At 40.5% G+C, this 138470-nt stretch overlaps 12 protein-coding genes, 1 long non-coding RNA gene and 1 pseudogene across 22 annotated transcripts in view; 3 read left to right on the top strand and 11 right to left on the bottom strand.

Moving 5' to 3' along the window:
* Positions 1-702: 702 nt before the first annotated feature.
* LOC132972433 (high affinity choline transporter 1-like) lies at positions 703-11425 on the bottom strand. 3 transcript variants are annotated; one of them, XM_061035257.1, is made up of 9 exons: positions 11283-11425; positions 7879-8068; positions 7645-7758; positions 3878-4033; positions 3618-3766; positions 3120-3269; positions 2695-2848; positions 2162-2379; positions 703-2041 (listed from the first exon to the last, which is right to left on the bottom strand). In XM_061035257.1, the coding sequence occupies exons 2-9, from the start codon at positions 8060-8062 to the stop codon at positions 1526-1528; spliced, it is 1641 nt and encodes a 546-aa protein (XP_060891240.1). In that variant the 5' UTR covers positions 8063-8068; positions 11283-11425; the 3' UTR covers positions 703-1525. The 3 variants fall into 3 exon arrangements, with proteins under 3 accessions (XP_060891240.1, XP_060891239.1, XP_060891238.1); XM_061035256.1 differs by lacking the exon at positions 11283-11425 and adding an exon at positions 10885-11100; XM_061035255.1 differs by lacking the exon at positions 11283-11425 and adding an exon at positions 9684-9822.
* A 1817-nt stretch (positions 11426-13242) lies between these two features.
* Positions 13243-17304, bottom strand: cfap161 (cilia and flagella associated protein 161). Its single transcript, XM_061037127.1, has 8 exons — positions 17146-17304; positions 15759-15848; positions 15439-15656; positions 15280-15361; positions 15098-15133; positions 14754-14876; positions 14550-14623; positions 13243-13526 (listed from the first exon to the last, which is right to left on the bottom strand). Exons 1-8 carry the CDS (start codon positions 17215-17217, stop codon positions 13283-13285), a joined length of 939 nt encoding a protein of 312 aa, XP_060893110.1. The 5' UTR covers positions 17218-17304; the 3' UTR covers positions 13243-13282.
* A 403-nt stretch (positions 17305-17707) lies between these two features.
* cers3b (ceramide synthase 3b) lies at positions 17708-25437 on the bottom strand. Of its 3 annotated transcripts, none has more exons than XM_061035259.1 (12): positions 25322-25437; positions 25121-25238; positions 23400-23573; positions 23128-23245; positions 21896-22014; positions 21752-21809; positions 21388-21438; positions 21202-21294; positions 20892-21020; positions 18321-18427; positions 18083-18236; positions 17708-17927 (listed from the first exon to the last, which is right to left on the bottom strand). In XM_061035259.1, the coding sequence occupies exons 3-12, from the start codon at positions 23570-23572 to the stop codon at positions 17814-17816; spliced, it is 1116 nt and encodes a 371-aa protein (XP_060891242.1). In that variant the 5' UTR covers position 23573; positions 25121-25238; positions 25322-25437; the 3' UTR covers positions 17708-17813. The 3 variants fall into 3 exon arrangements, with proteins under 3 accessions (XP_060891242.1, XP_060891243.1, XP_060891241.1); XM_061035260.1 differs by having other exon boundaries at positions 24859-25238; XM_061035258.1 differs by lacking the exon at positions 25322-25437 and having other exon boundaries at positions 24859-25292.
* Positions 25438-25969: 532 nt separating this feature from the next.
* On the bottom strand, positions 25970-44848 carry ano2a (anoctamin 2a). Of its 2 annotated transcripts, XM_061035263.1 has the most exons (28): positions 44799-44848; positions 40875-41044; positions 40388-40693; positions 38735-38830; positions 38413-38567; positions 38274-38328; positions 38121-38172; positions 37922-37977; positions 37673-37720; positions 37307-37371; positions 36639-36773; positions 36387-36547; positions 36083-36165; positions 35732-35743; positions 34607-34681; positions 34425-34481; positions 33696-33770; positions 33070-33271; positions 32218-32329; positions 32069-32126; positions 31877-31977; positions 31608-31765; positions 31343-31495; positions 31001-31053; positions 29057-29223; positions 28708-28813; positions 27288-27903; positions 25970-27194 (listed from the first exon to the last, which is right to left on the bottom strand). In XM_061035263.1, exons 2-28 carry the CDS (start codon positions 41001-41003, stop codon positions 26554-26556), a joined length of 3927 nt encoding a protein of 1308 aa, XP_060891246.1. In that variant the 5' UTR covers positions 41004-41044; positions 44799-44848; the 3' UTR covers positions 25970-26553. The 2 variants fall into 2 exon arrangements, with proteins under 2 accessions (XP_060891246.1, XP_060891244.1); XM_061035261.1 differs by lacking the exon at positions 44799-44848 and having other exon boundaries at positions 40875-41056.
* A 485-nt stretch (positions 44849-45333) lies between these two features.
* On the bottom strand, positions 45334-67143 carry vwf (von Willebrand factor). The gene is made up of 53 exons (XM_061035264.1): positions 66991-67143; positions 66825-66876; positions 66540-66683; positions 66243-66345; positions 65935-66143; positions 65553-65674; positions 64351-64570; positions 64133-64255; positions 63920-64031; positions 63609-63655; positions 63356-63492; positions 62684-62822; positions 62406-62506; positions 62131-62326; positions 61822-62037; positions 61321-61567; positions 61123-61217; positions 60734-60885; positions 60520-60623; positions 60289-60427; positions 60030-60164; positions 59213-59359; positions 58978-59118; positions 58081-58179; positions 57829-57985; positions 56839-57006; positions 56594-56729; positions 56155-56464; positions 54819-55974; positions 54631-54735; positions 52707-52853; positions 52491-52634; positions 52222-52386; positions 52006-52052; positions 51712-51889; positions 51267-51508; positions 50983-51172; positions 50545-50886; positions 50172-50410; positions 49914-50016; positions 49754-49825; positions 49299-49403; positions 48987-49192; positions 48586-48735; positions 48359-48475; positions 48016-48196; positions 47686-47726; positions 47480-47596; positions 47051-47149; positions 46162-46290; positions 46020-46059; positions 45831-45928; positions 45334-45661 (listed from the first exon to the last, which is right to left on the bottom strand). The coding sequence occupies exons 1-53, from the start codon at positions 66994-66996 to the stop codon at positions 45476-45478; spliced, it is 8556 nt and encodes a 2851-aa protein (XP_060891247.1). The 5' UTR covers positions 66997-67143; the 3' UTR covers positions 45334-45475.
* Positions 67144-71163: 4020 nt separating this feature from the next.
* cd9a (CD9 molecule a) lies at positions 71164-77153 on the top strand. 2 transcript variants are annotated; one of them, XM_061035268.1, is made up of 8 exons: positions 71164-71344; positions 73892-73994; positions 74123-74220; positions 74675-74749; positions 75080-75181; positions 75497-75586; positions 75949-76032; positions 76145-77153. In XM_061035268.1, exons 1-8 carry the CDS (start codon positions 71276-71278, stop codon positions 76208-76210), a joined length of 687 nt encoding a protein of 228 aa, XP_060891251.1. In that variant the 5' UTR covers positions 71164-71275; the 3' UTR covers positions 76211-77153. The 2 variants fall into 2 exon arrangements, with proteins under 2 accessions (XP_060891251.1, XP_060891252.1); XM_061035269.1 differs by lacking the exon at positions 71164-71344 and adding an exon at positions 72875-73046.
* Positions 76144-81701, bottom strand: bbs10 (Bardet-Biedl syndrome 10). Of its 3 annotated transcripts, XM_061035267.1 has the most exons (6): positions 81614-81701; positions 81270-81335; positions 80086-80315; positions 79024-79998; positions 78612-78892; positions 76144-78180 (listed from the first exon to the last, which is right to left on the bottom strand). In XM_061035267.1, exons 3-6 carry the CDS (start codon positions 80277-80279, stop codon positions 78131-78133), a joined length of 1500 nt encoding a protein of 499 aa, XP_060891250.1. In that variant the 5' UTR covers positions 80280-80315; positions 81270-81335; positions 81614-81701; the 3' UTR covers positions 76144-78130. The 3 variants fall into 3 exon arrangements, with proteins under 3 accessions (XP_060891250.1, XP_060891248.1, XP_060891249.1); XM_061035265.1 differs by having other exon boundaries at positions 76144-78892; XM_061035266.1 differs by lacking the exon at positions 81270-81335 and having other exon boundaries at positions 76144-78892; positions 81614-81667.
* Positions 81702-86451: 4750 nt separating this feature from the next.
* syt1b (synaptotagmin Ib) lies at positions 86452-91737 on the top strand. The gene is made up of 9 exons (XM_061035270.1): positions 86452-86735; positions 88280-88454; positions 88745-88920; positions 89353-89466; positions 89591-89758; positions 89856-90023; positions 90351-90468; positions 90830-90963; positions 91049-91737. Exons 2-9 carry the CDS (start codon positions 88313-88315, stop codon positions 91253-91255), a joined length of 1227 nt encoding a protein of 408 aa, XP_060891253.1. The 5' UTR covers positions 86452-86735; positions 88280-88312; the 3' UTR covers positions 91256-91737.
* A 5471-nt stretch (positions 91738-97208) lies between these two features.
* Positions 97209-99004, bottom strand: LOC132973473 (tubulin beta chain-like; annotated as a pseudogene).
* A 349-nt stretch (positions 99005-99353) lies between these two features.
* Positions 99354-100860, bottom strand: LOC132972440 (uncharacterized). The gene is made up of 3 exons (XR_009672912.1): positions 100775-100860; positions 100378-100461; positions 99354-99476 (listed from the first exon to the last, which is right to left on the bottom strand). It is a non-coding gene; the product is annotated as an uncharacterized LOC132972440 (long non-coding RNA).
* A 2199-nt stretch (positions 100861-103059) lies between these two features.
* Positions 103060-105254, bottom strand: LOC132972441 (tubulin beta-4B chain-like). The gene is made up of 4 exons (XM_061035272.1): positions 105174-105254; positions 104473-104581; positions 104276-104386; positions 103060-104183 (listed from the first exon to the last, which is right to left on the bottom strand). The coding sequence occupies exons 1-4, from the start codon at positions 105228-105230 to the stop codon at positions 103123-103125; spliced, it is 1338 nt and encodes a 445-aa protein (XP_060891255.1). The 5' UTR covers positions 105231-105254; the 3' UTR covers positions 103060-103122.
* A 3644-nt stretch (positions 105255-108898) lies between these two features.
* On the bottom strand, positions 108899-111873 carry cimap1b (ciliary microtubule associated protein 1B). Its single transcript, XM_061035273.1, has 7 exons — positions 111745-111873; positions 111109-111224; positions 110791-110994; positions 110535-110636; positions 110322-110443; positions 110090-110230; positions 108899-109995 (listed from the first exon to the last, which is right to left on the bottom strand). Exons 2-7 carry the CDS (start codon positions 111218-111220, stop codon positions 109903-109905), a joined length of 774 nt encoding a protein of 257 aa, XP_060891256.1. The 5' UTR covers positions 111221-111224; positions 111745-111873; the 3' UTR covers positions 108899-109902.
* A 345-nt stretch (positions 111874-112218) lies between these two features.
* zgc:77752 (uncharacterized protein LOC393862 homolog) lies at positions 112219-118222 on the bottom strand. 2 transcript variants are annotated; one of them, XM_061035274.1, is made up of 13 exons: positions 117949-118222; positions 117324-117515; positions 117151-117231; positions 116844-116962; positions 115554-115691; positions 115183-115454; positions 113999-114301; positions 113673-113912; positions 113472-113588; positions 113274-113375; positions 113042-113122; positions 112812-112922; positions 112219-112725 (listed from the first exon to the last, which is right to left on the bottom strand). In XM_061035274.1, exons 2-13 carry the CDS (start codon positions 117512-117514, stop codon positions 112603-112605), a joined length of 1878 nt encoding a protein of 625 aa, XP_060891257.1. In that variant the 5' UTR covers position 117515; positions 117949-118222; the 3' UTR covers positions 112219-112602. The 2 variants fall into 2 exon arrangements, with proteins under 2 accessions (XP_060891257.1, XP_060891258.1); XM_061035275.1 differs by lacking the exon at positions 117151-117231.
* Positions 118223-119471: 1249 nt separating this feature from the next.
* Positions 119472-138470, top strand: part of otogl (otogelin-like) — a 22418-nt gene continuing 3419 nt past the window's right edge. The window contains exons 1-51 of the mRNA XM_061035276.1: positions 119472-119648; positions 119856-119898; positions 120190-120235; positions 120493-120571; positions 120885-120977; positions 122218-122372; positions 123510-123631; positions 123877-124082; positions 124571-124695; positions 124906-125012; positions 125098-125204; positions 125380-125505; positions 125690-125798; positions 125873-125919; positions 125994-126139; positions 126249-126375; positions 126511-126688; positions 126772-126896; positions 126998-127207; positions 127421-127589; positions 127737-127811; positions 127974-128016; positions 128303-128469; positions 128713-128820; positions 129036-129174; positions 129816-129950; positions 130077-130223; positions 130350-130469; positions 130672-130788; positions 131758-131914; positions 132124-132150; positions 132254-132433; positions 132525-132803; positions 132907-133024; positions 133119-133198; positions 133323-134173; positions 134479-134656; positions 134767-134909; positions 135001-135024; positions 135132-135224; positions 135303-135492; positions 135778-135995; positions 136348-136489; positions 136590-136775; positions 136912-137124; positions 137351-137455; positions 137534-137641; positions 137809-137910; positions 138006-138110; positions 138272-138312; positions 138423-138470. The exon at positions 138423-138470 is cut by the window's right edge and continues 16 nt beyond it. Of these exons, the coding sequence (XP_060891259.1) occupies positions 119576-119648; positions 119856-119898; positions 120190-120235; positions 120493-120571; positions 120885-120977; positions 122218-122372; positions 123510-123631; positions 123877-124082; positions 124571-124695; positions 124906-125012; positions 125098-125204; positions 125380-125505; positions 125690-125798; positions 125873-125919; positions 125994-126139; positions 126249-126375; positions 126511-126688; positions 126772-126896; positions 126998-127207; positions 127421-127589; positions 127737-127811; positions 127974-128016; positions 128303-128469; positions 128713-128820; positions 129036-129174; positions 129816-129950; positions 130077-130223; positions 130350-130469; positions 130672-130788; positions 131758-131914; positions 132124-132150; positions 132254-132433; positions 132525-132803; positions 132907-133024; positions 133119-133198; positions 133323-134173; positions 134479-134656; positions 134767-134909; positions 135001-135024; positions 135132-135224; positions 135303-135492; positions 135778-135995; positions 136348-136489; positions 136590-136775; positions 136912-137124; positions 137351-137455; positions 137534-137641; positions 137809-137910; positions 138006-138110; positions 138272-138312; positions 138423-138470 (7032 nt within the window). The 5' untranslated portion in view covers positions 119472-119575. The remainder of the gene's footprint in view (positions 119649-119855; positions 119899-120189; positions 120236-120492; positions 120572-120884; positions 120978-122217; positions 122373-123509; positions 123632-123876; positions 124083-124570; positions 124696-124905; positions 125013-125097; positions 125205-125379; positions 125506-125689; positions 125799-125872; positions 125920-125993; positions 126140-126248; positions 126376-126510; positions 126689-126771; positions 126897-126997; positions 127208-127420; positions 127590-127736; positions 127812-127973; positions 128017-128302; positions 128470-128712; positions 128821-129035; positions 129175-129815; positions 129951-130076; positions 130224-130349; positions 130470-130671; positions 130789-131757; positions 131915-132123; positions 132151-132253; positions 132434-132524; positions 132804-132906; positions 133025-133118; positions 133199-133322; positions 134174-134478; positions 134657-134766; positions 134910-135000; positions 135025-135131; positions 135225-135302; positions 135493-135777; positions 135996-136347; positions 136490-136589; positions 136776-136911; positions 137125-137350; positions 137456-137533; positions 137642-137808; positions 137911-138005; positions 138111-138271; positions 138313-138422) is intronic.

Raw genomic sequence — 138470 nt, forward strand, 5'->3', positions numbered from 1 at the left:
TTTCTTTGGACTACAAATTGACTACAAAATTACTTTAGGAAATGATTGCGTTATATTGTCCACAGCAGGCTATTATAGAAGAAACGACCTTTTTTTTCTAAAGTAATTCAATTCATATGATCATTGTGGTTTGTGAGCATGATTTAATAATCTATATCAGTAAACAAATTAAACCTAAACGAAATCCACAGAATACTCCCATCATTGACATTGACGATATTAGTTAATTTAATTTTTTTAATCTAATTTCAGACGATACCCGATCATGTGTCCATGTAAATTACTAAATTCTAATTGTATATGCGTAATAAGGAAACTCTAAAGTCTACAAACTTTGTGTAATGACATGTAATGACAATGACTGCGTTTAAGATGAGTGCGTGGTGAAAAACAAATCTCTTGATTTATGCAATCAACTTTGTAATATTTCCATGGGTGAGTATGGTGATGAATACTAGCTTGTTTTTTTTTTTTAGGAGCTCGAACTGCCTACACACTATCTCCTCATATTCAGTCTGGTTCAGGCTGTTTAGGTGTTTCAGTGCTCATGTGTCGCCCTCTGCTGCCAAAAAGAAGGCATTGCAGTTTAAGCGCGGATGTTAGGTGTTACAGTTACATCAAGTCCATCATTGCTCTAAAGGCACCAAAGGCCAAAAAACCGTGTTTTTATCATATATACGTTTTTAAAAGATATGGTACTCTATCATTATGCATTATTTGTTTAAATATGTAGTGTTTAGGGCGGCGTGCTTTCTATCTTTGGCAAACAAATGAACACTAACGGATTCTATCTGATCCAAAGATAACACAGAGTTTGTTTCATTTTTTTTTATGAACACTCGCAATCACAAAACAACAAAAAATAGGTATTCTAGTAAATCTATATCTTGATTGACCTTCAACAATGTTACCGTTAAAACATAATAAAATAATGGTAAACACTTTAACTGTCAGCTTTTCTTTAATAAAGGAAAATGCTTCCTCAGAGTCTCAAGACTCGCATTGCTCCGTCCCCTCGGTGCTTAATATATGCAGAGAGGCAAAGGTGCTTCTTAAGAAAGTACGACAATGGTTAATGATTACACAATTAAATAACATCAAGTGGGTTGAGCTTAAGGTACTGAAAAGGTCTGAGTGGATCAACTACATAAAGAAACACTGAAAATGTTTGTGTTAACCATGATTGGAGATTTAGGAGAAAAGGGTTAATAGGATAAGGACTTAGTGGAAAATTGAATTCTGACGTCAAGATCAGAATTTGAGGTTTTTTTTTTAAGGTGGTCTTAATCCTGTTCTGTTAGAAAGAGGTACAACCACTGTGCATCAACTTCCAACTTGAATACCTCTTAACATACTGCTGGTCAGTGATTGGTGCATATAAAGTGTATAATTCAGTATTAATGTGTGGAGAATACAGTACAAGTAGGAGTGCGTGTAAATAGTCTGTGCAGAGAAGGAGGATGGCAGGAATTTGCATAAAAAGGAGTTTGTGTATACTTTGGCTGAGGTTGTACTTAAGTTAACACTATAGTTTTGTATTAAGGATAATGTTCTTTTCCTCCAAAGGAACAGGGACCTTGCCCATCTCTGCCTCTTTATCCTCCTCAAACACCCTCAGTATATCCCAGGACCGAGGGATATACTGGCGACAGAAGGCTAGCCTTACCAGCCAGGACACTGTAATAATACATATCACAGAGGAAACCATGGCCAGAGTCCTGTAAGGGAAGTACTGTGTGATAACACCATCCTCCTCTCTCCAGTCGGGGTACAGGATGAGAGGAGGGATCCCGAGCACTGGCTCCCCGCTCAGCCCGCGCAGCAGCAGTCCCACTATATAACCAGTGATGGCCCCGTAGATGTTAGCGTAGCTGACGTGCAGTACGCAAATGAGCTGCGGGAGGACCATACAGTACAGGAGGTCTCCGCTCAGCAGCCACAAGGCGAACACGCTGTCGTCACCGAAGGCAAGGCCTGTTCCTGCCAGGCCCACCAGCAGCACACTAACACGGATCACCCGCTGCAGCTCCAACTCCGACGCCTGTAAGGAGAAACGATGAAGAGGGGAATAAAAACAGAGTTATTGTGAATAAAGCTGAACTGAACTAAACACACACACACACACTCAGGCACAAACACACACACACACACACACACACACCTGCTTCCTCAAAGTCGTCTTGTATATGTTTTGCGTAAACATAGATGCTGAGGACAGCAGCACAGAGTCCATGGAGGACATTACTGCTGCAGCCACAGAACCAATGCCTAACACTGACAGCCAGCCGGGTGTGAGGTTTTGCAGGGCCAGTGGCAAGATCTTCCCTGCCTCCCCTCGTTCAAAGGGAGGGGGTAGACCATACGCTGTCTGGTTCCAGTCTTAGAAGAAAGGAGAGAAAGAGAGGGTAGCAGGTATAGAGGTAGAGAAAGAGATGGACAGGGTCGAAAAGAAAATAAATAATGGGGGGGGGGGGGGGGGGGAGAAGAAGCTTTTAAGATCATGGTGATGGCATAAAGATCATTTCATAAATAAATTGAGCACTTGGACGCAGGAGGCTGGATGTTTGAAACTGGTAAATGTCCAGATAAAATCAGTATGATATGCTAACCATAACCACACACACATACATATGCAAACAAGACTAAATCTGTCAACTGTTTCTCACTGTGCTGACAGTTTGCAATCATGTGTACCTGCAGAAGCAGCCACCGCTCCAATGACAACAGAGGGGATTCCCATGATAAAAGATGTCCCTGCAGCAACAAAACAGGTGACCTGAGCCTGAGCTGAGGATGACGCAGAGAGGATCCTCTGGTAAAACGCCTGATACGCCAGTCCCCCTAAAGCCTGCAAGAGTCACACATTGGACGCGCAAGATTTATGAGTTAGCAACTTGAGCATGCAGTTTTCCTAAAAGACAATCTAAACCGTAGAGGGATGTGCAAGGTTCATGAAATCTGGAGTTGAATATTGTGGGCTTTGGTTAAATACACATAGCATGTGACGTTAGGCTAAATTTTAACCAGAAATGTTAATGACTACAAAGCTCCAGTGATGATCAACAGGTTTGGCACTTCAATCATCTAACACAGTGACAAAGTAAAATGTGAAACCTAACCAATAAAAGCAGCTCATCCGCCCATTTTCCTGCATCGGCCAGCTCCAGCTCTCCTAACCAGGATTGTCCATTTGACTGGTTGAAGTGGGCTTGGCTTTGTGAGATGTCTGTCACTGCAGGACTTAGCAGCAAAAACGGAATACAGAGCCACTGAAACAGAGACACAAAAAAACAGCTGTTAGAGAAAAACTGAGCAGAAGTAAGTTAGTTAATATTATATTGTGTTTAGATTTGCTAACACTGTGTTTTTTTACTCATATTGTGTGTTTGGACAACCTGCTGCTGTAATGCCACAATTTCCCAGTTTGGGATCAATAAAGTAATTCCAGTCTATAAGTAAAGTCTACTTGATTGCTTCAATACTTATATTTTATTGTTCATTTATTAATCTTGTCTGATTCAGGTCTTCTTATTTCTGTTGACTTCACGTTATAATCGTCTGTGTCACTTCTGTCACTCCCTCTGTATGTCTCTCCATGTGTGCTTCCTGTTTCTTACCAGGCTGACAAAAACAAAGCAAAGCTGGATGATGTCCGTGTATGCAACCGAGTAGAGCCCCCCTAAAAATGTGTAGATGATAGAGACTGCTGCCGAGAGGATGATGGAGAGGGCAGGCGACAGCCCGAGAATTATGCTCATAGTTCCACCTAGAATAGACGGAACAATAAAAAAAAGGTGAGAAATAAGATGGAACATTTGGTATTATAGTGCGTATCTTAAGCTGGTCCATGAAGACTCAGGTGCTACACATTACTCACCCAGAGCAGCAAGGATGCAGGCCACCCACAAAATATCACTGACCAAAGCAGGAAGCAGCAGCGTTGCAGTGAATATGTTGCCATAGCGATGTTGAAATGGGTCCAACATGGTGACATAGCTCTTCGACCTCATTGGTTTGGCGAAAAACAATCCACCTTAAGAAGAAAGAGAGACAAACTTTACATACATTTTAGTTCAACACGCAAAAGATATTATCTCATTTAAAGTTTGATTTGATTTGATTTGATTTGGCTTTGGCTCAGTTGGTAGAGTCATCGCCTCTCAACCGGAAGGTCGAGGGTTCAATCCCCAGCTGGGCAACATGGCTGCCCAGCCATGTTACCAAGGCAACATGTCCGATGTGTCCTTGGGCAAGACGCTTAACCCTGCATTGCTCCCGCTGCTTCGGTGGCGGTGTATGAATGGGATTAGTTACTTCTGATGGATGATATTACATAGCGATCACTACCATCAGGGTGTGAATGGTTGGGTGTGACACGCAGCGTAAAAGTACTTTGAGTAGTCGAAAAGCTCAAGTCCATTTACCGTTTAAAGGATTCACTACTTAGAGAAGAAACTATAAAGAAATATTTGACAACTTTGATAGCTGATGAATAATCTTTACAACAAAAACATTTAAGCCTTAGTTGCTAATTTGAGGAGCTTCTAGCTTGTGTGGATGTTTTTTGTGGCCCCCAGTGGACAAAGCAGTACGTCTTGTCTCTGCTGATCATGTCCTGTACATGTGTAGGAAGTGTTTTCAGCCAAAAATGACATCCTGCTATCTTTTAACAGTCGAGCCTATCACTGTGAATCTTTGCCAAGGAAACTGTAAACCAGTGTGTTACTCCAGTGACTTCGTCGGTCACCTACCCCCGGGCAATATATCACAAATATAACTCGGAACGCACGTTGAGCCTGTGGATGGACGGTTCAGATAGCTGTCATTGTTTGTCTCTGTTCACACAGACTCCAGACTGCAGTGGATTTAATAAACATCTATGATCAAACCTCAGAGTAAGAGAGCAACACAAGTTTTAATGATTAAGTTTCCTGCTTTCATTTTGCGTTTGCACCTCCGTCCATATGCATATCCATATGTCTTTCTCTGGTGCGCATGCGCAGCACCGTTTGAGTAATTGTTATTACAGTCTTAAATATGAGAACTGTACTGTGTTCAATTATGCAATTATTAATAGAGTTGTTTTTTTCTTAAGGGCAAACATATATATTGGGGACCCATTTGATTTCCATGGGACTCCTGTGGGATCAGCACCACTGTTACAGACTAAATCAAGCGGGAAATTCTGAAATGATCTGTAAGTGCGGATATGTACTGTAGGCAGTCAGAAAGGAGGAAAAATGATATTTAAAAACACCTGACTGCTGCCCATCTTCATCAGTTAGTAACTTGATCTATATTCTACGGCCTACATCTGTGTCTGTGAGTCATTATTAGTCATGGCTAGTGACTAATACATAGACTAGAAGTTTCTGCTGCTAATGCTGCGATGATTGTGCAAGTCACTGTGTCATTTCTCTCCTTCACATAGCAAACAAACACATTAGTACTAAACACACAAATTCAATAAAAGACAAAAAGACTTTATATTGTGTTGAAAGAAAAAGAATCAGCAGTACTGTAAATGTTTATCTGTTCATTCTGATGCATTACGTCTTGTCAATCGATTGATCACCTGCCTTTTTGTCCCTTTCAGCGCACCGTAGTAAAAACCACCACAGTGATGGAAAATGACGCCACTGCGGGTTTTCAGAGGCTCATTTTTTGTATAAAAAGAACTCCAGTTGACAAGACAGAAGTAATTTGCACCTCGTGTCAAACAGAATTAAAATGTCCCCTAAGTACTTCAAGCTTCAGCTACCGCCTGCAAGAAAAGCACAGACTGCAGGGGGAGCTAGTCAGACTGATGTCAGAGGGGGAACTGGATTACCAAAGCAGGTGTAGTGCTGAGAACTGCATGCACCTCGTGGGGACTTGCACCTCTTGTTGTAATAACATCTCCAGCAATTTAAAGTTGAAAAAAGTATAACCATTCTTTCCAGGGGGGGTAGATCAGTGACTAGAAATGATCTGAAGTTTAGTGTTAATAAACGTGTCCCGTCTCCCAAGTGGACATGGTCTCCTTATCTTTCACAAAACGAGTAGTAATCTTAAAAGAAAAAGATTTTCAGTACTATTACATTACAATCCTGTTTGTGTGGCTGCAAAGAGATGTTGAAGGCACTACTGGTTCAGTAAGAGTTTAGTCCTGATGTATCTGCCTGAAAAATGCCATTTTGAGTCAGAATCTCTGAAAAGCTGATGCTGAAGATGTTGCACATGTACTTCTTCTATGTGAGTGAATAATAATTTCTAAGAATAATAAAAAAAAGGCTCATTGCCAGTTGAAATTATAAACAATCCTTTGTGTCTTAACAGAGTTGGTGGTAACGACTGCACAGTTCATTTAATCAGGGGTTACATGGTTTCAGGGATGTCGACACCTGCATGTAGGGTCAAACTTTCTTCCACACATATGGATTAAGTCTGGACATCATGGGACTGGCTGATCTTGTCTGCTCACTCCAAGGAGTATGCAGAGTAAAGAACGACGGAAAAAAATGGTATCCAATTAGACACTTCGGAACTTAACAAAAAAAATTGGAAATATAGCTGCCTTGTCCCCTTCCAGCTCATCATCTCTCTGGGGAGAGCATTGAACTAGGTCAGTATGAAAGCGGGTATTGGAGGAGAGAGGAAGGTTTGACAGCTCCTCTCCACAATCAGACTAATAACAGCAAATTGCACTAAGCTGCAGAGCTTAATGTGCAGGTTTGAAGCTGTAATATCATTACCGTGATATCCTTAGTGAATCAGATCAAACAGAACCGATTTTCTTTATTCTGCATCTAGTCCAGTGCACAATTGGATTGATAAAGCCGGATAACACCCTGAAAGATAAGTTGCATGAAAGTGTAACATAATGTGTTTCTCTTTAAATGGGCTCTGATAAAGGATTTTGTTAGACTGTAGTTTGTAAAATCGCTGCTGTGTAGTTTATTTTTTTCAAGCCGACCAGTATTTCATTTTTACTTCATTTTTTTTTTTTCTTTTTAAGATTTATTTTTGGGCTTTTTGTGCCTTTAATGTAGAGATAGGTTAGTGGATAGAGCTGGAAATCAGAGAGAGAGAGAGTAGGGAATGACATGCGGGAAAGGAGCCACAGGATTCGAACCTGGGCCGCCCGCTTGGAGGACTACAGCCTCCATACATGGGGAGCGTGCAGTTATCAGCGCCCCAATTTTTTTACCCTTTAATTTATTTATCTTGTAATAAAATATAAAAGACATATTAACGTGTCCCCCATAACACCCACCATTGCCTTTACATACTTTTCAAATGACCTCAATCCTGGTGAAAGCCTTGAGCTGTTCGCACACACAGGACTTCTCCTGTCTGCCAGAAATCTGAACTTTTTAGATTTCATTTCCGCTTCTCTCTGATTATGTATCAGTGACCTCGACCAGGTCACTGCAAGCTCTTTGTGAAAATGACATGCGTTTTTTAGTGATCTACGCATTGTAAGTTGTTTCTGAATTACTTCCAGTGTCATCTTGGTCAAGCTGTTTTTGAAGATAAACAAAAGCACAAGTGAAGTATCACATCCTTCGTTGCTTCAGTATATGAAGCTTAAAAAAAAAAAACAACCCTCAGGTGCTGCTACCAACACAAAACAGAAAAGGACATTTTGTTGTAGCTACTTACCCAGGACAAAATTGATAAGATATGCTGGAGGCCCCAACGCCCAGATGAGACCTTGAGTAGGAGAATAAACAGCCTCAGCAGTTCCCATAATGTAACCTCCACCAACCCAAGTGGCTGTAAGACAAGCACAGCAAATAATCCAGTTCAAACTCAAGACAGGGAGGATTAGTCACTCACAATAATGTACACCAATGAAGTACTGAATGACACACAAAAGTAATAAAATAGTTCAACCTGTCATGGTGAAAACCCCGACCAGGACGTTGATGTTGCGGCCACCCACCATGGTTACTTCGCTCTTGCTGCCGGTACATGTTTTCTCCACTTGCCTTGACTTTCGAGATGCCCAAATCCCAATTACCAGGATGACAATGTAAAAAAACACCACCGCCACCAGTCCAGGGACATCCACTGCCATGATTGTCTAGTGACACAATGCAAAGTCCAAATATTACACCAAAATGTAACATAAAAAAAACACAATATGTACTCTTGAATATATAGCTGCCGTTTGTTAAGATGGAGTCAGACTGACATTTTTAAGTTGTGAAACAATCCCCAATGTCTCAATTTAACCTTGACAAGCCGTGGATGGGCACTGCAGTCCTGCCCCACTTATCTGGTACACAGGGATGCTCAACAAAGACAAACATTATGCACCCAAGACCACTGGATAATCTTTGGGAATTGTGATTATGGCAACCTTGGTGTTGTCTAGTTTCTTCAGTAAAAAAACACATTTCATCTTTGGCTGCAGTATTTTTCCACAAGGACAAAGTGTTTCTCAACCAAGATCTTTTTTTTCCCCCTCAGTAAGGTTACAGCATGCTTGTGCTGGGGGAAAAAAAATGTTTTATGTATGACACATTAAAGGCTTGTTAATGAATTGTCATTTTCCTGGGAGATGCTATGCAATCTAGTGCTGATTGTAGGGCATAAGTGTAAAGACTGGTATTTTATTCTAAAGGTTTACCAGCTGTATATTTTTAGAAGACTCCCAGGAAAGAACTGCATTTAAACAAAGGTCAGGAAATCATAGTGGAGCGGTTATCTTTGGGAAATGTTTACAAAATGTAAACAGTTTAAGAATAATGTTTGTATTCTGAGTTTTTGTAACTTTGTTTAGGTTGTTCAGATCGTCTGCTGAGGAAATGAAGTGGTATTGCAGTGATGTATTTGATGCTTGGTAGCCAGTTTATTGTTAGATTGTTTAGGACAAAGTACTTAAGATTTACTTTTATTGATCCCTTGTGGGGAAATTTCAGTTTTTGCACTCTGTAGTTGTGCAACACACACATAGGCTGAAGTATACACACACATGCACACAAACAGGATTCTATGGACGTGCATTAATGGAGTGATGTCAGAGTGATGGAGCGGCCCACAGTGGGCGCTCCTGAGCGGAGAGGGGGTTTGGTGCCTTGTTCAAGCAGTGCTCAGGAAGTGAACTGGCACCTCTCCGGCTACAAGACCAACTTGTTTGGTCCGCACCGGGACTTGAACCGGCGACCCTCCGGTTCCCAACCGAAGTCCCTACAGACTGAGCTACTGCTGCTGGTTGTTTAAAGTAGGTAAGCTTCAGAATCAGAAACAGAATCATTACAGTTGCTCTAACACACAATATAGAAGTAGGAATATAGTTATGCGCAATCGAGATAGAAATAAAATAAGGAATGTAAATACGATATAAAGCAATAAGTAGAAAAAATACTGAGGACAATAAGGAATATTTTCCTCACTGGACACTTAGCTTAACAGATATGTATTATTGGTAGGTATTTTTTAAATCCATGACAAAATCTTTTTATTTGAGGGTGGCTTTACACCACTGGAGTTTTTATTATTGAAGTCTGCTCAATATGCTTGTTAGAGTCATTTTAAATATGTTCTATTGTGAAAAAAAAAAAAAAAAGTTATTATAACTTTGGCATAAAGCAATATGTTACAGATCGAGAAAACTAAGAGCAGGACCCAGATGCAGAATTATCAAAAACTATTTATTCCTGAAACAAAAAAAGAAAAAGCAAACAAAAACTTACTTCAAAAAAATCCAACAAGAGAAGGAGCCACGGGTAAACTGACATACAACATACACACCGACAAACGACAATGAACTGACACAGAGGGGAAGAAACACAGAGACTAAATGGACATAGGTGAGACTAACAAGACACAGGTGAGTGACAATCAACATGGAGGGAAACACACAGAGGCAGGAATACAATACAAGAAACACTGAGGACAACTACAAAACTAAATCATGAAACACTGAAGACACACAGAACTCAAGAATGAAACAAAACACACGAGAACATAAAAGAAACACTAAACTCTGAAATACAAAACTAAATAAGACCAAATCATGACACAATATGTTTAACACTAAATGTATTCATGCCTAGTTTAAAGATTTATACCACCTCACTTATCAGATTAGATATCTAACTAACCCCTATACGTACAACCTGTGTTATCCAATAATGTGTAACCATATCCTCTCCAAAAAAACACATTATATTTGATACCAAAACCTTAGTCTATGGCCTAAACACGTATTTAGTAAGTAGCATATTATATTGCCTTTCCCCTCAGTGTACAGACACAATGCATGTTAACGGTACAGCTCATCTTGTCCTCTATTGGGAAAAAAAAAAAAAAGCGTGCCTCCTCTGAAATCACCAGACTAGCGTTTTTTTTAATCCTTCCAAGTCAAAATGAAAAAAACGTCCAAAACCCGAGGGAGTCTTTCCAGATGATTTGTCTATTAGCTGGATCTATGAGAATATGTGTCTATTTCTGGTTTAATGTCGCTTTTACTGATAGATCACGTTACGATCATTACATGACAATAGGGGATCTGATTTGAAGAAACACCAGACGCGTCTTAGATTAATAATGATAATAATTAAGAGGAAGCCTTCATTACATTGATGTGCTATCTATACAGTTATCGATACACGATATTGAATTATTGTTTTACATGTGTATCCAATTTATGATATAAACGCTCGTTCTCACAGGCTGAAATTACACCGCAGCCACATTAAGCTTTGTTACATAGATACAATACATGTAGGCCTATACATAGCTACATAGATACAATACAGCATATTTACACCACCACTGCAATTCACTTATATAAATCCATGTTTTGACAATAAAAATGGGTATGGCGTTTCATACTCATCGAAAACATCGAATTCAAATTGTCTTCGTATTTTTTTTTTTTAGCTTACTAACCTTTGTGTAGAATCGGGGTCTCGTCCGCGCATCTGCTGCCTCCACCAAGGCGTTTGTATTGTTAAAGCCTCGGCCGCTCAATTATTCTCTATTGTCACCTTCTGAAACGTGACACCTGGAGGGGTTGCGTTCAACGGCGTCACAAACCGTGACAACGTTTTAACAAGGGGTCACTGTGCTATCAAATAACCGATTTAAACTCGGTTGGTCGTCTCCCACTTGTTCTTATTTGGATCAAGAAATCGAAAGCGTAAAGGATGCGTTTCGCACAATTTGATTAAAACAGCTGGTTCAAAAATCGTTGCAAAACAGTTTTAGCAGCAACACTTTGTCTTGAACGCAACCTGGAAAATAGACTCTAATAAACCACAGCGTTATCTATGGTGCAGTGCTTTTACCTGTAAAAAGACACACGTGGTTTTCGCTTAAACTTGATGTACAAAATGTAGGCTAGTGTCCACTTTAAGACGTCTTCTGTAACATGTCTTCCACCCACTCTGTTGTAACCAATGTGCCCGAAACGTAAAACCACCAGCAGCACAGACCCGGGCAACCTTGAAGGCTGTGTGGAGTAGGTGTAAAGGGTTGAAAAATGTGTTTTGTCTTAAGCTAAAAAACAAAGGTTATTAAAAGGTTAAAAACGGATCACAAGATTCAAGGTTCAAAGCCATTGGGACATTGTAAAAGTTAATTATAGTGAAAATGCAGTTCATTGCTAAAATAACAAGTTAAATGAGTTATATATATTGGGGGTCTCTTTACATAGGCTATACTTTTCAGACCCTTTCCCACGACAATGTGATTCAGGCACGTGTTAAAAATGTTGATATAGAGTAATATAAAGGTTGGATCGCTCACGCAGAATTATACAGTAGGCTTACACACAGTGGCGGTTCTAGACCACTTTTACTGAGGGGGCCAAACAGGGGCCAGTCGTTTTGTCAGAGGGGAACATTAAAGGTCCCATATTATGCTTTTTCTGGTTTTATATGCCCTTTAGTGTGTTTTCCATGTTTAGGCACATCTATGTGCAAAAATTCAAAGTCCGCGGAAACGTTCTGCGGCGTCATTGTCAGTGTGAGATCACTGATCTAAGCCCATTGGCTCGTTGTGGCAAGCCCTGCAGCTCATGTTGAAATTTCCGAGAAGCGTGCTGAGCAACTGACCAATAACGACAGAGCGGATCGGCAGACCAATCAGAGCAGACTTGGTCCACGTGGGGTCTAACAGTGAGGGCTCAGCAGAGCGCAGCTGACGGACTGAGGGCACAGTCACACTGGGTCACGTGCTGTACCTGCTGTACCCAAGCACGACTAGAACCGCCCATGCTTACACACAAAGCATCTTCACAGCTGACACAAGTTGCACAGGAAACCGGACTCTTGATTTGTTATGTGATAATCATTTTTGTCTCAAAGTCATTGAACACACATTTTCATGACTACAACTAAGTTTGCCCACATTAAGTAAAATTATACATTATTAGTTACTGGGACTATCAGACAACTTCAGGCAGTAGCAAAACCACCAATTGTATGTTTTGTAAGGGTAGGCTTATTGTTACTTATGAATGCAGCCTCTATTTTAACAGTAACATATTGCTTGTGTGATATTACTTTCCTCGGGTAGCTTACATTGTCCAATGAATCCTAGTTCTTACATCACAGAAACATTTGCTATTGGCTACCTGCTATCACATGAGGGAGAGACGATGTACAATGAATTTTCACTTTATTTCAGCAATGGGAAGACTGGGTATCCGTGAAACCTTTAAATTCAAAAGCAAATGCAAACGTCCAAAACAAATGCAATGGCTGAAACACACTGCAAATGAAACAAAGATGTGGCAAAAAGCTGACAATGCATTTGCTTTTTGAATTTGTGTTTCTGAATTTGCTCTGCGTTTTTCAGTTGTTTCAGCCTTTGCCGACCGCTTGCACATGTTGGCCACCGTATTGAGTACACTTAAAAGATGAGAGGATAACATCAACTGCAGCAGATAAGGATGGTTTGAACACTTTTTTTTCTATTTTTACCAAGTCTGAATTTACTACAGAGCACATACTTAATTTCTTTACTTTTCAAGATCTTAATTCAAATATCTTAAAGGGGATTTCCAAATCCAGGGCGGATTGGCCAAACTGTTCTACTTTGTCATACATCATTTGGTTTCTTACGCTATTGCCTAACTAGAATAAAGAAAGAGTCCTCTCCTTTGTTTAAAGAAACATATCAAATGCTTCTTTCTACAGAACCTCCTGGTGGTTCGCTGGCTAATGTGTATCTTGTAACCTTAACGGCCTGGTTGGAGTCCAGTCTGCAATCTCTTAGCAATAAAGGAGAAAAAAACCCAGCCTCCAAAAAAAACCAACAGCTTTATTTAAAGACAAATAGATGTTTATAATGTGGTGTTGTCCTTTTCGTTAGAGCATGTGTGTTGGTTGTGTTGGATTTTAGATGTCAGGGTTTTGCGTGTCTGAGTCTCCTGGTTATTGGCCGCTGACAGCGGGTGGTTGAGAAGTAAAAGTCCACTCCCTGCAGGGTCAGAGGTGCACAGTATCCAGTGGTTGCTGTCCTTTTCCGCTTTGTGAGAGTCCAAGAATGTGTGAGCTGTAACCTCATACTCTTTACCGAATGCTGTCCTGCAGAGACACAACTGTTACCTACAGATCAACAGTGACGTGACTTCGAGCTGCCATATTGGAGCTCTTTATTTTTGACTATTGGATGCTTGTTTTGTTTTTTTCTTTTAAATTTTATTGAACCAGGAAAACCTCATTAAGATTCAGATCTCATTTACAAGAGTGTCCTGGCCCAGACAGGCAGCAGTATACATTTAACAGGTAACAGACATAAAAGGGCTGACTGCAACAACAAAAAAAGCTAAACTGGACTATGACAACACAAGTGAAACTGCATGGAGTGTTTTCTGCCATTTCTTCACAGGAAATAGAACTTTTTAAATTAAGATCCATCAGGTTTTTGTTTTGAGTGTGTGTTAGTACGAATTTTCATGAAATTCATTCATTTTGGTAACTTTGTGAAATGTACTATTTAACTCTGTCTTCCACCTGTTAGCACTCCTATTGTGGGTCTCTGAAGCTGTAACCTTATATGGGTGAAACACCTAAATTGTAGCAGATCTTTATTTGTGAAGGAACCAACCATATGTTGTCAACAACTGTTTGCTAGACAAAGAGTGTACATCTGTTATGAATACAAATCAGTGTCATCTCATCTTTATTGTTTTATAGTGATGTACCCAAATAGAAAGGGATTTGTGGGCTGCACCTTTTAACAGAATATAAGCAGCACCGTGAACACTGTTACTTTATCAGAGATTTGTAAGCATGTGTGTTCCGTAAAGTTGTCTGACCTCGGCCGATTAAATGGTCTGACATGTCAGTGTGAGCTGAACTGAAAAACCTCATAAAGCTTTTCCCTTCCCAGTCAGCTGACCTACACACATATTGTTGTTCTTCTCTCTCTTTCATTTTCATATCACATATTTCACTAAATGTATTCTGATCTTTTCAAATGGACCTCCAAGCTGAAATGTAGGCAGCAACACAAAGCAAATGTACCTTTCATGCACTTCATAAAAACACAGAATCCTAATCTTCTCAGGCGTGGGATATGTTTGATAGGAAAAAATAGAAAATTACCAGAGGACTTGATCACCCAGAGCTGCAAGTGCCTTGTTTGTCTTGCAGTGTTTTATAATCACCTTCTGATTAGCCTGTAAAAAACAACAACTTACTTAAAGATTATGTGGAGATTCTAGATGCAATTAAGATGAGGGACAACAGAAAAATCTGATGTTGCAAAAGGTAGAGCAGCAAACCATAAATGAAACAGTAAAAACTTACAGGGACACGTTGACCCTCGTATTCAAGCCTCTCCTGGGGGTCAAAGTGTGCTACCTTCCACCATGAAAGAAAGGAACAGCCTTCATCCAAGTTTACTTCTTGTAGACGGGAGTTCTTTGCACACTAGACCAAACATCACGATAATGTGAGATTGACAACAAAAGAAATCCTTGTAAAAAAAAAAAAAAGGTCAAGCATCTCAGCAGTATTCTTGTTTAACTTAAGATGTGCTTGAAAACTTTTCCACATTTCCGCAATGGAAGATGTCTCATCACAGTCGAAGGTCGTTAGCAGAATGTACTCTCCTTGATGGTCGTAATAATTCATATTAAAACTTGATCTACCTTTTGAAAACTTTGCAGGTCGCTCATCAGGTAAAGCTGGGAACAGAAAGGAAGAGAAAAACATACACGCACAAAGTGATACGCACAGTTCAAAGTGAATATTTGCTATCTAAAGTCGACACTATCTTAAGAAGCTTTGTAACAAAGGAGTCAAGCGGCGTCTAAGGTGACTATTCTCTTACCCCTCTGGCAAAGCCACATGTTGTTTTCAGGGCAAAACTTTGCTCGTAATCCAGAGCCGACCCATCAGGACTGCCATCCACACTGTGGTTACACGGGCAGAGTTACAAATGTGCTGAATGGAAGACGTTTGGGTGATTTTCAGTGTCTTTGTTTTTTACCTGGTAATGATGAAGGCAGTGCGCGTGCAGGCCTGAATGTCTCTTCCTGCACTGACTCCACAAGGGGCTTTAATGCCAGGGAAAGGAGTTTTGGTCATACTATTAATGTCTGCATTAATGCTTATTGCGCTACACTCCCTGTTTTCTCCTCCTGGATTCACCAACACCACGACATCCCCAAAGTGCAACGATCCGTCCGTTGTCACAGAGAGATCAATCTAGGACAAACACAATCAGCGTTATTGTTTCCATATCTTTCACTGTTATGATTGTTATTGCTGCTGTTAACGGTGTCCTCAGTTAGCTTGAAGTCATTTTACCGGACTCAGCATGTTCTGTTTGAGGAAGTCTTCCTTCTGGTAGAAAAGTTCACCCCTTTCTTTTTCCTCCAGATACTCTTTCTTCTCATCCTGAAAAAGAAGTTAGCATATAGGTCTACAATGTTGTCTTCTGTCCCCACCACATCACTGTACTCTAAGTCAGGGGTTCCCAAACTATTCAGCCCATGATCCCCAAATGAAGGGTGCCACAGAGACTGGGGACCACCCAAAGTCCCTTGAGCTGGTTAAGGCATACAATGTAGAGCACAGCCACGCACATGCATTAATAGGCCTATCAAAACACTGGTAACACAAAAGAACAACACAAAAGAATACAACAGCCTTAAAAACTCTACAATTATTTCATACAGTGATTTATTTATTGTCTTATCTTTTTGAATGAAGAGCAGCAGACACCTACATTGTTGCCGTCATGTGCAAACTTACATTTGAAGTATTTTTCCACAGTCATTTTAATTTCAGTTCTCTTAATGATCGGGTTATATTTGGAACTGAACTCCTTTTTGTGCCTATTTTTATCCTTTATACAATTTTATATGATTTCAAATTTGATTATTTTGTTGTGTGCTAGGAAGGCACCTTGCAACCCCTTCATGACCCTCCGTGGGTCCTGACCCCCACATTGGGAAGCACTTCTGTAACTAATGTAAAGTTTAAAAAAATTGTTCCTTGATATACAGTATTTAGAGAAAAATATAATAAATATTGTACAATCTGCCATTTTGATCTTTGTTACAGGATGGCTCCAGTGTCTTACAATTGCAATTCAATGCATAAAGCTTTGCACCTCCTGAGTGGGTCAGTGCCTCAGACATCAAACTGCAAAGTGGCTTTTGGTGTATTAGGCTATATTACTATAATTCTGAAGGAGATTCAGCTAAAAATTGAATATTTAACTTACAGTTAAACTATATCCTCAATTAAGAGTAGGCTATGGCAATGCCAGACAACATGAAAAGATATTTCAACTGATCCAACCTCAAGAAATGAACAATTGATTATGAGGTCATCATTCAGTCAGCTCTTTGCTTTAAACTCTTTGTGAGCTATAGCAGCAGTATGAGGTAGCCTATGTTTTGTACGCCCTTCTCTTCAGGCTGCCACATAGGGAAACACATGTTACTTTATTTTTATGTTAATAACCAGAAAAGATCAGACTGTAACACTCGGTCTGGAGTGCTTATGAGTTAGGCAACATCAAAATCGACCCCCTTGTTATAATCAAATAGATTTCAGTGAATGCTTTCATTTGACGTTTTGCATGTTAACATATTGACGCCTTAATGTGAAAACAGGTCGATTATGTTGAATAAAAATTGGATAAATTACTAAAAGATATGATGGATGTTTTTTTTTTGTAACAAACCTCTCTTAAGCGCAGCTCCTCATACCAGTTTCCAGTTTTCACGTTTCCGCGATAAGACATCACATGAGACATTATGAACTCATGCAGGCTACTGATTAATGAACGATGATAATGGATACTTTCTGTCTGCGACCTGTGGAGTGCAGCGTAAAAGCGTAGTTTGTATTATGGGTTTCCATGGTAACTGGAAAGAAGCCGTCTCAAGTAGCCGACTGTGAATTCTCGCCGGTTGTCGCGAGATGGCACACTTCTTCAGACGAGCAGTACGAACACAGTCTTCAATACTTTGTGTTTTCTTCGATTTTACATCAAACTAATCCACCAAAAAAAAACACATGGTAGCACATTTCAATACATAGGTACTTAAAAGTTATCCATGACAATATCATTATCATCCTCAAAAACATGCTTAAATGCAAAAAAAAAAAAAAGAAATAAAATATAATGTTTTCAATTGGAAGAAGAATAACAAAGTTAGTAGTTAAGTAGCCTATAGCACAGAGTTTAGTGACTTTCAGGAACCATGCGGCTTCATATAAGTTTATGTAAAAATCTTTAACACTTTCCTAAATCTTTGCTCAAGTGTGTGTTTTTGTATTAGCTCAGAGAAACATAAATTCAGTCCATGTGTCTTCCATCACTGTGTCTCTTTCTGGTTTTTTTGTGTGTCAGTGGCCATTGGCCCGGCCTCTGACTCCGGAGCCATTTTTGTGACTCATTTTTGTATTTCTTTCCTCAGGTGAGTCATCCTCATCTTCATCACTCCTGTCATCGCCTTCCAGCTGAAGGATGGAGCCGTGCCACAGAGAAGAGAGAAGAGAGATTTGGGTGAAAAAAACAACAACAACAACAACAACAACATCTTAGTTGTAGAATTTGCACAGTTTTCCGTGAATCTCTTTCCTTGTGCAGGAATCAACAACACATAAATACACACCTTGCTGAAGATACACTTGTAAAACATCCGTGAAATCAAAACAGCCCAGTAGAAGTGGAGTATTTGAAGAACACACAACATCACATTGAAGAAGTAGTAGCCAAAGAAGGGCGCAAACAGCTCGACAGGGTACACCCATGTACAGTGGATCAGCCTGTTGAGAATATCAAACACATCAAATCTCATCAGAGACCCTTATCTTGCATCATGCTGCATCTGTCAATTTTCACACACTTACCAGAATGGAAATATGACAAGTCTGGTCGTCATAAAGAGAAGTGTGAACACCACAAACATGGCATTAGCAGTCTGGTGCCACTTGGCGTAGTTTAATACTTTGGCACCCTGTGAGATAAAAAACAGGGGGACAAAAATCAGATTCAGATTTTTGTTTATAATAAATATTTCAGCTCGCATATAAAATCATGTGAGGCATACTTGGTGGTGATGTTGAGTTTGAATGATAAAATAATTCCCTGTAACAATTTCCTCTGCCACTACAAGAGGGTAATACTCAAACACTTAATAGACTGCAGGCTATAATCTGTTGATTCAATCCTGTGTTAAACGACCCTCTTAAAGAGCAGTTTGCAGATTGGAGATCTAACTGAATCAATATGTAAGACAATAGTTTAGAAAATATATTTCAACAAAATATCTGAATTACTTCTCTACAGTGACTTCTGGCATTCAGTTTGAGCATCAAATACAGACAACCGGATGTAATATAACTCCCAACATTATCAACGAGGATCTAAATGCCTGTCTTGTCAATGAAGAGGAATTTGTATTTGTTTATATGCAAGCTTTAAATCGTTAGCCTGCTCGGTACCAGAGGGTCCAGGAACAGGTCGGGATTGTGGAGAAATAATGGCCACAGCAGAGAAATTGAGTTGTGATGTGACAGAAATCAGGGGGAAACTGGGCAGGTTGTCGTAGTGATTGACCAGTTAGCTAGGGATCTCTAAAGCTGTGTTCTGTTCATGTGACAATTTTGTTCAGTTTTGTTATCACGTATCAATGAGTAGAACTAATCATGATGAGTGATGAGTTAATAATGAGCAAGTGTGAGCGTGTATCACTTCATATTACCATCTTTAACGGTAAATCTGTACTGCGTTTTACAGTGCAAAAAAATAGAACATAAATAGACATGTGCAATCTGTCGAGAACACTATTCAAACCTGCACATTTTCTTTATTTATATCTGTAAATATTGTTCATGTATTCAATTCCCTGTGCTTGTGCATAGCTTATTATTCTTCAGATACTCTCACTCGGTACTTATTGCTTATTCTATTATTTATATTTTCATTCATATTCTATATACTGTATATATTTCTATATTTCCTACTGCTATATTGTGTGTAAGAGCAACTGTAATTACCACATTTCCCCGTGGACTTAATAAAGTATGATTCAGACTCTGACCTGTGTTGTTATCACACAGATCAATGTTAAACGTCTGTGTGCTCATTGCGCTGCATTATTTTATCTCCTCCTAGCCTTCAGATAACAGTCACATCCCCTGATCAGCATGTGGTGACGCACTTCATGCATTTTTATGGGTTCTGTACATAGATATGGGACATATATAATTATGGACGTAGTATGCCAAACTGACAAGTCCACATTATACCTCCTCCTTTCCTCTATATACCATCTGTATCTTCACTACACTACGTTGTAACCTCTCAAAAACTGCTCGTTGATTAAAGTATTACCTGTGCACTCAGCCTCCCTCCCGAGTGCGGGATCTGATTCTTAAATTAAATGCAGTCTCTTACTGAATAAATACAGACTTTATATTTACTGTGTAGCTGTACACACACAGCTGTAAAGCATTAAGTACATCTTCACCTGGTGGAATTAAAATGAGAAGTTTAAAACTAAAGATTTTTACGACCCTAAATCAGTCAAATATGACTATTACCTCATGCAGAGAGATGGGGGAGGGGGGGGGGGGATGTGAGAGAGACAGAAAAGAGTAAGAGCAATGACAGTTTCCTGATAAACTTACTACTGTAAGTTGAGGTAAGGCACAGTCAGATGTGATTTAATATAATGTGATATTGATAAAAAACAAAACCTTTCCTCTAAATGTATCATGTAAAAAATACAAACTGAAGTTTTGGCCTTGTCAACAGCCATGTTTCCAACATGTTTAATATTAATATTGTAAGAAATGTAACCTGCAAGTTGCCCTCTAATTATTGCTTCTATGTTGCAGTCTCAATACAATGCAATATTGATATTGAATAGTTGTGATCTATAGACTATCTGCAAATATGAGTGTAAATGTAAATATGACGAGGTCTTCTTCAATGTATTTCAAGTGCAAGAATGAGAAAACAAATATCATTCATGTTTAGTTTGGCCAGTCAGCAATCCTTTACTAACGTTCACTTCAGTTTTCAAATGTAAATCGGTGCATACATCGACAGAAGGAAAGGGATGAGTACATGTATTTTTCCCTTTTTGTAATTTGAGCTGTTTAAATCTCTTCTGTTACAATTTAAGCGATCATTCAGACAACTTGGTTACTGACACAAATACTTTGACATATTTGAACCCTTAGTGTAATACTAAGTATTATATTTTCTTTGAAGATAAATTAAAGTGCTTTGCAGTCTTGAAATTACTTTTCAATGCAGTTTTAACTGTGTGTGTAGACGTCAGTGTATGACTGTATTGTCATTCTGATGCTGCAGGACTGTGACACGTCTAAATCGGTTTTCCTCTAATTGTACAAAGGCCTAAAGTACGACAATAGATATCAGAGTGCACCAGCTCTGATTTAATCTCTGACCTCGAGCAGTATGTCAGCTGAGTCATGAAGCGCCATCACGAGGGTTCCAACACGGATGTAGTTGGAGATCCAGGAGAAGCTCAGAAGAGTCAGTGTGGCTATATGATGAATCACCTGCTCTTTGAAGTCCTGCACACAGACACACAACAGATAAACATGTTTGCATATGACATAATAAGAATCCTAAATAAATGCATCTTTTAAAGTTAAAATGCATGCATAGATGTTGCTTTAATATTGATCTTTGGTACATTGTGGATATAATATAAATACCTGCAGTAAGTGCACATGCAAATATCTATATGCTCACCTTCCGTTTCACATCAAATGTGAGGCTGAGGAGCAGAGAGAGGTAGAAGCCCATTTCCAGGAGGTAATACCAGTACTGGGATTGCAGCATGGACTGTATGGGAATATAACGCACACCTATAGATGTCTATCACACTACAGACTGTACTACTGTACAGGCCATGCTAGTAGCAACAGAAACCCATACCTGTTTAGGAAAGCCAGCCCAAACCTCCCTCAGATTATAAAGCCAGGGTTTCTGCAGCCAACAAAAACAAAGAGGGGAGGATTTAGAGGGCAGCCTTTAAAAGATGAACTACAAGGGTAAATGTTGCCCACGAGCTCATGCATGTGTGTCTGCCAGAGTGTGAGGAAAAAACCCTGGAGCACACGCTTGACACAGTGAAACCAGAGCAGCGCATCCACATAGGGACACAGAGACAACACAAGGACAGAGAAATGTCCCACAGCAGCAAAAATGAACACTCAACAATGGGAAATTTGTCCTGCACAAAATTCATGTTCCTGTTATTAAACTGAAAAAAAACAACAAAAAAAACAAATGTACTTACATCATAGAGAGCCCAGACTCCGTAGACAAATGCAAAAAAATAAAAGACACATCTCCAACTGTTGACAGACGAGAACAATGACGTCACATATTTCAACATATCAGTATTTAATCAGACATATGAATGCACAAAGCACACACACACCTGGCCTCACAGAACCTCTTGCGAAGCCCTGGACGCTGCTGGTTCCTCCTCCTCCTGAACCAGATATGAACTCTCCCTTCTGGCAAACTGGTCTTCTTACAAAGAGCCCTCACATCAGCCTGAGGCACGAGGGAAACAATCCAATTATCATATTCTGTGCATTTAGTCTACACTCTGACGAGCAGTATGATGATTTACTGAGCATCTCATTTCAGCGACAAACTTCAAGAAGCCTTTTTGATTTGACCGATGTATCCGAAATACTAACTTTTACTCATTTCCAAGCTTATGTTCAAGGATAAAGGAGGACTTTCTTAAAGGCGTCTGCAACATTGGTTTGCATTTATTATGCTGTGGATAAAGCAGTAACCCTAATCTTTTTGCTGATCTTGTTCTGCGCATGTGTAAATCGGGCTTTCTGATAAAAATCCCATCCTACTTTCTTTAAATGGTCAATCATTAACGTTTGCTGTGAAAAGTGTGAACAAAGGCTGTTTTGACAGCTTGCTCTATCTCACCTACCAAGCAACAGCATTTACGAGCATTAAAAGTGACTATATATAAATGTTAAATCTTCTCGCTGATGGTCTCGCTTTAATTTGTGGGTCATATAGAGGCTGATTAAAGGATTTCTGTCTGTTTCATAACCAGCAAAAAAAAACTACCCACAGGAGCTTTAATTAAGTAGTGTGCCCTCTTTTTGGGAGCGGCAGTAGCTCAGTCTGTAGGGACTTGTGTTGGGAATCGGAAGGTCATCAGGTTCAAGTCCCGGCATGGACCAAATCCGGAAATTGGCCTGGTAGCTGGAGAGGTGCATGTACACCTCCTGAGCACTGCCGAGGTGCCCCTGAGCAAGGCACCCAACCACCCACACCAGCTCAGGAGCACCCACTGTGGGCAGCCCCCTCATTAGTGCATGTCCATAGGACCCTGTTTGTGCATGTGTGTGTATTTCGGCCTATGTTTGTGTAGCATGTTCACAAGACAGAGTGTAAAAACAAATTTCCCCTCGTGGGATCAATAAAGTATAAATTAAATTATTTTGTTAACCTGATATATTTAAAATGTCTATAAATAGCCCCAAAGGTGTTTGTTGATACTTTGACTTTTGCTTTAGATCAGCTTTTTCTTGGATAACCCAACACACTCAATGTTGTGGATGAATACTATATATTGTGATATTCGACTATCTTTTCTTTTTTTAGTAATTGAAATGGCCCCTTTGAATTTACCTGTGATGGAACCCGTGTTTGGCTGCAGAAGAAACTTTCCAGGATGTGGTTTGGTTCTGCTTTAAGTCGGACCTTGTCCTTGATTCCCCAAGCATTAGCCAGTGGTGTGGCCAGAAACCTTCAAGCGTTACATTAAAACGTGTGTCAGTGTTTCATATTGTGTAAATACACACAACAGGAGTGTCCTGGTTTATTGCTTCACTCAGCCTGTGTTCTGAAACCAGACTCGCTGACATACAGGCACATTTTCCTCACAGACTGCACACTCTCACCTCTCGAACAGGTATCTGACGAGGAGCAGGCAGAGGGCGCAGGGCACCGCGGCATAAAGCTGAGAGGCTTTAGCGTAGACACGACCTTCACTGTCCTCCAGATTAGCCCAGGAGACGTTCCCGGGCAGCCACAGACGCTCCCACCATAGCCAGTCACTGACTGTCTGCAACATTCTGATTGGAGGGTACACCCAGGGGCAATAAAACACTCAATCAGACAGTCATGAAGCAAGACATGAAGTTTCAGGGTCAGGCTTTAAAATGAAATCTTTTTTTTCAATTCTAACGTGTAATTTGTAAAAGAAGATAGTGACGTCTGTGTAGGCTTTCCTGAAAACCTGCTGCAGCTGAGAACTTTGACCTTTTATTTGTCTTTTACTTCATTTATTGATCTGTTAATATATTAAGTATTTTGGTTTGTTTTAATTCTTAGTTTACAGCATTCTTTTCTCCCTCTCTCTCTCGTGTTATTTATTTATTTTGTAAAGCACTTTCTGTGACATTTACTTGTATAACTAAGGCTTTATAAATAACGTCTGATTGATTGATTCAATTATTTATGGATAGGTGTAACTTCAGAAGCGAAGAAGTTACGCAAGATTTGTCATTTTTTTCCTACATGTTGGTTCATTTTTGCCTTGAATGTATAATATGCATTTAGGACTCCGGATATGGTTTAGATCAAATATATTTGTTAAAGTGGAAAGCACAAAGTAGAGCCAATGCAGAGCTCATAGAGTGTAACTCTAATAAATGAACACTGTAAAAACAGACTGGCAAGAATTTCAAGACAAAAATGCACCACTACTTATTTTGTCTTGAATCTTCACTTGTGATTTGCCACTACCTCCTACTGGTCACTTGCCAGTAGAACCACTGTATTTACCACACCGTGTGAACTGGCCTGCAGTAATGGAAGAAGTGAGTCATTTGGAGATGGAGAACAACAATAGATATCAAAGGGCAAGAAAGATAAAGAAGGGTGAGGACCAAGATTAGAGAGAAGTAAATCCCTTCCTCTCGTGGACTCTGCCCACAACAGAATAGATAAAAAGAGAACATTTTATCTGAGCAGTTGAAAAGCAACGTTTAAAATTTGCGCTCGAAACTGTCTCAACAAATCGACACATACAGATTAATTCAATGAGATATTAGGGTGTCCCTGATACTTAATGCGAGTTAAGCCAGCATGGGAAGGCGAGCATACATACCTGCAGGCAGACAGACCTGTGTCCTCTTGACAAGTTACAACATAAGAGAGGGGAGCTGAGCAGATGCAGACAGTGTGTGACAAATGTCCAAAGAAAGCAAAGTCTTTAAAAAGTGGAAAAAATCTGAATATCTAAAAATCTTAAATTTTCTTTAAGTGTCCCGGTATTTGAATTTATGGTCAATAGATGCACATCAGTAACAGAATACTGTCAATACTGTACACACTCACACAGAATCACATACTCACCTTCAGTTAGTCAAGCTGCCACGGACCTGTCTATGTGAAGCCAGTCTGTTAATCATACAGTTTATGTAAAACACCTATCCCTCATCAGATAGAATATGTTATCACTCTCAGCTAAGACCTCTGGGAAAGTTTGAATAAAGCAAATATTGACTCATGAGCTAATGCTTTCCCTAATGTGCTTCATATTTGTGTGAGGCGACAGGCTCCAGTGAGGAAGTCGTTTTTTTTTTTTTTTTTTGAGCATGTGTGTGTGGTCGCTCACCTGGTTTGAAAGATCAGGATCCTTTCCTCCCACTCGGTCTGCTCGTGTGATCACACCCTGTTGCTTCCAGCAGGTCCTTCAAGGAGAGGTGAGCTCAGCACTGGAAAGTACTCTCATGCTGTGGGAGCGTTCAGTATTCTCAGTTGTAACGGTAAACTACTGCAGTCATTAGCGTGTGCAATTGTTTGCATATACCCTCACCTGCAAGAATTCCCTAGGAATGCTGGGAAGCCCCCCACAAAGGCCCCATTCAGTGGTGGAGCAGGAGGGGAGGGAGGAGGAGCCAGGGCAGGTTATGGACGGAGGAGAAAAAGGGAACTTGTTCACGCAACAGAGAGAATAAAACATCACTCTGTGTTGACTCCTACTCTGATTAATAACAAACCTGTTAATATAAATTATACGACCTTGGTTACAATCGACTGTTTCCCCTGCACAGGTTGTATGACACATTTCACCAGGTGTCTTTTTAGACTTCAATGTAAAATAAAAGAAGTCTGAAACAAAACAGAAAAGGAGCTGGAGGTGATTAATTATGAGTCTAAGTATTGAGCTTCAATATTAAAATACAGAACAGTGAATTGTCATGGTGTTTCTCACTTTACACCAGTAGGGGGCGACAGAGACAACACAATACATGTAGGTTCCATGTCAATGAGGACATATTGGTAACACCTTATAAGTGATGCATAAGGGATGCATGATAAGTGATGTTATTTTTAAATGAGAATTTCTCAATACTGACTTGCAAAACATGTGATACTTCCAATCTTCCATTTTTACGTCAGAGATAAAAACACTGAAATAAAACACAACACCACATTAAGATGCAGAAGGAAAAACCCGATATAAAAAACATGTCCTTCTTTAATGATAATTTTAACATTTTTGTTATATATCAAAACCTCTACAAGCACTTTTGTTGACGCTAGCTTGCTGTACATGTTTTCATCTGTCGCTGGTTTCTACAAGGCAGCACTGCTACATGTGTGGAAGTTGAGATAACAGAGGAGCAGTGGCCTAAGTGCTGGTTCCGTGAGCAAACACAGAAAACAAGAAAAAAAAAACAGAAACCAAAAAAAAAAAGAAAGAAAAGTCAAGTTCCAGTAATGTTTTTTTTTTTGGGCACGGCAGGGGGAGTCTTTCTTTAGATTGTTCAGCGCTCCATTTGTCTTATTCAGCCCGAAGCCAACGAGTGGTATATGAACAACTCTGGAAAAGATTAGGAGGATAAAACACAATCTGTTGGTCTGGATGGTCTCTTCTCAGACCCCAGGTGTTATGTATGCAGATAGGCAGGACAGACGGAGGGGTGAGGCTCCAGGCACAGACAGGAGAGGCTAATCTGGATTGTCCTCCCCCTCCCTCTGCCACCCGCTGTCCCTTTCCCTCCTCGTTCTGCTCTCCCTACGCCGACCTGTTGCGCTTTAGTGTCACTGGGTGGCGTGGTCCCCCAGCTCTGTGAAGCTGGTGGAGTGGCTAGGCTTGGTGGAGTGCTCCTCTGGACCGGGGGCTCTTTGACGCGGAGGCAGTGTGGAACACCGAGCTTTGCCTCGGGATCGAGGCTGCTGAGGTGGGGGGCCTTTCAGTGCAAATAGTTCACTGGGGGCTTTGGGCTGTTGGGCTGGAGGGGGCGTGGTGGGGTTGGTGGATGAAGGTGATACCGGTGTGTGTGGAGGAGTAAACGGGTTGGATGAGGCTGATAATGAGGAGTCAAGAGGAAAGAGGGGAGTGAGTGTGGCCGTCTGATTGAACCTGGTGAGGCTGGTGGAGTGGCTGGGCCGTGGCAGGCTGAAACAAGTCTCGGCCCCTTTGTGGCGGGAAGGCAGGGTGGAGCAGCGGGCCTTTGCCCTTGAGCCTGGCTCTCTGGGGGGAGGAGGAGGGGCAAGAAGCGAGAAGAGCCTCGTGTCAACACTTGATTCTGTTAGTCCCGCCCTTGAGCCCTTCAGACTTTGGGTCGAGCCCGTGTGAGATGACGGATTCGATGGAGGCTCAGGGTCTTTCTGGACTTCCTGTTTGGAGCCTGAGCGAGGAAATTCTGCATTTAGAGTGACGCTCAATGACGGTTCCTCATCTGTAGGACAAGAAAAACACAGATTAGTGTTGAGACACGGATAGTACGATATCACATTGAAGACAACAGATGAATTCAATTTTCTCCTCTTACCTAACAGGCCCAGTTCCATCATTAAATCGTCCAGATTGAAATGCTCGTCCACAGCCGTCTCCTCTTCCACTTCCTTTTCTTCCTCCTTTCTTTTTATTTCTACCTCTTCTTCTTCTTCTTCTTCTTCTCCCCCCTCTTGCTCAATATCTGCCTTTCCTTCTTCTCCTTTTAGTTCTCCCTCTTCCACTTTTTGTTCGCTCTCCACCTCCTCAACTTTTTCTTCTTCTTCTCCGTCACCTCCTCGTTCTTCCTGTTCATCGTCTTCAACATCTTTGAACATCTTTTCAACCTCCGGATCACCATCACTTGTTCTTCTGAGTACATCCAGACTGTTCTCAACATCTCCCTCCTCCTCCTCCTCCTCCTGCTCTTTCCCCTGCTCTTTCTCCTGCTCCTCCTGTTCATCTGGTGGTTCCTCCACCACAATGTCTATGGTGCTGGTGGGGATGCAGGTTACAGATGGTCTTGGAGAGAGAAATCTGGCACTTGCTTCTTGGTCTTGATTCAGCAAAAACTCCATCAGTATCATGTTCTCTTTCTTCAACTGGTCCCGCAGCGATCGTGGTACGTCTGGGACCATCCAGGCAACCAACATGCTGAGGAACATGGCGAGGTTCTGTAAGGGAAAAGATGATGAAAACCTTTTATTCTGCAATGTATTATTTAAATTCATAAGAGTGTGCTTTCAGTTAATGCTTCCTATTTGTACAGCGGACACTGTTTTTCTTTTTGTATCAGAAGATATCTATTTTTAGGGGAGTAATTGGTTCTCACAATCCCCCTGGTCCATAGAAATTCACTGATCCGGAGTCAGGTCAATATCGACCTTGTTGTACTGATTGGGCGTCAGGGACCGGCATAACTGATTCAGATCTGTCGTATGGATTCACTTTGTCAATGGCAAAGCTTTCCATCAGCATTTACCGTATCCTCAAACAGACCCAGTCACTGCAGGTTCCAGACTTTTTAGTGCCACTATAATCCCTGAAGTTATTACATAAAAATAATCCCAATATGTTCCACAGAGGGAAGTATACAGAGTTCAAATTTGGGATAAAAAAATAAATAAAAAAAATCACTGTCATTATATCAAGAATCAGTATAAGCAGATAATCTAGGTTCAGATGTATGATATCTTTAAGAGGACCAGTGCGTCCCTACTATCTATTACACTAAATTAATGTCAACTTAATACCCGCAATAAGTGCAGACAAAGGGAAAGAATTTTTGAGACAACAATCTAAAAATGATAGGTCTCCACCGATTGCTTTTCTGAAAGACAACATAATAAGCAGCACATCTGCCATTAAAGAAACCCTCATATGGAATGGTGCTTCGTATGTTAGAAAAAGAAATAATTGGAAATCGGACAATTTTTTTTTAAAGACTGATATTAATATAAACACATTCTTTTTAATACCTGGAAGAAAATGACAAAGACTAGTTTTGCTGCCAGCGTGGACCAGTACTCTTTAGAGAAGCTGTAAGGGTCTGCCTCCCACGGTGCGTCTCTGTAGTCCTTATATCTGAAAAACACAGACAGTAAGAGTATTAGTCGGGAGGAACTCTGAACGCATGAATGAACATTGCTATGGCATGGTAATTCTTGGAAAGATTAGTCTCAGTAAAATCCCGGCTATAAATGACATTTTACACTTTCTGAAAACTCCTTGACAAGTTTTGTATTTAGATAAAGTAAGAGGTAATCTGCAGGGCTCAAGGATTTAAAGGAAATCCAGGTATGTCAAGGTCAAGAGAGTCACTCTGACCTGCACATGGAGATGGTGGTGGGTGGCGCAGTGCCCGGTGGGAAGTTGCTGACATTAAAGTAGGCCAGTGAGTGCTCGGTGTATCCATCCATAGTGCCATTCACACTGTACATGTACTGGTAAATCATCCGGGGGACAAACTCCGATGTGAAGGAGATGACAAACGCCTGAGAGGACGAATAAGAAGTGGAAATGACAAAACTGTTCAACATAAAAGTTACTGCAGGGACATGCTATAGATGCTTATTATCAATTACATACTATATCTAACACAACTACAAACATGTCAACAACATTTTACAAAATATCTTGAATTTAAGTCTTTATTTTTTGAATATGTAACAGTCATTTTCTATATCCCTGTGGCCACACATGTTTAGAAATTACCTTAGCTTCTTGAGCTCATCAGAGATATAATGCATGTAAGGGGATGGGACATTTTTAATGTTTCTTTTCTTGTTGTTCTTTAAGAAGACGTTTTGTGTTTTAAGGACTGCCTATTTTCATTAACATTGCATTTATTCATTGCTTACAATCAAACTATCCATCCAAGTCTCCCAAAACTCTAGTTAGCTAGTTTAAAAAATGTTACATGCGTACTGACAAGGCCGTGGGAGACAAATAATATTGAATTCATAATTAATTCCTTCAACTATCTCACTAATCTCCTTCTTTCAGCTTAAGTGTGGGAGGCAGTAATCCTCTATATTTAAAGGTAAGTCTAACACTGTGCTTTTTAATCAGACATTTAGTAAGGGTTGGCTCAGGCTCGCCTTACTCCAGCTCCAGGAACTGAGTGTAAATCATCACAGGATTTGTTGTCGTTTTGGGCTTTAGAAATAAAAATGGTTTGATTAGCTGTCAACTGATACTTTAATACTTTCATAATCACTACCATACACCACAGGAAACAGTTCACAGCTTAAGCGGGACAACATTTTACCCAGAGTCACTGAGGAAGACTGAGACATATACCTAAAGGTACCCTGGGAGATTTGTTGCCGCTAGATGCACGACAGAGGAACCGTCCTACTATTAGTCCCTGTTTTGTGACACCATATAAAAAAACTGCCACTTTTTTTCTGCTATATCACTGTGTGTCATCGGCTGTAACACACAAAAGCATGTGGCAAAGAAGAAACAGAGTCAAGATAAATGAAGACTTTCAGCTACTGAGCACAAATACATTGATGCTAATTAATAAAAACACTACGCAAAGTTTCAAGATGAGAGAAAATGCATTCAGTGTGTTTGTTCGACCTCAATTATACACGAGTATTGATTTTAAAATGTTCATGTAAACTAGAGCCCGACCGATTAATTTGCCAGCCGATAATACCGGCCGATACTTGACTATAGGTATCGGCAAATTTTATGTCTGATATGTGCTGAAATAAGCAGGCTTATTCAATTTTATTTGTATTATTTCATTTTATATAGTTTATATTTACAATTGTTAATTTAGGGGTTCAGTGCATTGTTGTTATTCTGGCCAATAAAGACTTTTGTTCAACTGTAAGAAAACAAATATTTTCCTCATTAAATGTATTTTTCAAAAGTGTTTGATAACTGTATTTGAGGGATCAATGCAATAAATGTGTCCATCTATCTATCTATCCATATTTGATCTCTAAAGATCTTTAAAGATCGAAGATAGATCTAAGAAAGATATCGGCCTGTATATCGGTATCGGAATTTTTTTTCCTCCCCAGACGGTATCGGCCTCAAAAATCCAATATCGGTCCGGTCCTGCTGTAAACATTTCTTTTAAGTTTATCTATTAAAAACATCCTGTTTGAAAAGTAAAATGGTTGTATTGAAAACGAAAAGATAAACAATCATTGATAATTTTTAAATACATACATACACAAACTTTAGAAAGACATTCTCTAGCAGAGTTCAAAGGATCAGAATAGACACACACACTCATTCACACACACTTACATTGGTTATGACAGAGAACTTGCTGATTCCACAGAGAATTTTGTGCCAAACCCCTGAAGAGAGCATGTTCATGCAGAGAGAAAAAGAGAGCAAGGGAAGTGTGGCCAATCATGTGATTGTGTGTGTGTGTGTGTGTGTGTGTGTGTGTGTGTGTGTGTGTGTGTGTAGTTGTGTAAAGGAAAGTGACAAACAGACAAACATGAAGACAAAAAAGATGGGAAAAAAAACAGAGGGGCAGAGTGGAGGAGAGGAAAAGAAAGCCATTGTTAAAAGTTGAAAGAAAGCTTGTATCACATCCACGCAGAGACTGATCGAGTCGACATGCTCATGCCCGATCTGTACCTATGTCTTTACACCTCACAGCATCAGGCCGCTGGATCTCTGTGACAAATTTTGCAGCATCGAGACGGATCTCGATGATGTTGTTGAGCAGAGCGAATGCCGGCGCCAGCGGGAAAGAGGCGACGAAAAGAGACACAAACCCGTACTGGATCACTGTGAATATTTAAACACAGGTGGAAACAGAAATAAGTGGTTAAAAACATGAAATGTATTATCTGAGCATTGAGAGACTTCATGACTCAAAAGGCTTGGGAGAGAGGCTCACCCATTTCCATGTACTCTGGGGTCACTCCTTCGTACGGTTCAAGGATGAAATCTTTGTCAAATTGTTGCTTTGGTCTCTTCTCTTCTTCATCATCCTCATCTGCTTCTCTTTTCTTTCCTTTATTCTCCTGTATTGTTCTGTAGATTTTTTTCAGCTTACTGCAAAGCAACAAAGGGAAGCGTTGCAGTAAAGATAGCAAGGGACTGGACATTTTGTACAACAGTTTTGTGAGAAATGTTTGCACTTAAGTTCATAAAAAATAAACTCACGGTATGAGAACTTCGAACACATTGTTCTGGATGAGCTGCTTTCCGAGCATGATCATGCTGAGCTGGATGCACAGCTCAATGAGGCAGCCCGGTGGAGCACACTGTGGGACAAAAAACACACACACACGCCTCATCAAACAGATGCACATTTTACTGTAAACAATCAAAGACATTAAGTGTAACAGAAGCTACCTCCTCCATGCGATAGTCCCCAAAGACGTAAACATAATCGCCAGGCCGCCCAGCAAACCTGCAGGGTGAGAGGATAGAGGCCACATGATCAGGAATAAGAAGAAAAGAAAGTGTATTCAGTGCTGTTGTACTTTATAAAAGACACACACCTGCCCTTAAAGAAGGCAACGTAGAAAATAGGTGCAAAGGCGTTCATGGATTTGAGAAAGAAAGACTTAAAGATCAGCCTCTCTTGAAACTCTTCCTTTGTCTTTGGCAGTTCTGTAGGAAAGGAGACATTTTAAACACACTGTGATACACACTTGGTCATGTTTCATTTATCCCCCACCCCCCATAGAAACTCATGCTACCTTAATCAGCAACTTTGCCTTTTAGGTTAAAAGCACTTGACTTGTATCGTTTTATTTTATCCTTTGGTGTTTTTAAAACTGAACAAGTGATTCTGTGGCTTTCTGTTTGTTTTGTTGAGATGTTTTCTGTCTAAAAAGAAAAACATCCCCCAAAGACTTTTCCTTAACATTCAAAGTATTGGATGAAGAGAAGAATATCTAAAACGAACCATATTGTTTTTTTTGGTTTTTTTTTAGATTTCTTTCTTGAAACATTAATTGGAGAACAGAAAAAGAAATGTGATTGATTATTACAGAAATCGTTTTTGTAATCCGTCTTATTGTCTACAGAATAATGCAATGCTATGTGATGATTTTTTGGTGCCCTTTTTATATTTGAGAAATTTTATTCTATTTCATTTGGATGAATGTAAAAAATCTTAAAGTTACAGTACCATCTACAAACCTTTAAAACATAATTAATCAATCCAATAGCGGGCATTTCTTTGATTCAACCTTAAACAAAATGTTGCCACTTCTAACCTCCAGTTAAGACATCCGGGTACTAATTTGTTCAGCCACAACACAGAAGCTGTTAGCTAACATTACAAGTCATAAGGCCTCCTTATTTGATGCTTTTACTTTGCTTTAACAGAATTGTATCAAAAATACCCAGCTCGGTCAGCCACACAGCGATTGCTCCATAGACCTCCTCCAGCACCAAAACAACAAGCATGTTCAGGATGATGCCTGTGGTGGTGACAGTCATCCTCACGCTGGCCTTGGCGGCATGATCGGGGTTCATGGACCACACGGTTAACATGCAGATACGGTAAACTGCCACCCCGACCACAGCTGAGAAGGTTACGAAGATCTAGAGCACACACAACAACATCATACAGTCAGAGGACCAAAAACTCTGGTGGATTTGTTTTTCTTCTTTCATTTCTGCTGGATGAAAGTATGTTCTTTTTTTATTATTTTCTAGTTATAGTGTTTACCATTTTACCAGTCTGTCATGTATTGTATTCTTGCTGTGATCTCTTGTACTTAAATATGTGGAATAATCTGAATTAACATACTAAATGAAACATGATCTATGCCCCTAATTATGATGAGGAAATAATGGATTTATTATAGGACACAGTGAGGATATTCTGTTGACAGGAAGAAAAATGATTTTGAAAAGACAGAAGGAAATGCCTGGTACCCTCGTAAAATATGATCATAATCTGAATGTTGTGTGATTAGCTGGAGGTTAGAAACGTGATAATATCATCGGAGTAGAAATGCAGTACCAGTAGCAGTAAGGTGGACACATTGATGAGGAAACCTGACAGGTGATCCTCAATATCCAGAGACTCCGGCTCTCGCTGTGTAGAAAAAATATTCATATTAATTTGGTACATTTAAAAAAAATAAAAAATACACACTACATTGTGAAATCATTGAATACATGCACAGTAATGTAATGTGTAATAATCCTTAGCACATGTTTTGCCCACACATTATGTTTACTGTCTGAGAGGTGTAAATGTGTCGTCTGAAAGGACAGATATCCCCTCCCCTCCTTCCTCTCTCCTCCTTGTTTCTCTCTCCATCCGTAATCTGGGCTAATCTCAGGCAGGTAAGCAGCTTTGGACTCAACCACTCCACTGTTGGTGGGGGGGGGGGTTCCTTTTCATGGGCTAACATAAATTGAAACAGACAGAGATTCTAATACGTCCTAATATCTGATCATTTTTCAAAATCGTTCTTGAAACCTTTATGTCCATAAAAACTTTAAATTGTATTTTAAAATAATTACATTTTAGTCTCTAATAACTTTTCTGCAATCAAAGAAAAGCTAGACAGGCGGTCATATTTCTTCATACAGTGACAGTTGTTCACCTTCGCTATGTGTTAGAAGGGCTGTGCATCTGCGCGTTTGCTAATGAACAAGTTTAAATCCCCCACCCAACCCCTCCCCCCACCAAACCCCCTGCAACTCTGTTCACATGACGTCCCATCACAGAAAGCGGTGATACCTGGGAGGACAGCATCTGATCCGTTTCTCCATCCACACCAGGCACCGCTTGACTCATCTGCGTCACAATAAAAACACAGATTTAGACAAATTGTCAGTAAAAATTCTGCAATTTATTTCTAAGTGCAGTTTTTTTGTAATTAGTCCTAAAAATGTGATCCAAACACACAAATAAAACGATACCTTCTCCTTAGACTTTGCTTTCATTTTAGCTTTTTTCTCCTTCAGAGCCTCTTCATATTCAGGCCTCAGCTCCTCCTGCAGCACACACACGCACTTGTTACTTTTGGTCATGAGCACAAACGCCAAAAACAAAAAACTTTGTAATACATTTTTAAATTAACAAACAAAACAACATTACAGCTAAAGGAATCAATGCCCATAATCGACCTTTGTTTAACCGGAAAACCTCAATGAGATTAAAAGTCTCTTTGCCAAAGTGTCCTGGCCAATGCAGGCAGCAGCACAATTAAAGTTTCTGACACGACGAGCAGCCATACATACAAACATAATATAAGATACATAATCGTAATACTTTCAAAAAGTAACAAACTAACAAATTAAAGCCACAAATATATTTCAAGATCACCCACAATCATTAAGATATCTGGCAGAACATCCACAGCTAGATGTGTGTGCCTCCAAGTCATTTAGCATTCACTTATGATCATCCAATGAGAGCTGCTCATTAAGTTTCAGGTCTCTGGTACTCCAGGATAAAGTCAGAGACGTCATACCTAAAGCCCTAAGAGGTGATAGCATATAAGGTGTCATGTTTCCAAAAGAAATCCAGATATTTAAAAAAGGGAGCAGACCTGTAATGTTTATATTTTCATGTTCTTTTTGTTCACAGGAAGAGAATATTCATCACAGAGTAAACCTGGTCTTCTAGCTTCCAGCTAATATATTTCTTGCACTTATTGCTTGATATCTTACTTACTTACATTTCTATTTTAGTAATATTTGATTGTATATAACTATTTCTACTGCAATATTGTGTTTAGAGCAACTGTAACGACCAGATTTCCCTCTGGGATTACTAAAGTATTTCTGATTCTGATTCTCATGGACTGCTCAGTTTCTGACTCTTATTTTAAAAGTGAAGAGTGAGTGTGCAGAAAATGTGACCAACTGAAGAAATAAGTTATATTTACATGCCTTTAAAAAAAAAAGTGTTCTCTTTAGGTGATCTTAAACAGCTTATAAATATACCAATAAATACAATTACTAAAAAAAAAAAAAAAATACAGCTTAAAAAAACAGATTACACAGTATTGATGTGGGTAAGGATTTAGACACAATGCCCACCTGCTTCCGGTCCTTCAGGCCGCAGAGACAGAGATAAACAGGACAGAAACACACAAAGAGAAACGAGTGTTAGGCTTGAAGTGTTTATGTTAACGACCATGCTGTGTCATGTCATCCAGTAAGCACAGTGCTTTACCAACACACCAATCCCATTACAGCTCCTTAGAGGGGCAAAGAGTCATGTTAATACATGTATGCATGGGTGACCAGCTATATATCTGTGTGTGTGTGTGTTGCGTGGCTCGTAAAGTGTTTAATGATAATCTGTGAGGTGAATTCTTGACCTCTGACTGTCGTCATTGCAGGGTGACACTGCCACCCTAACTAAATAACCTAAATAATTGCTTTTACCTCCTCGTCCTCCATGCTGGTCAGATCCCACATATGTTTCAGACACATCTCTCGCCTCTTCCAGTGCTCGAGGAAACAGGCGGCTTCAAGACAATACAGAAAAGGGAATATGTTAGAAATCATTGGCTGTTTAAAAATAATCAGACCTTTGATTGAGCTTTTTTTGTCAGACAAGAAAGGAAAACATATTTTTTTCTCAGAAACAGAGTGAGGATGAATTTCTCCTTGTTTAACAGCTGTCTCCTCTATGCACATGAGCCAGAAAAAAAATGTGTGTGAAAAATGCATTAGAACATATAGTTACCCCACAGGGACATAAAAATTGCAAAGAGGGTCGTGGCTCCGTTGTCAAACAGGTATGATGCTCGGGCCAGAGAGCAAACAGTGCTCAGCTGCCAGTAGTCACACACGCCATCACACAGCGGACACATGGTTATGTTCAGGTTGTCATCACATGTCTCCTGGCTGGAATAAACATTTTTTTTGTTGAAGTAAACACAGAGTTAACTAAACCCCAAGCATAATGATTAAGTCTGAGGAGTTGGTGTCAGCCTACCTTGGCACATTGGCATCCACAGTGAATAGGCCGTACAGGAAGACAATGATGCCAAGTACAGAGGGAGGGATGAGGAGCTGAGTATAAACACCCAGCCAGGCAAAGTAAAACCCAATCTGCTCTCCAAAGTACTTCCTGTTAAATGAAAGGCAATGGGTCAGCTAGCTGCCCTGGTTTAATAATGTGTCAACGCTATATTTTTGGTTCGACCTAAATTTGAAAGAATCTCCATTACTATCAAATTGGTCCATGTTAAGTAGCTGCCTAGAGGACAAATAAACCATCTCTTCTTCTTTATAACACAATCTATCTACTGTACATGTTCCATTTTGACATATTAAATATCAGAAAAAATGAATGCAGGAACAACAGAAAAACATCACTCTCTTGTTCTTCAGACTGGACAGACTTTCTTTTTTTTTTTTAACTCTATTAAGCACCCTCAGACTAAACTATCTACAAAAAAGGCAAGTCTTTACACATAAGTAATTATCATTTCAAAATAAAAATATCCAGAGCACATCATGACACATTTATGGAGTAGTAATCTTTGAACAGACATATTCAGTAGTAAATCTATGTCAATAGCAACAAAAAAAAACATCAGTCTATCAGTTCAGTCCAAGACTTTGTGTTTTAATTCGAGGTTAGTGGATGTAGGTCAGTACCTGATATGGTCCACAGGCTGATATTTATGCATAACTCCATAGTTAGCCCATTCTTCATGTAGGAGCTGAAGGACAAGCAACACAATAACACAGCTCATTAGCAACATAAGCTGTTAATCATATCATTAGGATACACAGTCAGACTGAACACACGTGGTGTCGATGCAATGTCGTCAAAAACAAACAAGCAGCTTTGTGAAACTAAAATACTACGGCAACAAGGCAAGTGTCAATAAACACCACCTAATATGTAATATAGACGAAGTACTATCTAAAAGGGCTACTATTTCATTAGTTTGACTTGTACTGTAACTTGTATAAGATTTTTCTATCCCATTAATCAACACATCATTAGAAGCCACTCACCTGTCTGTCATTACGCTGATCTTTCATTCCTCTTCTTGTGAAGGAACCCTTCAGAGAAAAAACAAGACAGGATCTTTATTTTGGATAGAAAGCCTTACATTATGGCATGTTGTGTTTTTTTTAAGTCAATACTGCAAATGTATTGACTAAACTGCCTTATATGGTTCAATCAAGTTTTAATAAATGCATTATGACATGAAACATAGACAGGAGGTACTTGTCTGGTAAAGTGTCTTCTGTTATACTCACATCATGAAGAGGGAAGGCAGATTCATAGACACCCTGAGACAATAATGAGTTCATGCCTTGTGACACAAAGAGGAGGGGGTAACACAGCATCACAGAAACGCTCAGCATGTGGACACGGGAAGAATAAGACTGTCAGACTGACAGCATGCATATGAACCACATATGAGTAAGTGAAACAACAGATAGAGTTAGAGCTTACCAGTGGTTTGGCAGGTTTGTCTGCAGGTGATGCGTGAAATAATCTCAGCCACCTAGACTCAAACAAAAAGCAAAGTCCAAAATATGACGCGTGCTCAGGTAAACTACAAATTCTCAAAACAGAAATTGAGAGGATGTTTATTTCATGACTCACTATTCTGCTGCGTGTTGAATTGTCAAACACCGTGTCTGTCGACTTGATGTCGTACCTGCGGGAAATGACGAGAGCGGTCACAAACCTGCTGTTCATTTCTGACACGTGTGCGTAAGTGTGTGAGAGTTTAGCGACTCACAGGTGGAGTTTGTCTCTGATGAAAGGGTATTTAAGGGTTTTTGAGTCTCCCTGGATGTCAACGTCAGGGACGTCTGGTTGAAACGGTGTGTTCAGTGTCGTCATAATGGAATCCCAGACTCCGGCAAAGCCTGTCGGTTTCCGCAATTCAAACTTCTGCTCAATGAAACAAAACAGTGCACTATGTCACATTTGTCACACAAAATATCCGTCCTATAAACTATTCATGGCGTGCAACTGATTTCTGACATACAAACTCCTTAGTCTTAAAATGCTCATATGACACCAGGGTGTGTGATTGACTGTGAAAGAACAACGCTGACCTTTTTCACAGCAACTTTGATTTTCTGAAGCTCTGCTTCTCGGCTGAGTATTGGCCATGGGATGTGCAGCCGAAGAAACCGGAGACTGTTTAACCTCTGCACAAGAAAAAAAACACAGAGATAAAAAAAAAAGAAACATTACATGTACTACTAGTAACTACAGTATACCTAGCATAGCTTCACCACATCAATCAGATGTATCGTCTATATATACGGATAACAAGAGGAGGAATATGTTTCATAATTACTCCTGGCCTAATTGTAGGAGATTAATTGTCAGCCTGTCTTCCCCATTCTCTTTGTCTTTGCATTTAACTGCTCCGGCTCCTTGTCCCGAGGCCACCAGATGAGCCTTCTCTAAACCTGTAAGTATGCTACTTTGTGTTATAATGAGGCTTTTTTGTGTGGAATCCCATTATTTCAAGCCCTGAACCATGCAATCCTCCAGAGTATAGGACATGAGGGCCGATCATTATGACCCCATGGGAGAGGTGCATGAAAGCCTCTGCAATAGTACCAATTATCAATTTGGATCATGAGAAAATTGACGAGCTATTATCCTGCTTCCGCTAATGCCATTACTGTCATCATTACTGTCATCATGACATTGGTGCAGGTCAGATACCAGAGTTCATGTCGTAACAGCACCTGCTGTTGTGTGATACCATCCTCTGCCAGCAGTTTTTCTACATCACTGTCAGGCTACTGGAGTCCTGATCAGAAATAGAAGTATTGAGGCAAACCTGGCAAATTTAGATAAAACCAAAATGACTTTACAATATTGAAAAAGAGATGTGTTTTGATTGAAAGTTGATATGTTCATAGTCTGTCTAAAGAATGAGATTGTAAAAAACTAATATAGACTCTCCTGTCTGTGCAAATACATTTCACATTTCAGGTTTTCTATGTATTTTCTAAGTGTGTTTTGATATGTTAGTGATTGTCTGGGATTTTGTTTTTGTCTGTGTATACCGCTGTGTGGGATTGTGTGTGTTGTGTATTTTGGCAGAGGATTAAGACTGTGACCGTAAGTGTGAAGCCAAAAGCCAGATTATAGGGCCTTATTAGAGAGAGTGATCCACTGCTCGGAAGTGTGCTAGCTGACACATGAAGTTGAATGACGGGGGCGGATGCGGGGGGGGTTGAACGCTGGGTTGGATGTTTCATTGAATGGGTCAAAGATGGCGCTCAGTCTTGTCTAATTGTTCTGTATCAGTTTGTGGGCTTGCTTGAGCTACAAAATTGAAAAGTCCATTACAAAACTTCTGCAGAAACTTCGACAAAACATATTTTTTTCCAAAAGACAGCCTTTTAGTCCAAGAAAAAATGTCCCTCGGGACTAATGTAGACATGCTGTATTGGGAGTCATTAAATGTTTTGTTTATTCTTGAAACTATTCATAGAAAATAAAACTATCATGACCCACTGACGTTAATAAGTTCTCTCTTTAATTAGAGGTCAGCCATGTTCCCCTGCTTCAGGAGACAGACTAAGTCTTATCCTTAACCTGTATGGCAGTCATCCAATCAGAGGCTTTGTAGTCACATGACATTAGGACGCCATCTGACCCAAAATTGTCAATTGAAGTGTACACGAGATTAAAAAAAAAAAAGAATCACCTTGAAAGCACTGTAAAAGCGGACACAAACAAACCTCTTTGTCACGCTCAATCTGCAGTCCGGCTTCCAGTAGATTCGTTTCAAACTCCTCCCTCATTACGGCCTTTTCCTCCTCTGTTAGCTTAGACTCCTCCAGGTCTATTGTAGCCGGACCTATCTCCCCAGACTCCACATCAAATCGGCTTATAATTGGTATCGGCATTGGTATACTCCCATTGGATGCAATGGAAAGGCGCGCCTTGGATGCTTGCCTTTTTCTGTATTTGTAGCAAAGGACGTAGTCCACTTTTCTTTTTCCATCAGCAAAATAAAGCCCAGGGCCTAGTTCGATGCCGGACTCCTAAAAAAGATCGCACACAGGTCATTGTTGTAGAAAGTGATGAGGCTTACATGCAAACATTTAGGAACAACTCAGTGCATCTGCACAGGTAGAGGTCATTTCAGTTGATATAGAGCTGTCATATTACTTCAGAATCATTACACTACTAGATGTGAATGTTTAAGTTAAGAAGAGACCATACTGGAGGCGGGGTGTCGTTGTTTGCAGGGAAGTTGACAGCACCTCCATTAGAGGCTTCAAGCCCGAGCCCGGATATTGATCGGGCCAATGAAACCAGCTTTGCTGAGTGAATGGACGATGTCTCACTCATCTCTGTGGTGACAGGCAGATGTTCTTTTCCGCCTCATCCCTCTGGTGGTTTAGAAAAAGAAAAAACAGGATTTTAGTATTTAGAAGTTGTTTGTCTCCCAGTTCTGAAGAGTGAATTTATCTCTTAAATAATACAAACATTGTGGGGGGTGAGGAGAAACCGGCCAGGTCTGAAAAAATGAACATGACTGTGTTGGAAAAATTCCTTTTTCTTTAATGGAAGCTCATGCCACTTGGTTGGAAATAACATACGTTAAGGTTTTTCTCATAATTATGATTTATAAACTTGGGTAAAGGGTTGTGAATCATTTTCAGAATATACCACAACATGTTTCAATATATTAACATACTGTACATATATTGCACTTTATTTAATTGACAGGTTTTTGGAATAACAATAAATATATATTAAGAGATGATTGCGATTATTATATGCTTATCTCTTATCAACTTTTATAACCAGGACAATGCAGGTCAATTTTAGGTTGATTTAAAAAAAATGTCCTGTTTTGAAAATCACTCAGTAGTGGCTGTTTTAGACTGACGGATCAACTGTGATCCAAAGTTAAGCTGCCTCATCTCTTTTTTTTTACCCAAATGAAGCTGTAGGCACAGATTAAGCTCCGGATGGAATCCAAGCTGCACAGTTTACAATCTGCTGAGGTAATTTTATCACTGGGCGCATTCTTTAGAGATAAAGACTGAAGCGTTGAGAGTCAACTGAGTTGTTAAATCTCACACCACTCAAAGACGATTACATTGCACAGAAATTAAATATGGACCAATTTCATTCCATTTTAATGCAAAACTGATTAATAGCAAATGTAGTTTTTTCTTTTTTTTTGCATCTTATTTATTCAGCTGTAACTGGATATTCATACAATACTTGAAACAGTATTCAGTTTCATTTCAAATTAAAAACAAGAAAGGTCTGTAGATGTTATATTTCATGGTTGCAGTAAACAAACTTCAAAATGTGTAGATACTCTTCTTTAAGTCCTCTCTATAAGAAGTTGATCAACAAAATAATTCATGTATGCACGGGTTGTCAGTCTAAGCAATGAATATGTTCAGGATCTAGGGCTGTTCCTGATCAGGTGGCAACACATTTGAGACATTTTGTGCATGGTAACTTTCACTGTAATTAGACACATGCAGTATTATGTTATTAACCTCTTTGTGTCACAAAAATCGCTACATCAGTATGCGTTAGAAAGAGCAGGAGTAGCTTGTCCTTCCATGACTGTTTCTACCTACAGTCATGCCGCTTGAGACAATAATGAAAATCCATGAGACATGTAAACACAGCAACAGCCAAACAAGCGGTGTGTACACAACACATACAGAGGACTTCAGGAGCCAATCCCCTTACATATACGCGCTCACACCAACTATAATCCCACTTTACCATGTGTTGACAAACTCAGAGCCAAGGTGGAAATGGAGAATATGTCTTTAAGAGTTCAGTAGGTCATACAGAGGTTATTTAAACCGTTCGGATACATCAGATCAGTGTTTTCACCTAAACGCGTTGGCATGTAAACATCTGTAAACCAAATGTGACTTGTGAGCCATTGTCACTTTTGAAGACTTACAATCGATATAAATCAGGAGCAATGCAACCACATAGATGGATAAAAGAAGCCAGATAGCTGATTAGATGAATTTAAAGTGTTTTAAAGCTATACAAAGCACTGCATAATATAATTGCTAATTTGGCTTTAGTTGGAGAAACAGAAAAGGCTCTGAGTTTTTTTTATGTCATATGCTGTAACTACTTGCTTCATGTGTGGTGCAGAAGTTACTTATCTTAATAAATCGAATGTTTTTTCCCCCTCATATTGAATTTTTATTCTACACATGCTAATCAATATGGATGCGATCTTTGCAGGTACGTTTACTGAGCATCTGTCATGTGATCAAAGTAAGACTCTCCTGTTTTTAAAAATGGTATTTTTCCTAATATGAACTATCTCTAACAGAGTATTAAATAATAAAACAACATAGAGACCAGTTTGGACACTGAAGACATCGTGTGTATATATATATTTTTTTTTTTTCTCCATAAAGGCAATTATCTAAAAAATGGCACAATAATAGGACAAGACATCAATGGTTAGGACTTAGGAGTGCTGCGTGGGTCCTCAATCAAGCTGAACAGCAAACAGGTGCTCTTTGGGGAGGGTGGAATGATACGATGTACCATAATTGGTTTTAGGTTTTCTTTTGTTAATGTGGTCTCTTTGTTTAAAACATTTTAAACCTGTATGGTCTAAATACCCTCTAGTTATTTTTTTTTTTAAAGAGGAAGGAACCTTAAAACCAAAAAACATCCAGGTCCAGGCACTCAGGATGGTTTAAAAAGTATAAAAGGCCTTTAATTAGAGCTATAACATTTAAAATACACCAACACATGTCGGTGTGCGCCTTCTTCTGGGTGCAGTGACACACTGAGACAAAAAGAGGAATCATCTTCCAGGTTTTGTATGTATACTGTTGTGTATTATTTGAGGTTGTGTGTTGATGTTTCTGATATTTGTATGATATCATGTTGCTCTCTTGCCCAGGCCTCTCATGAAAAATTATTTATTAACAACCAAACAACACATTTCCAGTATATTTCCCATAGCAAGGTTGAAATTGTTTAGTATAAATGTACAACAGCTTTGTCAATAACAAATTCTGCAAAGTGTAATATTAGGGACTTGATATAGTTGTAAGACAGTAAGATGGTAAAACTGCTTCTTTGCACTTAGTAGCTACATTATGATAACAGTGGCCCACTATTATAGTTACTTTTATTTCCTATAATAAAGTATGGACTTGTTTTTGTGTATAGATGCATAAACACACGTTTAAACTGCTATGGAATCGATTGCTGTCAGACAACATTTCATTGTATTAACATGCAATGAAAATATTTTATTTACTTCGATTAATTGCCAATTTATACTATTTGTATACATTTTCAATCCTTGTTTATGTTAGGATAGATTTATCCTTTCCTGTTCACTATGTAGGTAGGCACAAGATGAGTGCGCATATGCGTCCAGTGTGCATCTCAGCGCGGGGGCTTAAGGGCCTGTAAGCTTTGCTGACAGCTCAACAGCAGAGGCAGGAGGGTCAGCTGCACCCTCACACCAACATTAACGGGCCAGAGGGCAGCATGGGAGCGGTCTAATGCCGTCCCATCCTAGAACACAGCAGATTACACATCGCTAATTTTAACAGCTGCTCGCCACTTTCTAATGCCATAACAGGAAAAAACATAAATCTCAGTCAGAAATGTTAAAAGTCTGGGTTTGAATTCAACTGACTCGCAAAAGAAAAAAACTTCCACGCAAACCTGAACACCTTTCTGTGGCTAAGTTTCCATTCAGTAGGTCTAAAGCTTATTAAAAACGCACAGGCTCCATCAGACGAGTGATTGTCATTTTGACTAATTAATCCCCGGGCAGTTGTCAAGGGCTGCTTATTTCACAGTATGTGTTTAATCACACGCGCAACAGCACCCACAGGGTAGGGTGGAAAAACAAGCCCCATCATTTTTTTTTTTCCAAGCATCATGAAATTAATTTAGGGGTTTCAGTAATAAAGACAGTGTTTGGGACAGGCTTTGTTTGCAGCGTACCGTACACAACAAGCAGCTACAGTTTACAAATTAGTGAAAACGTGCACAGAGACGTCACCAGCGCTGACAGCAGGGGGGTTAAAATAAGTCAGTTAAAGTGATAAAGGTCAAGTGAATGTTATTGTTTAAGTTCAGGCGGAGGCAAAGTGAAAAAAGTGTACTCACCAGAGCTCTTAGAAAAATGCGTTCTTCGCTGTGGAGATGAATGACAAGACGCGCGAGGTGCAAAGGCTGGTGGACAATCCGCGCGCGCTCCCGGAAACCCCCTGGTTTAACACGCGCGTGCACTGAACGGCTAATTCCCCGACTGTTTCATACGGGACAGAGAGACGGTGTGTTGCATATTATCGATGCATTAGGTGTGCGTGTTTGTTGTGTGGCTGCTCAAGGTTGGGGCAAAGTTTTTACCCACTTTTAAGAGTGCATCACATTACATAAGTACTTATGTAAGATCTGTGAAGTATTTCAATCACAGTACAGTAAAAAATACAATATTTCCCTCTTTGGTAGTCGATTGGAATCATAAAGTAGCAGAAATAATTTAGGTAAAGTAACAGTTAAGCCTGAATAAATGAAAAAATATCACTTTTAAACTTTCCATATCGTTAACATTAGGTTTTTATTTTATAAAAACGTGTGCACTTGAGGAGGAATGTTCTTATCACAAACAGACAAACAAACAGACACAAAGAGTCATAACAAATGGATAGATTTGTTTTATTCTTATTTGTGCTATTGTTTTTTTTTATATGGGCACATGTTACTTGTATACACATACAAACGTTTATAGACTCTCTCTCTCTCTCTCTCTCTCTCTCTCTCTCTCTCTCTCCCCCCTCTCTTTAGGTGCAGTGTTTGGATAGACAGTCACATGCTGTGACAGACAGGACAGTGTGGTGGCTTTGGGTACCATTGGCACACAGTACAGGAACACTGAGAGGCTCCGTCTCCACGGCAGCACAACACACACACTCCTGCTCCACAGCAGATCTCTCCAGGGAGTACATGGACTTACTGCGACATTTGCCCTGACAGACGGACAGATGGAGGGCACCACAGGGAACACACAAAGGTGTAAAAGTGAGTGACAAGGTTATAATTTCATTTTAGTTTTTAGGCTTATCCTCGATGGAATAAAGTATTTATTATTCTTAAATATGTGCATGTGTGTCTGTGTGTGTACTTGTAGTCTCTTACCTCACAGAAGTGCATTTCTATTTGATGCTGTGATTGGCAATCATCCACTTGGATTGTTTTAAGCATTCCCACTGTCCTTCGACACTCTGGCTCTGTACCTTCACACACGCACACGCTCTAATTAAAATCCCAGCATCTAGATTTCTTAAAAATAGATTACCATCTGCAGATTGGCACTTCTGTACTTACACATCTCACAGCAGGTTGTTCCAATCTTGCTGACTTTCCCCTTGGAACAAAAAGGACAGAGTGATTAAAAAATGGACAGATACAGAGATGTGTACAGAGAAGGTGTGTGAACACTGTAAATTAGTTCAGGCAGCAGTCGTACCCCCTGATCCAGACACGCTTGGCGATTAAAAGGAGGGCAGACGATTATTTTGGTCATCAGAACCAGAGCTCCTTTACTGTTCACACTACAGGTATACTGGTTGCAACCATCTTCGGTAGTAGTGTTCACCTTAAGAAAGAAAGGCACACACTTATTAACAATAATCATGTCTACATCTGCTACTTAAAAAAAAACGGTTACCTCTCAATTTAAATTGAACTAGATAAATAAAAAGGCACAATTAAATCCTGTATTGATCCATATCAGGAAATTCAGGCCATGTCTTTTAGGCAGTGTCCTCCTTTGCTGACAATGTTAAATGTCCCAAAGGTATCGAATTGTAAGTAGTACAGTAAAGTACAGTGATGTAGTTTAGTGAGCATCTTATAGTACAGTATATTCTAGTGCTGCATAGCACAGATTATGAATGTATTGTATCATATCATACAGAAAAGTTGAGAATAGAATAGTGCACTATAGTGTACTGTAGTTTAGTACAGTGGGATATAGCAGAGTGCAAAAGAACAGTGAAGTGATGCATTCAATAATAATCAACAAACTTGTACAGTATATATAGTAATATATGCATGTATAGTTTTATGATACGGTAATACATGTTACATAGTACAGTATAGTACAGTATAGTACAGTACAGTATAGTACAGTATAGTACAGTAGTACATCATATTATTTGATAGTATGGTAATAATGATATTGTATAATAATACAACAAGACAAGAATACTGCATAAAAATACATTTGAATTTTACATCATCATTGTCAGGATTTATTCTTCTAACAGTAGGCTAGATTTGTTCTGATTTGTGTGTGTGTGTGTGTGGGGGGGGGGGTCTTTACCTTTGCTTTGTATTGAATGTATAGCCCCTACCTGCACACTGAACATTTCTCCGTCGGGCCTTTGAAGTACGCATGCTGTGGGAACACATTGTCCACAGCAGGAACCTTCCTCTTCGTGCAGAGTGTATCCCTGAAAACATTACATTTTATTATAAATGTGCGAGGTCATGCAGAAAGATATCAGAAAGATGTTATTGTAAAAGCGAAATGAAAGAAAATGAGAATTCTGTCTTTGGGGAAATGAATCATTTACTACTTACCTCTGTGATGGGAGTCGATCAAAGAAAACAATGTGGCCACAATTTGAAGATGAGCAAGAAGGAAATGTCTATAGTGACATTAGACAGTCATTGATGAAAATGATGAGAGTTTGAATGTTTTTGGTTAGTCATGCTGCTGCTGATGGGGATGACAAAGGCTAACAGGTGGTGACAGAAAATGATGTTGGGATGTTGGTTACCATTGGGCATGTGGGACACCTGGTTCTTCTGCAGGACAGTGTGTATTTCCTCACAGCACCGGCCTCCACCATACACTCACAGTATGTACACAAATCCACCATCAGCGTCTCCCCTGCCTGAAGAAACACAAACATCAATATGATGCACTGAAAGCTCAGTTCAACAGTCTAAAATGAAAGAGTACTTGCATCTCTGCCTGACTTACTCCTATCACCGTGTGGTTGAGGACACAGGCATCCATATTAGCTACAGAGGGGGTGGGGGAAACACAAATTATTTTCAGATTAAACAGTAATTAAACACAGAAGGTCTCTAAGGTTAGGTCAGGATAACTGACTGTACTTAATATGACAGAGCCATCTACTGGAGAGACACTGTAACTGCATCTTTTGCTCTTTAAAACAGTGTGTTTTACATATGAATGAAGGGAAAGTTAGAGGAGTTAGGATGGTGGATGATGATTCACTCATATTTAATCTAGGCTCTTAGAGTATATTACGTTTGTGTAACTGTGTGTGTGTGTGTGTGTATTAACCGCAGTGGCAGCGGGGGCAGCAATCCTGGAGGTCGCATTGCAACTGCGTTCCCAGAGGGCAAGATGGAGCGTCCATAAGAGGGCAGCTGACATTTCTTTCAGAGATGAACACCTCATCTTTCACTTTCAAGCATTGATTTAGCAAACATTTATCTCCTGGAGACTGCCAAACCTCTCCAACCTGTAAACAGACAAAGAGATGAGATTATAATAGGGTATGAGAGAAGGGAAACAAATGCATCCACATGATCAAATTTGTCATACAGCAGTGGCAGCTGAAAAGCTATAGCTAAAGCAGGATTAATATCAATAGTTCAGATGTATGATTTCTCTAAACACATACTCGTCTGAGTTTTTCCCCACTCAGTGTGTCTCCCCGCATCACTCCCTTTGACTCCACACAGCTTGTTGGTGTGCACTTTCCACAGCATTGATCCTTTGACACAGTGTAAGTGCTGCCCTGAAGATGAAAAAAAAAAACAAAGTCAACGTTTATAGAAGCGAAATGACAAATCTTCTATATTTGTTGTGAGTTGTATGTGTGTGTGTGTGTGTGTGTGTATGTCTCACTCGAGGGCAGGTTCGATCACACACAGGCGGAGTACACTGAGCAATGTGCAGTGAAGTGTCTTTGTCCTTGATCTGGGTGCAACTGCACTTCTCACACCCTGCGTCCCATTCACTCCCAACTGGATGAACCACACCACCAACTACACACACCTGGAGAGGCACACACGTCGTTATTGCATTAGTTTAGACAATTACAGCGTTGGATAGAACTTTTTTAACTGCCTTTTTTTAGTTAAATTCCCAAGATTGTGTCTGTTTTATATCTACAAATATATCCTTGTCAACACTTGCTCTTTTAACCATTTATTTTTTTTATTGCTTTTAATACAGTCCCAATCTTAACGCACATAAATATCTTTGTCCCAGTAAGTACAATGATGCCTCTTAAAAGTAACACTTGCCTCATCTGGCAGGCAGTCGGTTTCTGTGCATCCACAGTCGTTAGTGGAAGAGGAAGTGATGAACCCAGCTGGGCAGGTTTGAGTGGTGTTTTTGCAATTGCACGCACATTCAAACACATCACAGCACTTTGTTTTTTTCACTGACAAAAGGCGGTGGGCTGGGCAACCAACGTGCATTTGAGGAGCACACTCTTCTTTTTTGCAGACTAGAAGGAAAAAGAGATGAAAAAAAAAACATGTAGAAAGATTGTGTGTGTGTGTGTGTGTGTGTGTGTGTGTGTGTGTGCCACACAGAACGTGTAAATGTCTTACCACAGTCATATACAGGCTGACATTCCCCAGGGTTTTTAAGGACCAAAGTCTGTCCATCTTCACATCGGGGCGCTTCAGGCCGGTCACAACTCTCCGGATCACACACTTAAAAGTGAAAAAGTGATATGCAGGTAAGATAAGTTATTCACTCTGTGAAGCAAGATAAGGACAAAAAACAGAGCACTGAACATACATATATGGAGATAAGTCAACTTTATGTCTTTTTTTCGTGATAAAAGGAGTTTTGTTATTCTGTTCGGGACAACCGTTTCATTATCTTTTCCTAATTGGAAATAAGACCTAGTTGTACTTACACCATTCACACACACACACACACACACACACACACACAATCATTATATAGTTAACACAAAAAGATGTGATCTTCCCCCTGTGGTTTTAAGAGGCAGCTGTCATACTGGACCTAAAAAAAAAAAAAAAAAGGTTGCACCTACCACATTCATATTCTGGGCAGCACTTGGACAGCCTCCTCTCTTTCAAGGTCTCACAAGGTCCACATAAAGGAGCTAAACACATATGGACAGATCATTCGTTAAGAAATTGTGCACACACAATTTAACTCTGCAAATCAACGTAATGGCGTGAGGTGCTTGCCTTTGACATCATTGCACGGCCTGGCAGTGCAGTTAATGTGTTGCTGGTCTAAACACATGCAGATCAAACATGGGTTCTCATCTGGTACCCAGCTCTGCATAAACTGTGAAAACAAATAAAATGTGTTTATTTTTATTGAGGTAACCACTAGGTGGCAATCACATTACAATTTTATAGTGGTCCCATCTTATTCTGCAGGTTAATTTGGTTTGGATTTGTCATCACGTCCTAGCTTTCTTTTCCTTTAATACGTCTCACCTTATATGTGTGTCCATGATGGTCTACACACTGCCTGCATGCCTCTGGTGATACACACTGACCATGATGCGAAACCATCCCACCGGTACAGAAACAACCTTCAGTAGGTGTGTCCATACAAGATGACTCGTTGCCCCTAGCAACCGACCAGTCACCTGGCAACGTCTGTATGCTACCACAGTCATCCACACATCCTGTGCGACATGCTTCATACTCCATGGAGCTGGGGCAACGTAAAGCTGTAACGCACAGATCAGGATCAAAGTTTAAACATCCCTGAATGGGTGTTAGTAATGTATTTGAAACACACACACACACACACACACACACACACACACACACACACACACACACACATAAAAAACAGACTTACGGCAGAGGTGGGGGCTCCTCCAGTCCACACACACACCTCTCTGTCTACAAAGGTTTGCGTAGGCAGAAATGAGCTCACACACATCCGACTCCTCACATGCCTGCTCCTCACACTTGGCGAGGAACACCTGCACAGGAATGTGCGCGTGGCACGGCTCGAACACCTCCGATCGTAAGGCCTGACATCCCATGGACGCTCCGGACAGACACACTGCCCTCCGTTTCGGCAGGCACATGCCCTCATTCGCGGCCACGGTCCATTCTGAGATGAAGGCTTGTTGGTTGGTGGTGGTGTTGCCATTGCGTAAAGACAGGACATCAAATTTCTCTTCCTCACAGGCCCCTGGTAGAAAAAGACAGAGAATACAGCGGTCAAAAGAAGACAGTCGGTTTACTTACATTACAGGTTTAAGATAAAAAGTGTCTGAATTTGGTTTACCGCAGAGGCCAGAAAACTGGCTAGTGGTGGTGGAGCTGAGCAGTGTGATGGTGAACTCATTGCTCTGAGGCGTGAAAGTCAGAACGTAGCCGTGGTCTGATTTAAGCTGCAGCATCACCCCTCCATAACGCACCAGCTCCAGGCCAGCGTACCGCCATGGCAGTGCGAGTTCTTCTCTATTAATTACAGCCTTCTCAACAAACACACACAACATGAGTAAATAACTGCTCATAGCCAACACATTACGATCAATCTTAGTGTCAGTGTAGGGAACGGCAGCGCACCGTCATGTCATCCTTCAGCAGCAGTTTATGTGGTCCGTGGATAACCTCCATGGCCTTCATGCAGACCTGATTGTAATTCTCCGAGCCTTGACAGGGTCCGCTGTGGAGTTTGACCTCTGACCTTTCATCGATGCCTCTGCTGACAGTGAGAAGTGTGTAGGAGCACAAACCCTCTCCATCCAGCCTGAGAGCCGAGCCATCAAATCTCACCACATGATTGGTTGAGCTTCCCATACACATGCCTGTGAATACATGCGCGCACAATCACATCACACACGCACGCACAGGCATCCAGAGTCATTTGATCCATTAACACTCACTATAAATAGCCAGGAATGCAAGCTTCATTGTTCAAATTGAAACTGGTGTGCACTCAGTATAGCCATGTTTAAAATGTGGTGCCAGAAACTAGCAAGAGCTATTTGATCCTTTTTGATGTACATACAAGGGCATTCCCAGTGGCAGCCACAGGTCTCCTGGACTCTGACAGGAGGCATGTTGTTTCTGCAGGCCGGCGGCTCCAGTCTGTCACAGCTGACTTTGTGGTTCTGTAGAGTCACAGACCCACCCGGGTGGCACAAGAGAGAGTGGCAGCCGTCCTCCTGCAGCCATGACTCACCAGGCTGAATCACATAAACAAAGACATACACAAATCGGTTTTGAAGTCATGTTTCATTCTTTAAAAAAAGGTTGCTGTACCGGTGTGAGTGTGTCTTAAACCTCAGCTGGCGTTACTCACCTTTCTCTCATTTCCGTTATCATCAACACATAGTCCTGGTGGCCCAGCTGGGAAACCAAAGCAAATAACTCATTTTATTTCTATCATTTACACTCATAAAATGTCTTGTATAAAATATAGAAATTATAATGAGGCACATTTTTTAAATTATTTTTGCGTGGAAACAACCAAACCGTGTGTGTGTGTGTGTGTGTGTTCGCATGTGTCTGCAAGCACCTCTGCAGATTCTCTCCATGTAACCACGATCCAAATTAAGCAACATCCGTAACTGATCCACGCTGTTCAAATGCAGAGTGTTGTCTTGGTTGCCGTGGTGACCCAGTATGCCAAGTTCACCTCTGTCGTAGCCTGGCCCCACCCCGATGGGAAACACTGACACACCTGAGCAAAGAAATGAGAAACTGCATAAAACATGAAACAGAAACTACTGAATTTCAAATTAGTTTGTTTAAAATCTAAACGGTAACATCTGCGACCTGACTAACCTGCTGCCAGTGCTTCATTAGCTGCTTCTTGGACATCGTCAGCTGATTTATCAGTCGCCAGCATCACCACCACCTTAGCTACACCAACTCGTCCACCGCTGACTGGCGAGATAGCAGTCTTCACAGCGAATCGGAGGGCAGAGCCTGCAGACAGAGAGACAGAGCATTGAGCGTTTGCAAATGCATGTGAACAAATTTGTTTATCCATTAGCCTACCTAGTGTGGGGGCAGAAGCAGTTGTCCTCGTTTGGATGTTCTCCACAAGCTTCAGAAGACGGGATTGGCTCTGTGCATCCTTCCAGGTGAGCTCTGCTGTGTTTGTGTCTCCATACTGAACAACAGCCACCTGAGTGCCACTCGGCCCTGCACATATCAACAAGTGTTGAGTTAAAATAATTTATCTCAACATCATTGTATAGTTTTTCTATAAAAAATAATCTTAAACATGTTTTCAAGTGCACAACTTTTTATATTTTAGACTCAGAGAAAAGATGCTATTTTGGTATTTTGTTAATTAGTTTTTAGGAATTAACCGTTTTTATTTCAAGTTTTTAAGTTGATCAATTTGATATTTTTAAGTGTGGTATGTTATTCATATATTCTCCTTGCTTAAGCTGAATATGGAGGGGTTTGTGCTAATGAGTTCTTCTGACTTGTGTGGAGGAGGATACGAGTTTTAGTTGTTGCCAAATGCAGACAGGCTGTTGTGAAAGAGATTGGTTTCGTTATATGCTTCAGACAGAAGTAGAAATTAAGTTTCCTAATGAAAGAAAACAAAAACAAAGAAGGAAACACATGGCTCATGATACTTTGCCTTATCATTTTTATAATGTAATCACCTTTATAAAATGTTTTAATCAAGTAAACATTCTTGTGTTAAAGATGCTTCATATTCAGCCTCTGCTATCTGTGTGACTTCCTGAACAGCTGCAACCTTTCCGAGCCTCGTTGAAACTGACTGACAGCCTGAGGATCACTCGTCTGCCACCGTGATCACAAAATTAAAATGTTTTTTTTTTTTTTTAAATAAGTAAGTAAGCTGATTTGGAGGAATCATAAAATGAGTTTTGTCTGTAGCATCTCAGTCACATCTGGTGAAGTATTGAAGGTTGTGGGGGGGATTTCAACACCACAGCACCTCTGGTGTGGGTTTCCGGGGGAAATGTAGGTTTGTGTCAGATACAGACTGAGCAAACTGTGAGCCAAAATCCAAAAGCCAAAATCCAAAAGCCAAAAGATGTTCTAGGCTGAATTTTTATTTAAAAAAAAATTTGATTGAGGCAAGTTTGTGAATCTGTTTCTGTCAGGAAGGTAAGACTCAGTGTCTTCAGAGCACTTAAACATTTGTTCATTCATGTCAATTGTTTTTATTATTTGTAGTTATTGTAGATTTTCTATATGTTGTGTAATATGTGTGTAATGTGTTTATGTACAGTAAATAATATGAATGTGTAAATTGTACTGTCACATTGTAAACTTCAGACCCCAGGAAGATTAGCTTCTTGCTACGCTGAAGCTAATGGGGATCCAAATAAACAAACAAAATAATTAAACTTGCAGATGCACGGAGCATATGTCTTATCATTAATTGCCCAAATTGAGTTTATTTTCATATATTTTGTCAATGTAATATGTATTTTAATGTTTGCTCAATGTAATATGTATTTTAATGTCCTTACTATTGTAATTTTTATTTTTTTAAACTTTTGCAAGCACTGCCAATTGCTTTATGTATTCATGGTGCTTTATAAATCCACTTGCTTTGCCTTATTACTCTCATAATAAATGACAAGAAAACATTGGGTGACAAAACAGACATGAGGAATTTAACAAATTGCCTAAAAACCTGTATTTACCCTGTAAGGCATTTAGTTAAGTACCACTCCCTCTTTATGAACTCAAAAGTTATGTTTAATAAATGAGATTCTTTTTTGTAAAAAAAACATGGCCAGTTAATTATCAAATTTTAAATTGACCCTCCTTTCTCACTTGCCAGTCTGTCCCTTAAATTCAAAATAAAAACGATGTCAGGATTTTGAATTATCGTTGTGACAAATTGAATGGCGTTAGATTAAATAATAACACACATTAGTGAAATACAGTCAACAGTAGTAAAAAAAAGGGGATTGGTAACACCTACCGATGTCAGCGTTGTTGATGAAAGATTTGACAAAAGTCTTCATGTCCTCTAATTGTTTTCCAGCCTTCACCAGGAACAACACATCCACAGGCTTCTTACACGGAACTGTGCAGAGACACACTCAAGTATAAATACAGGACAAGGACTCTTTGTAGCCTATATGACTGAAATAAGTGTGACTGCTGTACCTGAGGGTGGCAGACTGGAGTGTGTTGGGAGGACCAGGGGAGGCAGTGTTGGGAATCTGACTGTGGTCAGTGTAATGTTTACTACACGGTGAACCAGAGTCTTCAGATGGCTGATGTCCTCGACCATGATCGGGTTTTGAGGGGAGCTGAACTGAAACAAGTCAGTATCGCTTACTTTTTTCCCAACACCAATGGGATACACGTGCGTGTGGAATTTCGTAGATGGTGGGCGTATCACTGTGTCAGTCGGAGGGTTTTCTGTCACCAGGAAGACCAGCTGAGGAGGAGTGGGGCTGCGCGGAGGCTGGCCAGAAGTTATTTCTTGAAACGTTGTCGTGAAAGCTGCGCCCGTGTTTGTTTTGCTTCCACCTCTCCAACGAATCTCCCTCAGTCTCTGCAGCAGCAGAGTCCTCTGTCGCCTCAGCTCCCACCGTCTGATCTCCACAGTCACTGTCGCCGAGTACTGGATCACAGTGATGCGTATTGACTCCTTCTCCTCCGTCAGCCGTGATATAACTTCCTCCAAGAAGGAGAGCGACTTGTTAAAGTTGCCCTCGCCAACTGAATCCGAGCCCTCCACAATAAATGTGACATCTGCTGCCGGAGAGGAGGGAGAGGATGTGGGGATGGGCGGTTGGCCCGAGGGTGATGTGGATGTTGGGGCATTGGGGAGGTGTTGTGTGGGGTTGGGCTCCAGACGAGGAGCTGAGGTCGTGGTGGTGGTTATCTTGTGAGCCCTTCCTGGAGTGGTTTTAGGTGTTGGAGGATTCACCACCTCAGGCTCCAGTCCCAGTGTGCACAGGTAATCTGTCAGCTCCAACAGACGGTCAGGCAGCTCACCTGTGCTGCTGAGCACATAGGCCCTGTTATCTGGGTTGATCTTTGTGATATCGTTGATCTGCCCCATGTTTACCCCTGGACCCAGTGCCACTGACAGGGTGGTGATGGACGCCTTACGGAGCCTACTGAGCATGGAACGGATATGGCGGGGGTTCGCGCTGGCCGTCAAGATGATGGCCACTCGGCCAGCGTGCTCACGCTTGTTCTTATCATAGATGTTCAAGACGAGATACTTGACAGCTTCGTCCATGAAAGCGACATCTCCTCCTGTGTAGTGCAGGTCACGCACAGCCTTCTTAAAGAGCCACTTCTGAACCTGCAGGCAAAAATGAGAGAGAAATGTAGAGGCAAGTATGACATGACTTTAGGGTTTCCGTGACTCAGCGAGTCATTGGAGCTACATTTGTTACATCCCAGATTGCTCAACGCAAAACTGAATATTCATGGTAGAATTCACACTCTGCTAATCAAATGTGTCTAAAATACAATTATCTACCTGCAGATCATATGTTTTGACCCCGGAGTGGTAGAGCAGCACTGTGGCTCGGGTATGAGCTGAGCCCATGCGGAATCGCTCAATGATTCCCAGTATGAACTCTTTGGTTGCCTGAAATTCATCTTCGCTCAGAGCTTCCGAACCATCCAGCAGGAACGCCAGATCCATGGCGCGGTCACATGCGCCCTCGGGCATCAACGTAGTGAAGGGCAGGGTTGTGAAAGTTTCATATGCGGTGGTTGGCTTGGGCGTGGTGAACACCGTGCGGGAGGTACAAACTTCACAGCTCAGGGTGTTGTTGTCACAGTGACTTCAAAACAGAAAAAAATGCATCTTGAACAGTGCAAAGAACCAGATGATTATTATTATTATTATTATTATTATTATTATGAAACGAGAAAACACAGCTATGTGTCTTGGTGCTCTCGTGTTGTATTACCATATCTTGCAGTGCTCAGGGTCCTCGTGGTTCAGGATGACCTTGTTCCCGTGGGAGATTCTCTGACCCTCATGGATACACACTTGACACTGAGAGGGCTCGACGCAACGCATCGCCACTTCATCCAAGAGTTGACCTATGACAATTAGGCACAAGTGGAACTCAGCTCCACTATTTTTTTTTTCTCATGTGAATGTATTTTTTAATTTGTAAACGCTGCATGTCCAATAATTATTTTCTGGCACCTGGGGGACAGTAGGCATGGCAACCTTCCACACATGTGAGCGAACAGTGGAGGGGCTCCGGATGCTGGCAAGTTTTCGGACAGGCTGGACCACAGGTATTATACCTCCACTGGCACAACTCTTCCCCTACACCTGGACTCCTGGGGTTCAGCTCCTCACAGCTTATGGCTAAGGAAGAAAATTACATTAAATAACAGAAGTTTTTTTTATTTGTTTTTTTATAAAAATGATTTTTGGAGCCGCCGGTGGTCAAGCAGTTAGTTTGCGGGCGCCCCATGTACAGTGGCTGTACATGCTCATGGTAAATAATGGTTTCTAGTCTTCTGACTACTCAAAGCTAGTGATCGAACCCCCGACCTTCCATTTGAGAAAGGACCAACTCCACCAACTGAGCCACAGCCGCCCCCTTATGAAATCAAACATTCACTTTCCACGTTTCCTTTTATTATTTTCATTTAGTGTTTGATCTGTAATCAGTTCCTTTTTTCTGTGATTAAGTTAACGTCGTTACCTTCAATCTACTGGAAGGTCCTTACTTCTTTTTTTTTCTTTTTTTCAAAAAGCAGATTTAAATTAAAACAACAAGTAAAGTACTCTCAGCTTAAGACGGTACAAAACTGCAAAATAAAAATCTAACAATTTATATTTTTAGATGCAAAATATGGGAATTTCAAACATGCCATTACATTCGCGATTAATTGTGATACACTATTGAAATTCAAGAATGAATTGTGAAAAAAAAAAAATGTTATACTTTGACGGCCCTATTAATTATATGAAAATAATTTCTTTAGTTGTATCAGTAAAGGTCAAAGGTAAGATAACAAAAGCGATGAAGAAGTGTAGTGTTGAAATATGCATGTTATTATTTTCATACTTTTTGCTCTGTTCCTCACTTCAAACGTTTAGAAGACACTGTTAACCGCTGAGGTAGTTAGTTCAGTCTTTAGTTTAGTCAGACTGATAAATGGGAGAATTCTTCATACTCACGGCAAAGGTCATTGGACCTCCAGCTGATAGCCACACCCCTTTCTGAACAGACCTTAGCATAAGCTGCGATGACATCACAAAAGCATGCACAGTCTCCCACTGATGGACAAGAACATGCAGCCTCCACACACATGTCTACATATGGCTCTGCATCCACCTGGAGGAACACAGGAGCAGGTTAACCAACACACAGGAGCATAACAATGGATGTGCGTTCATGGGATAATCTTGTGTGTCTATAATTATGCTCACCTGGCCGATGCATTCTTTAAAAAGTGGACCAGTGATCACACGGCATGACTCCTCCACTGTTACCAACTTGACAATGTTGTCACTGCATGGAGGGGGGATCTAAACACACAAGATTACACACACATATTAAGTGTTTATCTGTTATATATATATATATATATACTGTATAATATACTAGAAATATAACAGTGGTTTTTAAAACATAAACTACAACATGTAAAGGCTTTGAGATGCTTTTAAGATTAAAATCAACCTGAAAATCAAATTTATACTTGATGTGATGATAATTTGGAAATGGCACAGACTTCTCCTGAGGTAGATAATCCATCACAGTAAATAAGTAGGCTATGGACCAAGGTAAAACAGATTTGGATCACTGATCTGGAACATGTTTTAAACCTCACTGTTTAAAGCAAAGTCTAAGCAAGTCATATTAAAATGCTGGGCATTAATTGTCTCTTAAAGGGCCAGAGACAAGGCTGTAGCACTGGATTCAGATATCATCATCAAAGCTCATTACGTCACATGTTAAATACAGTTCCCATGTTGACAACGTTTTCCACAATTATCTGTTCATCGTGTATTTGAGAAGTTCTTTAGCTTATGTAAATCCACAGCTTAAACAGGCTAGCCCTAACCCTAAAACAAAGTTTTTAATAAGCATTTATTTAGATGAAAAAGGAAGATCCAACCTGGAGAAATAACTGAACTTTTTAATTCATTACATTTCTTAATGGAATAAGAGAGTGTTTATTATTTATTTGACTCCCTATGCCAAAATGTTTTTTATGTACCGCAAACAAATGCATTGGGTAGAAAGCAGTTCCAATGCAGAGTTTCCATAGTCAAGACATTTTCCTTGGAAAGAGATGTGACAGTAAAAAAACCCAAAATAACCTTTGTGACGTCAGCACAGCTGGGAATAACCTTCCAGGAGTTCCCAAAGTGTAAGGAGTCCACCTCCAGCTGGTTGTTACTGCTCATCAAGTCGTTGTTAACATTCCCATCAAAGTTACCGCACAGTCCACACACCCGTCCCTACACATAAAAAAAAAATCACGTACATTTGTTTTTTTTAATGTAAACAAAGAAGGTTCAACCAGTCAAAAGTGAGGTTATAATTAATCAGTACCCTGTAGCTAGACGAAATGCGAACCAGAAGGCGAGTCCCCTTGTCCCAGCTGAGAGAAATGTGTTTCCCCAGCAACAAGGTGTAAAACTGACCGGATCGTATAATCTCCACCTGGGAGTCATATCGCACCGGCTTCTTCATCTTGACCTGTAAGAGATGAAAAGTGGTAACCGTGGATACAAACAATAAGGAATACTCACGACAAGAACCGTCTGAAAAGTTTGGTTACAAAACTGAGTCGATTTTCTAAAAGGAAAAAATCTGAAAATTCAGTTTTTACTGATTAAGTCTGCTGCTTTAAGGATTACAGTGCTTATTATGGTTTCTATCCAGACATTATAGGCAATGTGCTGTTAATTGATGAACCATATTTAAAATAAAAGTCAACACTTCACTATTTAAAAAAAATATAATATAATATGATATTCAAATTTTTGATAAACCAAGATAGAAACACATGACTTAGGATCATATTCATTAGAACAATTACCAAATAGTGCCGAGCCTAATGTGAAGGAGAATTAAAGTAAAAGATAACCAACAATAACTTTCAATACATCTCAATGAGCTAGCAAAACCGGTTGGTTTAATGGGAAAAGACTGATTATTGAATTTGACGTCTGAATATTTTGTGTTAAAGTTAAAACTTCCTTGATTCTTTCTGACAGCATGTTTCATTGTAACATCTTTTTAGCCAAGTTTAGGTTACATTAGGTCAATGTTTTTCTTGGTGAGTAATTTCACCTGAAAGAAGTTAATTGTATGTTTAACAATGTTGCATTGACTACATATGCATATCTGAGTTGGTTTTGTTTACCTCTCCTTCTTGCATTACAATCAACCCTCCCTGGTAGTCGATCCTGACAGCTTTCGCACAGCGACGTCCAACAATTCCACAGGCCTCATTCTCCACCAGCACCCTGAATGACCCTTCTTCTCCATTACACATATCCTTTATAGTACAGGATTGTGAAAGCAAAAGATCAAAATGAGGGAAAAGCAAAAGACACGACGTGAACAGAGTTTCCTGTAATTCATTCATCATTGAGCTCTTTGTGGATCTCTTTATCTCTTACCTGGACCAGGACATATTGGCAGAGGCCAGGGAAGGAATATTTGAGGCCATCAAAGCTGATGTAGTGCCCCTCCCCCACCGTGCGGCACACACCATCACACGCCTTTTCTGTGCAGTGCCACTTCCTGTTTTCACATACACTGTAAACAAATAGAAAAAAAACATCCTGCTCAGACAGCACAGTGGAGCCATCCCTCATCCATAAACATAGACACACAAACAATCATTATACCATGTGTTGCAGTCCACAGAGATGGTCTGTCCTGATGCATATGGCCTGTTGTTATGGTAACAGGGACACAGATCCGGTGCAATGCAGTCTCTTCGGTGACGTACCTGAAATCAATCTGCCGATTAATCATTGTTGTCTGCTTAAGACTTTTGGTGGTTTAAATATAAAGAACACACACACACACACACACACAGGGAGATACAGAGGAACATACCGTGCCTGGTGGACAGATGCAGCCAGGGATGCAGGCAAGGCTAACACAGGGCAGATCCAGATTTTGGCATGTTCTGGCACATTCAAGGCCTTTTTCTCCTGCATTACAGTCTGTTCGGGTCAGTGGAGGAGGACACTTGACTGACCGCCGCTCTACATACACGCACACAAGAAAAAAACAATATATAACTTAAAATTCAATGAAGACATAACAGGACTTTTTGACCAAGAGAAAAAAAATAAATGAGCATACTATATGAAGCAAACCAGGGCAGCAAAGTCTCATATGCTGAATACAAATGAGTAACATCAAAGATATCGTACAGAGAGTGGATTATACAAGACACAAAACACATAAATAAAGCTTCAGTGAAATACAAAAAACTGTACCTCTGGATGGTGCCAAGTCATCGTCATAGAAGAGATCAGACAGTAAAGTACTCATTTCAGGGGAGCTACAGCGCATGGAGCCATTCTCACAGTAGCTGCACACACAAAAATACACAAAAGTGCAGGTTTATGAAACACAGTGATCTGTGTATTAATATGTTATATAAACACAGTTTCAGAATATGCACAGTCACTGACCAGATGCTGTTGTGTTCCGCATAGACATCATTAGGCTGGTAAAGCTGTCCGTCATGCAGGCAGGTGCACATATCAGCCGTAACACATTCTCCTGAGTCGCTCAGGTGTTTTCCAGCGGGACAAAAGCAGCCCTCCTCACACACCCTCTCCCCGTCGCAGCCGGCCTCGGACCCTGATAGAGCGCGGCATGTCCGATCACACACACTCCCACAGGCTTCGTACACTTGGCCTCCAGTGCACTCCAGCTCTGCAAAAAATTAAATCAAGGGAGGGTTAGTCTCTTTGAAATTACAGATTTTTGTATTTGCAATTATAGTTTCTTTAGACGTGATGATAAACATTTTAAAGAGACATGTTTTCATGACTAGAAGACATTTTCGGTTTTATATTTGAATCCTTCATTTTCTCCACAGTGCTTTTTAATGTCTAAAAATAGGCAACATGTTTCCTTATGTATGTGTATGAACGATCAGTCGTTATTAAGTTCGGTGTGAGAGTTACCGCAGAGTGAAGGAGACCTCCAGTTAAGCAGCACTCCTCTAGCAGCACACGCAGCTGCATAGGCAGACAGAGCCGAGCAGAGGCACGACTCCTCGTCCAGACACGCGCACACATCATATCGACAGAACCGTTGGAACGGTGCGGGGTTCACCAGAAAGTGGCACGCGCTGAACACATCTGACATCATCACCGAACACGCCTCTTCCGCAAAACGCACTAAAAGTGAAAAGAAAAGAAAAGAAAAGGAGGTTAATAGGTTGATTTCTGCTCATTGCTGGGCTCATTCGTTCATCATCATGGGGTCTGTACCTCTTTTAGGGTTAATAGCACATGGATCCCTCTCATGTCTGTGCGTGGATTCACAGTCTCCGTTAATCCTCCACAACTGGCCGAAAGCCTGAGGTCCCGCCTCGACCAGACCGGATCCAGACAAGAAGTCATCGCCTTGGTTCCCATTGTAGTTTCCACAGAGGCCGCAAGTGTGACCTGCCCACCGTGGACCCAGCTAAGGAGATGGATAGAATTCAGTACAGCTGTTTGGAAACCTTTAACATATCCATCAAAACACCTTAACACTATTTTACCTTCAAAAGCACACGGCCACGACCATCCCAGTCCAAGTGAAGGTCGTCTCCAAACTTCACACGAACAGACGACTGAACGGATCTCTGAATGTGCAGATGACCTGGAATTTTTATACAAGGTGGTTTGGAAACAGTTATAACAACAAATTCCTTCCCTTATTATGCTGATTATAATAAACACAAAATGTCAAATTCAATGTACATTAGGTCTCAGAGTCAGAGAGAACATAAGTTAAATGTATTGCTGTCGTGTCAGAGTGGGATACCGTGATGCATACCGTGATGCATTGGAGTCTGGATGTCCATGCTGTTGACAGAGACAACTCCTCCGTGCTTCAGCTTCACTGTCATGTTCTCCAGAGATGGCAAACTGAGCGTTACCGAGCGTGTGCACACAGCATCCCGATCATCTGCGCACTAACACACAACGACAGCAGGAGATACCTTAGATAGAAAAGCAGCTAGAGGCAGGAAGATTACACAAAAAATGTCCCATTTAATTTGTGTGTAAATTTGTGCTCCTTATATCTGGGAACAAACGCCCAGAAAACTGCAGGTCTGCTGAAACTCTCAGCTCTTTTAAATCGAGGTTGAAGACTCACCTGTTTACAGCTGCAGCCTTTCATTAAACAATTTTGATAAGATTTTAAATTTTAACTCTGCTCTGTAACTTTTAACTCTTTTTATATTTTTACTTTATTTATTTCAATAAATTTCATTTGAATTATTTTTATTTGAACATATTCAGATTTTATAATTTCAGTGATTTTTTAATTTTCTATTTTAATGTTTCTTTTCTTTCCTCTGTCATGATGCTTTTGATGTCTTGTGTGAAGCACTTTGAACTGCCTTGTTGTTGAAATGTGCTGTATAAATAAACTTGCCTTGCCTTGTAAAAGGAACATGTTTCAATATTTTTTTGCCGTTAAAAAAAAAAAAACTACCTTTACCTGTACATTCTCAATAATGACCGAAAAAAGGCTGTCAGTGCAATCTTCAGCAAGCAGATACTGACAGTGACCGGTGAAGGTGAAAAACTTGTTGTCAAAGGTCTTGAAGTGTGACTGGCCCACCACCAAGCACTCGCCTACACACAGACAGTAAAATCATTACAACAGAAAAGATCAACCCTGGACATTTTCATCAGTAGAGTGTGTAAGTGGTGGTTCATGTGCTTTGACTATCACTGTGCATATCTCTCACCAGGGCAGCCTTCATTGGTGCATTCCCAGGAGCCGTGACGGCACACACTGCAGATAAAAACAAACATTTAGAGGGGACTCTGCGTATTTATACGTATTAATAACAATAACTCTTTCCAGTGTAGTTACTGTGTAATTTTCCATTATTGTATTTTTTTATTTAACTGATGTAAATATGTTGATTTTTAACTTCTATTTTTATTTTTAATAATTATATTCCCCTGTTTTCTTGAGCTGCTGTAATGCAAAAATCAATAAAGTTTATCTTTATCTTTATTTATACAGGTTACTGAATGCTTATTGCTCTCTCACCAGGTGTTGCAGTCCTGAGAGATAGAGGATCCTGGAGGGAAATGTCGCCCCATGTGCACACAAGAACACTGAGATACCTCCACACAACGATTACCATCCAAAACCTTACCAGCTGAAACACAAGGACACATCATGATGTTACCACTGCTATAACAGCGCCACAAAAAAAAAAAAGAAAAAAAAAAGAGGAGACAAACTGAGTTTGGAGGTTACCGGGGCATGTACAGCCATCTGAACACTCTTCCTTGCAGACCTCCTGGATGTTGAGACTGTGGCAGGTTGTAGAGCAGGACTTGGTGCATTCACTGTACTGCATCCCAATGGGACATTTGGGGACTAACCACACAAACATTGAGATGGATCAAAGTTTGTGTATCATGAAATTATTGTTGAACGTCTTAACTTGCCTTTTTACTAACTGACATACTTACAGCACTGGCTCTCCTCCTTCCAGCCATGAAGAAGCATCCTGTGTGCGTGACACGTGCGAGCGTACTCCAACAGGATTGGACAGTAGCAGTCTTCACTCTCCCTCTGGTCACATTGACACGCCTCCTCCTGACACAGCAACAGGAACGCCTCAGGAGAGACCAGGTGGGCACAGTGCAGAAACACACTGGAGGTCTGCAATACACTGCAGCTAGACAAAATCTACACAGACACACACGTAAAACAAATGTTTAAAGGACAATCCCATTATTTTAGGAAAAACTTAAAATTTAAATCTGTTGTTCTGAACAGTGGAGTTCACGTGTAATGTTTTCTTTTGAAGGTTTCTATAACTTTATTACAAAGACTCCAGCTATACATGACTGATAACCCTTCTTCATTTTTTATGAGTTGTCATGTCTTGTCAGCTCATGTTCATCACGAATGACGGATTCTAAGAAATTCACTTTCACACTAACGTGTAGTTATTGCTGTTTTCTCACATGTGGGTGTTCTGGTGGTACAAAATGTTCTGGCAGAGTTCTTGATCAACCCACCAACAAGGCAGTGTACACATATGCCAGGATACAAAAAAAACAAGATGGAGAACCAAAGTTCCATTGGTAAATCAAAATGAAAAGGAAAAATAAACAAATTTTACTTGCATACTCATAACACGTTGAAAATTACACCATTTTTTGCAACAACAGATTTGGGGCATTGTTCACCTTAGACAACTGAATTTAGAGAATTGACAGGAAATTGAGAAAGGGAGACTTCAGACAACAGCAGTCCACAGGTAACAAAAACTGAATATAGGTCGTACTGTAGTTAATCTTTTAGGATTTGTTAAACAAATTTCTTTTTAAGAAATAAATATTATTTAGCGAAAATGTATCTGTCATTTTTTTCAGTCTATTTGCAAACTTTGTTATCATCAATGAGACTGAACAAGCTGCTTTTTTTTGCTTGTAACAACATGAAGAGACATTTCCAAACATTTTCACATTGTTTGCTCTGAAACTTAAAATGTAGAGACGACCTTAAAAATGCAATGAAACATACGCGTTTGCACATACAGTGAATATACACAGTATATGTCTACAGGTCCATGCGTGTGAGAAGCATGTCCAACCCAAATTTCCCCTCTGGGATTACTAAAGTATATCAAAAATCAAAATATGTGTGTTTGACGTGTTCTCACCGCTGATGTCTCTTTTGTGCTGTTACAGGAGTGGCTGGGATTAGAGACACGTCGACATGATTGACCGGCCCCCTTTACTGCCCAGGAATTTGCAAAGTCATAACTGTCCTCTGTTTGGAATCCTAAAAGCATACACACAGAAGAATGAAAAAAAAAAAACACAAAAAAAACAGTTGAAATATTTCTCTTTAATCTCATGCTACACCCTCTGTTTCTCTTGCTTCCTAAACCTCTTTATCTTTTCCTGCACTGACCCGATACTCTTCCTGTTGCTGTGTGCTGGTGACTCAAATCATTTCCTAGATAACAGCATTAATGAATTCTCCTTGGTTGCACTTTCCAGCCTTAGCCACATACGCACACAGTTACAAACAGGATTTACCTTCTTGAGCGGTATATTCATCGTCTGTTACAGAGTTGAAGTTGCCGCAAAGGCCACAGGTGCGGTTGGCATGGTGTTTGGTCAGTGTCAGGGCGATGTTGGCCGCATTATCGATGGTTACAGTGAAGCCAAACTCCTCACTCCAGAGTTTATAATAGCCGAGCTCTGAGCCCGCGAACACAGAGTTAGAGGCATAGGGCAGAGACAGACTACAAAAGAGAGAGAGACACACATCAAAAATTGTTGTTACCATAATTCACCATTTATCTTTTTTTTTTTTTTTTGCTGGAACATTTTAATTTCCCCACCTTTTTTCTCCTTGTGAGAGACGTCCATCTACAGACAGGTGCAGCTCAAAGGCATCTCCCAGGAACAGAGTGACTCCAGTTCTTTTGCCCCCAACAAAATCACCTGTGGATTATTTTACCATCAATACACTAAAAACAAGAAAACTTTGACTGACAGAAACAGTCTGAAAACAAAACAAGGAGTGGCTATTTCAAATGCCTTTTAATAAAACAGTCAAAAAATACAAATACATGCCATACAATACCATTGTTGTTCGAAAAAGTTTATCTTATAGAACTGTCTTGAGTGTGACTCACCCAGCAGCGTGACAGAGTGACGGTTGCAGTCTCCAGCCAGCAGGTAGCTGCAGTCTCCAGGGAACTTGTATAAAACCCCATCAAACGTGTGAATGTGGTGACTTCCAAACAGGCTGCATCTCCCTGTTATACCTGCAACGCAAGCTGGATACAAGCAAAAAAAAATAAAAAACCTTTAAGGAACTGACTGAAGAAGAAACACTTGAGGAGATCTATTATGAAATACTTCAAAAAGTAGACTTCAAGATTTGAAGACACTTTGTCTCTCTCTTATGTCACACTCACCTGTCAGATGAAGGAGAACCAAGACTGCTTGCCAATAACTCCCCATAGACACCTAAAATATAAATATACTCACAATTATCATCCCATCACCTCAGCCATATTCATCTTCTTATGTTTACTGCATTACTATCTGCACCGTGCACAGTCCTTTTTTTTTTTTTTTTACCTTCATGGCTCCAGTCTCAGTTACTCCACAAAGTTGAAAAAACAAAATCCAATCCCGAAGAGTCCAAGTGTTGCACTTTCACAGACAGTCAAGGCATAATGACACAGTCAGAGGGCCTGTATCAAACAATGCTGCGCACGAAGACATTCAATCACACTGGAGGCTTTATTTTATAGCAAAGAGCGTAACCCTGCCCAGCTGTTATTGGCTTTTTCTTAAAACGCCTCCCCCTGTCAGGTTGTCGAAAAGGGAAGCCTATCGTTCTGTCCACAATTCAGTGCCTGAAGATTGACACCATCAAACACACTCAGTGGGACAATAGCAGGATATGCCCACTGATCGCCGGGCTGAGTGATTAGTCTACTCGTACGCATCTGTATCGGCGCCAACCTAAACAATTCTTGTGAATAACACTCTCACTGGAGATATCACACGCAACAGCACTGCTTTGACAGTGTCACGTGCACAAACAGATGACTAAGCTTCACCAAAGTCACACACACACACACACACACACACACACATCAAGACGCACACTGGGAATGTGAACAGATCAACACTCTCAGGTGAAAGATTTCACCAATCATTAGGCAAAAAGACAATAGCAGATTAAGAAAACAAAAAGCTTGCCCAGTCCATGTCACAAACTATGACTAAGTTTAAAAGTGTCAACATTGTATATCTGTAACCACCTAAACATCTGTATTGTGGAAAAATATATGGCAAAAAGTTGGATGTTGGATGTAGATACTGTCATGATTTGGGTCTTGTTTGGTTTTGTGTTTTGGCGTTTGGGTTTCCATGTTTTGATTTCTCCTGTTCTTCTCTGGCGTTGCTGGTTTTTCCCCTTGTGTGTTTCCTAGTTTAGTCTTCAGTGTTTTCTGTGTTATTTTGTAATTTCAAATCCTTGTGTCCCTCTATGTTCTAGTGTGTCGTGATGTTTAACAGTGTCTTCAGTGTTTCATGTATCTGTCATAGTTGTCCTCAGTGTTTCTTGTCCTGCCTCTGCGTGTTTCCCTCCAGTGTTGATTGTCTTCACCTGTGTCGTTAGTCTCACCTGTGTCTGATTACCAGCATGTCTATTTAGTCTCTGTGTTTCTTGCACTCTGTGTCAGTTCATTGTTGTATGTTGAGTGTTAGTTGTCAGTCTGCTAGTGTCGCCTTGTTTTTTCGTTTTGGATTTTGATAGTAAGTTTTTGTTTGCCTTTTTTGATTATTAAATACTTTCAGTTTATTCTGCACTTGGGTCCACCTCTCCCTGTGTTCCAGCCGTTCATGACAGATACGTTGGAAAATTCCATGACTCACTTCACTAACCATTATAAAGTCATTAGCTTTTAGTTAGAAACAATTCTAACAAGAAAACCATTCTGACCTCTTCCCAACACATGAAGAGGAGAAAAAACAATCTGTGTGCAGAACTTTGAAAATGTTTTGGTATTTGCTTGTTTTTATCAAAAGTTGCTGGTTTCTCCATAATACATCAAATTAATATTTTTCGCCATGTTTAACCGTTTAATAAAAAAGAAGGGATTTGTAGATACAAATGAAACTTTAGCAAGGTCTTAAATAGATTATCTGCTATAAATATGTCATTAATATTGAGTATTATACTCACAATATTACCAGTTTATCAGGTCTCTAATTTATATTAACACATTTAAAAAAAAAAAAAAAAGAACAGTTAAAAATGACCTCAACAGATGGTTTGATCTTCCTCTGTCATGGATGGGTAGAATAAGCTTGGTTAAGATGAATGTGCTCCCCAGGATGTTGTACCCAATGCAAATGCCACTTACGATCAATAGAAGAGTTATTTTGGATATCGAAAGATCTCTTTAAAAATGTATATGGCATGGCAAGAAATCTAGGCTAAAGATGAAGACCTTACAGTTGCCAATAGACAGCGGGGGGTCAAGCACTTCCTAACTTTCTATATTACAATTGGGCCTGGATAATATCACGTTGGCTGAACCATTTTATACATCAAGGGGAGCCTCTAACAGATTCATGGTGCTGTTCCCCTCTCTCTCCTTTCAGTCTCCTCTCAACTGATGCTGGCGAACTGCCAGCAGATGTTAAAAACAACGCTGTCATGTTTAGCACACTTAGAATCTGGAGAGATATTACTAAACACATTGGCCGGAGAGGTTTCTCATCAGCATTACAACCTCTGACTCAAAATAAAAGCCTTCTCTCCAGGTATAGGGAAAAGTATTTTCAATGACTGGTATTATAAAGGGTCTAAGATTTGTGGCTGATTTATTTCAAAATGGTGATTTTATGTCATTCAATCAACTCCAGACCAAATACAGAATACCAAACAGACACTTCTTTGGTTTTCTCCAAGTTATGCATTTTGTCCTATCAGATCTGATTATCCCCACTGATCAACCATTGTTGAGCTCAATTGAAAGTTTTCTTCTCAATTTTAGTTTAAATACTCTCAACGACAGAAAAATCATTTCCCTTTTTTATGACAAATTACATCCTATTAATTGTGATAGGGTTGAGAGAACTAGGGAATTATGGGAAAGGGACTTGGAGGTTGAACTTGAGCGCTGAGGCATGGTCAGGTACCTTTGTTTCAGCTAGGAAAATCTTTACATGTAATCGACTCAAAGAGAGCCAATACAGAATATTACATAGACTTCAGCGAACACCACAATTTTTAAACAAAATGAATCCTCAGATCTCCGCCCTCTGTGTGAAGTGTAAAAAAGAAGTAGGAACTTACTATCACTGTGTCCCTTTATATCCAGGTATTGGAAAAATGTTGCCCAGGAGCTTGGCTTAATTTTTCACAGAACAATAAAACTAGAGCCAGCATTGTTTCTCCTGAACTTACCTACGCAACAGCTCGTTCTAATGGGTAAACTTCTGCTCCGGGCGAGGCGATGTATTCTGTTTCAGTGGATTCAGGAGAAGCCTTCATCAGTCACGCAGTGGTACAGAGAAACATTCAAGTTTTTTCCTATGGAACACCTCAGTGCTAAATTAAAGGGCAATAACAACCTATTTTATAATATTTGGCAACCCTTCATAGATTATCTTCCCACTGATCTGATTGGCTTATTGCAGAAAGGGTGCCCACACATTATTTTCAAAAATACGTCATAGTCATGTTTTTCCCTTTGACATGTAATTTAGGTAGATAAGATTGTATCTGATATGATATATGTTATTACGACCCATGTATGTTATTATTTTATTTTATTTTATATATATATATATATATATAGATATTTATTCAGTAATTTGGCTACGTCTGTGCTGTCTTGTTCTGTGTTTGTTATGTTAAAAAATGAATTATATATATATATATATTTAAAAAAAAGAAAATAGCCCACATACTATATATATAACCTTTTCAGGCTTAAAAGGTGAAAATGTTGTTCATGAGTTACATCTTACCCATAAAGCAATAATAAACATTGTAGCCATACATGCTTCAATTCAAGTTAATGAGCTTTTAAACGGCCCACAATAGAGGGTAGACTGTATATATTAACAGTCTAGTTGTTGTTTTGAATAAAAAGATGTTGGTCAATTTGTGTTTTGTCGTGTTTGTGTGTGTGTGTGTGTGTGTGTGCGTGCTGTTCGTTAGCCTGGGCCATGCTCGTGCACCGTGTTCATTCATGTACAGTATATTCAATCCGCGAACGCGCCTTTCTTATTCTAAGGGAATTACGTCATCGCACTGCCCAGGGTGCTGCAGTAACTTGCGAGCAGAAAGCTCCGAACAGGCTACTGTTGAGTGCACTGCTGTGCTGTTCCACAATGAGCTAGAGACTGACCAGCTGAGCATTGACTAAACTTTCTCTGAGCCTCAAACAACATGTCACCGTTAAAAGTAAAGAAATGTGTTAGCCTATCTTTTAACCATGTGATGAAATTATATACTAAAAAAAAAAAGCTATATAAATGGCACAAATCATTACATCACTGACAAGTCCCATAAAAATATGTTTTATTAACCAGGAATTGTATGTAGCCTATCCTACTTTTTTTTTTTTAAGATTAAGAGCTGAGCAGAAAGTGAAAAAGAAAATGTTACAATTAGTAAGAAATACATAATAAAGCTACAGGAGGCTTTGCCTTTGCGGTCCGTTATGTGTGGGGGCGGACCACTACAGGCGCGCACAGCACGACGCGCGTATCAGAGCCAGCGCGTCGGCAAATAACCTCATTCTGCAAACTGGCTGTTATTTAGAAGGTCTTCTCTTCTCCCGTCGGTTTGAATAAGTGACACAGAAGAAGTGTGATCCACAGCTCCAGCACCGCCATGGCTGCGCTTTCCGGAGGAGAGATGTGCATCAAATACCTGATGTTTACCTTCAACCTAGTGTTCTGGGTGAGTTTACAATCGAGGAGATGTATTGTTCTCAATTCAAAATGTGCATCCTGTTGGTCGTCTCTCTGTGTGTGAACGTGTGTAAGACGTGCGTGCATGCGCGTTCATGCGTGAGCTTACTAGCCTATAGTTAATGAAATGATTCGGTGTCCCAGATGCAGAATCGTGCTGAGCGTTCACACACAGCCTCGGTCACTTATCACAGCAAATATTTAAAACGTGCCTCTCGAATTTATTTTTGGCAATGGCCACCATAAACACAGAGAGTGCCCCAATGCGTGTGGAGACCGAGTGGACTGGAACAATAATCCCCAGTGGCCAAGTGACCCAGTTCCTCAGCGCAGACTACTCTTTGGAGTTTGCGCGCACAGCATTTTAATAATTGCAACGAGGCAGAGAGAGAGAGAGAGAGAGAGAGAGAGAGAGAGAGAGAGGCGTTTACTTGTGGAGGGGAGTGTTACTGAAAAGCTATATCAATAATTTATACTTCTGTTACGTTGCGTGATGTGAAGGTTTGCGCATGTCACGGAGCCAGCCTCTCTGTCTGTGTGAATGAATCCTGGCTATCCCATAGGCTATTTGTGTCCTATACTTAGCCTGCAGGGTGTGTCTTGTCTTGTCGTGTCTGTTTGATTGTGATCTGTGTATGTGAAAGTGTGGTTTAGGATGAACGTTTGCCCTTTTATGAACGTTTATAATTTCTGCAGCTAGAGATAGAGCAAATGCACCCGTTCATTACAGGGTTGAAGTAGGGTTCCCCAATCTGTGTGTGTGTGTGTGTGTTCTAAAGATGTACAGATGCAAAAACTGGATTTATAGAAACCCTGCATAGTCACTGACAAACAAACAAGGTGACCGACAACCAACCACTTGTCAATGTGTTTCTTTTGTTACTTTGTATAATCCACAATTTCCAGTCCAACATTCAGATTTTAGATTCAACACACAGTAAAAACCCTGCTCTAACCTCAAGTCCAGACACTCCCCTTTTTTTAATTTGGATGAAGCAGGAAGTGAAGCTAGGACACATGATTATGTGGGCTTCATTCACATGACATAAATATCTGATCAGTCTACTTTGGACACAAAAATACTGTCAACTTATGTCAGTGTGTGAAGCAAAACAGGTTTCACTAACCTTGCTTTGATTAAAAAAAAAAAAAAAAACAGCTTCTAGGAAGTATAAATGGAAAGTATTCTTCTTTTGAGGCAATCATTAACTGTGGTCATAAACAGTACGGATAGCAGAGCATGTTGCTAGGCAGGTACTTCACTGAAGGTTTAGTGTCAACATGCCTCAACAGAGCCCACTGTGCAGCTATTTTAGCTCATAAACCACCAGCCCGCATGTAATGGTTAAACACAAGCTCTGCATGTATGAACAGTGAGCTGAACAGAGAAACAGGAATTCATATCACACACACACACAATAGAGGTCAGTTCTGTGGGTGACACTGCTCGGCAGCTCTCTTGCCACTCCCTAAACGGGATAATCAGGGGGGCGTGGTATTGCAAAATGCTTCCCCTTCTCACAACATTTTCCAACTGACTGAAACCACTGCGCTCCTCTTCCTTTCTAGGAAGAAGTTAGTTGTTAAACATTTGCAGCAGTGAACTGTGGCTATACTCAATCAGCATGGCTGTCACTGGGGGAATCAAGTGTGTGAAATATCTCATGTTTATCTTCAACGTTTTCTTCTGGGTAGGTGTTCGTGAATTTGACTTTGCCTAGAAGGTGTGTGTGTGCGAGAGAGAGAGAGAGGGAGAGAGGGAGAGAAGCTAAGTGCTGTATGGATTAGCATTTTTGTGGTATGTTAAAATCTGCCATATTGTTGATACAAACATTATACATCAGTAAAGAAACGGCTGAAAGAGTCCTATAATATACATAGAGACACTAAACATTTGAATGATCCTGATACTTAAGAGTTAGTCAGTCAGGCTCTCAGAGTTAAATATTCACTGACCTGCTGGCAGGGTTTGTAAGGGCCTACACATTAGACAATATGGCACATGCATGGGACGAAATCCCTGAAGTTAAGACTTTACTTTGTAACAAGTGTCGACTGAGAGCAGAACAGTGCTGCAGAATATAACCACATCCTGTCAAAAAAATGGAGCTCAGAGCGAAAAGAACAATGTTGCAGAATATAACCACATCCTGTCAAAGAAATGGAGCTCAGAGCGATGTTTTGATGGTTTTAACATTACCATCTACCATTTCTCAATATAAAATGCAACCATGACGTAACATTTGTAATTTATTGTGTCAATAATCATTAATGTTTGATATATTGGTATCCAGGCGAAAAAAAACAATCAAAAATTTATCAAAAATAAATAAAAATTCCTGCTGCTGGAGATGTGACGAAGGGGTTACAAGAAATGTTTAATAGTGTGTTGAAAGCTTATCAGTTTATTGACTTGCAGTTTGCATAAACAGACAGGACTCATGTCAGAAATATTCTTCTTCCTGTCTGAAAATGTAATGCTGTGATCTCAAATTGAAGCACTGTGTTGAAGTCGATACATGTTGTGCTGCTTCAGATTGCAGGTACTGCTGTCTTCGCTGTAGGCTTGTGGCTAAGATTAGACCCCAAAACCAAAGGCTTGTTTGAAGGACCAGACTCTCCATATGTGTTTTATACAGGTAAGACGCTTTCAGTCCTTAAGACAGTTTCACCATGCAATCACCCGTAAGCAAGTTTTGCTCCATGGGAGATTTTCAAAACATCAAATATGCTTGAATGTTATTTCTAATACACTGTATGTGTGTAGGTGTCTATATCCTGATAGGTGCTGGAGCACTGATGATGGTGGTGGGTTTTCTTGGATGTTGTGGGGCAATCCAGGAGTCTCCCTGTATGCTGGGACTGGTTAGTAACACCCCTTTTTTTCCACTTCCCTTTTTGTTGTGTTTACTTGTTTCTACTAAAGATTTTAACTTATTAAAACAACAGTTCAATTCTCTTTGAGTACTTTTTACCCATGACTTCACTCGGTACAGCTCCCAGACTTGATAGCAGGTGTGGGTCTGGGATTGAGCTTGGCGCTCGCTAGGAAATTTGAGATGTCTGCCTTGTACATTGTTTACTGAACAGTGTCAAGGCCAGTCTCTAGATTTCCCTGTACTTGTTCCCTCCCTCCCTCCCTCCCTCCCTCCCTCCCTCTCTGGCCCTAATCTTCTTGCACTAAATCTCTCGGGAGGAGGAGTCTATGTAAATTGTGTTCAGCTACACTTAAACGACCTTACTTGTCTACACATGCATACAGGACATGCGCACAAATTCACTCTAATCTGGGTTCAATTTTGTCTCCTCCTTTGTGCAGTTCTTCTTCTTCCTGCTTATCATATTTGCCATTGAGGTGGCAGCTGGTATCTGGGGATTTTCCAACCAAAGCAAGGTAACGTACAAGTTTTAGGTTTGTTGCACTAATAATTACACGTATATATGTATATTTAACACATTAGTAGCAGTTTCCACTACTTTGCATGGATACAAAAAAAGATGGAATAAGAGCTATTTTTTTAAATCAATCCCAAAATCACAATATTAAAAGAACCAGTTTTTGATTGTATTTGTATTTCTTTGCTGATGTTAAACTCTCCCCCTTTGCTGGATCAATAAAGATTGATCTAATCCTTGTGTCGCAGTTAAGAATGAATAATGACAAAATGTTGCTTTAGTCTGATATTGTGTTAAAACTTTCTTTCGGCTTGCTACCGTCTTGCAGGTGGTGAACGACATCACAACATTTTACATGCAAACCCACAACAACTACAAGACAACAGGGGATGAGCGCCTTAAAGAGACACTAGTTGTGATTCAAAAAGGGGTGAGCCACGTCTGACACATTTCTGCTTTACCATGGTACAGACTGCCTCAGATTTTGTCCGTTCACCATCAGATTGTAAGAAGTTCACGATGCATGTCGTGTTGTTTTTAACTTCTCAGAAACAGTTATGTAAAAATTGTTTTTTATGCAAGTCAGGTTAACGGAGGAAACATGTTTTATATGTGTTCAGTATTTCTATGAAGCATTTTTTCTAGTTGCATGGCAAGCTCAGTGATGACAGGACCTCAGAAAATAGAGACTTGTGTGTTGTGCAATTCACAGAGATCTAAATGACTGATTTTTTTGTGTTTACAGCTGAACTGTTGTGGTCCAACAAATAAACCAGAAGAAGCTGCCAAGGACACCTGCCCCCCTCGAGACCTGCTTGAGGGCCTCATTACAAAGGTACAACTACCCTCAATTTGTGTTTGTATTGGACGCCATCACCGTCAGGCACTTCAGTGAGGAAACAGGAAATGAAAGAAATTGTAATTACTTGTGAAAAATTAAAACATTCAACATCTTTTAGGAATGATTATAGAGAGAATACAGATACTATGTATTAAATACTAAATAATGACGTGACACGTGTTAAGGGTTGATTAGTTTTTTTCTCTGCAGGCTTTTACCCTCTGCCTCTTTGCAGTGTTACTACGGCAACAATGGTTTACTGGAGCCTGCACGCTCTCAGGCTGTCTGTCACCACTCACAAAAAGTCATGTACAGCATAGCTATAGATAAGCTGCAATGAATCTATTGTGTTGCAGAGCTGCCCTGATGCCATTGATGAGGTGTTTGACTCCAAACTACACATCATAGGAGGAGTGGGCGTCACCATCGGTGTTGTTATGGTGAGTGTGGGATTGGCTTCACTTGAAATCGTCAAAGTCCAACGTCCACAGTACAATGTTGATAGCATACGCGATTACAAACAGAATTCATGAAGGCCTCTTGATGTTGCAGGTGTTCGGGATGATCTTTAGCATGCTCCTGTGCTGCGCCATCAGGAAGTCTCGGGAGGTGGTGTGACACCCGCCATGACACCCTAAAGTCCTCGTTAATGTTGCATGATGTTTTTCCTCGAGTCCCATGACTCTACACTGCCAATAAAAACACAGCTTGGCCAAGGGTGAAAACCCAAGACAGGCCGGGTGCAGACATTTTCATACTATTTCATTATACATTAATAATAGCCCAGCTGCTGACACTTAGGCCCACCTTACTGGAATATGTTAATGCAATGTGGTAATTTGGCCCATTTATAATATGGGTGTCATCTGTGCTTCAGTGACTATGTAGTACAGAAATGTGACATCTTGTTGTCATTTGATTGAAATTAGTGTTTGTGAACAGCTTATTATCTAAACAAAAGATCGTGTTGTGTACTGGTCACATTTTGCACCTACTGGCAAGAAAAGTCACAATCTAGGGCCATCAAAAACACCCGTCATCACGTCAGCACAACACAGCAGTGGCCAATGCAACTCGACCATCCTCTTCTTAAGACGCAGAAGTCGAACCTTGGTGACGAGAAGCCAATTGAATGCTGAGCTGTGAACTGTCCCCCCGCCACCCCCACCCAGCTTGGTATTAGAGTAGCACTTTGGGTTTTTTCATTGTGACAATTGATTTGTTCCTTTTATTTCATCCTCTTTGAAAAATTGCCTTTAATTTTGTCACTGTTTTGTTTTTTTAAATTTGTTTTTTTTTATACATATATATGTAATACAAAAAGTATGCACTTAGCTGGTTCTATGCTAAATTGGTGTGAATGATGTATTTTATAATGTCATTATCATTTTAAAGAAACTGAGTTTATTTATACCATATGCACTGTTTTACAGAGACATCAATTAAAAGAACCAAATAACGTAAAAAAAACAAAAAAAAACTGAGTCGACTTTGATGGAATTATATATTCAAAAACATGCAAAAACATAAATACAGATTTTTCAGTAAACAGGTAAATCAACTATTTTGTCTTCGGTCTATTCCTCTTGGGTCACTGAATAAAGTTTGCTAATTTTGTTACAAATTCTTTAATCCTATATTGAGGCACTATGAGACAGACTCTGACCTGTGTGTTTCATTTACTGGTGAAGGATATTGAGGGCATTTGAGGGTTACAAGGATGTAGGTGCTTGATAAGCCTGTAAACAACTTCCAGGTTCCATTTATAGTGTGCAGTGGAAAGAAAACACGATTTCCCCGTCTCCCCTGTTTTTTATCAAGTGTGACTCATGTAGAGTTTGAGCAAACATAAGAACAAAGCCTAGACCTGTCTCTGTTCCCAAGTCATCCCATCACAAATAATTTACGGAAAATGTATCTTCAAAACAAGGCGCAAACACTGATTACAGTACGCGTCTGTGTGTGGCAGTGAGTGTCGTTCATTTCAAATGACTCACCGTTTCCTCAAAACTAGGTGAGAATAAATTTAACGTTCTCACCATAACTGTTTTAGGAAGTTAACTTTGATTTGGTTGTTGACAGTTGGGTGTGGCTCTCTCAGACAAACCCGCCCCCCCACTTTGTAGATAACACTGATTATAAAAAGAAGTGTGTATATTTGTGAGACGGATGACCTTTGAGGCTCTGTGTGATTGCCTTTTGTTTGACAAAAGTGTTCTAGCCAAAAGAAGAGGGCAGGAAAACTGAGATAAGAATGTGAAATAAAAAAAAAAAAACAGCAATAACAATGAGAACTCAAGAGGAAATTTGCCAAAATCAGCACCGACATACTCACACTATTTCCCAACCAAGTTAATGAACACCGAACTTTTCAAAAACAACTGTAGCCTGCAGCCTTAAATCATCGATGTTAAAGTGAAAATTATTTCACATAGCTCTAAAATGATACATACTGAGGGAAAATGTAAAAACCTTAAGAGGGACACAATACAGTGTCATTCCTCAGCCTCCTCCTTTGTACCCTCACAGGAGTTATTTTCATGTTCTTGTGACTGTGAGGCGGTGCGTATGTGCAGCATAGCGTCCACCTGGAGAAGACGTGAGAGACACTGCAGCACGGCTAGAAGCAGATTGTATTTACAGCTGACAGACTCGACGCCTGAGTCAAACATAAACGCCTTTGATGGCATGTCAGTATCTCTATATAAATGCATGCTCTGTATACCCTCATCTAGAGTGCATTCACTTGTATCCTCACACTCTTTAAGAACTGTATCCTGTCCTAGTTTGTCTGCAAAACCAGAACGTTGGGAATGACTTTGAACTAAACGCAGGAGCCTGGTTTGAGTCTGCAGGAAACATCGTGGACTGTGGGAGTATATCTGCCTTGGCACACTCAGTAGAGCGTTTGCCAGCAGCTGCGAAACAGCAAGGATATCCATATCTGTTTCATCAGAAGCCGAGCAACTGTGGCCATGTTGGAGGAGGGCATGGTGTAAGAGAAATTCAAATATCCCACCTGCAGGTACAACACAGCCTGGCATCGACAAACAACGCTGGGAGGAAGTTGAATTTGGGATCTGTTTCCCTGCAATTGAAGATTTGCTTTTGTTACACCGCAAGGTCCTCTTTGATGCCGTCACACCCACGGGCTCCCAAGTTGAAAGTAGCATGCGGATGGCATCGTGTAATGCACATGCATATTGGTCCGTTTGCCCTTCCCCTGCGCCACAAATGATCAGACTACAGGGTTTGACAACGGGCCTTTTGTCCGAGTCATGGAAAGCAACATGAACATACCTGTGGAAGAAAAAAATGATTAACTTTGACCTGCACAAATCAAACCTGATGAGAAAACAGTTGTAAAAAAAAAAAAAAAAAAAAAGGAAATCCTGCATGTGTGTAAAAAAAAAAGAAGTATAGTTTCCTACCTGTGAGCTCCTAGCAGTATTGGTCGGCAAAAGGTCAGTGTAGCAATGTTGTCTGGTTCAATCATCCAGCAGTCTGCGACAGGTTTGGCTCCACTTAGATGAGCAAAGAGAGACAATTCATCTTCACTGACACACTCGACAATGCAAATCTCTGCCTGTGCAGCTAAGGCCAGGACAGCAGCAGACTGTTTCACAGCAGAGAGGATCACAGAGACGCCCACACTCTGCAGGTTTGCAATAGCACACTCTAGTGACTTTTCTGCCCATGCACTAAACTGAACAATACTCCTCTCCTTCCTTGAATTCTCAGCCATCTGTTGACCGCCACATGCCAGCTCCAACACCTCTCCTGCACGGAGCAGTTTAGGCTGCAGGCAACCAGTCAAAATGACAGCTGCTACTGGCGGTTTGTCACTTTGTATGCACGGCGTAGCAAAGTCTCTGTGAATGACCTGCCCCTCGATCAAACGTGAACAACTACTAGGGAAGCCTGATACAGGTGTATGCAACGTGGGCAGGTTGTCATTTATGAACTGTAGTGATACGGACGGATGATCGTTTCTTAATTTCCAGTTATCGAGTAGTTCACAAGTGAGGTGGCTGAAAAAGCCACAGTGTGTTTGACCCAAGCGTGAATGAAAGAAAGACGCCAGCAGCTTTTGAACACAGGGAATGCTTTTGGGAGAATGTGTTTTTAAAGTGAAATCCTCTCTGGGGAGACAGCATCCATATGGGACCACTCCCATGGCAATGAGCTCATCGAGGTCCTCCAAAGCAAATTCCAGCAGTCTCTTAGCCAAGTGTCTGGCAGTAGAAGCCACTGCTGCTTTCCTGGGGTTGTAAGTGTGAGACACATTAGGCTCCTTGCAGGCTGTTGCATGAATCATCCTTAGTAAGGACGCCAAGAGAAGGATAAACGTCTTCGATCCATCGCCTGTTACAGTGCTGTGATTTAAGACGGACGCCACAATCACCCTAGAATGAAAAACACACAAATCAATTTAAAAAAAAAGAGAAACATGGTGCATAGCTAGTGTCATGCTGAAAAAGTATTTTAGTTACCTGGCCAGTGGATTTTCCAGACGTAGTGCTGTAAGAATTTTCGTCCCACTGCGGCTCAACATCGCCTGTCCTGTGTCTCGGGTAAACAGCACCTGTCCTCCTTCAGGTCCGAAACTGCTGAGGACAACTGACTCCAACACGGATACGGTCTGCAGAACATGTTCCAGGTGGGGAAGTTGAGCCACGGGCAGCATGATCACACACTGGCTGGAGGGTCCAACTATAAATAACTAAACAGAAACATACATTTTATTGCTGTATTAGGTAAGTCGATCGGTGTAGTTTGAGTTCATGATTGACAAGGACAACTATAGATGTACTTAAAAAAAAAATTAGATGTATTTACTGATTGGATTCCTCTAAAGCTTTCCATGTGCCGTGAATTAGATTTTCCAGGAAGCCAGTCTTTGTTTGTCGTGGCTTAACCTTCCAGCTTACATGTTTCCCTCCACTTTGTTTTTTTTTTTTTTTTTTTTTTTGATTCTTGAACAGTTTATTAAGAAACCCACCCATGATAGTTTGTTAAAAAAATCAATAAACACACATCAAGAAATGTATTTTGAAAACAAAAAAGGTAATTTTACATACCCATCTCTTAAATCAGCGGTGTCCAAACTTTTTTTCTTGCGGGCCAAAATTGTCGTGTTAGAATCGCTCGCGGGCCACAGGTTTTGTTTTTTTAAAATATAGTTGACAAAATAGTAAGGCTTTGTAGATCAGAATCAAAAGGCTCGCTAAAGAAACCCTTTAATTAAAGGAAATCAAATATTTTGATTTCTTCGTTCTACTTTATTTGTTTGTTTCTCAGAATCAAGCCTGTAACGTGGTTCATTATTTTTGGAAAAGCTTTCTGCATTCAGCTCAGGTCATTAAATGGTTAAACAACAGTCCGTTTTGTTTGCAAAAACTTTGCATACGTTTTTTTTTCATAGTTTACAAAAAAAATGTGGAAAATAGTAAAAGCTGTAGATTTAAAAAAAAGAACAACAACATACATGTTACTGAACATTTTCTATTTTAGGAATATTGTTCAGCCCTTGTTAACATGAAAAATTAAAATAAGATAATGTGCCAATCTTAATCAAGGCCTCGGGCCAAAATCTTCTGATTCTTCATTTGAAGTCACGGGCCGCAAAAAATCCCCTCAAGGGCCGCAAATGGCCCTCGGGCCGCACTTTGGACACCCCTGATTTAAATTATGGAAAATTCAGTAAACAGTTTCTGGTCAAAGGTTGACCCATACTTTATCACTAAAAGAAGAGAAATATGCAATTCTGACACTTAGCGTTTAAAATAGGTATTGCAGCCCGAATTCAAAACATTGGAGAGAGCAGTCTGTGGACAAGTCGTTTCTAATGAAGCTAAGTTACGTTGATAGCATTAACATGATCTATCTTAACTAATGCAATGACCTCGCCGGCTGCTCATATGCGCGTAATGTGAAAAAGCCTTAACGCCCCATTTTTTATGTAGAAAACAAATTCATGCATTGTCGTGAACGTAAATACTTTAAACTAAGAGAACTCACCGTGAGCAGGGACGCTTCATCTGTGTCCTGGAGACGAGACTTCCTCTACGATTTACTGCGCACATACAATATGGATCAAAGAGGAGTGCTGCCGCCTATCGTGTGGAGGGGTGCCTTGTTTTTACGGATCATTAGTATGAGGGACAAAAAATGACTAAAGTATAAATAAAGAAATAAAGAAATTAATTAATTAATTTTGGGAGAAATGCATAAAATAATGTATAAATAAATAAATAAATAAATAAATAAATAAATAAATAAATAAATAAATATATAAATATATAAATGCTGAAAACAATACATCAATGAATAAATAATAAATACACTTTGTTAATGAAAAATGCTATTTATATATTTTTACATGTATTTATTCATTTATTAGCGTATTTCTACAGTTATATATGTATGAATGCATACATTTCCACATTAATTGAGTTATTCATTTATTTTCGTATTTTTACATTTACACATCTATTTATTTCTGTGTCCAGGTCGTAAGAGGAAAAGTATATATGTAAATTTGCGTCTGTCTGTTTTTCAAAATTGACCAATCCTACTTCAGTAATGTTAGGACGGCCCACTTAATTTACATATTTACTTTTCCTTGTACAACATGGACACAGAAATACATAAATAAATATATGAATATATTTATTTATATGTACATTTTTACATGAATTGTTGCATTTATTTATATATATATATTTATATATTTATTGATGCATTTATTTAATTATGTATTTATTTATACATTATTGTATGCATTTCTCTCAACATTTATTTATTTATTTATTTATTTATACTTTAGTCATTTTTTGTCCCTCATAATTAGTAGTGTACAATTGACTGTGAATAATCTAACAATCATCACGTACCGTATAAAAAATAATATAAGTATGTTAATATGAACTTAATACATCTAGGCGTAACTTTTAGTGTCCCCCATGATCTACTTGTCTTTCATTAAAATGTTTGGCACAATTGGCCAATTTTTAAGAAAGGCATAATGAAAGTTTAAAATCAAATCTTAGCTTTAAACATTAAAATAAATAAGGCTGAATTCAGCAGAGCTGCATCTGTTCCACAGTTATTTTGTTGTTTTATGATGGCAAACTGTTGAAGCTAGTGTTGTTGTTTTTGTTGCTGATTTTGTTTACTATTTTTAACTTCTTAACAAGAACATGTGTTAGGCCTGTGATGTTTTCCTGCAAATTAAAATACATTTAAAACAAAAACAATTATTTTAATAGCATAATATTTTCCGTCTGTAGAGTTATTTTACATTTTGTTGGGTTCAGATCTAATTACCACAACGCAAGATTTCATAATATATGTAACCGTTTTGAACTTTGTGCCAGTGTGTGTGATGATTACTTTGACATTTGTTCCCACATCCTGCTTTAACATGGATATAAAAAAATATTAAATGCATTTCCCTTTTAGTTTGTGTAGCTTTGTTGTACTTGTTATGTTGTGTTTCTTTGTGTAAACACATTGTTTAAAATGCAATGTTTTAATGACTCTCGCAGACAGGGAGTTTTTGCAGGACATTATGCTGATCTTTAACTACAACTACAACTACAATTCACTTAGCAGACGCTTTTATCCAAAGCGACGTACATCAGAGAGTAAGTACAACACAAGCAAGGATCTAGAAAAAAGGGAACAATGTCAGTAAGAGCAAACGATCAGCTTTGAGTCTGATTGGACACACAGGTGCTGACAGGAAGTGACCAGAGGCAAAGCACAACATTGAGGGCAGTTCTTGAGAGCTCTAATCAGTATAGAAACCATCTTATAAGTCATCGTTTATCAAACAAAAACCATCATCATTACCATCATCATCAATAATATGGAGACTGTCATCATTAAGTTAGTAGGTATTCATGAAAGAGCTGGGTCTTTAGCTTTTTCTTAAAGGTGCAGAGGGACTCTGCAGATCCAATGGAGTTTGGAAGTTCATTCCACCACCGGGGGGCGACAGAGGAGAAGAGTCTAGTCAGCATCTTAGGACCCTGTTGTGAAGGTTGGATCAGACGCCTTTCATTGGCAGAGCGTAGGGGACGGGAGGGAGTGTAGACCTGGATGAGAGAGTTAAGAGGAGTAAGGAGGAGCCGGTTTTGTCGCTGTTTTGTAAGCGAGCAGCAGAGTTTTAAATTTGATGCGAGCAGTAACTGGGAGCCAGTGTAAGGAGATGAACAGCGGAGTGACATGTGCTCTTTTAGGAAGGTTGAAGACCAGTCGTGCTGCTGCATTTTGTATCATCTGCAGGGGTTTGATAGTGCATGTAGGAAGACCTGCCAGTAGAGCCTAGAGTAAGAGCCTGTACCAGGAGCTGTGTAGCATGTTCTGACAGGTAAGGTCTGATCTTCCTGATGTTGTACAGGGCAAATCGACATGACCGGGCAATCGAGGCTACTTGAACCTTAAATGTTAGCTGGTCATCAATCATGACACCCAGGTTCCGGGCAGACGTTGTGGGCATGAGTTTGGTTGTTCCAAGCTGGATATTGATCTGTGGTTGCATAGAGGGACTGGCTGGGATGACAAGGAGCTCAGTCTTTGAAAGATTGAGTTGAAGGTGGCGTTCATTCATCCATTTAGAGATATCAGCAAGGTATAACGAGATTCTTGCAGAGACTGTAACATCGTCTGCCGGGAATGACAGGAAGAGCTGGGTATCGTCAGCATAGCAGTGGTATGAGAAGCCATGAGAGCGGATTATTGAACCAAGTGAGCTTGTGTATATGGAGAAGAGAAGGGGACCAAGCACTGACCCTTGAGGTACCCCTGTGGATAAGCTGTGCGCTTTGGACACTTCTCCCTTCCGCAACACTCTAAAGGATCGCCCAGAGAGGTAGGACACGAACCAGCAGAGGGCAGATCCTGAGATGCCAAGTTCAGAGAGCGTGGATAGGAGGATTTGATGGTTGACTGTGTCAAAGGCAGCAGACAGGTCTAGCAGTAATGGAACTGAGGACTGACCCGCAGCTCTGGCAGCTCCTAGCGATTCTGTTACTGATAGTAGTGCAGTTTCAGTAGAGTGGCCCCGCTTAAAGCCTGACTGATTTGGGTCTAACAGATCGTTTCTGGACAGGAACTCAGAGACTTGCTTCAAGACTGTGCGCTCAAGTATTTTTGACAGAAAGGGCAGAAGAGAAACCGGTCTGTAGTTTTCAACCTGGGCTGGGTTTAGTGTGGGTTTTTTGAGCAGAGGGGTGACCCGAGCTTGCTTGAATGCGGTGGGGAACACCCCTGTTGACAGAGAGGAGTTGATGACATGCTTAAGTGCAGCATTAAGCGGAGAGGAAATGGTCTGCAGGAGGCTTGATGGTATTGGGTCCAGAGGACAGGTGGTGTGCCGAGAGTCTAGCACAAGCTTAGATACTTCATCCTCAGTCAGAGAGGAGGATGAGTCGAGTGAGGCACTTTTGGTTGGTGCCTTTGGGCTGAGTTGGTCAGGCTCAGAAAACTGGTTACTGATGGTTGCAACCTTTTCAGTAAAATACGAGGCAAACATGTCTGGTGTGAACAGATCGGAGGGTGGAGGAGGAGGTGGTTGAAGCAGTGAGTTAAAAGCAGGAAACATTTTTTCTTGTATCTGTGGCATTGCATATCTTGTTCTGATAATATGTTGTCTTGGCTGTTTTCAGGCTGGAGGGGAATGAGTCAAGTCTTTGCTTATAGTCATTGAGGTCAGCGGACTATTTGGATTTTTGCCATTTTCTCTCTGCTGACCTCAGCCCTGCTCTTTGCTCTCTTATGACTTCAGTGAGCCATGGACTAGGGCGGGTTTGGACACCAGAGGGCAGAGCTTGTTCAGAGATGAGGCTCGCGTGCAGCAGAGTGTGTCTGTAGCCTCGTCTGTAGAGAGTGCGGTAAAGAACTTATGGGCAGGCATGGCAGCCATTAACTCGTCAGACAGCTGAGCTGAGCAGCCCAAACAAAGCCTGACAACGACCCACTATCAATATCTACTCAAAGCAAGTTTCGATTCACACACCTAGCTGACAAGACCTTCCTAGTTTTCAGATCAGAGCTTGTTCTGACATATTGCATATGAAATATCACGACTTCAACACAGGTTTATCTTTGTTCTTTTATCTGAAACACCAACACCAAGGTTACCATTATTCTTTGTGTTTTAGGGAACTTTTTTAGGTGATCTTTGACAGCCAAATTCTAGTCAGTTCTTTTCTTTTTCTTTTAGACATTCGTATGAAATTCATAGATTTTGTGTTCTCAAGATTCCAATGGGTACGTAGAAAAACGGCTGCACAAACTGAGCGAATTGTTTAAGGCATACAATTGTATCCATGAGCAAGTGTATATTTCTATGTCACACACAGAGGTTATGTTGATGCCCTGCTCCCCCTACCCCCTCCCCTCTGTTTCATCCCTCCTTATGTACAGTGTCTCAGTGAAGCTCTGGTACCTCAAGGTGAACGGGGCGGGGCCGGAACTTGATCTCTGTGTTGCTGCAGAAACCACATCCTAAGTTTCTAAATCAGGCAACATCATCTATACATAGACAATATGAGACAGTTCTGCAGCCAGAGGCACACACACCATTACACACACACATACAGAGCTGTCCACGCTGAATGTAAATGTCCTCTATTGCTGAACCCTCACTATGCTAACGAGCCTTTAAAAAGCCATGTCACTACACTGATGAATATGCATCAGAGGCCCGGTGAGGGTGACCTGTAGGGATGGGACAGGAGGTCACAGGAGGTGGGGCATCAGAAAAAAAGAGCTAGTGCCCCCACGGGAGCCGAATGGACAGAAAAGAGCACATTCACCCCAACACACGACAGACGAAAACACAGGGAAAGCAACACATGATGACAGGGCTGCAATTCCACCAATACCAATCACCACACTGTCTTGTCCAACCCTCCCTCACTCTCTCTCTCTCTCTCTCCTCTCTCTCTCTTATCCAGCTTTCAAACACCTGCACTCTTCTTCTTGTATGTTTAACGACTGGTGAGACACAAAAACTCTTTTACCTTACTGTCTCGCTCCGTCTCTCCTGCCCTCTCTGGTCCCGTCCAACTCTCTGTAAGGAAAAGGAGTACCTGTAAGTCTGTGCCTCCCTGCTGGAGCAACTTTATCACAGGTATGTCTCTTTTTGTCATTAATTTAAAGTATTTGAATTTGTTTTTATCTTGCTGGTGCTAAGTAAATGTTAGTTGAGTGTAAACACATGAATGCGTGAGAGATAAATGTTTATCAGGTCTGTTGAGGTAATTCTGTATAAGGTTTACAGACCGGGGTACAACAACAACAACACAATTCTTCAAGTTATTCATTTTGTTGGTTCCTCAACTTTAATCCCCCCCAACCACCAATCTACTTTAAAAAAAAGCATGTTTTAAAGGATGAGGAAATACCTGATGTTTTAATCCGTCTGTCTTCTCAGACTTGTTATTTTAGATAAACAGCCCTCTAGATTTCATATACCGTAATGAACTTTCCAACCTTGTAAGATCAGGTGCAAGAAGCAGCAGCTGCATTGTGGGGGACCATATGGTGCAAACACTGAGTCATTCATTTTCACCTCTGCAACAAAAAATGAGGAAAAGATGAAAATTGACAGAGACATTGAATGTATACATTACATGTACCATGCTCCAATAATTATCATTTTTACAAGTTCTTAGCATGTCCTGTTTCTTTTTTGTACGGGCATTCAAAAGATAAAGTAACACTTTTACACAAGGACATCAGAATAAAAAAATATGATAAATATTCAATGATGATAATAATAATAATAATAATGATAATGATAATAATAATAATGATAATAATAATAATAATAACAATAATAATGATAATGATAATAATAATAATAATAATAACAATAATAATGATAATAATAATAATAATGATAATAATAATAATAATAATAATAATAACAATAATAATAATAATAACTTGGTGTACAGAGAACTCTTATGGGACATGCTGTTCTGTTTTCCTTCACTATCTGCTCCTATACCTTTTGTTGTTGCTTTGTTTGCTTCTGCAGCTGTTTTAGTGGCAGCTGTTTTAGTGTTTGAGACGCTGTCTTTTCATGTATCCTGAAGAAAAAAAAACACGGGATAACCGGAGATCAGTGTTTGATCACATCTGCTGACTCAACCGCAGAAACTCAATACCTTTGATGTCTGCAGGGGAAAAAAAATCTAAACATTTTTGCACTTGGGAGTTAAGTCTTGGCATTGGAACTTTTTCCTCCCATGTATTTTGCTCATCTGCTCTGAGCATGACCTTGGCTCATGATTCTCACCTCTGGCAGCCCACTGAGGGAACAGCAGAGGTCCACGCGTGACGCTTCAACTTCACTTCTCCCCATCCTCTCCCCTCCATGTCAGCAGGTTTGGCAGGGACAGCGGGTTGCATATCCTGTGTTAAAGTGTTAGTGCCAGGCCAGCAGAAACAAGAGAAGTCACTTGACACTAATGGTCATACAGCGTCTATAAGCACATTATTGCTTTAAATACGCCTTATCAATAGGATTTATGAACACTCTGCCTAAGTGTCTATGAGGTGTGTTTAGATGATTTCTCAGATGCACCTATTTATGTGTGGTAAGTTTTATTGCACAAACTGTCTTGATATGGCCATTAAATATTTTCCTGTATTCTGCCTCCATGACAGTTTTCTTCTCGATCTACTGACACTTCTCAAAAAATGACTGGGAGCCATCAAGCTGCCCCTGACGAACCAGGCAACACTGTTGCCCCAACCCAAATGTCAAAGTCAGCAACCACTCAAGGCCAGAAGCAGTCCCACAGCCCCAATAAATTCATGAGTGAACTGCACAGGACCCAAAGTGAGTTAGACACCCTCAATCATTCGTAATCATCATGTACTTTTAAAGTGGTACTTGTGGAATACCTGACTCTGTGCCCCTGTCTTGAAAAGTGCTCCACAAATAAAGTATTATTATCATTATAACAATAAGTCAAATGAAAAGCAAGACAACTTTACACTAGGTTAAGATGAAGCAAAAAAAAGTCAAAATCATCTCAGGGGATATTTAAGGTTAAAAATTGTATGCTTAAGTTTACACACATCGGTTATCCATCATGTATATGCGCATGTGTTTTATTTGGGTTGCAGTGCCATCGTGGGGTGTTGCCGCCCTTTGGGTGGTGAGTTTGTTTGTGGTGCTGTCCTGTGCTCTATGTGCGTGGAGAAAGAGCCAGAAAAAGAAGGACACAGAAAAGGACAAGAAAAAGGGAAAAGAGACGAGCCAGGGGGACTTTGACACTGAAATGAATGGAGGTTACAACAAGGTAGACTACACACACACACACACACACACACACACACACACACACACAAACACACAGTCTCCTCCTGCAGATGTATTGTCCTTGCAATGTATCATGGTCCTGACATCCAGGTCGGTCAGGACTAGTAAAACTGACAGTGTGTGTTAAGACTAATGGATGTGTTGCACAGTGCTCATGCTGTAATAAAGATAAAGGTCTGAGATGAGTTGTGCTGTAGGACAAATTTAGACCCACATATTGTGTGTTTAAATAAACTTTAGATGGCAACATTCCCTCTAATTAATTGCCTCTGGTTGTGTACTGCTATAGGCAACACACTGTAGGAACACAGCACAAAAGGTTGCTCCACAAGTTGACGTAAGCTCTTCTTTGATTACTCATAAAGCTGATGTATTTCACCTGCCTGTGACGTGCGTCTCTGTTCATGTGCAGCCACTGAAAGATGAAGGTAAAAAAGAAACAGAGCTGTCGGATAATGAGCCCAAGGAGGAGGAGAAGCTGGGCCGGCTACATTTCACATTAGACTACAACTTCACTGATAACACGGTGAGATGCTGCTATTCACTGAGACATGTTTTTGCCAGCCATCTGCCAACTGTTAAATGCCACAGCTGAATACATTTCTGTCAAATAGCAAGCTACTCTTTTCTCTGCATCATTTCCACCCTAGCTGGTAGTAGGCATCTTGCAGGCCGCTGAACTGCCTGCGATGGATGTGGGCGGTAGTTCCGACCCTTACGTCAAACTCTATCTGCTCCCGGACAAGAAGAAGAAATTTGAAACCAAAGTTCATAGGAAGACTCTTGAACCCAACTTCAATGAGACGTTCACTTTTAAGGTTAAAATCAAAACCTCCCAGATGAATACAAATTGAGTTATTTAGCCTGACGACCAGCTCATGGGTGCATATGTTTCAAAGTGAGTGTGTTCTGTAGGTACCGTACACTGAGCTGGGTGGGAAGACGCTAGTGATGACTGTGTACGACTTTGACCGTTTCTCAAAACACGACGCCATTGGAGCTGTGAAGATACCAATGAGCAGCATGGACTTCAGCCAGTCTCTGCAGGAGTGGAGGGATCTACAGAAGGCAGAGAAGGAGGAGGTGGGAGCACACTGTGAGAGGGGGAGAGGAGTTGAACTTGGAAGGAGAAGTATAGAAGATGCAGAAGAAACCTCTTTTTAAAATGTGTTTCCTTTTATTATTTCATGGAACATCCTTTTCTTGGTTTTTATTTGATTTTGATAAAATCTGATATTTTCTTATTTTGATAATTGAACTTGATAATTGAAACCTGTTTTTGAGGTACCCTCTCTTTAGAAGACCACAGCTTTTTATTTCGTTTTGATATTTCAGCCGCTGTGTTTTGTAAATGTAACAATAAGGAGAGTCAAACAAAGTCCCCAGCAATTCTCACTTTCTTTGTTTTAGAGCGAGCGGCTTGGAGACGTGTGTTTGTCCTTGAGGTATGTGCCAACTTCAGGGAAGCTGACAGTTGTGGTCTTGGAGGCCAAAAACCTGAAGAAAATGGATGTGGGTGGATTATCAGGTGAGTCAAACATTGAACATATTTCCATTTACATGACGTTTGAATCAAAGTTCAATGACAATAAATATAGAACAAACAGAACAAAATAAAGCTTTTTTTATCAGCTTAACCACTTAAGGAAAGACTAAATGTCTATTCATTTTTTGATGTGATTGAGTGTACATTTAATAGCCCCCAATAGGCCTTAAAACTACTTTTCTTTTATCAACATGTCTACTTTCAGGTTATTTCGATTCTTGGGGAAAATATTTGAAGCTACCAAAATAGCTGTTGTTGTTTAATGACTGATGGAGTTATTGCATCAGTGCCAGGCTGTTGCATCTGTAGCTCTGCCATGAATGCCATCTGTTCTCTCGATCAGACCCTTATGTGAAGATCCACTTGATGCAGAATGGGAAAAGACTCAAGAAAAAGAAAACAACGATAAAGAAGAACACTCTGAACCCTTACTACAACGAGTCTTTCAGCTTTGAAGTTCCATGTGAACAAATAGAGGTACATAAATGTGTAAACACTAACACACACAATTGCAATTTATCAGAAATTAATTCATTCAATTGTGTGTATTTTTATTTTACAGAAAGTTCAGATAGCAGTTACTGCGTTGGACTATGATAAGATTGGGAAGAATGATGCCATTGGGAAGGTGCTGCTGGGAGGTAACAGCACTGGGAAAGAGCAATGCCATTGGTCAGACATGCTGGCTAACCCCAGGAGGCCAATCGCCCAGTGGCATAGCCTTCAACCAGAGGATGAAGTCAACGCGCTTATTTCCAACAAGAAATGAAACATTGACATCGGCGGGCAATGACACCTTGCTACATTTACCCCCTCTACTTCTATTTTATGTTCCTATCTCCTGTTTTCCCCTGAAACCCTTTTTAAGGTACTTCAATAAGTGAATCTGCCCAATAATAACATGTTTAACCCTTAACAGAATCCCTTGTGGACTGCAAGTCTCATAAATTCAGATTTTATTTTTTACCTGCTTCAAACTAAAATGCTGAAAAGGAGTTTAAAACAATTTTGTTTTACTCTGTACATTGCTTAGACCAAATAAGATTTCTTAAATCATTGTGTGAAGGTCAGTTCGTCTACATGCAAACTTCACCGGAGATTCACGTGATCAACCTGCAGAGGGAGCCAATCCAAAGGACTGTGTAAAAGGTTCCTCACAGGACTACTACCATATCTCTACTTTCATGATATTCTTTGCTGCCTTTGTGGAGTTTATTAATTGGTTGTTTTCAATTAAAAAAGCAAGAAAATTATCAGTCATTATGGTGTTGAAGTAAAGTTAAGAATGAGATGATTGACAGGATAAACTATGTTTCTTTGCAGCTTCAGAGGCAAACGACATCATGCCAGAATCAAGAAAAAGGAACATAATCAATTATCTTTCTTCTTTGTCATCGTCTATTTATAGAAGATTTAGATAGGCTTCACCATTTTCACAGCACACATTTTTACTTGTGAAAGAAGTAATAATCCCAGTAATAAGTATCCTGAAATTTATATTAATCCAAATTAGGTTACAACGGTTGGCCAGTGAATCAATTTACAGTATAAATTAACCACGAAAATGCAGTAATTTGTGGAATTCAAACATGTGTCTGTGTGTTGTGTTTTTTTTAAACAAATTATATTTTGACCACGTGAGAAAAGGTGAATAAAAAATTGCCACATTTCCAGGTACCGTAGTTAGAAAGATATATTCGCAAACTGATTAAGTAATTAGAAAAAAACATCAAAAAATCAAAAGGTGAACAATTAAGGTCCTGCTGGTAGTATATCCAATCACAAGGCAGCTTTGGTACCTCACATATTACCATGGTACATAGTAACTACATAGTAACTCCCACATTATTATGGTGTACCACGTTACATACCATAATAGTACCTCACGTACCTTACTGTGGTACATACAACATGACCTAACTGCAGTACCCCAGATATTACAATGGTTCCTCAGATAGGCTATCACCATGGTACAACAAATCATTTTAATCACTACGGTACCAGCATGGTAATACCTGAGTTGCCGTAGTCCACACCACAGTACATTTGGGTGCCATGGCAGAACCAGTGTAGATCACTCTGAAAGGCAATTGTGACACACCAGGCAGAATATAGTGAAATACAAAAACACACACAAGTACTATAGTACCTTTTGGTACTAGGTGCACTAGCAGCTTCTAGCATTGGCCTTTGTGCTGCCTTAAGTTTTTATTGTTGATACTTTAAGTACAATTAAGTACTGTCTGTTTGCTAGATAGTATGACACAAGACATGTTTTCAATGTTGTTATTGAAGGAGACTTCAGTGAAGTAAGTATTTGTCAAGTCAAAATCGATAACTTTAACGTATTCATAAAGAGCCATGTACTGCAGCCAGATTCTAAAGGCCTGGGACCATCAGATGTCCCTTAGGAACATAACCTTTCCCCCTTTTTAAATGAAATATCAAAACAACTCTAGTTAAACTCAAAACCCATTCTTTCTTAGCGTTGGTGCCTCAGGATATTGGACACACTGACTTGTACCCTTGATATCTTTCACATTATTTTCCTCTTGATAAAACAGTTTCATGTAGATGCTGATGTTGCTACATGGGCCAGATAAGCAGACCTTTTTTTTTTTTTAAATGAATAGATACATCTAAAGTCATTAATAGTCCCTCTGAATCGTTAAAGTCCCTGTAAACCAAAAAAAAAAAATGTTTTTTAGTTTTTTATACAAAAGAAGAATGTATTGTTAACCACCAGGCCAAATTTCAGCAACGAAAAAAACTTTTAAGTTTATAAAACTAAGCTTCAAAATCATGAAAAATGTAGCTGCTCTCTCTCCTCTGGGATGCTGTGGGCGTGTCCATAGAATGCGCCGAAGCCACGCCCCCTCGCGGAAGAGACGTTCCCTTCTCAACTGTCAAAAATGTAAATGACCTGACAATGGAGGCCTCAGCTCCTCTATCAGACCTGTCTGTCCATCATCTTTGTTTAGTCTAGTAATGTGTAATGGAAACTTGTTTCTCAATAGCATAGCTAGCCAAATGAAATAAGTTTAGCTAACCACAACAAAATAATATGTAACTTTACCACTTTTTGCATTTGTTTATTAACCAGGCAGCCATCCTCACACTATAATTGCCTTTGATTTGTATTACTATTTGGTCAAGTTTAACATTTTTGTGATCAATAATAAGGGAAAACTAGTGCTCCATTTACAGCCTTCTGTTGTACCTCTTTTTTAATTTACACAATAAAGGTAAAATAACCCCACCGTTATCAATATCACCTAGCTAATAAAAGAAAAGGTCTGCCTACCTGCAGGTCCTCATGCTTGATGTGTGAACCGCTGATTTTCATAATTACAACACACAAGCTATGCAACCGGATATAGTCAGTAGTATTGAGATTAATGTAGTTTAACAGATAATATTTACGATATCATAGTCACTGTTAACTAAACCATATTTGAACAGGTGCACCTGTGGAGAGTGCAGGATGATGCACAGAGAGGTGGAAAGTGTGCAAGCAGCTTAACGCCGTATGTGAAAACAAATAGTTTCCTTATACAAAATGATCATTCAAAGTTTTGAAAACACAAGATTAATACTGGATCGTCAGAACTGAAACACCTTCTAACACATACTCCAACAGGTTCAGAATAAATGTCTGGAGCTTCCAGAGGAGCCACACTGCATGACTCTTCATCCAGGCCTTGAGCCTGTCTGCCTGAACCCCTACTCCCTGCAGGATGCTCTGAACATTTATCAGACAGACCATGGACCGCTGGAGATGAAGGAGAGAGCTGTGTAAGTCTGTCTGAATGTCAAAATAACAGTTATGTTAGTCAAATTGAATGCATTTCTTAAAAATAAGCTGAGAGTTTTAGGAAACACAGAGTTGGTTTAGTGTTAGTTTAACTCAGGTTTGGTATTGTCAGGATCAATACACAGCCAAACAATTAGAATGTAAAGTGTCTCTGAGCTATAAATAAAAAGCCTGCACTCATGTGGTGCCTACAGACAAATGTAAATAATCCAAAATAATGTTTTACATTCACAAAAGTTCTAGACAGTACAAACACAAGTTAGTGAACATCCAAAAATGACTAGAGAATATACTCAGTAGAGATCAGTCATCCACCTAGGCTAAATAAATCAGAAAAAAGCAAACAAAGAAAAGAAACAGATGTCCAGGTCAATCCAGACAGCCAAATAGATTTCAGGCACGCTGCAGGTTGATCCATCTTTCATCTTCTAGGGATCATGATGTGCTGTATAAGACAGACAAAATGAGAAAAGAAGACTATAAGACCACTTAACCCAAAATAAATCTTGATGAATATATAATCACATTACTTTTTTACGTTTGTCATTATAGGCGTGCTCGCTACCTGGCATCCTTCGTTTCCTGGTGCTGGGGATACCTGGGAAAGCACAACCGGGTAGCGATACCTTCCTGCGTTGTTGTCCGTATCCACCAGGAGTACCCTGATGAAGAGGAAGAGTACACCGGTTTCAGGCCTCCAATTTAAATTATTTCCAAGTGAATGTATTGTTATGTTTGGACATGTCTTTTATATAAAGTTATTTCATTTATTTAATAAACTTTTAAAACGTTCCTCCATTCCCTATCTTTCTGTACAAATCCATTCCCACACATGTATGTTACTAACTTGGCTTCCTCCCATCCTCATAGTTCTGGGTTCTTCTGCTGAGTTGAAGGTTGTGCATGATGACCGGTGATTTCTGCCAATACTCTGAATCATTTATATTTACATTAAAATCACACAAAGGCTGTTACATTTGAAGACACCTGAACACATCTTAAAACATTCATCAGATACTCAAATTACCATCTCCAGATTTTTTTCTCATTAGCGATTGTGGCAATAATTCACAGTGGTTTAGTTTAATCTTAGGTCCTGCTCATGAATGCATCAAAGAGCTCATTCAATGTTAAGGGGCAGTCCATTCTTTTCTCACGATGCACTCCGGTATTAACCTTTTTTAAAGAATGAATTGTACTCTGGTCAAACAATAAATGTGAGTTTAGGTGGCTGGGTAAAGTAAAGTGTTTCCCTTAAATGGGATGAGGACGTAGGATGTTATCAGATCTGCGGCCTGTTCTGCTGAATAGCTTCCTGTGATCTGATGGAAAGGATCTTTACATAAAATATTCACATCAGATAAGAACCAAATCATCAGATACATATATACAACAGATGTAAAAAAAGATACAGATATGATATCAAGAGTATGGGCCAGACCTTGGTAATAAAACCTCCTTCATATTTACTGTATTAAAGCTGTTAATGAAACCTAACAAAATAAACCTTCAGCTGACACACTGTTTATTTATATACGATCATGTTTAATGTCTGAAACCACTTACATTGGGTTGGTGTCAGAAAAAATGCTGACACTGCGAAACATTTTCAGAGGTAAATATTCTCAATAAGTGATATATATTTGTCTGTTAAAAAATTCATTAGAAGGAAAAAAACAGAACTTTGGGCGCCGGATGGCTTAGCAGTTTGCAGAGGACATAATCCTCACGGCAGCAGCCGGGGGTTTTGGGTCCTGTCAGTCCTGCCTCGGCCCTGTCATCCCCACTCTCTCCTCCCAGCGTTTCCTGTCTCTCTTAAGCTGTTCTGTCTATAATCCAGGCAAAAGCATGATTTACAGACGTACAGTACATAATCAGCAAAGAGATAAGAGGTACCATTTTGTCAACATGAGCAGCCAAAGATGACTGAAACTCCCTCACAGGAGCTTTAAAATAACTGATTCCCTATAAATGTACTCGAACACCGAAATGTTTAACCATGCACTGAACCAATTCTGCATGAGACAAATAGTTACATCACAATTGGAAGAATCAGATACTTTTTTGAACTCATTAAACATTCAGAATATTTTTTTTTAAAGCTTATCTTTGCCATTAAATCAGTGTTTGTAAGTAAACAAAAGAAGTACTAATTCACACAGCATAGCACCAATTCTTATGTCTTTATTGAAACCAGTCGTTTACATGTCAACATCCAGTAACAAAAAAATGGATCAGTGACCAGATCAAGGCACTTTTATTTCAAACTTTTAGACTTGTAGTGCATTTTAAGAGATTTATTTGATCTAGGAAAAATTCAGATCTAATTCTGCCAAAAGATGAAATTCCATATGTAAGCAGCAAATTCAATAAAGAGTGCCTCAAAGTGGTCAGTGTTACATTCTTAAAGCTGTAGTTTGTAAAAGATGAGGTGATCATTTTCAGTTTCACAACAAAACCATGGGGTGGGGTTTGTTTATCTGTTTTGCAGTCAGTTACCTGAAGGCTCCTTGAAAAGTGTAACAGCATGTTCCAACTTGGTTTGAACGCATGGATTGACACAGAGAAAAAAAACTGGAAGTTTTTAACATTCATATCCAAAGCAGGAAAGTAGCAAAAAATAACAAAGAGTGACAACAGAACAGACAACGTTTAAAAAACAAACTTTGAGGACCCATTTACACTCCGGCTAAGGCTGGATAAGTATTCAAATGTAGGAATGGACATATTTGATGACACTCCACTGGAAAAATGCCATTGCCCAGCCCTAACTGTTGCATAGGAAGACAGGGGTTATGGTACTGTCTAGTGACAAACTGGTTTGAGTCTAGAGGTACAATGAGAAGTCCTGCACAAACACAGGGACATCATTTCACTGTCCTGATAAAAAAAAAACACCTTCTTTTACTTACCAGTGGAGGAAGGCCTTGCGGCGGAACCGAGATGCGTCTGAACAGCTCCTGGATGGCTGTGGTGTTGCCGATGAAGCTGGCGGCCATCTTGAGACCGCGGGGGAGGGATGTCACAGACGGCGGTCTTGACGTTGTTGGGGATCCATTCCACAAAGTAGCTGCTGTTGTTGTTCCGAACAGTAAGCATCTGCTCATTTACCTCCTTCATTGACACGCGGCCTCGGAAGACGGCGGCGACTGCAAGGTAGCGCCCCGTGGCGTGGGTCGCAAGCTGCCATCATGTTCTTGGCGTCAAACATCTTCGGTCAGTGACCTGGAAAAAGACAAGATAATGGATTAAGATTCATGTCACATGCATTTGAAACGACAAAGTGAGGGTTTGATTAAGTGTGTAAAAAGCATGCTTGTGCCTCTCGACCTGTACTGCTGGCTGCCGCGGCTGGTCAGGGGGGGGGACGGAGCCCGGCAAGAAGAAGTGCAGCCCGGGAAAGGGCGCCATGTTCACGGCCAATTTCCTCAAATCGGCGTTGAGCTGCCCGGGGGAAGCGCAGGCAGGTGGTCGCCCCACTCATGGCGGCTGAGACCAGGTGGTTGAGGTCACCGTATGCAGGTGTGGCGAGCTTCGGTGTGCGGAAGCAGGTGTCATACAGAGCCTCATTATCAATGCAGAAGGTCTCATCTGTGTTCTCCACCAGCTGGTGGACGGAGAGGGTTGCATTGTACGGTTCAGCGACTGAGTCTGACACCTGAAATGTGAGAGAGAAACGCAAAGAGAGATGAAGGTAAGCAATAAAGACAAGAGGGTGATTTCTATGTTATGAACCTTGGGTGAGGGCGCCACACTGACTGTGTTCATGATGCGATCTGGATACTCCTCTCGGATCTTGCTGATGAGCAGCGTGCCCGTACCAGAGCCGGTGCCTCCGCCCAGCGAGTGGGTGAGCTGGAAGCTGTAACAAGACCACAGGTAACTGAACTCAAAAGCACGACTCACAAAAAAACAGTCTTTGGTTAGGGGGAACAAAAAACAGTCTTTACTTCTTAAGCAGGCAGAATCCAAAAAAGTGATCCAAGAGGAAACAAAGGGCTTGTACGCTTCTCACAGGGGACAAAGACGGACTAAATACAAAGGTGAGGGGGAAGACAATGAGATGCAGCTGGGAACAATCAGGGCGGGGCAGACGATCACACAGGTGGGAAACACATGAGGGCAGGAAGTGAAGGATCTGAAATGAGAGGAGAGGTTAGTGACCCAAAACAGAAAATAATACAAGTGGAAATTAAAACATAACCTAAGACACAGAGCTGGACACGACAGAAGCCCTGGAGGCAATCGCAGCTCTCTCCGCCTCCTTCCTCGCCACATCCAGGACCGAGTCCACCAGCTCCGCTCCCTCGGTGTAGTGACCTTTAGCCCAGTTGTTACCTGCTCCGCTCTGGCCTGTGTGACATGCAAATACAGAGATTAATCACAGCTGTAGAGTCAACACTTCCTGGATCTGATTCTATTGGAAATATGACTCCATCACACAAATAACTGGTATTCTGTTTTGAATATATTGAAAGTTGAGCTGTGGAAAATGACTTTCAGCTATCACACTATGGGAATGTCATCAACCCAAGTTACAACACATTTAATTCTCACCAAAGACTAAATTGACTCTGCGGTACAACGCTTCTAACTCTTCACCGTGTTTTCACCCTGCTGTCTGTGATCTCTCTGCTCACTGAGCTCAGCTTGGACTCCATCACCTGGTGGAAATCCTCCAGGGACTCTCCTGCACAAACACATTCAGGTCTCTGTTAAGATGTTCAACTTACAACGCTCATATGCAATCCTTAAAAAGGCCACAATTTAAAAGAAGGTTTCCAAAAACAACTTTTCAGGTTTTTAGTCAAAAACATGCTGGATTTGCTTCTCAATTATTCTAAAATCTTTCCTGCAGAATAATCTTGATTCAGGCGAGTCGACTGGATGATCGTAAAGATAATATCAAGATATGACATGATGCATCCTTAGACACAGGTCAGGCATCATTACAACGATGCAGTGAAAACTTTATTTATGACGACAAAATAATACCAGTTTCTATGATACACTAAAGAGAATTATGTTTACTCCTGGGTTAAGACACACAGGATATTGGTTTTCATTTCAAACAGAGACACTTACGTCTGGAGGTGTAATTCAAATCAAAATACACCTGCGTCTTGATTGTGTCGAGGGACGGGCTGCACTTCTCCATCAGTTTATCCAGACACAGCTGTGAAGAGCAAATCAGTGACTAGTCCAAGGTTTTTACACTAATAAGTTGAACTCATTTACAGTTAAATAGCCATTTAAATCAATGAATAAATCCTTCAAAATGAACAATAAATATTTTATAACCTACAAAATTCAAAATATAAATGTTGCGGCTTCACCTCATGACATCAGTATTTATAAATTCCTGTAACAACATAAATCTCAGGAAGTGTATTTGTCTAATCTTTCTTGTTTTTATTCCAATGGTTTATTCTGATGATTTATTATTTTATTTTTAATCTCTGTAGCACTTTGAGATTACATTACAAATAAAATGTATTATTATTATTATTATTATTATTATTTTTATTATTATTATTATTATTATTATCATCATCATTATTATTATTATTATTATTATTATTATTATTATCTCTGGTTAAAAAAATCTAATTACATGAATTACAAGTCACATTTAATGACAAGTCCCTCCCACCCACCCAGCCAGAATGTACTGTATAGAGAGGGTTTTTACACAGATTTTGAAAATACTCATGAAAGTATAGGACTTCATTGTTCATGGAAAACGGAAAACAATTACTATAACTGTATGGTTTTTAATTCTGTTGTAATCTTTTGTGTTGTTTTTCAGTGTTACCAGTGTTTGGATAGGCCTATTAGTGCGTGTGCTTGGCTGTGAATGCCTTAACCACCTCCAGGGACGGTAGTCTGGCACCCTTATTTTGGGGCTGAAAATGTATTAACTTTAAGAATATATTTTCATATGGTAATTTCTAGATAAATCTAATTACATCAAAATGAATTTACTAATAGTCATCAACAAAAATGTTTTTTTTTTCTTTAATGCAAGAAGAAGTGTTATAAGGAGAAAAAATAATTTATCACTGTAGTAAACTCACCTCTTCGAGTTTCTGCACATCTTGTTTGGTCAGTATCCGGTCCACATTAAAGCCATTTCTAGGGTCCAGCACCACAGCTTTCACCTGACAAAATGCAAACAGGACAAAACAATGCATGTATTAAATACAGTATATCATTAGTATATATGATAAATATAAATAAACAGTTTTAAATGGAGTTTTAATGTCCTCCACACATGCCAGACTGGTTAGTAGAAGGGGAGATGTACTGTACATTTGAACTGTTATTTGAAGGGTTTTAACCTGTTAACGCATGAAAAAAATTGATGGCTGTCTTAACTTAATTTATATCAAGCATTAAACATGTTGAACTAGTGGTAGTTACCAGCTAACTTTAAGCTACAACGTAGTTAGCAGGTTAGTCCTGGTTACTGACCATGAAAGCCACCAGAGTTTCAGACACCGCATGTCCTCTCACCGCACACTCCCGCACTATGTCACCAATAATGTTTTTAATGAGGCAAATGAGATCTTAAAGGAATAAAGAAATAACACTAAGAAAATAAACAAGCTCAAATTTGAAATGCAGTTTGTCAAACAAGGAGAGAACTTATACTGCAGTGCACTTTCATAAACATTGGTGACATATAAGAGGCTAATTTAAAAACACCTTTTTCAATCAAAGTTCAGATCTACTATGTACCACTACATCCTACATAGAATAATCATGTCACTTATTCACTTGATGAGACATTGGGTCCCATTAAAGATCAGGTAGACGGCTGCATGAGAGCTACTCATTTTATATATTTTTAAATGATACAATTAAAAAAAAAATCAGTTCAGAAATGATGACATGGCTTATTGTTATCTCCGGGCCTTTAGAGCACCTGAAGTAATCTGAGCTGGGAAACCTGAAGACGGCACACTACAGTTTTTCAATGTCTCAGATATCCTTTTCTAAACTCTGAGAAAAGCAACCTACCTACCTACATTACTCGACAAAACAAAAAGCTTATTTTTGGCTTCAAACCGAAGTTGTTAATTGAATGCACACTCCACATCTAACCTCAGACACACATTTCAAAATACTCCGGCGTAGGAATAGGCTTGAGAAGATGTCTGATCAGAGGCTTACTATAAATATATTTACTTGGTATACTTTTCATTGTCATCCCTGAGCCAATGAGTTTATTTTTTTATTTTAATCGTCTGTCATTCATTTTTCAAAATAGGCTACACTGGGATTTTCAGGAGATTAGGAGTAAAATGATTCTCATGTACAGAGAAAATGGTCTGTTGTTATGAGGTGTAAAACAAAAACACAAGCTTACTGTCTCATAAAGAAGAGTAGAGCTCTATGAATAACCAAAAGAGGGGCGCCGGTAGCACAGTGGTTCATCAACACGCCCCATGTACAGAGTCTACAGTCCTAGGCTTGAATCCGACCTGCGGCGTGTTGTTCCCCACTCTCTCGCCCTGATTTCTTACACTATCTCCCACTGCCCTGTCTCTCAAATAAAGACATAAAGAAATAAACCTTTGTAAAAAAGAAAGTATAACCCAAAAGGCAAGGATGTTACATCAACTTTAGCTTGAAGGTTTAATGCCGCCCCAGAGAATGTCTGCATGTTTTTTTTCATGTAACTTGAATCTGCTTTTTCCCACAATGATCTATTTTTGATAAAAATGTTAATCAGTCATATCTGTTGAGCTGCTGCTGCAGGAGCACACTAACATGCAGAGAACATTCAGATTATTTTATTAAGTGTTTAGTATATTCAGTAACAACACGAACAGCTGTCCTAATTGTGTTTAGAGATCTACAAACTAATTGGGTAAAATCATAACTGTAAAATACGGGTTTCTTGAGACTTTTTAATCCGAGTTGTATCAACAATCTTTCTGATTTAAAGTAAGAATTCAGGTTAAAATGTGTTCCTTAGAAATCTGAATGATTACAGTACATGTCTGTGTTCATTGAGAGTTCAATCTACTTGTTTGTTGTTGACAGAGCGGCTTTGTGTCCCGCTTTGGAGCGAAGCAGGGCTTGGAGAGCCAGGTGAAGAAGGTGTGCTGTTGGACTCTGCTGGCCTTGGCTGTGAGCATCCTGACCTACTGCGTTTGGAACAGAGTGGTTTAGCCAACACTGCCACCTACCGACCACAACCAGGAACTGTCAGAGACTGAGCGACAGTATGGAAATGTCTGCAGAGGTGGTTTAAGATGCATCATTTTATTAGTAAGAAGCTGGATAATCAGTATGTTACCTTCAAACTATCAGTAGAATTCAAACGCCAAACACTGCATGTGATTTCTGATGAACACTTTCCTTTCAGCTTGTAATTTAATCATTACAATTTATACATGTGCTTTGACTAAATTTTAGCAGCACCTTTACCTGCAATGAATAAAAATAAGAACAAAACATTGAATGAACATTTATATCCAGAATCTCCATCATGATCTTTTCATTTAAGTCACATTATAAGATTTTAAATGTTTACTTCTGTATTTCTGGCAAAACACCAGCCATGCAACTACACCTTATCTACAGTGTAGAGCCTCTACTCTTAATAAATACTTTGACTTCATAGTTACCTCATTAATTTGAAAGTAGCCTGTGAATACTATTAAACACATTAAGACTTCAAAAATGCAGAAGAAACTTTTATTCATATGAAAAGCAGACAGAACACTGAACACTGAAAACTGAAAAACATTTGGTTAGAACATTAAATTTTTATGGCAGATTTGCCAGCAAAGCTTTGGACAATTTAAGGTTTAGGCAAGCTCCTCCTCGCCTTCCTCCTCAAACTCTCCCTCCTCCTCGGCGGTGGCGTCCTGGTACTGCTGGTACTCTGACACCAGGTCGTTCATGTTGCTCTCAGCCTCGGTGAACTCCATCTCATCCATACCCTCGCCGGTGTACCAGTGGAGGAAAGCTTTGCGCCTGAACATGGCTGTGAACTGCTCAGAGATGCGCTTGAACAGCTCCTGGATGGCTGTGCTGTTGCCGATGAATGTGGCAGCCATCTTGAGGCCACGGGGAGGAATGTCACAGACAGCGGTCTTCACGTTGTTGGGGATCCATTCAACGAAGTAGCTGCTGTTTTTATTCTGCACGTTCAGCATCTGTTCGTCCACCTCCTTCATGGACATGCGGCCACGGAAGATAGCAGCCACTGTCAGGTAGCGGCCGTGACGTGGGTCGCAGGCAGCCATCATGTTCTTTGCGTCGAACATCTGCTGGGTGAGCTCTGGTACAGTGAGGGCCCTGTACTGCTGGCTGCCTCGGCTTGTGAGGGGAGCGAAGCCTGGCATGAAGAAGTGCAGACGAGGGAATGGCACCATGTTTACAGCCAGCTTCCTCAGGTCAGCATTGAGCTGTCCGGGGAACCTGAGGCAGGTGGTAACGCCGCTCATGGTGGCAGAGACGAGGTGGTTGAGGTCACCATATGAGGGGGTTGTAAGTTTAAGGGTGCGGAAACAGATGTCATACAGAGCCTCGTTGTCAATACAGAAGGTTTCGTCTGTGTTTTCTACAAGCTGGTGGACTGACAGTGTGGCGTTGTAGGGCTCAACGACTGTGTCTGATACTTTGGGTGAGGGCACCACGCTGTAGGTTTTCATAATACGGTCGGGGTACTCTTCACGGATTTTGCTGATGAGCAGTGTGCCCATCCCAGAGCCAGTACCACCACCAAGAGAGTGTGTGAGCTGGAAGCCCTGCAGGCAGTCACAGCCCTCTGCCTCCTTCCTCACTACATCCAGGACAGAGTCCACCAGCTCTGCACCCTCCGTGTAGTGACCTTTGGCCCAGTTGTTGCCAGCACCACTCTGGCCTAGAAGAGGAAAAGAAAAGGGAATTAAGCTTAACAGTACTTAAATGCAAAATGAGAAGTAGCTAGCAATGTAAGGACAAATGAACAATTACCATGAACAAAGTTGTCTGGCCTGAAGATCTGGCCGAAGGGTCCGGATCTCACAGAATCCATGGTTCCTGGCTCTAGATCCACCAGCACAGCACGAGGAACATATTTGCCACCTTCAAGAAGCATATAGGACGTGAGGGTAATGTTCACAAAAAAGCCAAAAAGTTTATGCCTATTTAAACATCTAATTCAACCTTACCTGTGGCTTCATTGTAGTAGACATTGATCCTGTCAAGCTGCAGGTCACTGTCACCGTGGTATGTGCCAGTTGGGTCAATGCCGTGCTCATCACTGATCACCTCCCAAAACTGAAATATAAAATTTAATAAGTCATTGTTGGCTGATAAAACATAAACAAGTGACAGGGGAATGAGTAGGCAGTAATGGAAAGTGGCTGCAGGTCATTATGTATGTATAAAGCTTATGTAGCAGTTCTATAGAGGTTGATTAGATCATTGTTCAACTGCAACTTCCCGCCGTTCAGCAGAACGCGCGTGCGGCCTCGTCGCCGATTGGCTGCGACTAGCTACGTCATTAACCGCCAACGGTTACGTCCACCGAATTATTTGAAAATAATTATTTTAAACCGCTCAACGGTCAATCCTATCCGCGGTGGTTAACTGATATCTAACGGTTGACTTCTTCAAACAACCGGCGTACAAATCATTAACACAATTTATCGGGTTTGTAAATTAAGTAAAATCGATTTATATTCGTTACAATTCCACGTATCACAACCCATAAGATTGTGATACTAAAGCTATTGAGATTTTAGGTTTGGATTACACGTTAAAGTAACATTTTCATAAGTAGGACACAAAGCAGCGCAGAGGACGCGGCGTTTCTTTTCTAAAATACATCGATTTCAAACGCACAAAAAACATAAAACGCTGTACTAACCTTGGCACCAATCTGGTTTCCGCACTGACCGGCCTGGAGATGCACAATTTCCCTCATTTTGTTTTTGTTTTTGTTTTGGTAAAATTACCGCTTCGATGAATGACTGAAAGTGTCTGTTTGCGTGTACCAACGGCGCAACCATCTGTTTTATACTACAGCTGAGCCCCGCCCTCTACCCCTCAGCTCGAACGTTGGTTGGCTCATTTCTTTATGATTGATGTACACGAACAGATTTAGACCAATGAAATCGTCCCTGTCTTCTCCACTATTGGTCCAATGTGTTTGTCAATCACATTCGTGTCAAACGTATGACTACCGTTAATCTGTCGACGTTGGCCATGACGTTGCCTACGTCCCTCATGATGGCGGGAAAGAAATGCGACACCGACAACAGATTTAATTCATTTCACAGCCGCGTGCAAGCCATAGACTGTAAATATTATTATATATATATTATATTATATTATTATATATTATTTTACATGCAAGCGTGTAAAAATAAAATGAAACTCATCGATCAGCTAATCTTAATAAACTATTTTGACTGTATCTAGTTATAAAACGTTGAGTCAATTTTAAATATACCAAACAAAAATACACTGTTGGTCTACTAGATATTAAAAAATATTTAACAGCTAAAAAGAACAGAACCATTTATTAAATAAAAAATGTACATTTATAGTGAAAATATATCTTTATATCTTAAACTGTATTAATTAATTTTTCACTTTGACTTGGCTGTGATAACTTTTTTTGATTCATGACGATTTTATAGTTTTCATGTAGCCTACTTATAACTTGGGTTTTAATTAAGTGCTATAATATATATACAGTGTATGTACCGTATATATGTAAATCTATATATTCAAAAATAAAATTACACACACATTATTATGCATTGTCTTAAACTGAGAGATCTTCACTTGCTGTTTGACTGCTTTTATTTTGAAATAAAGTAAGGATCTTCTGGTGTATCGAAGGTTACGACAATAACTTAACCTCGTAAAAACAAACTGATTATCATCAAGACACTAATATTGTAAGCAGAATTAATGATTTTTTTAAGAAAAAAATATGGGGGTTTGAAAACAGGACTATGTATTTAATTTGGAGAATAATTGTCTGTATTAACCATAGACTGTCTGAACTGGCTGTCAAAGGGTTAACATCGTGTCCATACAGTCTATGGTCCAAACCTAGTGCAGTTAATGCTCAGACAGGCGCGTCTCACCCGTGGGTGTTGTGGGTGTTGCCACACCCACACATTCACTGAAACGTATTTTCATCCCCCACACTTTTTACCAGTGGAGTCATTGATGAAAACTTATTGGTCAAGTAAGATTTATTAAGTGACAATTAAGCCAATCATAGCTGTTCGGTTACAGTTGAAGCACGGTAAAGTTACGTGTATTTAATCCTCCTGTCACTCATCACTGTCTGAGTCAGAGCTCAGAGCTAACAAATGGATACATGCTACATGTAGCATCCTTCTGAAAGAGCGTTAGTCACCCAAACAAATGTTTTTAAGATAAATCCACCTCACAAAACAACGTTAGTGTAACATTTTCTCCTCTTGGTTGTTCTTTTAGCTGTATGTATTTACTCCCGTAACTTTACGATGTAGCAGAAGTCCCCTTTGCAGTTTTTCAAAATAAAAGCACATTTCATATGAAGACCGGAAATGAAGAGACTGAGGCACAAGGCAATAAGAAAAGCAAAATAAAAGCATCACGAAAAGCAGTTTTGAATCTGTTTTTTTTAGAGCTAACTGGGTTACTCACAATGGATGTTCATAAAGTTAGTGTCTAATTATCTTTTGTAACTTTGTCTGTATGATGTGTCAGCTAACATTAGTTATTGGACATTAAATGAACCAGAATGTGTTGATTTCCTAGAGGGTGGTAATATACTAGCATTAGAACACACACACTTTTAAAATTGCTGCTCCACCCCTGTGCACAGAGTCTACGCACACACAGAAATCAGCACAGTATCCTCCCAATCAACAGCCAAATACAAAATGTATCCTCCGACAGCCAAAACCAACTTCTCCACCTATTTTAAACAAGACTATACGTTCTTTTGAACAGACAAAATTCACAGCATAATGTGGTCACACACATATGCACAAACAGACAGAAAAAGAAGAAAAATTTCACACTCCAATCAGCCGGCAGTTTGAACTTTATCAGGACTTTGTCTGTTCTCTATTCCTACCCCCTGAATGTGTACAGACTGTCCTCGCTGGTCTCTCCACTTCTGTTATAAAACAGATACTATATATACTTATGTATAAACGTCCTTTATTAGGCTCATGTGTATTTATCAGATTAAACAAACGTCCTCTGAGGGGCTCATATTTTTATCAAATCGAATATATAAACGTCCCCTGAAACAAAGGGCTCATAGGTTTTTAACACTGATGAAGCAAAAATGTCCCCTCTTACTAAAATCACCAACCAATCTCCTGCTATATATGCCTATTTAATAATACATCTATTCTATTTATCAATCACACACAAACAAAAACATTTCCGGATCAAACACACACAGCTTCACAGATCTCTCAAAAACATCTAAATCACAGCGCAACCCACAAGACACAAGCTGTCTTGCAACACACACATTCCAAGAACGAACACACATAGCCTGCTCCAAGGCTTCAATAAATTCCTCAGCCTCACACACTGTTAAGAGGATGCGGGCCCTGTCCTTGTTAAACTTGCATGGTTATTTAGCTAACCGGTCTCGTTACTCGTTGCGCTTATTCTATAACATTACCTTTCAACTTTATTCTCTTTTCTTTTCTTTATCACTTATTCTCTTTTCTTTTCTTTATTCCCCTTTAATCACATACTTTTTAACTCAATAAACCCCAATTTAGACGTAGAATTACTCCAACATCAACACATCATTGCACTTCAGTTCTTTGACAGTGGAGCCAAATCTGCAGACAGAATCAGCTACTCATTGTGTGTAAAAACAGACACTCACGCTCTGAGGTGATGGAGGAATGCACCCATTGAAGCTCTCCGCTGCAGAAGGCCCCAACTGATCCTGTTCGTGACGCCAAAATTGATGTGGATTTCCTTGTTGTTGATATGTTTGATGATGAAGAAATTCGCCGTTGAGACTGACTTGCTTTCAAAGAGTATCATTTTTATTAACAAGCAGCATCTCCAGGCTCGCCGTGGTTCGACCTGGGAGAGACCCAGCCAAAAATGATCTCCCCCGAACATACAGAGACAATCGCCTATATGCACCTAAACATCGGCTTTTCGTCATGGGTCATAAAAAACATCATGTAACACATCCATATTTGGCAATTCCCTTACACAACACCTTAAAGTAAACATTCAACTTGAGGGGACTCCTAAATCTCCTTCAGATACAAATTCTCTCCAGATGTATACGTTATAAACTTAAAGGAGCAGTATATTATCTCTGTCCTAGTTACGTCAGACACTTCACTAATGAAATATACTGTTACTGATAATACTGACATGTATAATAATCTCTAAACTGCAGTAAAATAACGTGCAGTAATCGGTCAGAGAACCGCGTAAAGGCGGTCAGGGACGTGCATAAAGGCAGCCAGACACTGGTGCGGTGGCGGTCGCAGACGCGTCGTTTCAAGCCGTCTCTGTCTGGTTATTTAGACACAGAAGGCACCATTTACAACATCAACAATAGCCGTGCTACTAGCGGAGATTAAGGGAGATCCGCGGCTGTCGCAGCGCGGTCATCATGCTAGGCTACACAATATAATCACGTTATATTATTTCACTTCCCAACAAAAACTTTGATATAGATTAACTATTAACATGCAGCAAAAAAGGGCAATTTACACTCACATGCATGCATCCACTGTCCGTGAAGGAGCCAGGTGTCTCCGAGGCGGGCAGGTGACGGTCAGGGGGGGGGGGAGACAGACGTTTCGGCCCCACTAACCAGCCAAAGGCGGTTAACCAAGTTGACAAAACCATCGGGGAAAAAGTGGGCATTGCAGAGGCGGGTGATATTAGTGACCACCAGCTCTCCATCGTGGTACCGCTTCACAAAGTTAATCCACCTGTTCTTCATCTCTTCATCCTTGGGGAATTTGAACAAACAGACCGAGCTGTCCCTGACATCCAGGGAAGATATACTTGCTGCCGAGGGCATAGCTAGCTAGAAGATGCTACAGCGCTCAGTGTTTTTAGCATGGAACGTTGAGATGAAGGGCCGATCTACGTCATAACGACCCGACTTAGCTCCGCCCATTAAAACCTAGAACTGAAACTTGAGAAAACCGTAAAAACGGTCAAAAATCGGAAATCAATCAAACATAGTTCTCAGTCTTTTCAGATGTTTAAAGCTATCTTCTTGCAACATATTTAGCGTGCTTGGAGACGTATTGCTGATTTCACTTTACAGGGACTTTAACAACAACAAAAATATATCAAACAGACCATAAAAAAAGTTATAGCCTAACCTCTAAGAAATATCTTCCCTGCAAAATATGGTTATGGTTATAAAAAATGTCACATGCACGTTGTGCAATTAAAATTCTTGTGATTTACTTTAAATACTGATAGTGTTCAAAAACACAGTGACAACAAGAAGCCTAGCAATACAAGAGGGCCTGTAACTGACAATAAAATGTGATCACTGAGCACTTTGCTTTTTTGTATTTTATTTGGTCACGCTGTGCACATTGCCAGGTGAAATAAAGAGATCACACCTGACATTATTCAAGCACATCTTCAATGAAGGGGGCGATGTAATCTGAGTGACGCAGTCCAAATGAAAAGCTCGGCGCTTTTGCTCTTGTGTTGGTCACCTGGGAGAAGAGAAAATAAAATCAACAAAATGCTAAATATGTCAGACCTTTTTTTTAGGGTGATCAAATTACAAACAATTGGAAGATCACCTACCCTCTCAGGATAGTGTGCACCCGGGCCTGGCTTCATTGTGGAATCACACGGTGTGTAGTTGCGGCCTGTCATGCTGAAATGTGGAGGTTTTTGCCTGTAAATATATGGGTCCACAGCTTTGTAGGCAGCAGGGCCGGGAGTCTAAAAGAAGACGAGGAATAGAGGACAACAGTAAAAAACATGATTTTTTACATCTGCCAAAAATGTGTTTTTAGATACTTTATACACATACCTTCTTCAGGTCTTCATCGAAGCTTCCAATTTTGCTGCGGCCGCAGATGGAGAAGCAGGGAGCTGCATTTTTACCCACAGTTTTAGGCCCGAACACAGGAGGCAGGCTATAAGCGGCTGGACCTGCAATATATAAGCAACAGGTAAAATTTATATTCTCTGCAATGAAACTTTGTTGTCTAAATGTTTAAAAAAGTAAAATGCAACATGTTACCTGGTGTTTGGTTAATGCTTTCTACTTTGCTACTTCCAGCTAAAGAATAAGCCGGAGAAGAGCGGAAGGTCCACTTTTCTGAATGCTCCGGGGAATATTTACCTGAAACACCAAATACATTCATATGAATACACTGCTGACAGCTTAACTCAAATGTCACCTACATAATGAAGAAAGTTTCTTATTTTGTAGTCCTCGTGTGTCTAGGATTACCAATATTTCTTTTTTTTTTTGTTATGTGAGAGGTTTGACTGACCTGGTCCAGGGGCCTTGAACACTACAAGATCCTTTGGACGGCTGTGGAGTGAAAATGCCGGTGTGCCGTCTCGGCCTGATCTGGTGATGTTGGAGGGGATGAGGTATCTAGGTCCAGGGGAGGAGTCACAATTGGCCAGATGATGACGTATCCCAAAGCTGAACATGGGTGCTTTGTCTTTAGTCGGATCATGTTGAGTGTTTCCTTTATGGGGGAAAAAAGTACAGTTAATGCCAGTTAATATTTTTAATAGTAACTGTTGCTAATGGTGAAAAAAAAAACAATAATCTGTGTCTTCATGGTCATTTTTGTCTCTACCTGTCAGTCCAGGCAGCGCATATTTGGGCCCCGGGCTACCATAAAGGGCAGCAATGGGCCCTCTTGGCTTGTGGGGCCTCCAGGTCCCGACCCAGGCTTCCTTGTTTGACATGACCCTGAGAATGAGATTGATTGTGATTTTCAGGCTGTGTTTGTGTTTGCAATACTCAGATTAAGAATTTTGATTACCGTAACAAAAACAAACTAAAATTAATAAACCAATGTGTCATAAAAAGAAAAGTTAAATGATGAACCACATTTTATATGTTTATTAGATTTAGTAATATAAATCTCTTTGTGTTGCATAGTTGATCATTTCTTCAACTATAGTCACACTTATGAAGGGAGCACTTGCTGAAAAGCAGCGGGCAGGTGAATCTTAAATGATCCTACTGAAACTCTCCTAGTGTTTCACAGCAGCGTTAGGTACAGCAGTGTTTAGTTAATCTAATTAAATATGTAAACAAACATCAGGGTTTACAGTAAAATCATCATTTGTAGGTGAAGTGTACCAAACCATCACAGTGGATTTAGTATCACAATGTTTACCAAGTTCATATAAATGAATACATCACTGACTGCCTTAAGTTGAGTTTAGAAAGTGACTTCAAAAGAATAAGTAGTAAATAGTTTTACCTGATTAAACTCCTGATCCTCCCCTGAGATTCACTCTGTGTCAGGTTATATCCCCAGAGCACGCAAATGTGCTCTGAACCCAAACAAAAAACTGTTTAGTGATTTTCAACTTTGCTATGACAACGTTGCCATAGCGATGACTCTATGACAGGCATTCTTAATGGGTACATGAGAAAGAGTGTGTGTGTGTGGGGGGTGTGTGCGTGTGTGAGAGTGTGTGTGGGGTGTGTGTGTGTGTGCATGTGAGTGCGCATGTGTTTGTATGTGTGTGTGTGTGTGTGTGTGTGAGTGCGCGTGTGTTTGTGTGTGTGTGTGTGTGTGTTTGTGTGTGTGTTTGTGTGTGTGTGTGTGTGTGTGTGTGTGTGTGTGTGTGTGTGTGTGTGTGTGTTTGTGTGTGTGTGTGTGTGTGTGTGTGTGCAGGAATGCCCAAAATGTAAAAACATAACACGTAAGTGTTGTAAATGATTTATTAGGTTGAAAGGCTGAAACAGACTCTGTTTGGACCTAATAAGTTCTTGTAGCTCGTAAGCTACAATAACTTATTAGGTCCAAACAGAGTCTTAATTTAAGTTTACATCAAACTAAAGTTGTACTGAACATTAAAAACTGTATGAGTGTCAAAATGAAATTGAATTAGAGCACTGTATTTTGAGTAATCGTTTAACATTCAACACGGGAAATTCAAGGGAACAGTATGAGGGTCCCAACCTTTACACCTACTTAGAATACATAGAGGGTATATATAAATACTAAATTACTAATTCACCTACTATCCTGTTCATAGGATTAAATATCACTTACATAAAATAAAAACGGTTTTGTTATTTATTTATTTTATTTTATTTTCAGTGCAGCGCTTCAAAGTGTGGCATTGGTGCTGCAGGTTCTGGTGAGGTTTCTATGGTTGCGGTAGGTTTCTCTCAAACTCGCCTTCAGGACTTTCATCAGGGTTGAAAGGCTTTCCATTTCCTCTTGGGGGCGCTGTTGGTTAGACAAAAAAAATCATTTGTGAAACTTTAACACCTTCATATCAAAGGTATCTATTAATACCCCAGACTCAATCATACCCGTGTTAGTGTCCTCATCAGTCTTGACAGCAATGCATCCTCTCTGTGTGGACAAAACCTGCTCACTGTACTCACACAGCTCAGCAGACAGTAGATGGTGTGTCTCTGTGGCTGCAATAACGGCATGAAAATATTTTTAAAAAATGTTTTACTGAAGAGGTTTTTAAACTCATAGGTTGTATGATGAGGCAAGATAAGATTTAAAGATGACTTGTCATATGATGCCTCACCTTCTTTAGCACACTGAGAGGCTTCGGGTTGTCTGCTCCTCGACTCAGCCTGTCTACATCCTCTGCTCTCAGAACTGGCTCCTGGATGAGGTAAGAAAAAGGAAAAGAGTGTCATGTTTTGATTTAGAATAGAAACTGCAAACCAAAAAAATAAGCCTAACAATTTAAGGCTTAATATTTGTCTTCATATTTTGAATACTGGCATTATGCATTCATACTTAATACCACTGACCCTCAGCCTTTCCAACCAGGTCCATAACAGACAACTGAGAACATGAGGATCTGACTCGGTGACCAGCAGAGCCCAGCCAGAGTCGCTGCTGTTCAGCTCTTCCTGTGGAAATTATTATTATAGTATGTATCCAGTTTCTTCAGAGCTTTAAAACATACTGATACTGTCTAATGAAAAAAAAGGTTGTTTTTTTTAAACCTGCAGCAGAGCTGATCTTTGCAGGATGGTTTCCCCTGGAGGAGCTGGTTCGGCCATTGCTTTGGCAACAGCACGGACAGCCGAGGTCGAGCCTGGATTATGGGAGTTTCTGCACAGCTTGATATGACAGAGGTTGTGAATGTTTTAGTGCATGTATGAAAAGTTTTCTGCATCATTAAGCTTTTCAAGAATCAAAGGTACCTCAATGTAGGAGCTGGATTTAGAAAGAAGCTCTTTAGCTGGACAGGTTGACCTCTTAGCACAGCTTTTTCTTGTGCTTGAAATAGGGATTTGTCCTTCATGAGATTCCTTTTTGGTGATGTGGTGGCTTGGTGAAAGGATCAGATTTGCTGATCTCAGATCAGGTCTTATTAGGACTTGTAAATGCCAGTGTTTCACATGTCCAAGTGCTGGGGTGCAGAATGGACCCATCTCCAGATACTAAACGACAGATGCAACACAGTTAGAAACACTTTGATAGGAAAAGACAATTTATTCACTTCATTAAATTCTCAAACAAGTTGCACCTCGTTCACTGCGATCTTGCTGAGGTCAGAGTCACTGTAGCTGCGTTTGTCGAATAACGCCTCTCTCTTCCTCTCGAAGAATCCCAGTGGCTCGTTCCACGATGAAACTGAATCTGCGTCCACCCACAAGCCTTGATGACCCTCCCTTAGTAAGGGCAGGTGCTGTTTGGCTACCAGGGTCTCCCTCACGATCCGGCCTAGGGACCTCAGTGCTGACCTCTTTTCCAGTTCAGCGTGGACCGCTGAAGGAGCAGGGAGGCCGAGGGCCAAGCAGCAGAGACGCACACACAGGAGGTACACCACCTGGTGAGAGGATCAAGGAGGTCAGAAAAAATGAGGAGGTAAATAATGAATCAAATCAAATCAAGTTTATTTGTATAGCACATTTAAAGGCTTTATAAATGCGATTTTTTGATCCACCAGCATGAAACTAAAACAACTTGCGGTGCATTGTTGTGTTAGCATGCTAATGCTAGCGATCTTTATTCTGCTCGTATCTTCACACTGCATGTAAATTTACCTGAAATGAGCGTGATCTAGAAACACAGTTAAGCAGTGAGTACAGTATGTTATTCTTCTTTTCTCTAGTCCCTCAATTAAACAACTTTTATACGCGAGGGGAGGAGTCAGCCGGCTGTCCTGGCGATGTAAACAAACTGAAGATAGGACTCGGAAAACTGGGAAAGCTTCACAGACAGTGGGACTCGGGTGTTACACCCATTGTAGACAGTCATGACTCACAGAGTTATTTTCAGAGGATATACTTGATATATATACGCATACAAAGCCTTTAAAAACAGCTTCATCTGACCAAAGTGCTTTACAGACAATGCATAAAAAGAAAGAATAAAAAATCCATCTATTCATATATATACATGTACATACACATAAATACACACACACAAACATATATATATATATATGCATCCTACATAAATATTACAAACACATACATACCCTCATATCTACATGCACATGCATACATACAGATACATGCCTAAGCTAAATATATGGGGTCTGTGTCAACTTGTTTTAAATGCCAGGGAAAAAAGGTGAGTTTTGAGTTTTGATTTGAATGAATTTAACGAGTTGATTTTTCTGATGGAGGGAGGCAGTTGATTCCACAGATGGGGGCCAGCCACTGAGAGTTTTTCGAATATGAAGTACTATAATAAAGTCCTGACCTTAGGTGTGTGTCTGAGTGTGCGTGCCTCCTGGCCGTGCAGCAGCAGGGCTTGGCGGTTTAGGTAGTGCTGCAGGGTGAAGGGGACTCCATGCCGCAGGCCGAGGTCCGGATATTGGACCAGCTGCGTGCTAAGCAGGCGAGCAAAGTCAAACACCTGGCTAATCTGTGCCCGGGTTTGGATAGAGCGGGGGCGTTTTATCCGCACGTAGTGGACAGCCTCACTCGGGCTGATGCGCAGTGTGTAGATCAGATAACAGGCTATCAGGACACCTGTTGAAACAGCAAGATTACAGACAGCATGTTAATATAATGAACATACTTAACAAAGCTTAACATGTAGCTAAAAACAGGATGTTTGTTTATTCCCACCTGTCCTGCCAAGGCCTGCATGGCAGTGCACAGCCACTCTTCCCTCCCTCACCGCAAAGGCCAGAACCTTCACTGCATCGATTACACCGACGAGGGAGGACACACCGAAATCTGGCATCCCAAAGTTGTAAAAGTAAACTGCAAATAAACAAACATGTGCATACATGAATTCTTTTAGGAACATACTCTAAATCAGGGGTTGCCCAAACTTTTCATCAAATAACGATGTGAGAGACCGGGGGCCCCCTTCTGTCCCTGGAAGTGGTTAAAGCATAACAGTGCACAGAGCAGCACGCACTAATGGGCCGATCCAAACACTGACATTAGAACAACAATAAGCCTTAAACTAATTGAACAACATTTTTGTATGTAATTTCACAATAAAAGGTCAAATATGTCATTTCAAGTCATTTCCAGTTTGCATTTGTTTTTGGAAGACAACTCGCAACCCCCCTCCCAGTGTCTCGCGACCCCCACTTTGGGAACCCCTGCTCTAAGTGATGATATGATAGAGATACTTACTACTACAACTACATAACATTGAAACACAGATTTTGCTGTATAATGACAGAAAGTTGTTGCCCCCATTTGCACAAATAGCAACTGTCATAATCCTGATCTAACTTCAACGGTTTTTGTTCAATCATTTGTCACATTTTATAAATGATAGAGAATTAAAGAGAGCAGTTTTTAAGTTGTCTGCCTTGTCCGCACGTAGACTAAACCACTGGCATATTTTTATTCATAAGGGTATTCTCGGTCTGCTTCCATCCTACCTACAGAGCTACATACTTCAAAAAAGTAATGGAAGTTAGCATCTTCACCTTCTAACCATCCCTAAAGCCCGTACTGAATTAGGAAAAAGGGCGTTCAAGTATGCTGCTCCCTCTTCTTGGAATCGGTCGCAAGATACTTTAAATTTTCGAGAGCTGGTTTCCTTGAATGTTTTTAAAGGTCGTCTTAATGATCTGGAGGCAGAAACATCTGACTGTAGATGTTTTTAGTTAACTCGTATTGGCCCTTTTGATCGCCTTGTTGCTGATGACTTATAACAGATTCTGATGAATGGTTCTTTTTGTGATTCCTGTATTTATGTTCATTGTTGTTAAGTGTTTTATGTCTGAAACCCTGTAATTGTGCTGCTGCCTGTCTTGGCCAGGACGCTCTTGTACAAGAGATTTTTAATCTCAATGAGACTTTTTCCTGGTTAAATAAAAAAAGTAATCTTGTAAATGAACAAAAATACCCAAGTGTTCTATCTACAGTTTAATTACTGTATTGAGATCTTACTGTCATTCTCCATGAAGGTCTGTGGAGAGTAGGTGAAACCACTTTGAAGGTCCAGTGGTGGTCCACAGTGAGCATGCTCCCCTGGCAGCTGCATGTTGATGATTGACTTGATGTTCAACCTGAAAAAAACAACAGAGACATTATGAAGATAACAGTTAATGCTAGTTCTGTTTTTGTGACTCAAAATCAAAAAGTGAGTACATGAGGACTTAATCTTATCACACCCTCTAACAGAGTTCCTTTTACTGTATCAGACTAACAAAAGAACAACACAAACATTACAGGTGTTATAATGAAAAGTGATTACCTTTGAAATTGGTTTATAATCTTGTACGTTTCTATCAGACAATTTGACGGCCTTGCCATGGCAATAATGTCATCTGTCACCCTGCAACAGAAAGACATTCTTAATAAGTCAGGTAGTAATTAATGTTCTTGATACAGCACACACACAAAACACACACACAGCACAACTCTCACCAGGAGGAGTAAACACCTCGGATGACCTGCTGATTTTGTTTCCAACACTCTGGTCCTTCATAGCGACAGTCTAGTCCTCCACAGGCCAGCAGACAAAGGAGCTTGGGTGGGATAGCCTTCACCAGATTTTCCCTGGCCTGGGAATATGATGGCCGGGGTACTGGTATGTTCGGGATCAAGGTGGGTATCATCCTGCACAAAGGTAGACCTCGCCTATTAATGAGCCTGAATTATCAATGCCACTAACAACAAGTAGTCTCATGTTGCCTCAATGCCTGCGTATTATATTATATACAAAAATAAATACAACTCATTAAAAGTGACAATTCATGCCTTTTTGTACCACCGACATTTAAAGGAATTTTTTATTTTGCAAAGATTTGTAATACTTGTGTTTAGAACACCTGTTCTCGTAACTCAAGTTGCTGCTATACTTTCCATCCACAGAGCACTTTGGTGGATGCAACAGTGGGGACCCCACAGAGTATAGTTCTCAGGGAACTCCCTAGTGGGTAGTTCCTTATCAAAAAAAGTCCCCAGAACGGTCTGGTCCGAAAACACCTAATGATTGTATCGGTTTAAAATTCCTTATTATATAAAGCAATTACCCAAATTCAAAACCTACCTTACTGATTATGATGAAAAGTGAAGCTGTAAATCCCATGTAATTTTTCAAGAGTTGATGAGTGCAGTAAAGTGAGGAGAAGTGTACACACACATGCCCCTCAATGCTGACCCACCTTGCTGCTACAGATACTCACACACACACACACTAAAGTGTGTTGACCCAGCTTCACTAAGCCTGATTAGCTATCATAAATGCATAAGAACTGACATGCACACATCACAGCAAGCCAATTATATCATGCTTATGTCTTCACCTGTAAACACTATGTAAAGGTCCCATTCACCCGACACAAGCTGAAGCTTCAAACAGGATTGTATTGACATTGTGATGCAGAGAACATACAAATTGTCCATTTCACAACTGTGATCATGCATCAGTACGATGAATGTTTACGCAAAAATAACAATTTGTAGTGTTGTTCACGTTCCCTGGTCTCTATCTTCACCAGTTATTGGAGCAGATAACTACAGGTTAATGTGGATGAGTGAATTAAAGACCCTCCAGGGAGTAGTACTGAAACCTACTTAAAATAAAAATATATAGATTTTTTTTTCAAGTTTTATTTCACTAGGATGTTTTTATCAACGGACTTTGTATGATGAAAAACTGACACATATCACAGGCATTAATTTGGGCCAGGTCTGCAAGAGTGGTCTTGTAGACAGCGCCCCCCTAAGTGCAGCAGTTGAAACAGCTCAGTAATAATAAGGTTTAAACGGCCCGAAAGGTATCAGTTCCTCTTCTAACTTTTTGTCCTTTTAAGAAACAGCATCATCACATGAACCTTAGCTGGGTTTATACTTAGCTGGGATAATTTATTTCCCTTACTTCTTAAACATGTTTTTCTTGCTATTTGTTAGATGAACAGACTGAGAGTTGTTCTAAAGACAGATTAAATATTGTGGGGGTTCCACAGGGGTCTGTACTGGGTCCATTGCTGTTCTCACTCTAACCTATACAATGGTTTCATTCAATCTGTCTCTCCCTGCTGAACAAGAAGACATCACTCAGAACTAAACAACAATGCATAAAAACCATCATCGTGACATGGGTGTTCATTTTTTTCTGTTTGTGTGTGTGTAGGTTATATGAGTGTGTTTTATATGAGTCGCCTGTGACTAATGTCAGAAGTCCCACTGAGCATTTGTCTGCTAAAACGTATCTCTAAGGGCAATTATATCAAATAACCCCCAATACAGAATCCCGTTTGAACGCCAATACTCAAGGAAACAAGTTTTTTATAGGCCTACTCTCTATATTTAAGATTTCTGAGGAAGCATTTCTCGATAGCCTAGAAACCCCTATCAAATAATGCTCCCTGTAGGACGCATTTCGACGGGTAGCACTATTCGATATTACACCGGCACACGGATAACAGAGGCAAGGACCCTGAGCCTGTCAGCTAGCTGAGGATGTCGGAATGAAAGAGGGGCAGTGCTGGCTCACCTGCCCACACAGGTGTATGCTACTCGTCACCTGCTCAGGTGGGCTGTCGCCACCAGGTAGGTTTACAGTCAGGACCGAGCATCGTCCCGGTGCTACCAAACATCCTTTATCCTTTCCTCCCGGGACAAGTGAGATGCACCGTTAACGTTTCTGCGGGTTTTTTCTTTCGGACTCTGAGATGAACTTAAAGTGGACAGTGGAACGATTTCTTCTCGTGTCGTTTTCAGTCTCCCACTTGCTGTTACTTGAGGGTGAGTTTGACAGTGTTTTCCCAAACTGTTTTTGATAGTCTTTAAGTTAAATTCAAAGATATGTGTTAACATCATTGTAGGGCTATTACACTCCCTATTAATTTTATAATGCAAACACTTTATTTAACCACTCTCCATACTCCTTCATGTTGTTGTTTTTGTTTGGCACATTACTTCTGTTCAATGTTAATTGTGTAAACTTTTCAGGAGCTCAGAGTCGACTTTTCGGGGCAGAAGGAAGACTTCAGAGGTAAGTGAAATTCAATGAACAATTTTATTTTGTTAATAATGAGGCTAAAATACAAGTAATAATGTGTGAATGAATACCTCAAGCTTATTGGCTGCGAGTGATTACTGCATTTACACTTGCTGTCACTAGAGTGTGTAAAAGAGACAGAATATGGGTGTGTGTGTGTACTTGTGCTTGTGAAGCTTCAGTAAGGAGTATCTTGGAGTCTGGATTCAAGTGGTGTAAAGTGCACTTAAAAGTCTCCCCTCTGACTGTTTCTCTCCACTAATGTGCATGTTTGTGTGTGTGCAGAAGGGCTAATGCACTTCGGAGGAAACGGGATCTCCTTGGGGAGGAGGTGGGTACACTACACCTAAGAGAACCAGAGGAGGTCAGGGCACCCACATGCGCACAACACCCTAACAGGCACAAAGATGTCTTTGTAAAGAAATGAGACACACTCACTGACACATGCATTCTCTCTCTCACTCCACTTGACGCAACTTTTAACTTACAGGTACACCACCAATTGTATCAGCACCGAGGCTATTAATACCTGAGAATTTTGTATACAACCAAACTGTGTGTGTGTGTGTTTTTTATTTTTTCCCCCAGACATACAGACCACTGCTGTCGGAAAATACTCTGTCACGCAGCATTTTGCACAACTACACAGCCAGAGATTCCTCTTCAGGTAAATTTTCTGTCTATAAGGTGGCCCAAAATACACTCAGGGAAGCATGAAACCATAATTACTAAGATTGACTGACTAAATTCACTTTAAAAAAAAAATTGGGACAGTGCACATTAATCCACATATCAGTAATATGCAACAATGTAAAGGCCAGAATAAGCACAAAAGCTTAATGTCATCCTTAGTCCTAAGGCTGGTACTTAAAAAAAAAACACAAAACAAATGTACAGTTACAGGACAGCACACAAAATAACTAACAGACAGTTTTACATACATAATGGACTCAACTTGGGTTTGATTGTGTCTTTCCCAGAATACTGCGGCTGCCTCAATGGCGGCTGGTGTCAAGAGAGTGGTGTGTGTGACTGTGCTCAGTTCCAAGCACTGGGAGATCGCTGCCAGATCAGTGAGTAATACACAAACACACACGCACACACACTTTGCATATCTTACTTTGGCGACAGCTATCATACATCACTATCTCATACCAATGGTAAAATGATTGTTAAGTAAAAGTACCATTCTTTGTATGCAACAGACTTGCTACTTAGCATACATACAAGCTTTCAATAAAAGTATGGAGTTACACACTCAGGAAATGACAGAAATGAGTCTGTGTTTGAAATTGTTCATGTGTGCACATCGGACTCTCCAATCATTCAGCAAATATTAATTATCCACACACACTATATTAATAATGAGCTTTTCCCATTTTTTCCCCTCTTTATCTCTTTTTGTTGATATCAATCCAACCCCACACACACACTCACTCACACACACACACACACACACACACACACAGACACACACATGGGCTTTTTTTCTCCTCAACAGCCGATATAAAATCACTTGCACTTGGGTAATAGTGTAATTGCTGAGTGATGGAGTTTCTGGTTTCTATATTCTGAACAGACTCCTTATACAGTTTATCAGGAGATCTGAGGTGAATTAATGTAAGGACGATTTTCATTTCAACTACCTAATTTAGTGTTGACACACATGTTGGGATTAATATGGTTACTAAAGGGACCTGAGATTTAGCTGACGATGTAAATCAAACCCTAAAAAAGACTTTTTACAAAAGATAAAGAGTTCATTTTTATTAATAAATGATTCAAAAGATTACACTAAAGTAGGCTTTGACAACAAAAGTTTATCTTAAAAAAACAACTCCAGAAAGCTTCATCCAAGTAAGTAATCATGTATTTCTTTTCTACAATCAGGGTAACAACGTTAGTCTACTGCAGCACATGTCCTAAAAATACAAAGTTGAATTATGCGTTTTTGTTGTTATAAACATGGGTATTTATCATGTATAAATGTTAAATGTCATTTACAAAATCAACTGTTGCAGATCGATCCCATACACATGACAAGCCACTCTGTAATAAGATTGGAAAATGTGACTCACTGTCACCAGACCCCATTCCCTCAGATTTAGGAGTCTTGGGCAGCGTCTTGGCATAGCAAGCCGTGGGGATTTCCGGTAACAAAGGGCTTTTTTAGAAAAATCAGGTATTGATTTTCAATGTTTATGTTCAATGAAATAAAAGATGGTGAAGGATATAAAGATTCTAAAAGAGATAAGACGTATGATTTGACATCTCACAGTCCTGTCTGGGGTGATCTGCCCCTTTTCCTCTCAGTACCTAACCAGGGCCAGGATAGAGACGGCATTTGCAGGTCGTGGGGTCAGCACCACTACGAGACATTTGATGGAATCTACTTCTACTTCCCTGGAACCTGCTCGTACATCCTGGCCCAGGACTGTCATTCCACTACGCCACAGTACACGGTGTGGGTAAGAGCATACAAAGAAAAGTTACCTACTGTATCATTAATATTGTATTTTTCACCATAGTTTTATTTTACAATAAAAAAATCCCAAGACAAAGAACACATAACCAATATCATTTATTTGACACTGTAAGATAAGATAATCCTTTATTCATCCCACAACGGGGAAATTTACAGTGTTACAGCAGCAAAGAGCAAAGATTGCAAACATAAGAGAACACACTCTGCACAATTTAAAAAAAAATAATTAAATTAAAAATGTACAAAATATAGATTCCACAGTATAGATTTGAAAAATAGATTAGCTGAGAGCTGCTGTTTTAACAAAAATGTAGTAATTTAAACCATCTAAAATAGAAATAAGATAAGGCTTGTATAACTGTTTGTTTTATTCCAATCACCATTTTTTTTGTCACACACAGAAGATGTACTTGATATATTTCTTTGATTGGTTTTGAATTCTCTTTGTCAAGCAGACAGTTTGTTCTTGACACATTAAATATTGTGTCAGTGAAAATGTATGGAACAGTCGACTCTGACCTTACCGAGCTGTCTTTGTTTTGACAAAGTTCATTGAAAGTGAATCTCTCAACCTCCCAGAAAACACTGTATATCCCTATATAACTATGCCCTGCTGCTTTTCAAGTATATATTTGTAAACCTTTTTAAAAGACTTGGATCTTCACAACTATCATGCATGTAGGGGCTACAAACTAGTGAAGGCAGATTGTTGATTTTGGTTTTGTGATGCCATTTGTAATTGTTTTTGTGTTCTTGTTTCAGTATTTAACAAGATCAATACAGAAAAATAACAAATACTACTGAAAGCACTCGTTGTTTTTTAAATCTGGTGCAATAACATAAAGCACTGATTTAATAAAAATGTTTTTGTTGTTCATATTGAACATAAATAAATGATACGACCAGCCTCAGACTTTCAGAAACATTGTTTTCAACCATATTTGAGTCAACGTAAAGGTAAAGTGTTTCCAGTCAATCCCATCCTGTCATACTATTCCTGATTGCTCATTTTAAATTGAAAGCTCAGGCTCTCAGGCTACAGACAACTGCTTAAGCTTTGGTATACAGTCTTTATAACAATTATTTTATTCTGTTGCATCATTTTCCTTTATACTCTCAGGTTCACAACAGCAGAGTGTGTGACGGGAGTGTGTATTCATGCCCAAGAGCCCTCAGTCTGTTCTTCCCAAATGAGGAGGAGATCCACATCTCTGGATATCAGGTCCACCAGGGAGGCCGCAGGTTTGTTTGTGTGAATCTATGTGTGTGTGTTTGTTTTACAAAGATGTAAGAAGAAAAAGACAGAGATGGATTTTAACAATCTTAAATAGAGACAGGTGACTACAAACCTCCTAGAACTGAGCAGGAGGATAACAAACATAAGTTTTGTCTGCCCAATCTACACCCCTGTAAAGTCCCAGTAGATTGTTTTAAGCATGAAGAAGTAACTTGTTGCTCTCTTGACATGTCTGTCTCTGAAATGTCAGATTGAGTCTGCCTCAGACTATAGGAGGTGTGTTCATTGAGCGACTGGCCGATTACCTGCTGGTGAAGAGTGTGTTTGGCTTCTCTTTGGCCTGGGATGGAGGTTCAGGCGTGTATCTGAAGATGAGCGAGGAGCACCAGGGTGCCCCCTGTGGCCTGTGTGGGAACTTCAACCACATCGCTGGTGATGACCTCACCACTTCCCGTGGTAAGACCGGCCTGACCGGCCCCTCATCCTCTTATCCCTTCACTCAGCACCCACTCACCTCAATTATTATTATTATACACTCAACTCAAATTCTGGCCAATTATAGAAGCAGTGGAGCCTGAAAAGACCAGAGTGGGCGGATAAGAGAGAACTGATAGTTTAGGTTTGAATAGCTGAAAGGAGCTTGAGTTCTTCCTCAGATGACCAGAAATATGAACTGTTGTTCCTAACTTGTTTGGGTGAGAGCTATCCAGTAGAGTGAGGATGAGCTGATAGAAAAAAGAGTAAACAAATGCAAAGACACTGACTTGGTTTAATTAGACTTTCCCTTGATGCCAGATTTGATCCAAACAAATTTATGTTTAATATTTCATGTTAATGTCATTTGATGACAGATTAAAACCTGAAATGATTTTGTGCATGTTTTGAATGCTTCTATTCCTGTACAGCATTTTTACCCCGAATGAGTATATGGCTGTGTGTTTCAGGTCTTGGGACAGTCGAGCCTGCATTGTTTGCTAACAGCTGGGCAGTGGACCTGCCTCATGAGAGAGCCTGTCCATCAGTAGATATTGACTTTAACGGGCCCTGCCATTCTGAGTCAGACATGGACGTAAGAACGAGAGAAACATTCTGTCTGTTCAGCTCTACGTTCGCTGTCATTTTACTGTTTGCTTCATATGAAAAAATCAACAAATTGATTGTTTTGATGATTAAAATTGAAGACTGAGTTGTGTAATGTTTATGACCGTACTGCAGCAGAGTTTGTTATATTTCTATATTTGTTTTTCTATCATAATGCATGTATTGTTAATATTTGCAGGATGCCATAGAGAAATGCAGTGCACTTCTCTTCTTCCCCTTTCTGTCCTGTCATGAAAACATAGACCCAAATCCCTTTGTTGCCAGCTGTGTGTCTGACCTCTGCCTGTAAGTCATAACACATGCATTGCTAATTGTAATATTAACCTTTTAAAAGTGTTGTTTCAGGATGTTTTTTTTCCCTTTATTTCAGATCTGATGATGAGGAAACATTTTGTCGAGCCTTGGTCGAGTACACTCGAGCCTGCTCACACGTTGGCTATCCAGTGAGAGAGTGGAGGGACAGCTTCCCTTCTTGTTGTAAGTCAACAATGCTGCTCCACATTCTCAGTTAATATACATATCTTTTAAGTTCACACATAGCATATTTAATCATTGATGTTATCTTTACACATTTTGTTTTAAAATATATGTTAAAAATGATTCAACGCTCATGCTTTGCAATATGTTTGTGTGTGCATGATTGTGTGTTTAGATGATGGCTGTGAGGAGAGTTTTGTCTATAGAGACTGTATCAGTTGCTGTCCACCCACCTGTACATTTGAGAAAGATTGTCTGGGAACCAACCTGCATTGTCTGGATGGCTGCTACTGCCCTGATGGTATTTAATAATTAATAAGATTGTTTTTTTAATGTATATTTGTTAATTAGCTGTATATATATATATATATATATATATATATATGTATATATATATATACACATACAGCTAATTTGGAATGCTATATCCTAGATGGGCCTGTAAAATAATCATAATAATATAAACGTGTGCCTCTTTTTCTCAGGTCTTATTCTACAAAATGGAACATGCATCGCTGTTTCTCAATGTCCATGCGTTTACCATGGGACATCATATGTACAAGGACATGTGCTAAGAGAAGGATGCAGTGTGTGGTGAGTGTGGACATGTAATAATAATTAGTGAGCATATTCTGTTACGCTACTGACCTGCTGCGTGTGTTCTTTAGTGTGTGCATGGGAGGAGTGTGGAACTGCACTGAGAACAACTGCACAGGTGAGTTAACACATACAGAACAGTGACAGAAGAGGTTGAATTCACATTCACTAACCCCCTTTCTCCCCTCTTAGCCGAGTGTTCAGTGGTCGGTGACGTGTATGTGACGACATTCGACGGCAGGATTTTTCTCCAGCCGAGGGCGTGTCAGTACGTCCTGGCAAAGAGCCGCAGCAGCAGCAGATTCACCGTCACATTGCAGTATACCACCTGTGCAGAGGTAGTACGCGGAATTATTCGCTTACACACTCTCACAAACCAAACAACCCTGCAGTGGTCTTTCGATGTACACATTTCTTATTTCCTCTTTATATTCTGTGTGTCTACAGCAGCAGGTGTGTATTCAGTCAGTCACGGTGGTGTTGGATGAAGATGTGACCCATCAGATCACTTTGACCAGAGAGGGGGAGGTGATAATTGGTATAAACCCTGGGCCAGTCCTGCCCTATGTGGACGGTAAGGCGTTTGATACACCACAGATTTGTATTATAAATCAAATGTGGATAGATCACACTTATTGAATTCCTCTCTTTAGATGACATCAGCATTAACATTTTGTTTTTATGTCTATGTGTGGGACTCTACTTTTAGATGCAGTGGAAGTGCGGAAGTTGACCTCTGTGTTTACTCAGCTGAAGGCCGCGATTGGTTTGAGGCTGCTTTATGATGGTCGAGGTGGGCGGGTCTACCTGCAGCTGGAAAGCCATTGGCGTGGACAGACACAGGGTCTTTGTGGTACCTTCAATGGAAATCTACGAGATGACTTCCTGTGAGTCAGCACTTTCTGCTTTAAGATAGATAGTTAAGAGAGTCAATTTAGCTGATCGTTTGTGTGTGCTTGTCTGTGTGTAGGTCTCCAGCTGGTATGATAGAGGGCACTCCTCAGCTTCATGCCAATGCTTGGAAGGTTTCATCTGCTTGTGTCGCTCCAGTCAACCTTCCAGTCATAGACCCATGTGAGATGAACCAGCGCAATGGTAACTACTTCATCTTTTTTATGTCCTTTTTTTTTTTTTTTTACCAAGTATCTCATCTTGTTAAATGTTTAATCTGTTTTTGTTGTTTGTATATATTCCAGCCTTCTATGCGTCCCAGTGTGATGTGCTCTTGGGGAGTGTGTTTGCACCGTGTCATAGCCACATAAGTCCAAATGTCTACCAGCAGCAGTGCCGCTACCAGGCCTGTCGTTGCGGGAGCAGCTGTTTGTGCACAGCACTGGCTCACTATGCTTACCTCTGCTCTAAACACAGAGTCGACATTGATTTCAGAACACAAGTCTCTGAATGTGGTGAGTGCTTAGTTTCTGTGCTGTGTTTTATCTAAACTACTTATATAATGCTGTATGGATAGGGTATCTGTGTTTTTTTCAAAATCTGAAAAAAACTACATTTTTCATCACATGTTTTACACAGTTGACACAGTTCAAAGAAGGTCAAACCTTACTGACAGAGAGGAAAATGCATTGTATGGTATAAACCTACTTGTGCGTGTGTGTTTGCAGGGGTTGTGTGTCTTGGAGGCATGTTGTACCACTCTTGTGTGTCGTCTTGTGGGCGTTCTTGTCGTGCTCTGTCGGACACTGAGACTTGTAACCCCGCCGACTGCGCCGAGGGGTGTGGCTGTCCAGACGGTAGTTTCCATGACGATGTCCGCCAGCGTTGTGTGCAACTGTAAGACTTCGCATCTCATACATCATCCTAATGATGGTCATCAATTGCTATTTGGCAGATATATGCACACTCTGGCAAACACAGCGACACAGAAAGCCGCATCATCGGTTCATGTAATTAAAAATAATGTCATGAGTTTATCCCCAGGTCTCAGTGTCACTGTTACTCCATGGGTGGTGTGTCACAGCCAGGGGAGGTGACTTTCAGCGCCTCGGGCCCCTGGTGAGTCACTGCAGGCCTTTGGCTGCTTTCCTCACTGCACACAGTGCACCGATTTTATAAAAGCAATAAAAGCGTAAATGATTATCAAATGAAACGTAGAGTAACATCACTCTCTGCTAAAACGCTAACCCCTCTGCTCTCCCTTCCTGTCTCTTCCATCAGCCTGTGCAGAAATGGGAAGATGGAGTGTGTGCCAGAGGAAAAAGGTAACCTCTCTGCACTCCTCCCCTCTTTGCAGTCCCTTCTCTCGTTCATTACGACTACAAAGTGCCGTTTCAGACTGTGTCCCTCTTGCTGAAATCAAGAGCCTCATGTCTGTGGTTGTAGCCCGTTTCCCATGACTGGCTGTTGCCGTAGATTTTTAAGGCAACAGGGGCATTGATTTTCTTGAATGTGTGTGTGCGTGTGCGTGTGCGTGTGTGTGTGTGTGTGTGTGTGTGTGTGTGTGTGTGTGTGTGTGTGTGTGTGTGTGTGTGTGTGTGTGTTTTGTTGAGCCAGATAGTGTAGAGGTCGGGGAGTGTCCAGAGGGAAAAGTGTACCACAGCTGCACCGAGCAGAGGGGAGGTGTGGCCTGTGCGCCGACCTGCCGTAATCTGATGTTGAACCTTACCTGTGCTCCCAGCACACCATGCATCCCTGGCTGTGTCTGTCCTCCTGGGTAATATAAGCACCAGCTTCCTTCCAATATATATTTAAAATACCATATCACTCTTTTTTTTTTTACTCAGGTCCACTTTGTGAAACATAAGGTTAGTTTAAGGGACCTCCTAACTTTTCTGTGTTTTTTAAAGAATGGTTTAAATATGTACTTGCATACTCTGTGAAGACCGCTTGAGATCGAGTTTTTCATTTACGTGAAAACTGTTCCTCTCTCTCTCCCTCTTATGTTTAATCTATAAAGGCTGGTGCTGCACCACGGAGAGTGTTACTACCCAGAGAACTGCCCCTGTGCCTGGATGGGCCTTGAATATCTGCCAGGAGAAGCTGTGGAAACATCATGTTACAAATGGTACAACTCTTAATTGTATTTCAACTACAAACAATAATATTTATTTTAAAAGTCTTTTTTTTTTTGAATTTAGACTGTGTCATTTTCTTTGTAGCATTGAGCTCATTTCTAGCTTTTATGTGTTAGAAATTAGAATTGCAAATTGCATAAAGCAATGACTTTTCATGAGTGTCTTGAACATTTCTAACGTGCGATCCACCCATCTGTTTCCTCAGTGTTTGTCACCGGGGCTTTTTCAACTGCAGCTACTCACCTTGTCCAGCTGTTTGCACCGTCTACAGCGACAGACACTACCACACCTTTGATGGCCTAGAATACGACTACCACTCTGATTGTCAAGTCTACCTGCTCAAAGTGAGGAGATTGCATGTGTTGATTAATTTATGAACACATTAGTGTCACATGTGCATCAGTAGGTGATCATCAGTTTGAGTCAGAGATGTTGTTTCTGAGAAATGGTGGCGCAAAAGACAAGCAGCCTGCAAACTCCAGCCAAAACTGATTAGGATCTTGGAAAGAAGATCGAAGCTTATTTCTAATCTTGGAAGAGAAAGTGTTTTTTAATTAGAGCAGATTAGGTGTGTATGTGTGTGCTGGTGGGTTTTGCACCATGTGCTAGCCACACAAAGAAACCAGTGTTCACTTCAAACCCCACGGCTCCTTTGCTCCCAGGGATATAGAATTAGAATTAGCAGAACAGGCATAGCAATTCAGACAGACTGCTGGCTAGCCTGCAGATCTGAAAAGAATGGGGAAGCAATTCAGAGCTTTTTTTTTTTTTTTTTTTTTAAATCCCAGAGTTGCCTTCTTTCCTGTCACCTCTTGTGAACAATTAGTTGTTTTCTATCGCAGGGTTTTTCCAACTGTTTCATCTATAAAGGGAAATTGTGAGCAACGGTTATTTAGTGGAAACTGATTATTAAAATGTGAACAGACTTCCTAACCTTGTGGGTAAAAGTAGTCTTTTATTTATTTTTTCCTGCCTCTCTCACCAGAGTGCAGGAGAAACCGAGGTGTCCATTGTTGCCCAAAACAAAGACTGCTATGAGAGCGGCATTGTTTGCATGAAAATACTGGTCATTCATGTGGGACTCACCAAGATCTACTTCACTGACAACTCTGGGAACCCTGTACGTACTAAACAATCACAGTCATGCTCTGTCTTTGACAGTCAAGCTTCCTATCTTTGTCTCTGTTCCTTTAGAGGATATAAATCTTTAATTCCAGTAATTTCGCACACCTTTTTTCTGCCACAGAGCCCGTCCACGGTTGTAGGTCGGGGGTCAGAGTTTGAGATTTGGAAAGCAGGCTACTACACTGTTGTCCACTTCTCGCAACAAGACCTGACCATCCTCTGGGATCGCAAGACAACCGTCCACATCAGAGCTGGTCCTCAATGGAAGGTCTGATCTAGAAGTGTTTATATATTCAAAGTGACAAAGTTTTAAGAGTCCTCTGGTATATAGTTACACATATACCGTATACTACCAACACTGAAAACATTCCTTGTGTCTGCTATTTCTCTCAAGGGCCGTCTCAGTGGGCTGTGTGGCAACTTTGACAGTGTGACAGTGAATGACATGACCACCTCTAGCCACATGGAAGTCAATAATGCACAGACCTTTGGAGATAGCTGGGCCCTGGGACAGGTATGAGTCAGCTCCTCTCCTCAATTAATTCTCCCTTTACCCTATTCCCTCTTTGTTCATCTGTCTTTCACTAATCTTTAGCCCTCTGTTCCGAATGTAATTCATCTGTTCCTGTGTCCCACGAGCCCACTGTGATATTTAAGAGTAATCAGACACTCCATCACCCTCTCTCTGTGTGTGTGGATTTGTTTGTGTGTTGTAGTGTGAAAGTGACTACGTAATTGAGCGACCATGTGAAGGGGACTTAGGCAGACAGCCATACGCCAAGAGGGAATGTGCTCTCCTCTACAGTGATGTGTTTGCACCTTGTCACAATGTGGTGAGTGCTACTGAACTGATGGACACACACAGACACACATGTATAGTGTGCATGCAGCCTTAAAATCGTTCACTTACTTAAAGAAGAGGGTTGGTGGTCTGAATACAGATTATTGTAAAGGTACTCTTTAACGCTTAACACCAGGTACCACATCAGATGCAAGGCTCCACTCATGCACACAGACATTAAAGTGATTGTGTTTTTACAGTGTAGTATTTCTTTAAGTGTCCAGCAGATGGAGCCATGTGTTTATGCACAGGAGTTTAGACTTTTATAAAATGCTGTTGTTGGCGTTACCTCCCCTTCTTAAGGATGTCCTGAAATGACTCTGGTTTGAGGATAAGCTGCGTTGAAAACATGGTTTGTTTAACACATTTATGGGAAAGTTGTTGTTTTTTGCAATTCAGTTTTTGTGACTTATCCCAATTTTAAATAATCATTCAAACCTGATTGTTGTGATTCCAAGTATTTCTGTGTAAAAACAAACAAACATGTAAGTTGTATTCAGAATAACAGAAGAAAGATAATTTGTTTTTTTATTGCTTCCCAAAATGGCACAGACATCACAAGCAGGGAACTTTTGGGGAATTTTTTCAAGCCAAAAAAGGAAACAAGAACTTGTCCGCTTTAGCACATTAGCACACAGGAACGTCTCCTAAATAGGACTATATTTTATTTTGCAAAAGAACCAAGGCCCAGTCAACCAACAGAATAACTAATTGCTGAAGCGTTTTGTCTGACTGTCATCCTTTATGCACCAGAGTTTGACCCACATTCTGATATCTCATCACTCATTCCCAGTCTGAATTATTGAAACTACTCACCCTCTACACAAGACCTCCCCTAGTTTCCCCACGTGAGAGCTGGCCTGGTTCACTTTGTTATTGTGTGTGTGACTTGTTTATTTGTGTGCATGTGCTTTTATATATATATATATATATGTATATAAATGATCTGTATACTCTTCAGGTGGATGTCGCCTGGTTCTATAGAAACTGCCTGACAGACACCTGCAATTGTAATCGTGGGGGAGACTGTGAGTGTCTCTGTACGTCCATTGCTGCATATGCACACAAGTGCTGTCAACAGGGGATCACAATACACTGGAGGTCACCCTCTGTCTGTCGTGAGTACACACACACACACAAACACACACACAGAAAAACAAAGACGTAGTACTAGTTGTCTTTTTTTTATTCGACTGACCCTTGCTGACCTCTTTGATCTACATTTATTTTTCCTTGGATTAATTAATGTTCTACTATTTTCCATCTAAGCTATCTATTACACCAAAGCCATTGACATAAATCTCCTCACTGTCTTGCTCTCTTTCAGCCTATGATTGTGAATATTATAATCAAGGTATGTATTCTTGAGGGCAATTACTGTTCCCAAACATACACACGCACGGTCTCTCTGATGTCAACACCTGAATTTCCTCTCTTTTTTTCCTCACTTCCCACAGAGCTAGGAGATGGTCCATTTTCTTTGGTGAGTGCTGTTTATAATGACACAATGTTGGGAGTAAATCGCACTAGCAGTTCAGTGTTTCCTCTGGTGAGAGAGCGACCGGGGCAGTTGCCTGCCCCAGGACTACTGTTCAACTTCATGATCACAGCAGGCCTGCAGAAGGACAGAACATCGCGTGAGCGTCCACATTCATAAAATGAGACAAATACATGACTTCTCTTTTGTCTTTTGGATTTTTTTTAACACACATTGGCTGATTTGCTCAGGTGTCCCAATGGTGTCGCTGGAGTCTGCGGAGAGACCAAACTATTTCCTCGTTGCGCCGGGGCGCAGCCATCTGCAGTTGGAGCATTGGAGCCGAGGTGCCGAGTTTAGTCACAGGGCTACGTTTATCCAGCATCAGGGGCTGTTTCTGCCTGGTCACACCTCATTCGAGCTTGTCGGCCAACCCGGAATCTTCCTGACGCTGACGCGAACTGCTGCCCGAGCGCAGAAATACGACAGCTCAGAGGGCTTCAAGTCCAGCAGCAGCTTCACACTGGAGGGTCTGAAATGCATGCACATACAAAACACACAAACACATTTACAATTACATTCATGCAACAAAAAAAAAATAACCTCCAAGGTGTTTGTCCTCTCCTCTGGCAGAGAGCAGTTTTGTGATACCTTATCGTATGATGTGTGAGTGGCGCTACCAGGCTTGCGCAAACCCATGTGTCCACACATGCATTGACCCAGATGCAACACGCTGCCAATTCTTGCCACCGTAAGAGGCCTGTGCTTAGTAAAAGTTCATTTTCTTTCATCACAAAACAATCAATGTTTACCTTAAGGGGGAATATTTTTTTGTAATGTTGCAGTGTTGAGGGCTGCTTCCCAAGATGTCCCAAGAACATGATCCTTGATGAAGTCACTAGAAGATGTGTCTACACAGAGGACTGTGAGTGCACCTCGTAATTCATTTTCTTTGAAATTACGTTGAAAAAAATGTGTTTGTGGACGCTTTTCTGTTTTTTTTTTCACCAATGAAAGTATATACTTGTGAAATTAATTTTCCCTACTAGGTGTGTCTCTTCCTCCGACTCCAACGCCCTTTGCATTTGTGACACGGTCAAACAGGACTACTGCAGCACCGACAACAACTGAAACCACTACAACTACTTCCACTACCACACGGCTTACAACTACAACTCCTACTACTACCACCACCACCACCACACCAACCACTACTACCACCAGAACAACAACTACCTCTTTCACTACCGTCCAGCCCACAACAACAACCACTACTCCTACAACACCATCGGCCATCGAGCTGGTCACCACTCCCCACATTACAACTGCAACTACAGCTCCTTCCACCGCTACTGTTCCTACTACTCTCCTTTCCTCCGTCCCGTCTGAGACGTCCACTATCAGCAAGATGGAAGTGACCCCACCTGAAACCACAGGTGTCACTACAACAGTGAGCACGGCAACACCCTCCTCCAGGGCTGTTACAGAACCCTTTACTACTCCCCCTCCATCCCCAACTACTCCTGCCTCCACGACCTCACCCACCACTCCTCCATCCACCACAGTGTCAACATCACCAGCGACCACAACCCCACCTTCTCTTACCTCCCCCTCCACACAGCCGCCACCCACCACAGCCGACACGACCGCCACCTCTTCTGTCCCCGCGACCACCACGACGACTCCTCCACCTTCAACAACGGACACAACCATGACCGTGGAGACCACCACTCCAGCGGACTCTTCAACAGTTGGGACAACAACGGCGACGCCTTCTACAACCGCGGCGCCCACTACTGAGCCGTTAACCACAGAAATAATCACGAGCCCGTACACCTCTCCTGTAACACAAGAAGCATCAACCACACATCCTTTTCTTTTGCCGAGCACTTCCTGCACAGCAAGTATTTCTATTGTAGTAACATTTAAGTACATAGCTTAAAAATACTTCAATGCGCAATTAAACCTTTGATATGAATTTATATTTGACTTAATAATTGAGACTGTTTTTCTAGATGTACCACATAGTCTATAAACTATCTGTATTAGTTATAGACTCTGTGTTTGATATGGTGATTATGGCTATGAAAACAGCTATATTCAATGCTTTTTTTGTGTGTTCACTGATGATTAAAGTCTGCACATGGTTATGACGGAGTACTGTAGCATGCTTTGTGAAACAAGGAATTGTCTCTGTCTCTACAGCCTCCCTTTTCCTACCGCATCGATGACTGCGCCGAGCTGTTTTGTTTCAATGGCGAGCTGCTGCTTCACAACTCCTCTCTGCACTGTCGCTACAATACCACCCCGCCCCAGTGCAGTCTGCTGGGCCTCCCTGTCCTCATCAACACAGACCCCTGCTGTCCACAGTGGCAGTGCCCCTGTAATTTGGATTGTTTAAGCTAAAAATAACCAGATGATTCAGAAAAAAGGAAGGCCTAGTTGTATGAAACCATTGTTTGCTGTGGTTTTCTGTGTTTGTGATTCTCCCAGGTCGCTGCACTGTGATGTCAGACCTGCGCGTCATTACGTTTGACGGCAACAATGTGGCCTTGTATGACAACGGCTCCTACATCTTGGTTAACCTGCCCAGAGAGACTATTATTGGCACAGTGGAGAAATGTCCTACCAGCCAGGTAATAAATATATTACAAATTAAATATGAACTTTTTCATGAAACATCTAAAAAGATTTTTTTGGACATTTGATGATTTATTCTCCTTTTAGAGTGTCAACTCAATCAGAAGAACTGTGAGTACGCTTACCTCTCTTCTTCCTTGATTCCATAAACTTGTAATTGCATCAAAATTTAAGTTTTTTATTCAACTTGTTGATTCAAATTTCCTTTTTACATTAAGAGTCCTACAGGTGGAACATCTGGTCTGTGTTTCAAGAAGCTGAACATTACAACCTCCTCCTACAGAATCATCATCAACCGTCTGGATCGCAAGGTAAGTCTCTCGTTTACTGCTCAGGGGTTTGACTTATTCAACGCGAGCAACGCGGCTTTTGTGCCTTCCTGTCTCTAGGTGACCGTGAACTACAGACCTGCCAGACTTCCGTTCTCCCGCCATGCTCTTTATGTGGAAGACACAGGTAGCATGTACCTGATCAACACACCTGGAGGGGTCAGCATACAATGGTACCACAGCACTGGCATCATGGTGTTGCAGTACATTACTTCTTACAACTCATCCGTGCCCACTCGAGGCCTGTGTGGTAAGTCCACACAAGCACACACACACACACATTCTGACAGTAGCTTTGACTGATCTAAGAGCGTGCTATCAGCACTTAAAGGCTAAGTGTCTAAACAACAGCATCACTTTGACATGAATCCTAATAGAGTATGACAACTTGAGATGTTGAGAGCCATTTGGTTAAAGTTAGCCGTCTGACACACATTGTTTTACTTCACATGTATTTAACTAACTCAAATACACATCTTTTAATATTAACTCAAGTACACACCTTCACCGAACGTCTGTCTGCCCATTATGCCAGGCTGTTGTGATGGGAACCCAGAGGACGACCTGAAGCTGCCCAATGGCACAGTGGTCAGAGAGGTGGGAGACATGGTGCTCTTTCTGCAGGCTTGGAGAGTCCACACTACAGATGAATCTGAACACACTCGCAGGGTTGGAGATAACTGCACCACTGGGGACTGCTCTTTATGTCTGTCCATGCTTCGTCAGAGGGCCTTCACACCATGCCATAGCAAGGTACGGTAGCTAAAGTATTCAAACAAGATTTTACAGGCTGGATGGCAAAAAAAATAGTTCTGTTATTTTGCCTTTGCCGTGTGATATCAGAATGATTTTTTATAAGTTTCCATTAAAAAGTAATAAAATTGTTTGTAGCTTTTCATAGTTTTGACAAAATAAATTGAATGTTAGTCATTAAAAAATAAAATATTATCATTATTGTCATGACTGTGGTGAATTGTATATTGGCATCGATGCAGCCGTTTTTGATGTTATTCTGGACATTTTTTTCACCATTAATTATGTGTTCTAAAAAAACTATAAATCAACATTGTATAGACTTGACCTTTACCTGGTTTGTGTAATGCAGGTCCCTCCGGAGCAGTTCTGCGACATCATGTGGGCAGGGGACCTGCACTACAAGGATCATCAGTGTGACTTTCTGGCAGCGTACGTGGCGGTCTGCTACACACATCAAGTCTGCATCAGCTGGAGACGACATAACTTCTGCCGTAAGGAGACACAGGCTAAGACATCACACATGTAAGCAGGTGTACTTGCTGGTGTTGTTTTCTTTTGCTCATGCATTTCTAAGTGCCTGTCATCTTGCAGCATTGCGGTGTCCCTCTGGTAAGGAATATCAGCCATGTGTGAGCACCTGCACCAGTCGCACCTGTCTGAACAGAGAGTACTACGAGGAGACAACCTGCTCCTTCATCAGAGAGGAGTGTGTGTGCCGCAGCGGTACCATCTTGCACCGAGCTGACTCCCCTTACTGTGTAACTGAGGATCGATGTGGTGAGTGACAGAGTAATTACTTGCCTTAGTGATGAAAAATGCAGTGTCAGGAAATCTGAAGAAGTTTTTGGACTGAGCTTTATATTGCTACTGGCCTCACATCCACCTGTATCAGGACTCTCTCCGTTGTATATAGTGTGTACAGATAACGAAGGTAACCCTCGGGCCCCGGGTGAAGTGTGGAATGGCTCTGCACGCAGCTGCTGTCTGTACAAGTGTATGGAGAATGGCTCCGTGTTGGCCGTCGAGCCAGACTGCCACTCTGTCCCGACGCCTCTGTGTGAGAGGGAGGGAGAGTACGTGCTGGACGTGCTGGAAGAAGGAGTCTGCTGCCCAAAGAAGATCTGCGGTGAGTTTAGAAATGTAGTGTTCTTTGCTAAGAAAGCCAATCTGATCAAAAAGAATAGGCTGCATTCACAAGATATTTGTTTCATCGCTTCACTTCAGTTTACCCTGAAGTTTATTTCTGTAGCAACCCAATGTCCCTGTAAGACTTCTAAGGAAAAAAAATTAAAACATTTCCTGATGTATGAAGTTGAACACATAATCCCTATAATTGTCTTACTTCTCGTCAGAGTGTAACATGACCATCTGTGACAGTGAAGCTCCTCCTTGTGATAATGGGAACAGGCTAGTGATTGGTTACAGCGCTCTGTCCTGCTGCCCAGAGTACAGATGTGGTAAGAACAGACTTTTTATTTTTTATTTTTTTGTCAAGAACTTTCACTTTCACTTAACCCTTCACTGCTCTTTAACAGAGTGTGACCCCATGGCATGCCCTCCCGTGTACGCCCCCCACTGTGGGGAGGATCAGTTCCTAGTGGAGGTGAGGGGGGAGAAATCCTGCTGCTACTCTTACCTGTGTGGTGAGTATTAATTGTAGTTTGCAGGTTAGTCTAAAATCAAGTTAATAGTGTGAGGTTAACACTTCCACACCACAGCTCCATACTCTATTCTCCAACTGGACAGCAAGACTGAATTTCTGGTCTTCTCTGTTTTCTTCTTTTTTTGTTTTTTTTTTCTGTCCGAGCAGTGTGCGAATCATGTCTTGAACCCGTTCCTTCCTGTTCGAATGGAGAAATTCTGGCTGTGGATCTCAACACAACAAACAGCTGCTGTCCACAGTACCACTGTGGTACGTGTGCGCATGTTGTACTTTTATATATTTTTTTGGCTATTTGCCTGTGTTTTTCAAAGTCAAGCTTAGTCTTTCTCCCATGGGTTTCGCAGTGTGTGATGTCAACCTGTGCCCTGAAACCTTCGTGAGCTGTGCACCTGGTCTCTCTTTGGTTCAAACCACTGTCCCCGGTCATTGCTGCCCACAGCACCACTGTGGTACACACTCACAGATTGCACATGCATAAACATACGTTCTGTTTATTTCTGTGTGTTGAATTGATGATGGGAATAATTTCTGACATTGTTGTGCTTGTCACATAGTTGAACATGAACAACACTTCATCTCTCACTGTACCTTTTCGCTCTTTCCCTCCCAGAATGCCAGTGCGAGGACAGAACCCTCCCCATCTGTCAGGTGGTAAGTCGGCAAAAAGCTGCATCACGTCGTCACTGTCTAATCAGATCTTGGCTAGAAGGAATAGAAAGTGGGAAAATGTTGAGTTAAGTCAGCACTTTGTTTTCCCTTAGGGGGAGGTGCTGGTTGAGGCTTCAGACAGCATCACCAACTGTGGCTGT

Source organism: Labrus mixtus, chromosome 4, assembly GCF_963584025.1.
Source record: "Labrus mixtus chromosome 4, fLabMix1.1, whole genome shotgun sequence".
Classification (NCBI taxonomy): Eukaryota; Metazoa; Chordata; class Actinopteri; order Labriformes; family Labridae; genus Labrus; species Labrus mixtus.

What these genes read in the sequence shown, in the direction of transcription:
- vwf (XM_061035264.1), bottom strand. An exon ending in TTAAAGAATGCATCGGCCAG is followed by an intron (nt 57,986 to 58,080) that starts GTGAGCATAATT and finishes GTGTTCCTCCAG; the next exon opens with GTGGATGCAGAGCCATATGT. An exon ending in CCTGAGCACTGCAAGATATG is followed by an intron (nt 56,465 to 56,593) that starts GTAATACAACAC and finishes TCTGTTTTGAAG; the next exon opens with TCACTGTGACAACAACACCC.
- cers3b (XM_061035259.1), bottom strand. Translation starts at nt 23,572, where the DNA reads ATGTTGCAGACAGTCAGTGACTGGCTATGGTGGGAGCGTCTGTGGCTG. An exon ending in AAACACGGGTTCCATCACAG is followed by an intron (nt 22,015 to 23,127) that starts GTAAATTCAAAG and finishes CTCGTGCCTCAG; the next exon opens with GCTGATGTGAGGGCTCTTTG. An exon ending in GGGCTGGCTTTCCTAAACAG is followed by an intron (nt 21,295 to 21,387) that starts GTATGGGTTTCT and finishes ATTCCCATACAG; the next exon opens with TCCATGCTGCAATCCCAGTA.
- bbs10 (XM_061035265.1), bottom strand. Translation starts at nt 80,279, where the DNA reads ATGCTGCCCGTGGCTCAACTTCCCCACCTGGAACATGTTCTGCAGACC. An exon ending in CTGGAAAATCCACTGGCCAG is followed by an intron (nt 79,999 to 80,085) that starts GTAACTAAAATA and finishes TTTTCATTCTAG; the next exon opens with GGTGATTGTGGCGTCCGTCT. An exon ending in ATACTGCTAGGAGCTCACAG is followed by an intron (nt 78,893 to 79,023) that starts GTAGGAAACTAT and finishes TTTCTTCCACAG; the next exon opens with GTATGTTCATGTTGCTTTCC.
- cimap1b (XM_061035273.1), bottom strand. Translation starts at nt 111,220, where the DNA reads ATGTCAAACAAGGAAGCCTGGGTCGGGACCTGGAGGCCCCACAAGCCA. An exon ending in GTTCAAGGCCCCTGGACCAG is followed by an intron (nt 110,637 to 110,790) that starts GTCAGTCAAACC and finishes TTGGTGTTTCAG; the next exon opens with GTAAATATTCCCCGGAGCAT. An exon ending in GTGCACACTATCCTGAGAGG is followed by an intron (nt 109,996 to 110,089) that starts GTAGGTGATCTT and finishes CTCTTCTCCCAG; the next exon opens with GTGACCAACACAAGAGCAAA.
- cfap161 (XM_061037127.1), bottom strand. Translation starts at nt 17,217, where the DNA reads ATGTCTCATGTGATGTCTTATCGCGGAAACGTGAAAACTGGAAACTGG. An exon ending in AGGAGCTGCGCTTAAGAGAG is followed by an intron (nt 15,849 to 17,145) that starts GTTTGTTACAAA and finishes CTTCTTTTTCAG; the next exon opens with GATGAGAAGAAAGAGTATCT. An exon ending in ACTGCCTTCATCATTACCAG is followed by an intron (nt 15,362 to 15,438) that starts GTAAAAAACAAA and finishes GTGTAACCACAG; the next exon opens with TGTGGATGGCAGTCCTGATG.
- cd9a (XM_061035268.1), top strand. Translation starts at nt 71,276, where the DNA reads ATGGCTGCGCTTTCCGGAGGAGAGATGTGCATCAAATACCTGATGTTT. An exon ending in TCCATATGTGTTTTATACAG is followed by an intron (nt 73,995 to 74,122) that starts GTAAGACGCTTT and finishes GTATGTGTGTAG; the next exon opens with GTGTCTATATCCTGATAGGT. An exon ending in GATTTTCCAACCAAAGCAAG is followed by an intron (nt 74,750 to 75,079) that starts GTAACGTACAAG and finishes ACCGTCTTGCAG; the next exon opens with GTGGTGAACGACATCACAAC.
- LOC132972433 (XM_061035255.1), bottom strand. Translation starts at nt 9,728, where the DNA reads ATGTCAGTTTACCCGTGGCTCCTTCTCTTGTTGGATTTTTTTGAA. An exon ending in CGGGGTTTTCACCATGACAG is followed by an intron (nt 7,759 to 7,878) that starts GTTGAACTATTT and finishes CTTGTCTTACAG; the next exon opens with CCACTTGGGTTGGTGGAGGT. An exon ending in TCTTATCAATTTTGTCCTGG is followed by an intron (nt 4,034 to 7,644) that starts GTAAGTAGCTAC and finishes TTTCTTCTTAAG; the next exon opens with GTGGATTGTTTTTCGCCAAA.
- LOC132972441 (XM_061035272.1), bottom strand. Translation starts at nt 105,230, where the DNA reads ATGAGGGAAATTGTGCATCTCCAGGCCGGTCAGTGCGGAAACCAGATT. An exon ending in GAAACCAGATTGGTGCCAAG is followed by an intron (nt 104,582 to 105,173) that starts GTTAGTACAGCG and finishes TTTATATTTCAG; the next exon opens with TTTTGGGAGGTGATCAGTGA. An exon ending in GCCAGACAACTTTGTTCATG is followed by an intron (nt 104,184 to 104,275) that starts GTAATTGTTCAT and finishes TTCCTCTTCTAG; the next exon opens with GCCAGAGTGGTGCTGGCAAC.
- ano2a (XM_061035263.1), bottom strand. Translation starts at nt 41,003, where the DNA reads ATGAGTGAGACATCGTCCATTCACTCAGCAAAGCTGGTTTCATTGGCC. An exon ending in ACAACGACACCCCGCCTCCA is followed by an intron (nt 40,694 to 40,874) that starts GTATGGTCTCTT and finishes GATCTTTTTTAG; the next exon opens with GAGTCCGGCATCGAACTAGG. An exon ending in CCCAGAGTACATGGAAATGG is followed by an intron (nt 31,496 to 31,607) that starts GTGAGCCTCTCT and finishes AAATATTCACAG; the next exon opens with TGATCCAGTACGGGTTTGTG.
- zgc:77752 (XM_061035274.1), bottom strand. Translation starts at nt 117,514, where the DNA reads ATGATACCCACCTTGATCCCGAACATACCAGTACCCCGGCCATCATAT. An exon ending in GACCTTCATGGAGAATGACA is followed by an intron (nt 115,692 to 116,843) that starts GTAAGATCTCAA and finishes GTTTATTTGCAG; the next exon opens with TTTACTTTTACAACTTTGGG. An exon ending in AAAGATCAGCTCTGCTGCAG is followed by an intron (nt 113,376 to 113,471) that starts GTTTAAAAAAAA and finishes TAATTTCCACAG; the next exon opens with GAAGAGCTGAACAGCAGCGA.
- syt1b (XM_061035270.1), top strand. Translation starts at nt 88,313, where the DNA reads ATGACTGGGAGCCATCAAGCTGCCCCTGACGAACCAGGCAACACTGTT. An exon ending in ACAACTTCACTGATAACACG is followed by an intron (nt 89,467 to 89,590) that starts GTGAGATGCTGC and finishes TTTCCACCCTAG; the next exon opens with CTGGTAGTAGGCATCTTGCA. An exon ending in TTCCATGTGAACAAATAGAG is followed by an intron (nt 90,964 to 91,048) that starts GTACATAAATGT and finishes TTTATTTTACAG; the next exon opens with AAAGTTCAGATAGCAGTTAC.